The sequence below is a fragment of the Pseudophryne corroboree genome, unplaced genomic scaffold (assembly GCF_028390025.1).
Source record: "Pseudophryne corroboree isolate aPseCor3 unplaced genomic scaffold, aPseCor3.hap2 scaffold_618, whole genome shotgun sequence".
NCBI lineage: Eukaryota > Metazoa > Chordata > Amphibia > Anura > Myobatrachidae > Pseudophryne > Pseudophryne corroboree.
The window spans coordinates 9,551-153,729 of NW_026970214.1; positions in this window are offsets into that span (position 1 = coordinate 9,551).

Sequence of the window (144,179 nt, forward strand, 5' to 3'; positions counted from 1 at the left end):
AGCTCTTTGCAAAAGAGAGATATTGGCAAGGAAAAGCTGTCTTGTACCATTGCATTTTTCTCCCAAACGAAGGACACTAGAAAGAAAATGTTAAAGCCTCCTGTTAGGCCATCATCTACACGACATAGCCCTGAATTTTCCAATGCGCAGCTCTTTGCAAAAGAGAGATATTGGCAAGGAAAAGCTGTCTTGTACCTTTGCATTTTTCTCCCAAACGAAGGTCACTAGAAAGAAAATTTTAAAGCCTCCTGTTAGGCCATCATCTACACGACATAGCCCTGAATTTTCCAATGCGTAGCTCTTTGCAAAAGAGAGATATTGGCAAGGAAAAGCTGTCTTGTACCATTGCATTTTTCTCCCAAACGAAGGACACTAGAAAGAACATTTTAAAGCCTGCTGTTAGGCCATCATCTACACGACATAGCCCTGAATTTTCCAATGCGCAGCTCTTTGCAAAAGAGAGATATTTGCAAGGAAAAGCTGTCTTGTACCTTTGCATTTTTCTCCCAAACGAAGGACACTAGAAAGAAAATTTTAAAGCCTCCTGTTAGGCCATCATCTACACGACATAGCCCTGAATTTTCCAATGCGCAGCTCTTTGCAAAAGAGAGATATTGGCAAGGAAAAGCTGTCTTGTACCTTTGCATTTTTCTCCCAAACGAAGGACACTAGAAAGAAAATTTTAAAGCCTCCTGTTAGGCCATCATCTACACGACATAGCCCTGAATTTTCCAATGCGCAGCTCTTTGCAAAAGAGAGATATTGGCAAGGAAAAGCTGTCTTGTACCATTGCATTTTTCTCCCAAACGAAGGACACTAGAAAGAAAATTTTAAAGCCTCCTGTTAGGCCATCATCTACACGACATAGCCCTGAATTTTCCAATGCGCAGCTCTTTGCAAAAGTGAGATATTGGCAAGGAAAAGCTGTCTTGTACTATTGCATTTTTCTCCCAAACGAAGGACACTAGAAAGAAAATGTTAAAGCCTCCTGTTAGGCCATCATCTACACGACATAGCCCTGAATTTTCCAATGCGCAGCTCTTTGCAAAAGAGAGATATTGGCAAGGAAAAGCTGTCTTGTACCTTTGCATTTTTCTCCCAAACGAAGGTCACTAGAAAGAAAATTTTAAAGCCCCCTGTTAGGCCATCATCTACACGACATAGCCCTGAATTTTCCAATGCGCAGCTCTTTGCAAAAGAGAGATATTGGCAAGGAAAAGTTGTCTTGTACCATTGCATTTTTCTCCCAAACGAAGGACACTAGAAAGAACATTTTAAAGCCTGCTGTTAGGCCATCATCTACACGACATAGCCCTGAATTTTCCAATGCGCAGCTCTTTGCAAAAGAGAGATATTGGCAAGGAAAAGCTGTCTTGTACCTTTGCATTTTTCTCCCAAACGAAGGTCACTAGAAAGAAAATTTTAAAGCCTCCTGTTAGGCCATCATCTACACGACATAGCCCTGAATTTTCCAATGCGTAGCTCTATGCAAAAGAGAGATATTTGCAAGGAAAAGCTGTCTTGTACCTTTGCATTTTTCTCCCAAACGAAGGTCACTAGAAAGAAAATTTTAAAGCCTCCTGTTAGGCCATCATCTACACGACATAGCCCTGAATTTTCCAATGCGTAGCTCTATGCAAAAGAGAGATATTTGCAAGGAAAAGCTGTCTTGTACCTTTGCATTTTTCTCCCAAACGAAGGACACTAGAAAGAAAATTTTAAAGCCTCCTGTTAGGCCATCATCTACACGACATAGCCCTGAATTTTCCAATGCGCAGCACTTTGCAAAAGAGAGATATTGGCAAGGAAAAGCTGTCTTGTACCTTTGCATTTTTCTCCCAAACGAAGGACACTAGAAAGAAAATTTTAAAGCCTCCTGTTAGGCCATCATCTACACGACATAGCCCTGAATTTTCCAATGCGCAGCTCTTTGCAAAAGAGAGATATTGGCAAGGAAAAGCTGTCTTGTACCATTGCATTTTTCTCCCAAACGAAGGACACTAGAAAGAAAATTGTAAAGCCTCCTGTTAGGCCATCATCTACACGACATAGCCCTGAATTTTCCAATGCGCAGCTCTTTGCAAAAGAGAGATATTGGCAAGGAAAAGCTGTCTTGTACCTTTGCATTTTTCTCCCAAACGAAGGTCACTAGAAAGAAAATTTTAAAGCCCCCTGTTAGGCCATCATCTACACGACATAGCCCTGAATTTTCCAATGCGCAGCTCTTTGCAAAAGAGAGATATTGGCAAGGAAAAGCTGTCTTGTACCATTGCATTTTTCTCCCAAACGAAGGACACTAGAAAGAAAATGTTAAAGCCTCCTGTTAGGCCATCATCTACACGACATAGCCCTGAATTTTCCAATGCGCAGCTCTTTGCAAAAGAGAGATATTGGCAAGGAAAAGCTGTCTTGTACCTTTGCATTTTTCTCCCAAACGAAGGACACTAGAAAGAAAATTTTAAAGCCTCCTGTTAGGCCATCATCTACACGACATAGCCCTGAATTTTCCAATGCGCAGCTCTTTGCAAAAGAGAGATATTGGCAAGGAAAAGCTGTCTTGTACCATTGCATTTTTCTCCCAAACGAAGGACACTAGAAAGAAAATTTTAAAGCCTCCTGTTAGGCCATCATCTACACGACATAGCCCTGAATTTTCCAATGCGCAGCTCTTTGCAAAAGAGAGATATTGGCAAGGAAAAGCTGTCTTGTACCATTGCATTTTTCTCCCAAACGAAGGACACTAGAAAGAAAATGTTAAAGCCTCCTGTTAGGCCATCATCTACACGACATAGCCCTGAATTTTCCAATGCGCAGCTCTTTGCAAAAGAGAGATATTGGCAAGGAAAAGCTGTCTTGTACCTTTGCATTTTTCTCCCAAACGAAGGTCACTAGAAAGAAAATTTTAAAGCCCCCTGTTAGGCCATCATCTACACGACATAGCCCTGAATTTTCCAATGCGCAGCTCTTTGCAAAAGAGAGATATTGGCAAGGAAAAGCTGTCTTGTACCATTGCATTTTTCTCCCAAACGAAGGACACTAGAAAGAACATTTTAAAGCCTGCTGTTAGGCCATCATCTACACGACATAGCCCTGGATTTTCCAATGCGCAGCTCTTTGCAAAAGAGAGATATTGGCAAGGAAAAGCTGTCTTGTACCTTTGCATTTTTCTCCCAAACGAAGGTCACTAGAAAGAAAATTTTAAAGCCTCCTGTTAGGCCATCATCTACACGACATAGCCCTGAATTTTCCAATGCGTAGCTCTTTGCAAAAGAGAGATATTTGCAAGGAAAAGCTGTCTTGTACCTTTGCATTTTTCTCCCAAACGAAGGACACTAGAAAGAAAATTTGAAAGCCTCCTGTTAGGCCATCATCTACACGACATAGCCCTGAATTTTCCAATGCGCAGCTCTTTGCAAAAGAGAGATATTGGCAAGGAAAAGCTGTCTTGTACCTTTGCATTTTTCTCCCAAACGAAGGACACTAGAAAGAACATTTTAAAGCCTCCTATTAGGCCATCATCTACACGACATAGCCCTGAATTTTCCAATGCGCAGCTCTTTGCAAAAAAGAGATATTGGCAAGGAAAAGCTGTCTTGTACCATTGCATTTTTCTCCCAAACGAAGGACACTAGAAAGAAAATTTTAAAGCCTCCTGTTAGGCCATCATCTACACGACATAGCCCTGAATTTTCCAATGCGCAGCTCTTTGCAAAAGAGAGATATTGGCAAGGAAAAGCTGTCTTGTACCTTTGCATTTTTCTCCCAAACGAAGGTCACTAGAAAGAAAATTTTAAAGCCCCCTGTTAGGCCATCATCTACACGACATAGCCCTGAATTTTCCAATGCGCAGCTTTTTGCAAAAGAGAGATATTGGCAAGGAAAAGCTGTCTTGTACCATTGCATTTTTCTCCCAAACGAAGGACACTAGAAAGAAAATGTTAAAGCCTCCTGTTAGGCCATCATCTACACGACATAGCCCTGAATTTTCCAATGCGCAGCTCTTTGCAAAAGAGAGATATTGGCAAGGAAAAGCTGTCTTGTACCTTTGCATTTTTCTCCCAAACGAAGGACACTAGAAAGAAAATTTTAAAGCCTCCTGTTAGGCCATCATCTACACGACATAGCCCTGAATTTTCCAATGCGCAGCTCTTTGCAAAAGAGAGATATTGGCAAGGAAAAGCTGTCTTGTACCATTGCATTTTTCTCCCAAACGAAGGACACTAGAAAGAAAATTTTAAAGCCTCCTGTTAGGCCATCATCTACACGACATAGCCCTGAATTTTCCAATGCGCAGCTCTTTGCAAAAGAGAGATATTGGCAAGGAAAAGCTGTCTTGTACCTTTGCATTTTTCTCCCAAACGAAGGACACTAGAAAGAAAATTTTAAAGCCTCCTGTTAGGCCATCATCTACACGACATAGCCCTGAATTTTCCAATGCGCAGCTCTTTGCAAAAGAGAGATATTGGCAAGGAAAAGCTGTTTTGTACCATTGCATTTTTCTCCCAAACGAAGGACACTAGAAAGAAAATTTTAAAGCCTCCTGTTAGGCCATCATCTACACGACATAGCTCTGAATTTTCCAATGCGTAGCTCTTTGCAAAAGAGAGATATTGGCAAGGAAAAGCTGTCTTGTACCTTTGCATTTTTCTCCCAAACGAAGGACACTAGAAAGAAAATTTTAAAGCCTCCTGTTAGGCCATCATCTACACGACATAGCCCTGAATTTTCCAATGCGCAGCTCTTTGCAAAAGAGAGATATTGGCAAGGAAAAGCTGTCTTGTACCATTGCATTTTTCTCCCAAACGAAGGACACTAGAAAGAAAATTTTAAAGCCTCCTGTTAGGCCATCATCTACACGACATAGCCCTGAATTTTCCAATGCGCAGCTCTTTGCAAAAGAGAGATATTGGCAAGGAAAAGCTGTCTTGTACCTTTGCATTTTTCTCCCAAACGAAGGTCACTAGAAAGAAAATTTTAAAGCCCCCTGTTAGGCCATCATCTACACGACATAGCCCTGAATTTTCCAATGCGCAGCTCTTTGCAAAAGAGAGATATTGGCAAGGAAAAGCTGTCTTGTACCATTGCATTTTTCTCCCAAACGAAGGACACTAGAAAGAAAATGTTAAAGCCTCCTGTTAGGCCATCATCTACACGACATAGCCCTGAATTTTCCAATGCGCAGCTCTTTGCAAAAGAGAGATATTGGCAAGGAAAAGCTGTCTTGTACCTTTGCATTTTTCTCCCAAACGAAGGTCACTAGAAAGAAAATTTTAAAGCCTCCTGTTAGGCCATCATCTACACGACATAGCCCTGAATTTTCCAATGCGCAGCTCTTTGCAAAAGAGAGATATTGGCAAGGAAAAGCTGTCTTGTACCATTGCATTTTTCTCCCAAACGAAGGACACTAGAAAGAACATTTTAAAGCCTCCTGTTAGGCCATGATCTACACGACATAGCCCTGAATTTTCCAATGCGCAGCTCTTTGCAAAAGAGAGATATTGGCAAGGAAAAGCTGTCTTGTACCATTGCATTTTTCTCCCAAACGAAGGACACTAGAAAGAAAATTTTAAAGCCTCCTGTTAGGCCATCATCTACACGACATAGCCCTGAATTTTCCAATGCGCAGCTCTTTGCAAAAGAGAGATATTGGCAAGGAAAAGCTGTTTTGTACCATTGCATTTTTCTCCCAAACGAAGGACACTAGAAAGAAAATTTTAAAGCCTCCTGTTAGGCCATCATCTACACGACATAGCCCTGAATTTTCCAATGCGCAGCTCTTTGCAAAAGAGAGATATTGGCAAGGAAAAGCTGTCTTGTACCATTGCATTTTTCTCCCAAACGAAGGACACTAGAAAGAAAATGTTAAAGCCTCCTGTTAGGCCATCATCTACACGACATAGCCCTGAATTTTCCAATGCGCAGCTCTTTGCAAAAGAGAGATATTGGCAAGGAAAAGCTGTCTTGTACCTTTGCATTTTTCTCCCAAACGAAGGTCACTAGAAAGAAAATTTTAAAGCCCCCTGTTAGGCCATCATCTACACGACATAGCCCTGAATTTTCCAATGCGCAGCTCTTTGCAAAAGAGAGATATTGGCAAGGAAAAGCTGTCTTGTACCATTGCATTTTTCTCCCAAACGAAGGACACTAGAAAGAACATTTTAAAGCCTGCTGTTAGGCCATCATCTACACGACATAGCCCTGGATTTTCCAATGCGCAGCTCTTTGCAAAAGAGAGATATTGGCAAGGAAAAGCTGTCTTGTACCTTTGCATTTTTCTCCCAAACGAAGGTCACTAGAAAGAAAATTTGAAAGCCTCCTGTTAGGCCATCATCTACACGACATAGCCCTGAATTTTCCAATGCGCAGCTCTTTGCAAAAAAGAGATATTGGCAAGGAAAAGCTGTCTTGTACCATTGCATTTTTCTCCCAAACGAAGGACACTAGAAAGAAAATTTTAAAGCCTCCTGTTAGGCCATCATCTACACGACATAGCCCTGAATTTTCCAATGCGCAGCTCTTTGCAAAAGAGAGATATTGGCAAGGAAAAGCTGTTTTGTACCATTGCATTTTTCTCCCAAACGAAGGACACTAGAAAGAAAATTTTAAAGCCTCCTGTTAGGCCATCATCTACACGACATAGCTCTGAATTTTCCAATGCGTAGCTCTTTGCAAAAGAGAGATATTGGCAAGGAAAAGCTGTCTTGTACCTTTGCATTTTTCTCCCAAACGAAGGACACTAGAAAGAAAATTTTAAAGTCTCCTGTTAGGCCATCATCTACACGACATAGCCCTGAATTTTCCAATGCGCAGCTCTTTGCAAAAGAGAGATATTGGCAAGGAAAAGCTGTCTTGTACCATTGCATTTTTCTCCCAAACGAAGGACACTAGAAAGAAAATTTTAAAGCCTCCTGTTAGGCCATCATCTACACGACATAGCCCTGAATTTTCCAATGCGCAGCTCTTTGCAAAAGAGAGATATTGGCAAGGAAAAGCTGTCTTGTACCATTGCATTTTTCTCCCAAACGAAGGACACTAGAAAGAACATTTTAAAGCCTCCTGTTAGGCCATGATCTACACGACATAGCCCTGAATTTTCCAATGCGCAGCTCTTTGCAAAAGAGAGATATTGGCAAGGAAAAGCTGTCTTGTACCATTGCATTTTTCTCCCAAACGAAGGACACTAGAAAGAAAATTTTAAAGCCTCCTGTTAGGCCATCATCTACACGACATAGCCCTGAATTTTCCAATGCGCAGCTCTTTGCAAAAGAGAGATATTGGCAAGGAAAAGCTGTTTTGTACCATTGCATTTTTCTCCCAAACGAAGGACACTAGAAAGAAAATTTTAAAGCCTCCTGAAGGGCCATCATCTACACGACATAGCTCTGAATTTTCCAATGCGTAGCTCTTTGCAAAAGAGAGATATTGGCAAGGAAAAGCTGTCTTGTACCTTTGCATTTTTCTCCCAAACGAAGGACACTAGAAAGAAAATTTTAAAGCCTCCTGTTAGGCCATCATCTACACGACATAGCCCTGAATTTTCCAATGCGCAGCTCTTTGCAAAAGAGAGATATTGGCAAGGAAAAGCTGTCTTGTACCTTTGCATTTTTCTCCCAAACGAAGGTCACTAGAAAGAAAATTTTAAAGCCTCCTGTTAGGCCATCATCTACACGATATAGCCCTGAATTTTCCAATGCGTAGCTCTTTGCAAAAGAGAGATATTGGCAAGGAAAAGCTGTCTTGTACCTTTGCATTTTTCTCCCAAACGAAGGACACTAGAAAGAAAATTTTAAAGCCTCCTGTTAGGCCATCATCTACACGACATAGCCCTGAATTTTCCAATGCGCAGCTCTTTGCAAAAGAGAGATATTGGCAAGGAAAAGCTGTCTTGTACCTTTGCATTTTTCTCCCAAACGAAGGACACTAGAAAGAAAATTTTAAAGCCTCCTGTTAGGCCATCATCTACACGACATAGCCCTGAATTTTCCAATGCGTAGCTCTTTGCAAAAGAGAGATATTGGCAAGGAAAAGCTGTCTTGTACCTTTGCATTTTTCTCCCAAACGAAGGACACTAGAAAGAAAATTTTAAAGCCTCCTGTTAGGCCATCATCTACACGACATAGCCCTGAATTTTCCAATGCGCAGCTCTTTGCAAAAGAGAGATATTGGCAAGGAAAAGCTGTCTTGTACCATTGCATTTTTCTCCCAAACGAAGGACACTAGAAAGAAAATTTTAAAGCCTCCTGTTAGGCCATCATCTACACGACATAGCCCTGAATTTTCCAATGCGCAGCTCTTTGCAAAAGAGAGATATTGGCAAGGAAAAGCTGTCTTGTACCTTTGCATTTTTCTCCCAAACGAAGGACACTAGAAAGAAAATTTCAAAGCCTCCTGTTAGGCCATCATCTACACGACATAGCCCTGAATTTTCCAATGCGCAGCTCTTTGCAAAAGAGAGATATTGGCAAGGAAAAGCTGTTTTGTACCATTGCATTTTTCTCCCAAACGAAGGACACTAGAAAGAAAATTTTAAAGCCTCCTGTTAGGCCATCATCTACACGACATAGCTCTGAATTTTCCAATGCGTAGCTCTTTGCAAAAGAGAGATATTGGCAAGGAAAAGCTGTCTTGTACCTTTGCATTTTTCTCCCAAACGAAGGACACTAGAAAGAAAATTTTAAAGCCTCCTGTTAGGCCATCATCTACACGACATAGCCCTGAATTTTCCAATGCGCAGCTCTTTGCAAAAGAGAGATATTGGCAAGGAAAAGCTGTCTTGTACCATTGCATTTTTCTCCCAAACGAAGGACACTAGAAAGAAAATTTTAAAGCCTCCTGTTAGGCCATCATCTACACGACATAGCCCTGAATTTTCCAATGCGCAGCTCTTTGCAAAAGAGAGATATTGGCAAGGAAAAGCTGTCTTGTACCTTTGCATTTTTCTCCCAAACGAAGGTCACTAGAAAGAAAATTTTAAAGCCCCCTGTTAGGCCATCATCTACACGACATAGCCCTGAATTTTCCAATGCGCAGCTCTTTGCAAAAGAGAGATATTGGCAAGGAAAAGCTGTCTTGTACCATTGCATTTTTCTCCCAAACGAAGGACACTAGAAAGAAAATGTTAAAGCCTCCTGTTAGGCCATCATCTACACGACATAGCCCTGAATTTTCCAATGCGCAGCTCTTTGCAAAAGAGAGATATTGGCAAGGAAAAGCTGTCTTGTACCTTTGCATTTTTCTCCCAAACGAAGGTCACTAGAAAGAAAATTTTAAAGCCCCCTGTTAGGCCATCATCTACACGACATAGCCCTGAATTTTCCAATGCGCAGCTCTTTGCAAAAGAGAGATATTGGCAAGGAAAAGTTGTCTTGTACCATTGCATTTTTCTCCCAAACGAAGGACACTAGAAAGAACATTTTAAAGCCTGCTGTTAGGCCATCATCTACACGACATAGCCCTGAATTTTCCAATGCGCAGCTCTTTGCAAAAGAGAGATATTGGCAAGGAAAAGCTGTCTTGTACCTTTGCATTTTTCTCCCAAACGAAGGTCACTAGAAAGAAAATTTTAAAGCCTCCTGTTAGGCCATCATCTACACGACATAGCCCTGAATTTTCCAATGCGTAGCTCTATGCAAAAGAGAGATATTTGCAAGGAAAAGCTGTCTTGTACCTTTGCATTTTTCTCCCAAACGAAGGTCACTAGAAAGAAAATTTTAAAGCCTCCTGTTAGGCCATCATCTACACGACATAGCCCTGAATTTTCCAATGCGTAGCTCTATGCAAAAGAGAGATATTTGCAAGGAAAAGCTGTCTTGTACCTTTGCATTTTTCTCCCAAACGAAGGACACTAGAAAGAAAATTTTAAAGCCTCCTGTTAGGCCATCATCTACACGACATAGCCCTGAATTTTCCAATGCGCAGCACTTTGCAAAAGAGAGATATTGGCAAGGAAAAGCTGTCTTGTACCTTTGCATTTTTCTCCCAAACGAAGGACACTAGAAAGAAAATTTTAAAGCCTCCTGTTAGGCCATCATCTACACGACATAGCCCTGAATTTTCCAATGCGCAGCTCTTTGCAAAAGAGAGATATTGGCAAGGAAAAGCTGTCTTGTACCATTGCATTTTTCTCCCAAACGAAGGACACTAGAAAGAAAATTGTAAAGCCTCCTGTTAGGCCATCATCTACACGACATAGCCCTGAATTTTCCAATGCGCAGCTCTTTGCAAAAGAGAGATATTGGCAAGGAAAAGCTGTCTTGTACCTTTGCATTTTTCTCCCAAACGAAGGTCACTAGAAAGAAAATTTTAAAGCCCCCTGTTAGGCCATCATCTACACGACATAGCCCTGAATTTTCCAATGCGCAGCTCTTTGCAAAAGAGAGATATTGGCAAGGAAAAGCTGTCTTGTACCATTGCATTTTTCTCCCAAACGAAGGACACTAGAAAGAAAATGTTAAAGCCTCCTGTTAGGCCATCATCTACACGACATAGCCCTGAATTTTCCAATGCGCAGCTCTTTGCAAAAGAGAGATATTGGCAAGGAAAAGCTGTCTTGTACCTTTGCATTTTTCTCCCAAACGAAGGACACTAGAAAGAAAATTTTAAAGCCTCCTGTTAGGCCATCATCTACACGACATAGCCCTGAATTTTCCAATGCGCAGCTCTTTGCAAAAGAGAGATATTGGCAAGGAAAAGCTGTCTTGTACCATTGCATTTTTCTCCCAAACGAAGGACACTAGAAAGAAAATTTTAAAGCCTCCTGTTAGGCCATCATCTACACGACATAGCCCTGAATTTTCCAATGCGCAGCTCTTTGCAAAAGAGAGATATTGGCAAGGAAAAGCTGTCTTGTACCATTGCATTTTTCTCCCAAACGAAGGACACTAGAAAGAAAATGTTAAAGCCTCCTGTTAGGCCATCATCTACACGACATAGCCCTGAATTTTCCAATGCGCAGCTCTTTGCAAAAGAGAGATATTGGCAAGGAAAAGCTGTCTTGTACCTTTGCATTTTTCTCCCAAACGAAGGTCACTAGAAAGAAAATTTTAAAGCCCCCTGTTAGGCCATCATCTACACGACATAGCCCTGAATTTTCCAATGCGCAGCTCTTTGCAAAAGAGAGATATTGGCAAGGAAAAGCTGTCTTGTACCATTGCATTTTTCTCCCAAACGAAGGACACTAGAAAGAACATTTTAAAGCCTGCTGTTAGGCCATCATCTACACGACATAGCCCTGGATTTTCCAATGCGCAGCTCTTTGCAAAAGAGAGATATTGGCAAGGAAAAGCTGTCTTGTACCTTTGCATTTTTCTCCCAAACGAAGGTCACTAGAAAGAAAATTTTAAAGCCTCCTGTTAGGCCATCATCTACACGACATAGCCCTGAATTTTCCAATGCGTAGCTCTTTGCAAAAGAGAGATATTTGCAAGGAAAAGCTGTCTTGTACCTTTGCATTTTTCTCCCAAACGAAGGACACTAGAAAGAAAATTTGAAAGCCTCCTGTTAGGCCATCATCTACACGACATAGCCCTGAATTTTCCAATGCGCAGCTCTTTGCAAAAGAGAGATATTGGCAAGGAAAAGCTGTCTTGTACCTTTGCATTTTTCTCCCAAACGAAGGACACTAGAAAGAACATTTTAAAGCCTCCTATTAGGCCATCATCTACACGACATAGCCCTGAATTTTCCAATGCGCAGCTCTTTGCAAAAAAGAGATATTGGCAAGGAAAAGCTGTCTTGTACCATTGCATTTTTCTCCCAAACGAAGGACACTAGAAAGAAAATTTTAAAGCCTCCTGTTAGGCCATCATCTACACGACATAGCCCTGAATTTTCCAATGCGCAGCTCTTTGCAAAAGAGAGATATTGGCAAGGAAAAGCTGTCTTGTACCTTTGCATTTTTCTCCCAAACGAAGGTCACTAGAAAGAAAATTTTAAAGCCCCCTGTTAGGCCATCATCTACACGACATAGCCCTGAATTTTCCAATGCGCAGCTTTTTGCAAAAGAGAGATATTGGCAAGGAAAAGCTGTCTTGTACCATTGCATTTTTCTCCCAAACGAAGGACACTAGAAAGAAAATGTTAAAGCCTCCTGTTAGGCCATCATCTACACGACATAGCCCTGAATTTTCCAATGCGCAGCTCTTTGCAAAAGAGAGATTTTGGCAAGGAAAAGCTGTCTTGTACCTTTGCATTTTTCTCCCAAACGAAGGACACTAGAAAGAAAATTTTAAAGCCTCCTGTTAGGCCATCATCTACACGACATAGCCCTGAATTTTCCAATGCGCAGCTCTTTGCAAAAGAGAGATATTGGCAAGGAAAAGCTGTCTTGTACCATTGCATTTTTCTCCCAAACGAAGGACACTAGAAAGAAAATTTTAAAGCCTCCTGTTAGGCCATCATCTACACGACATAGCCCTGAATTTTCCAATGCGCAGCTCTTTGCAAAAGAGAGATATTGGCAAGGAAAAGCTGTCTTGTACCTTTGCATTTTTCTCCCAAACGAAGGACACTAGAAAGAAAATTTTAAAGCCTCCTGTTAGGCCATCATCTACACGACATAGCCCTGAATTTTCCAATGCGCAGCTCTTTGCAAAAGAGAGATATTGGCAAGGAAAAGCTGTTTTGTACCATTGCATTTTTCTCCCAAACGAAGGACACTAGAAAGAAAATTTTAAAGCCTCCTGTTAGGCCATCATCTACACGACATAGCTCTGAATTTTCCAATGCGTAGCTCTTTGCAAAAGAGAGATATTGGCAAGGAAAAGCTGTCTTGTACCATTGCATTTTTCTCCCAAACGAAGGACACTAGAAAGAAAATTTTAAAGCCTCCTGTTAGGCCATCATCTACACGACATAGCCCTGAATTTTCCAATGCGCAGCTCTTTGCAAAAGAGAGATATTGGCAAGGAAAAGCTGTCTTGTACCTTTGCATTTTTCTCCCAAACGAAGGTCACTAGAAAGAAAATTTTAAAGCCCCCTGTTAGGCCATCATCTACACGACATAGCCCTGAATTTTCCAATGCGCAGCTCTTTGCAAAAGAGAGATATTGGCAAGGAAAAGCTGTCTTGTACCATTGCATTTTTCTCCCAAACGAAGGACACTAGAAAGAAAATGTTAAAGCCTCCTGTTAGGCCATCATCTACACGACATAGCCCTGAATTTTCCAATGCGCAGCTCTTTGCAAAAGAGAGATATTGGCAAGGAAAAGCTGTCTTGTACCTTTGCATTTTTCTCCCAAACGAAGGTCACTAGAAAGAAAATTTTAAAGCCTCCTGTTAGGCCATCATCTACACGACATAGCCCTGAATTTTCCAATGCGCAGCTCTTTGCAAAAGAGAGATATTGGCAAGGAAAAGCTGTCTTGTACCATTGCATTTTTCTCCCAAACGAAGGACACTAGAAAGAACATTTTAAAGCCTCCTGTTAGGCCATGATCTACACGACATAGCCCTGAATTTTCCAATGCGCAGCTCTTTGCAAAAGAGAGATATTGGCAAGGAAAAGCTGTCTTGTACCATTGCATTTTTCTCCCAAACGAAGGACACTAGAAAGAAAATTTTAAAGCCTCCTGTTAGGCCATCATCTACACGACATAGCCCTGAATTTTCCAATGCGCAGCTCTTTGCAAAAGAGAGATATTGGCAAGGAAAAGCTGTTTTGTACCATTGCATTTTTCTCCCAAACGAAGGACACTAGAAAGAAAATTTTAAAGCCTCCTGTTAGGCCATCATCTACACGACATAGCCCTGAATTTTCCAATGCGCAGCTCTTTGCAAAAGAGAGATATTGGCAAGGAAAAGCTGTCTTGTACCATTGCATTTTTCTCCCAAACGAAGGACACTAGAAAGAAAATGTTAAAGCCTCCTGTTAGGCCATCATCTACACGACATAGCCCTGAATTTTCCAATGCGCAGCTCTTTGCAAAAGAGAGATATTGGCAAGGAAAAGCTGTCTTGTACCTTTGCATTTTTCTCCCAAACGAAGGTCACTAGAAAGAAAATTTTAAAGCCCCCTGTTAGGCCATCATCTACACGACATAGCCCTGAATTTTCCAATGCGCAGCTCTTTGCAAAAGAGAGATATTGGCAAGGAAAAGCTGTCTTGTACCATTGCATTTTTCTCCCAAACGAAGGACACTAGAAAGAACATTTTAAAGCCTGCTGTTAGGCCATCATCTACACGACATAGCCCTGGATTTTCCAATGCGCAGCTCTTTGCAAAAGAGAGATATTGGCAAGGAAAAGCTGTCTTGTACCTTTGCATTTTTCTCCCAAACGAAGGTCACTAGAAAGAAAATTTGAAAGCCTCCTGTTAGGCCATCATCTACACGACATAGCCCTGAATTTTCCAATGCGCAGCTCTTTGCAAAAAAGAGATATTGGCAAGGAAAAGCTGTCTTGTACCATTGCATTTTTCTCCCAAACGAAGGACACTAGAAAGAAAATTTTAAAGCCTCCTGTTAGGCCATCATCTACACGACATAGCCCTGAATTTTCCAATGCGCAGCTCTTTGCAAAAGAGAGATATTGGCAAGGAAAAGCTGTTTTGTACCATTGCATTTTTCTCCCAAACGAAGGACACTAGAAAGAAAATTTTAAAGCCTCCTGTTAGGCCATCATCTACACGACATAGCTCTGAATTTTCCAATGCGTAGCTCTTTGCAAAAGAGAGATATTGGCAAGGAAAAGCTGTCTTGTACCTTTGCATTTTTCTCCCAAACGAAGGACACTAGAAAGAAAATTTTAAAGTCTCCTGTTAGGCCATCATCTACACGACATAGCCCTGAATTTTCCAATGCGCAGCTCTTTGCAAAAGAGAGATATTGGCAAGGAAAAGCTGTCTTGTACCATTGCATTTTTCTCCCAAACGAAGGACACTAGAAAGAAAATTTTAAAGCCTCCTGTTAGGCCATCATCTACACGACATAGCCCTGAATTTTCCAATGCGCAGCTCTTTGCAAAAGAGAGATATTGGCAAGGAAAAGCTGTCTTGTACCTTTGCATTTTTCTCCCAAACGAAGGTCACTAGAAAGAAAATTTTAAAGCCCCCTGTTAGGCCATCATCTACACGACATAGCCCTGAATTTTCCAATGCGCAGCTCTTTGCAAAAGAGAGATATTGGCAAGGAAAAGCTGTCTTGTACCATTGCATTTTTCTCCCAAACGAAGGACACTAGAAAGAAAATGTTAAAGCCTCCTGTTAGGCCATCATCTACACGACATAGCCCTGAATTTTCCAATGCGCAGCTCTTTGCAAAAGAGAGATATTGGCAAGGAAAAGCTGTCTTGTACCTTTGCATTTTTCTCCCAAACGAAGGTCACTAGAAAGAAAATTTTAAAGCCTCCTGTTAGGCCATCATCTACACGACATAGCCCTGAATTTTCCAATGCGCAGCTCTTTGCAAAAGAGAGATATTGGCAAGGAAAAGTTGTCTTGTACCATTGCATTTTTCTCCCAAACGAAGGACACTAGAAAGAACATTTTAAAGCCTGCTGTTAGGCCATCATCTACACGACATAGCCCTGAATTTTCCAATGCGCAGCTCTTTGCAAAAGAGAGATATTGGCAAGGAAAAGCTGTCTTGTACCTTTGCATTTTTCTCCCAAACGAAGGTCACTAGAAAGAAAATTTTAAAGCCTCCTGTTAGGCCATCATCTACACGACATAGCCCTGAATTTTCCAATGCGTAGCTCTATGCAAAAGAGAGATATTTGCAAGGAAAAGCTGTCTTGTACCTTTGCATTTTTCTCCCAAACGAAGGTCACTAGAAAGAAAATTTTAAAGCCTCCTGTTAGGCCATCATCTACACGACATAGCCCTGAATTTTCCAATGCGTAGCTCTATGCAAAAGAGAGATATTTGCAAGGAAAAGCTGTCTTGTACCTTTGCATTTTTCTCCCAAACGAAGGACACTAGAAAGAAAATTTTAAAGCCTCCTGTTAGGCCATCATCTACACGACATAGCCCTGAATTTTCCAATGCGCAGCACTTTGCAAAAGAGAGATATTGGCAAGGAAAAGCTGTCTTGTACCTTTGCATTTTTCTCCCAAACGAAGGACACTAGAAAGAAAATTTTAAAGCCTCCTGTTAGGCCATCATCTACACGACATAGCCCTGAATTTTCCAATGCGCAGCTCTTTGCAAAAGAGAGATATTGGCAAGGAAAAGCTGTCTTGTACCATTGCATTTTTCTCCCAAACGAAGGACACTAGAAAGAAAATTGTAAAGCCTCCTGTTAGGCCATCATCTACACGACATAGCCCTGAATTTTCCAATGCGCAGCTCTTTGCAAAAGAGAGATATTGGCAAGGAAAAGCTGTCTTGTACCTTTGCATTTTTCTCCCAAACGAAGGTCACTAGAAAGAAAATTTTAAAGCCCCCTGTTAGGCCATCATCTACACGACATAGCCCTGAATTTTCCAATGCGCAGCTCTTTGCAAAAGAGAGATATTGGCAAGGAAAAGCTGTCTTGTACCATTGCATTTTTCTCCCAAACGAAGGACACTAGAAAGAAAATGTTAAAGCCTCCTGTTAGGCCATCATCTACACGACATAGCCCTGAATTTTCCAATGCGCAGCTCTTTGCAAAAGAGAGATATTGGCAAGGAAAAGCTGTCTTGTACCTTTGCATTTTTCTCCCAAACGAAGGACACTAGAAAGAAAATTTTAAAGCCTCCTGTTAGGCCATCATCTACACGACATAGCCCTGAATTTTCCAATGCGCAGCTCTTTGCAAAAGAGAGATATTGGCAAGGAAAAGCTGTCTTGTACCATTGCATTTTTCTCCCAAACGAAGGACACTAGAAAGAAAATTTTAAAGCCTCCTGTTAGGCCATCATCTACACGACATAGCCCTGAATTTTCCAATGCGCAGCTCTTTGCAAAAGAGAGATATTGGCAAGGAAAAGCTGTCTTGTACCATTGCATTTTTCTCCCAAACGAAGGACACTAGAAAGAAAATGTTAAAGCCTCCTGTTAGGCCATCATCTACACGACATAGCCCTGAATTTTCCAATGCGCAGCTCTTTGCAAAAGAGAGATATTGGCAAGGAAAAGCTGTCTTGTACCTTTGCATTTTTCTCCCAAACGAAGGTCACTAGAAAGAAAATTTTAAAGCCCCCTGTTAGGCCATCATCTACACGACATAGCCCTGAATTTTCCAATGCGCAGCTCTTTGCAAAAGAGAGATATTGGCAAGGAAAAGCTGTCTTGTACCATTGCATTTTTCTCCCAAACGAAGGACACTAGAAAGAACATTTTAAAGCCTGCTGTTAGGCCATCATCTACACGACACAGCCCTGGATTTTCCAATGCGCAGCTCTTTGCAAAAGAGAGATATTGGCAAGGAAAAGCTGTCTTGTACCTTTGCATTTTTCTCCCAAACGAAGGTCACTAGAAAGAAAATTTTAAAGCCTCCTGTTAGGCCATCATCTACACGACATAGCCCTGAATTTTCCAATGCGTAGCTCTTTGCAAAAGAGAGATATTTGCAAGGAAAAGCTGTCTTGTACCTTTGCATTTTTCTCCCAAACGAAGGACACTAGAAAGAAAATTTGAAAGCCTCCTGTTAGGCCATCATCTACACGACATAGCCCTGAATTTTCCAATGCGCAGCTCTTTGCAAAAGAGAGATATTGGCAAGGAAAAGCTGTCTTGTACCTTTGCATTTTTCTCCCAAACGAAGGACACTAGAAAGAACATTTTAAAGCCTCCTATTAGGCCATCATCTACACGACATAGCCCTGAATTTTCCAATGCGCAGCTCTTTGCAAAAAAGAGATATTGGCAAGGAAAAGCTGTCTTGTACCATTGCATTTTTCTCCCAAACGAAGGACACTAGAAAGAAAATTTTAAAGCCTCCTGTTAGGCCATCATCTACACGACATAGCCCTGAATTTTCCAATGCGCAGCTCTTTGCAAAAGAGAGATATTGGCAAGGAAAAGCTGTCTTGTACCTTTGCATTTTTCTCCCAAACGAAGGTCACTAGAAAGAAAATTTTAAAGCCCCCTGTTAGGCCATCATCTACACGACATAGCCCTGAATTTTCCAATGCGCAGCTTTTTGCAAAAGAGAGATATTGGCAAGGAAAAGCTGTCTTGTACCTTTGCATTTTTCTCCCAAACGAAGGACACTAGAAAGAAAATGTTAAAGCCTCCTGTTAGGCCATCATCTACACGACATAGCCCTGAATTTTCCAATGCGCAGCTCTTTGCAAAAGAGAGATATTGGCAAGGAAAAGCTGTCTTGTACCTTTGCATTTTTCTCCCAAACGAAGGACACTAGAAAGAAAATTTTAAAGCCTCCTGTTAGGCCATCATCTACACGACATAGCCCTGAATTTTCCAATGCGCAGCTCTTTGCAAAAGAGAGATATTGGCAAGGAAAAGCTGTCTTGTACCATTGCATTTTTCTCCCAAACGAAGGACACTAGAAAGAAAATTTTAAAGCCTCCTGTTAGGCCATCATCTACACGACATAGCCCTGAATTTTCCAATGCGCAGCTCTTTGCAAAAGAGAGATATTGGCAAGGAAAAGCTGTCTTGTACCTTTGCATTTTTCTCCCAAACGAAGGACACTAGAAAGAAAATTTTAAAGCCTCCTGTTAGGCCATCATCTACACGACATAGCCCTGAATTTTCCAATGCGCAGCTCTTTGCAAAAGAGAGATATTGGCAAGGAAAAGCTGTTTTGTACCATTGCATTTTTCTCCCAAACGAAGGACACTAGAAAGAAAATTTTAAAGCCTCCTGTTAGGCCATCATCTACACGACATAGCTCTGAATTTTCCAATGCGTAGCTCTTTGCAAAAGAGAGATATTGGCAAGGAAAAGCTGTCTTGTACCTTTGCATTTTTCTCCCAAACGAAGGACACTAGAAAGAAAATTTTAAAGCCTCCTGTTAGGCCATCATCTACACGACATAGCCCTGAATTTTCCAATGCGCAGCTCTTTGCAAAAGAGAGATATTGGCAAGGAAAAGCTGTCTTGTACCATTGCATTTTTCTCCCAAACGAAGGACACTAGAAAGAAAATTTTAAAGCCTCCTGTTAGGCCATCATCTACACGACATAGCCCTGAATTTTCCAATGCGCAGCTCTTTGCAAAAGAGAGATATTGGCAAGGAAAAGCTGTCTTGTACCTTTGCATTTTTCTCCCAAACGAAGGTCACTAGAAAGAAAATTTTAAAGCCCCCTGTTAGGCCATCATCTACACGACATAGCCCTGAATTTTCCAATGCGCAGCTCTTTGCAAAAGAGAGATATTGGCAAGGAAAAGCTGTCTTGTACCATTGCATTTTTCTCCCAAACGAAGGACACTAGAAAGAAAATGTTAAAGCCTCCTGTTAGGCCATCATCTACACGACATAGCCCTGAATTTTCCAATGCGCAGCTCTTTGCAAAAGAGAGATATTGGCAAGGAAAAGCTGTCTTGTACCTTTGCATTTTTCTCCCAAACGAAGGTCACTAGAAAGAAAATTTTAAAGCCTCCTGTTAGGCCATCATCTACACGACATAGCCCTGAATTTTCCAATGCGCAGCTCTTTGCAAAAGAGAGATATTGGCAAGGAAAAGCTGTCTTGTACCATTGCATTTTTCTCCCAAACGAAGGACACTAGAAAGAACATTTTAAAGCCTCCTGTTAGGCCATGATCTACACGACATAGCCCTGAATTTTCCAATGCGCAGCTCTTTGCAAAAGAGAGATATTGGCAAGGAAAAGCTGTCTTGTACCATTGCATTTTTCTCCCAAACGAAGGACACTAGAAAGAAAATTTTAAAGCCTCCTGTTAGGCCATCATCTACACGACATAGCCCTGAATTTTCCAATGCGCAGCTCTTTGCAAAAGAGAGATATTGGCAAGGAAAAGCTGTTTTGTACCATTGCATTTTTCTCCCAAACGAAGGACACTAGAAAGAAAATTTTAAAGCCTCCTGTTAGGCCATCATCTACACGACATAGCCCTGAATTTTCCAATGCGCAGCTCTTTGCAAAAGAGAGATATTGGCAAGGAAAAGCTGTCTTGTACCATTGCATTTTTCTCCCAAACGAAGGACACTAGAAAGAAAATGTTAAAGCCTCCTGTTAGGCCATCATCTACACGACATAGCCCTGAATTTTCCAATGCGCAGCTCTTTGCAAAAGAGAGATATTGGCAAGGAAAAGCTGTCTTGTACCTTTGCATTTTTCTCCCAAACGAAGGTCACTAGAAAGAAAATTTTAAAGCCCCCTGTTAGGCCATCATCTACACGACATAGCCCTGAATTTTCCAATGCGCAGCTCTTTGCAAAAGAGAGATATTGGCAAGGAAAAGCTGTCTTGTACCATTGCATTTTTCTCCCAAACGAAGGACACTAGAAAGAACATTTTAAAGCCTGCTGTTAGGCCATCATCTACACGACATAGCCCTGGATTTTCCAATGCGCAGCTCTTTGCAAAAGAGAGATATTGGCAAGGAAAAGCTGTCTTGTACCTTTGCATTTTTCTCCCAAACGAAGGTCACTAGAAAGAAAATTTGAAAGCCTCCTGTTAGGCCATCATCTACACGACATAGCCCTGAATTTTCCAATGCGCAGCTCTTTGCAAAAAAGAGATATTGGCAAGGAAAAGCTGTCTTGTACCATTGCATTTTTCTCCCAAACGAAGGACACTAGAAAGAAAATTTTAAAGCCTCCTGTTAGGCCATCATCTACACGACATAGCCCTGAATTTTCCAATGCGCAGCTCTTTGCAAAAGAGAGATATTGGCAAGGAAAAGCTGTTTTGTACCATTGCATTTTTCTCCCAAACGAAGGACACTAGAAAGAAAATTTTAAAGCCTCCTGTTAGGCCATCATCTACACGACATAGCTCTGAATTTTCCAATGCGTAGCTCTTTGCAAAAGAGAGATATTGGCAAGGAAAAGCTGTCTTGTACCTTTGCATTTTTCTCCCAAACGAAGGACACTAGAAAGAAAATTTTAAAGTCTCCTGTTAGGCCATCATCTACACGACATAGCCCTGAATTTTCCAATGCGCAGCTCTTTGCAAAAGAGAGATATTGGCAAGGAAAAGCTGTCTTGTACCATTGCATTTTTCTCCCAAACGAAGGACACTAGAAAGAAAATTTTAAAGCCTCCTGTTAGGCCATCATCTACACGACATAGCCCTGAATTTTCCAATGCGCAGCTCTTTGCAAAAGAGAGATATTGGCAAGGAAAAGCTGTCTTGTACCTTTGCATTTTTCTCCCAAACGAAGGTCACTAGAAAGAAAATTTTAAAGCCCCCTGTTAGGCCATCATCTACACGACATAGCCCTGAATTTTCCAATGCGCAGCTCTTTGCAAAAGAGAGATATTGGCAAGGAAAAGCTGTCTTGTACCATTGCATTTTTCTCCCAAACGAAGGACACTAGAAAGAAAATGTTAAAGCCTCCTGTTAGGCCATCATCTACACGACATAGCCCTGAATTTTCCAATGCGCAGCTCTTTGCAAAAGAGAGATATTGGCAAGGAAAAGCTGTCTTGTACCTTTGCATTTTTCTCCCAAACGAAGGTCACTAGAAAGAAAATTTTAAAGCCTCCTGTTAGGCCATCATCTACACGACATAGCCCTGAATTTTCCAATGTGCAGCTCTTTGCAAAAGAGAGATATTGGCAAGGAAAAGCTGTCTTGTACCATTGCATTTTTCTCCCAAACGAAGGACACTAGAAAGAAAATTTTAAAGCCTCCTGTTAGGCCATTATCTACACGACATAGCCCTGAATTTTCCAATGCGCAGCTCTTTGCAAAAGAGAGATATTGGCAAGGAAAAGCTGTCTTGTACCTTTGCATTTTTCTCCCAAACGAAGGACACTAGAAAGAAAATTTTAAAGCCTCCTGTTAGGCCATCATCTACACGACGTAGCCCTGAATTTTCCAATGCGCAGCTCTTTGCAAAAGAGAGATATTGGCAAGGAAAAGCTGTCTTGTACCATTGCATTTTTCTCCCAAACGAAGGACACTAGAAAGAACATTTTAAAGCCTCCTGTTAGGCCATGATCTACACGACATAGCCCTGAATTTTCCAATGCGCAGCTCTTTGCAAAAGAGAGATATTGGCAAGGAAAAGCTGTCTTGTACCATTGCATTTTTCTCCCAAACGAAGGACACTAGAAAGAAAATTTTAAAGCCTCCTGTTAGGCCATCATCTACACGACATAGCCCTGAATTTTCCAATGCGCAGCTCTTTGCAAAAGAGAGATATTGGCAAGGAAAAGCTGTTTTGTACCATTGCATTTTTCTCCCAAACGAAGGACACTAGAAAGAAAATTTTAAAGCCTCCTGAAGGGCCATCATCTACACGACATAGCTCTGAATTTTCCAATGCGTAGCTCTTTGCAAAAGAGAGATATTGGCAAGGAAAAGCTGTCTTGTACCTTTGCATTTTTCTCCCAAACGAAGGACACTAGAAAGAAAATTTTAAAGCCTCCTGTTAGGCCATCATCTACACGACATAGCCCTGAATTTTCCAATGCGCAGCTCTTTGCAAAAGAGAGATATTGGCAAGGAAAAGCTGTCTTGTACCTTTGCATTTTTCTCCCAAACGAAGGTCACTAGAAAGAAAATTTTAAAGCCTCCTGTTAGGCCATCATCTACACGATATAGCCCTGAATTTTCCAATGCGTAGCTCTTTGCAAAAGAGAGATATTGGCAAGGAAAAGCTGTCTTGTACCTTTGCATTTTTCTCCCAAACGAAGGACACTAGAAAGAAAATTTTAAAGCCTCCTGTTAGGCCATCATCTACACGACATAGCCCTGAATTTTCCAATGCGCAGCTCTTTGCAAAAGAGAGATATTGGCAAGGAAAAGCTGTCTTGTACCTTTGCATTTTTCTCCCAAACGAAGGACACTAGAAAGAAAATTTTAAAGCCTCCTGTTAGGCCATCATCTACACGACATAGCCCTGAATTTTCCAATGCGTAGCTCTTTGCAAAAGAGAGATATTGGCAAGGAAAAGCTGTCTTGTACCTTTGCATTTTTCTCCCAAACGAAGGACACTAGAAAGAAAATTTTAAAGCCTCCTGTTAGGCCATCATCTACACGACATAGCCCTGAATTTTCCAATGCGCAGCTCTTTGCAAAAGAGAGATATTGGCAAGGAAAAGCTGTCTTGTACCATTGCATTTTTCTCCCAAACGAAGGACACTAGAAAGAAAATTTTAAAGCCTCCTGTTAGGCCATCATCTACACGACATAGCCCTGAATTTTCCAATGCGCAGCTCTTTGCAAAAGAGAGATATTGGCAAGGAAAAGCTGTCTTGTACCTTTGCATTTTTCTCCCAAACGAAGGACACTAGAAAGAAAATTTCAAAGCCTCCTGTTAGGCCATCATCTACACGACATAGCCCTGAATTTTCCAATGCGCAGCTCTTTGCAAAAGAGAGATATTGGCAAGGAAAAGCTGTTTTGTACCATTGCATTTTTCTCCCAAACGAAGGACACTAGAAAGAAAATTTTAAAGCCTCCTGTTAGGCCATCATCTACACGACATAGCTCTGAATTTTCCAATGCGTAGCTCTTTGCAAAAGAGAGATATTGGCAAGGAAAAGCTGTCTTGTACCTTTGCATTTTTCTCCCAAACGAAGGACACTAGAAAGAAAATTTTAAAGCCTCCTGTTAGGCCATCATCTACACGACATAGCCCTGAATTTTCCAATGCGCAGCTCTTTGCAAAAGAGAGATATTGGCAAGGAAAAGCTGTCTTGTACCATTGCATTTTTCTCCCAAACGAAGGACACTAGAAAGAAAATTTTAAAGCCTCCTGTTAGGCCATCATCTACACGACATAGCCCTGAATTTTCCAATGCGCAGCTCTTTGCAAAAGAGAGATATTGGCAAGGAAAAGCTGTCTTGTACCTTTGCATTTTTCTCCCAAACGAAGGACACTAGAAAGAAAATTTTAAAGCCTCCTGTTAGGCCATCATCTACACGACATAGCCCTGAATTTTCCAATGCGCAGCTCTTTGCAAAAGAGAGATATTGGCAAGGAAAAGCTGTCTTGTACCATTGCATTTTTCTCCCAAACGAAGGACACTAGAAAGAACATTTTAAAGCCTCCTGTTAGGCCATGATCTACACGACATAGCCCTGAATTTTCCAATGCGCAGCTCTTTGCAAAAGAGAGATATTGGCAAGGAAAAGCTGTCTTGTACCATTGCATTTTTCTCCCAAACGAAGGACACTAGAAAGAAAATGTTAAAGCCTCCTGTTAGGCCATCATCTACACGACATAGCCCTGAATTTTCCAATGCGCAGCTCTTTGCAAAAGAGAGATATTGGCATGGAAAAGCTGTCTTGTACCTTTGCATTTTTCTCCCAAACGAAGGTCACTAGAAAGAAAATTTTAAAGCCTCCTGTTAGGCCATCATCTACACGACATAGCCCTGAATTTTCCAATGCGCAGCTCTTTGCAAAAGAGAGATATTGGCAAGGAAAAGCTGTCTTGTACCATTGCATTTTTCTCCCAAACGAAGGACACTAGAAAGAAAATGTTAAAGCCTCCTGTTAGGCCATCATCTACACGACATAGCCCTGAATTTTCCAATGCGCAGCTCTTTGCAAAAGAGAGATATTGGCATGGAAAAGCAGTCTTGTACCTTTGCATTTTTCTCCCAAACGAAGGTCACTAGAAAGAAAATTTTAAAGCCTCCTGTTAGGCCATCATCTACACGACATAGCCCTGAATTTTCCAATGTGCAGCTCTTTGCAAAAGAGAGATATTGGCAAGGAAAAGCTGTCTTGTACCATTGCATTTTTCTCCCAAACGAAGGACACTAGAAAGAAAATTTTAAAGCCTCCTGTTAGGCCATTATCTACACGACATAGCCCTGAATTTTCCAATGCGCAGCTCTTTGCAAAAGAGAGATATTGGCAAGGAAAAGCTGTCTTGTACCTTTGCATTTTTCTCCCAAACGAAGGACACTAGAAAGAAAATTTTAAAGCCTCCTGTTAGGCCATCATCTACACGACATAGCCCTGAATTTTCCAATGCGCAGCTCTTTGCAAAAGAGAGATATTGGCAAGGAAAAGCTGTCTTGTACCATTGCATTTTTCTCCCAAACGAAGGACACTAGAAAGAAAATTTTAAAGCCTCCTGTTAGGCCATCATCTACACGACATAGCCCTGAATTTTCCAATGCGCAGCTCTTTGCAAAAGAGAGATATTGGCAAGGAAAAGCTGTTTTGTACCATTGCATTTTTCTCCCAAACGAAGGACACTAGAAAGAAAATTTTAAAGCCTCCTGAAGGGCCATCATCTACACGACATAGCTCTGAATTTTCCAATGCGTAGCTCTTTGCAAAAGAGAGATATTGGCAAGGAAAAGCTGTCTTGTACCTTTGCATTTTTCTCCCAAACGAAGGACACTAGAAAGAAAATTTTAAAGCCTCCTGTTAGGCCATCATCTACACGACATAGCCCTGAATTTTCCAATGCGCAGCTCTTTGCAAAAGAGAGATATTGGCAAGGAAAAGCTGTCTTGTACCTTTGCATTTTTCTCCCAAACGAAGGTCACTAGAAAGAAAATTTTAAAGCCCCCTGTTAGGCCATCATCTACACGACATAGCCCTGAATTTTCCAATGCGCAGCTCTTTGCAAAAGAGAGATATTGGCAAGGAAAAGCTGTCTTGTACCATTGCATTTTTCTCCCAAACGAAGGACACTAGAAAGAAAATGTTAAAGCCTCCTGTTAGGCCATCATCTACACGACATAGCCCTGAATTTTCCAATGCGCAGCTCTTTGCAAAAGAGAGATATTGGCAAGGAAAAGCTGTCTTGTACCTTTGCATTTTTCTCCCAAACGAAGGTCACTAGAAAGAAAATTTTAAAGCCTCCTGTTAGGCCATCATCTACACGACATAGCCCTGAATTTTCCAATGCGCAGCTCTTTGCAAAAGAGAGATATTGGCAAGGAAAAGCTGTCTTGTACCATTGCATTTTTCTCCCAAACGAAGGACACTAGAAAGAACATTTTAAAGCCTCCTGTTAGGCCATGATCTACACGACATAGCCCTGAATTTTCCAATGCGCAGCTCTTTGCAAAAGAGAGATATTGGCAAGGAAAAGCTGTCTTGTACCATTGCATTTTTCTCCCAAACGAAGGACACTAGAAAGAAAATTTTAAAGCCTCCTGTTAGGCCATCATCTACACGACATAGCCCTGAATTTTCCAATGCGCAGCTCTTTGCAAAAGAGAGATATTGGCAAGGAAAAGCTGTTTTGTACCATTGCATTTTTCTCCCAAACGAAGGACACTAGAAAGAAAATTTTAAAGCCTCCTGTTAGGCCATCATCTACACGACATAGCCCTGAATTTTCCAATGCGCAGCTCTTTGCAAAAGAGAGATATTGGCAAGGAAAAGCTGTCTTGTACCATTGCATTTTTCTCCCAAACGAAGGACACTAGAAAGAAAATGTTAAAGCCTCCTGTTAGGCCATCATCTACACGACATAGCCCTGAATTTTCCAATGCGCAGCTCTTTGCAAAAGAGAGATATTGGCAAGGAAAAGCTGTCTTGTACCTTTGCATTTTTCTCCCAAACGAAGGTCACTAGAAAGAAAATTTTAAAGCCCCCTGTTAGGCCATCATCTACACGACATAGCCCTGAATTTTCCAATGCGCAGCTCTTTGCAAAAGAGAGATATTGGCAAGGAAAAGCTGTCTTGTACCATTGCATTTTTCTCCCAAACGAAGGACACTAGAAAGAACATTTTAAAGCCTGCTGTTAGGCCATCATCTACACGACATAGCCCTGGATTTTCCAATGCGCAGCTCTTTGCAAAAGAGAGATATTGGCAAGGAAAAGCTGTCTTGTACCTTTGCATTTTTCTCCCAAACGAAGGTCACTAGAAAGAAAATTTGAAAGCCTCCTGTTAGGCCATCATCTACACGACATAGCCCTGAATTTTCCAATGCGCAGCTCTTTGCAAAAAAGAGATATTGGCAAGGAAAAGCTGTCTTGTACCATTGCATTTTTCTCCCAAACGAAGGACACTAGAAAGAAAATTTTAAAGCCTCCTGTTAGGCCATCATCTACACGACATAGCCCTGAATTTTCCAATGCGCAGCTCTTTGCAAAAGAGAGATATTGGCAAGGAAAAGCTGTTTTGTACCATTGCATTTTTCTCCCAAACGAAGGACACTAGAAAGAAAATTTTAAAGCCTCCTGTTAGGCCATCATCTACACGACATAGCTCTGAATTTTCCAATGCGTAGCTCTTTGCAAAAGAGAGATATTGGCAAGGAAAAGCTGTCTTGTACCTTTGCATTTTTCTCCCAAACGAAGGACACTAGAAAGAAAATTTTAAAGTCTCCTGTTAGGCCATCATCTACACGACATAGCCCTGAATTTTCCAATGCGCAGCTCTTTGCAAAAGAGAGATATTGGCAAGGAAAAGCTGTCTTGTACCATTGCATTTTTCTCCCAAACGAAGGACACTAGAAAGAAAATTTTAAAGCCTCCTGTTAGGCCATCATCTACACGACATAGCCCTGAATTTTCCAATGCGCAGCTCTTTGCAAAAGAGAGATATTGGCAAGGAAAAGCTGTCTTGTACCTTTGCATTTTTCTCCCAAACGAAGGTCACTAGAAAGAAAATTTTAAAGCCCCCTGTTAGGCCATCATCTACACGACATAGCCCTGAATTTTCCAATGCGCAGCTCTTTGCAAAAGAGAGATATTGGCAAGGAAAAGCTGTCTTGTACCATTGCATTTTTCTCCCAAACGAAGGACACTAGAAAGAAAATGTTAAAGCCTCCTGTTAGGCCATCATCTACACGACATAGCCCTGAATTTTCCAATGCGCAGCTCTTTGCAAAAGAGAGATATTGGCAAGGAAAAGCTGTCTTGTACCTTTGCATTTTTCTCCCAAACGAAGGTCACTAGAAAGAAAATTTTAAAGCCTCCTGTTAGGCCATCATCTACACGACATAGCCCTGAATTTTCCAATGTGCAGCTCTTTGCAAAAGAGAGATATTGGCAAGGAAAAGCTGTCTTGTACCATTGCATTTTTCTCCCAAACGAAGGACACTAGAAAGAAAATTTTAAAGCCTCCTGTTAGGCCATTATCTACACGACATAGCCCTGAATTTTCCAATGCGCAGCTCTTTGCAAAAGAGAGATATTGGCAAGGAAAAGCTGTCTTGTACCTTTGCATTTTTCTCCCAAACGAAGGACACTAGAAAGAAAATTTTAAAGCCTCCTGTTAGGCCATCATCTACACGACGTAGCCCTGAATTTTCCAATGCGCAGCTCTTTGCAAAAGAGAGATATTGGCAAGGAAAAGCTGTCTTGTACCATTGCATTTTTCTCCCAAACGAAGGACACTAGAAAGAACATTTTAAAGCCTCCTGTTAGGCCATGATCTACACGACATAGCCCTGAATTTTCCAATGCGCAGCTCTTTGCAAAAGAGAGATATTGGCAAGGAAAAGCTGTCTTGTACCATTGCATTTTTCTCCCAAACGAAGGACACTAGAAAGAAAATTTTAAAGCCTCCTGTTAGGCCATCATCTACACGACATAGCCCTGAATTTTCCAATGCGCAGCTCTTTGCAAAAGAGAGATATTGGCAAGGAAAAGCTGTTTTGTACCATTGCATTTTTCTCCCAAACGAAGGACACTAGAAAGAAAATTTTAAAGCCTCCTGAAGGGCCATCATCTACACGACATAGCTCTGAATTTTCCAATGCGTAGCTCTTTGCAAAAGAGAGATATTGGCAAGGAAAAGCTGTCTTGTACCTTTGCATTTTTCTCCCAAACGAAGGACACTAGAAAGAAAATTTTAAAGCCTCCTGTTAGGCCATCATCTACACGACATAGCCCTGAATTTTCCAATGCGCAGCTCTTTGCAAAAGAGAGATATTGGCAAGGAAAAGCTGTCTTGTACCTTTGCATTTTTCTCCCAAACGAAGGTCACTAGAAAGAAAATTTTAAAGCCTCCTGTTAGGCCATCATCTACACGATATAGCCCTGAATTTTCCAATGCGTAGCTCTTTGCAAAAGAGAGATATTGGCAAGGAAAAGCTGTCTTGTACCTTTGCATTTTTCTCCCAAACGAAGGACACTAGAAAGAAAATTTTAAAGCCTCCTGTTAGGCCATCATCTACACGACATAGCCCTGAATTTTCCAATGCGCAGCTCTTTGCAAAAGAGAGATATTGGCAAGGAAAAGCTGTCTTGTACCTTTGCATTTTTCTCCCAAACGAAGGACACTAGAAAGAAAATTTTAAAGCCTCCTGTTAGGCCATCATCTACACGACATAGCCCTGAATTTTCCAATGCGTAGCTCTTTGCAAAAGAGAGATATTGGCAAGGAAAAGCTGTCTTGTACCTTTGCATTTTTCTCCCAAACGAAGGACACTAGAAAGAAAATTTTAAAGCCTCCTGTTAGGCCATCATCTACACGACATAGCCCTGAATTTTCCAATGCGCAGCTCTTTGCAAAAGAGAGATATTGGCAAGGAAAAGCTGTCTTGTACCATTGCATTTTTCTCCCAAACGAAGGACACTAGAAAGAAAATTTTAAAGCCTCCTGTTAGGCCATCATCTACACGACATAGCCCTGAATTTTCCAATGCGCAGCTCTTTGCAAAAGAGAGATATTGGCAAGGAAAAGCTGTCTTGTACCTTTGCATTTTTCTCCCAAACGAAGGACACTAGAAAGAAAATTTCAAAGCCTCCTGTTAGGCCATCATCTACACGACATAGCCCTGAATTTTCCAATGCGCAGCTCTTTGCAAAAGAGAGATATTGGCAAGGAAAAGCTGTTTTGTACCATTGCATTTTTCTCCCAAACGAAGGACACTAGAAAGAAAATTTTAAAGCCTCCTGTTAGGCCATCATCTACACGACATAGCTCTGAATTTTCCAATGCGTAGCTCTTTGCAAAAGAGAGATATTGGCAAGGAAAAGCTGTCTTGTACCTTTGCATTTTTCTCCCAAACGAAGGACACTAGAAAGAAAATTTTAAAGCCTCCTGTTAGGCCATCATCTACACGACATAGCCCTGAATTTTCCAATGCGCAGCTCTTTGCAAAAGAGAGATATTGGCAAGGAAAAGCTGTCTTGTACCATTGCATTTTTCTCCCAAACGAAGGACACTAGAAAGAAAATTTTAAAGCCTCCTGTTAGGCCATCATCTACACGACATAGCCCTGAATTTTCCAATGCGCAGCTCTTTGCAAAAGAGAGATATTGGCAAGGAAAAGCTGTCTTGTACCTTTGCATTTTTCTCCCAAACGAAGGTCACTAGAAAGAAAATTTTAAAGCCCCCTGTTAGGCCATCATCTACACGACATAGCCCTGAATTTTCCAATGCGCAGCTCTTTGCAAAAGAGAGATATTGGCAAGGAAAAGCTGTCTTGTACCATTGCATTTTTCTCCCAAACGAAGGACACTAGAAAGAAAATGTTAAAGCCTCCTGTTAGGCCATCATCTACACGACATAGCCCTGAATTTTCCAATGCGCAGCTCTTTGCAAAAGAGAGATATTGGCAAGGAAAAGCTGTCTTGTACCTTTGCATTTTTCTCCCAAACGAAGGTCACTAGAAAGAAAATTTTAAAGCCTCCTGTTAGGCCATCATCTACACGACATAGCCCTGAATTTTCCAATGTGCAGCTCTTTGCAAAAGAGAGATATTGGCAAGGAAAAGCTGTCTTGTACCATTGCATTTTTCTCCCAAACGAAGGACACTAGAAAGAAAATTTTAAAGCCTCCTGTTAGGCCATTATCTACACGACATAGCCCTGAATTTTCCAATGCGCAGCTCTTTGCAAAAGAGAGATATTGGCAAGGAAAAGCTGTCTTGTACCTTTGCATTTTTCTCCCAAACGAAGGACACTAGAAAGAAAATTTTAAAGCCTCCTGTTAGGCCATCATCTACACGACATAGCCCTGAATTTTCCAATGCGCAGCTCTTTGCAAAAGAGAGATATTGGCAAGGAAAAGCTGTCTTGTACCATTGCATTTTTCTCCCAAACGAAGGACACTAGAAAGAACATTTTAAAGCCTCCTGTTAGGCCATGATCTACACGACATAGCCCTGAATTTTCCAATGCGCAGCTCTTTGCAAAAGAGAGATATTGGCAAGGAAAAGCTGTCTTGTACCATTGCATTTTTCTCCCAAACGAAGGACACTAGAAAGAAAATGTTAAAGCCTCCTGTTAGGCCATCATCTACACGACATAGCCCTGAATTTTCCAATGCGCAGCTCTTTGCAAAAGAGAGATATTGGCATGGAAAAGCTGTCTTGTACCTTTGCATTTTTCTCCCAAACGAAGGTCACTAGAAAGAAAATTTTAAAGCCTCCTGTTAGGCCATCATCTACACGACATAGCCCTGAATTTTCCAATGCGCAGCTCTTTGCAAAAGAGAGATATTGGCAAGGAAAAGCTGTCTTGTACCATTGCATTTTTCTCCCAAACGAAGGACACTAGAAAGAAAATGTTAAAGCCTCCTGTTAGGCCATCATCTACACGACATAGCCCTGAATTTTCCAATGCGCAGCTCTTTGCAAAAGAGAGATATTGGCATGGAAAAGCAGTCTTGTACCTTTGCATTTTTCTCCCAAACGAAGGTCACTAGAAAGAAAATTTTAAAGCCTCCTGTTAGGCCATCATCTACACGACATAGCCCTGAATTTTCCAATGTGCAGCTCTTTGCAAAAGAGAGATATTGGCAAGGAAAAGCTGTCTTGTACCATTGCATTTTTCTCCCAAACGAAGGACACTAGAAAGAAAATTTTAAAGCCTCCTGTTAGGCCATTATCTACACGACATAGCCCTGAATTTTCCAATGCGCAGCTCTTTGCAAAAGAGAGATATTGGCAAGGAAAAGCTGTCTTGTACCTTTGCATTTTTCTCCCAAACGAAGGACACTAGAAAGAAAATTTTAAAGCCTCCTGTTAGGCCATCATCTACACGACATAGCCCTGAATTTTCCAATGCGCAGCTCTTTGCAAAAGAGAGATATTGGCAAGGAAAAGCTGTCTTGTACCATTGCATTTTTCTCCCAAACGAAGGACACTAGAAAGAAAATTTTAAAGCCTCCTGTTAGGCCATCATCTACACGACATAGCCCTGAATTTTCCAATGCGCAGCTCTTTGCAAAAGAGAGATATTGGCAAGGAAAAGCTGTTTTGTACCATTGCATTTTTCTCCCAAACGAAGGACACTAGAAAGAAAATTTTAAAGCCTCCTGAAGGGCCATCATCTACACGACATAGCTCTGAATTTTCCAATGCGTAGCTCTTTGCAAAAGAGAGATATTGGCAAGGAAAAGCTGTCTTGTACCTTTGCATTTTTCTCCCAAACGAAGGACACTAGAAAGAAAATTTTAAAGCCTCCTGTTAGGCCATCATCTACACGACATAGCCCTGAATTTTCCAATGCGCAGCTCTTTGCAAAAGAGAGATATTGGCAAGGAAAAGCTGTATTGTACCTTTGCATTTTTCTCCCAAACGAAGGTCACTAGAAAGAAAATTTTAAAGCCTCCTGTTAGGCCATCATCTACACGATATAGCCCTGAATTTTCCAATGCGTAGCTCTTTGCAAAAGAGAGATATTGGCAAGGAAAAGCTGTCTTGTACCTTTGCATTTTTCTCCCAAACGAAGGACACTAGAAAGAAAATTTTAAAGCCTCCTGTTAGGCCATCATCTACACGACATAGCCCTGAATTTTCCAATGCGCAGCTCTTTGCAAAAGAGAGATATTGGCAAGGAAAAGCTGTCTTGTACCATTGCATTTTTCTCCCAAACGAAGGACACTAGAAAGAAAATTTTAAAGCCTCCTGTTAGGCCATCATCTACACGACATAGCCCTGAATTTTCCAATGCGCAGCTCTTTGCAAAAGAGAGATATTGGCAAGGAAAAGCTGTCTTGTACCTTTGCATTTTTCTCCCAAACGAAGGACACTAGAAAGAAAATTTTAAAGCCTCCTGTTAGGCCATCATCTACACGACATAGCCCTGAATTTTCCAATGCGCAGCTCTTTGCAAAAGAGAGATATTGGCAAGGAAAAGCTGTCTTGTACCATTGCATTTTTCTCCCAAACGAAGGACACTAGAAAGAAAATTTTAAAGCCTCCTGTTAGGCCATCATCTACACGACATAGCCCTGAATTTTCCAATGCGCAGCTCTTTGCAAAAGAGAGATATTGGCAAGGAAAAGCTGTCTTGTACCTTTGCATTTTTCTCCCAAACGAAGGACACTAGAAAGAAAATTTTAAAGCCTCCTGTTAGGCCATCATCTACACGACATAGCCCTGAATTTTCCAATGCGCAGCTCTTTGCAAAATAGAGATATTGGCAAGGAAAAGCTGTCTTGTACCATTGCATTTTTCTCCCAAACGAAGGACACTAGAAAGAAAATTTTAAAGCCTCCTGTTAGGCCATCATCTACACGACATAGCCCTGAATTTTCCAATGCGTAGCTCTTTGCAAAAGAGAGATATTGGCAAGGAAAAGCTGTCTTGTACCTTTGCATTTTTCTCCCAAACGAAGGACACTAGAAAGAAAATTTTAAAGCCTCCTGTTAGGCCATCATCTACACGACATAGCCCTGAATTTTCCAATGCGCAGCTCTTTGCAAAAGAGAGATATTGGCAAGGAAAAGCTGTCTTGTACCATTGCATTTTTCTCCCAAACGAAGGACACTAGAAAGAAAATGTTAAAGCCTCCTGTTAGGCCATCATCTACACGACATAGCCCTGAATTTTCCAATGCGCAGCTCTTTGCAAAAGAGAGATATTGGCAAGGAAAAGCTGTCTTGTACCTTTGCATTTTTCTCCCAAACGAAGGTCACTAGAAAGAAAATTTTAAAGCCCCCTGTTAGGCCATCATCTACACGACATAGCCCTGAATTTTCCAATGCGCAGCTCTTTGCAAAAGAGAGATATTGGCAAGGAAAAGCTGTCTTGTACCATTGCATTTTTCTCCCAAACGAAGGACACTAGAAAGAAAATTTTAAAGCCTCCTGTTAGGCCATCATCTACACGACATAGCCCTGAATTTTCCAATGCGCAGCTCTTTGCAAAAGAGAGATATTGGCAAGGAAAAGCTGTCTTGTACCTTTGCATTTTTCTCCCAAACGAAGGTCACTAGAAAGAAAATTTTAAAGCCTCCTGTTAGGCCATCATCTACACGACATAGCCCTGAATTTTCCAATGCGCAGCTCTTTGCAAAAGAGAGATAATGGCAAGGAAAAGCTGTCTTGTACCATTGCATTTTTCTCCCAAACGAAGGACACTAGAAAGAAAATTTTAAAGCCTCCTGTTAGGCCATCATCTACACGACATAGCCCTGAATTTTCCAATGCGTAGCTCTTTGCAAAAGAGAGATATTGGCAAGGAAAAGCTGTCTTGTACCTTTGCATTTTTCTCCCAAACGAAGGTCACTAGAAAGAAAATTTTAAAGCCTCCTGTTAGGCCATCATCTACACGACATAGCCCTGAATTTTCCAATGCGTAGCTCTTTGCAAAAGAGAGATATTGGCAAGGAAAAGCTGTCTTGTACCTTTGCATTTTTCTCCCAAACGAAGGACACTAGAAAGAAAATTTTAAAGCCTCCTGTTAGGCCATCATCTACACGACATAGCCCTGAATTTTCCAATGCGCAGCTCTTTGCAAAAGAGAGATATTGGCAAGGAAAAGCTGTCTTGTACCTTTGCATTTTTCTCCCAAACGAAGGTCACTAGAAAGAAAATTTTAAAGCCTCCTGTTAGGCCATCATCTACACGACATAGCCCTGAATTTTCCAATGCGCAGCTCTTTGCAAAAGAGAGATATTGGCAAGGAAAAGCTGTCTTGTACCATTGCATTTTTCTCCCAAACGAAGGACACTAGAAAGAAAATTTTAAAGCCTCCTGTTAGGCCATCATCTACACGACATAGCCCTGAATTTTCCAATGCGCAGCTCTTTGCAAAAGAGAGATATTGGCAAGGAAAAGCTGTCTTGTACCATTGCATTTTTCTCCCAAACGAAGGACACTAGAAAGAACATTTTAAAGCCTCCTGTTAGGCCATCATCTACACGACATAGCCCTGAATTTTCCAATGCGCAGCTCTTTGCAAAAGAGAGATATTGGCAAGGAAAAGCTGTCTTGTACCATTGCATTTTTCTCCCAAACGAAGGACACTAGAAAGAACATTTTAAAGCCTCCTGTTAGGCCATCATCTACACGACATAGCCCTGAATTTTCCAATGCGCAGCTCTTTGCAAAAGAGAGATATTGGCAAGGAAAAGCTGTCTTGTACCTTTGCATTTTTCTCCCAAACGAAGGACACTAGAAAGAAAATTTTAAAGCCTCCTGTTAGGCCATCATCTACACGACATAGCCCTGAATTTTCCAATGCGCAGCTCTTTGCAAAAGAGAGATATTGGCAAGGAAAAGCTGTCTTGTACCATTGCATTTTTCTCCCAAACGAAGGACACTAGAAAGAAAATTTTAAAGCCTCCTGTTAGGCCATCATCTACACGACATAGCCCTGAATTTTCCAATGCGCAGCTCTTTGCAAAAGAGAGATATTGGCAAGGAAAAGCTGTCTTGTACCATTGCATTTTTCTCCCAAACGAAGGACACTAGAAAGAAAATGTTAAAGCCTCCTGTTAGGCCATCATCTACACGACATAGCCCTGAATTTTCCAATGCGCAGCTCTTTGCAAAAGAGAGATATTGGCAAGGAAAAGCTGTCTTGTACCTTTGCATTTTTCTCCCAAACGAAGGTCACTAGAAAGAAAATTTTAAAGCCCCCTGTTAGGCCATCATCTACACGACATAGCCCTGAATTTTCCAATGCGCAGCTCTTTGCAAAAGAGAGATATTGGCAAGGAAAAGCTGTCTTGTACCATTGCATTTTTCTCCCAAACGAAGGACACTAGAAAGAACATTTTAAAGCCTGCTGTTAGGCCATCATCTACACGACATAGCCCTGAATTTTCCAATGCGCAGCTCTTTGCAAAAGAGAGATATTGGCAAGGAAAAGCTGTCTTGTACCTTTGCATTTTTCTCCCAAACGAAGGTCACTAGAAAGAAAATTTTAAAGCCTCCTGTTAGGCCATCATCTACACGACATAGCCCTGAATTTTCCAATGCGTAGCTCTTTGCAAAAGAGAGATATTTGCAAGGAAAAGCTGTCTTGTACCTTTGCATTTTTCTCCCAAACGAAGGACACTAGAAAGAAAATTTGAAAGCCTCCTGTTAGGCCATCATCTACACGACATAGCCCTGAATTTTCCAATGCGCAGCTCTTTGCAAAAGAGAGATATTGGCAAGGAAAAGCTGTCTTGTACCTTTGCATTTTTCTCCCAAACGAAGGACACTAGAAAGAACATTTTAAAGCCTCCTGTTAGGCCATCATCTACACGACATAGCCCTGAATTTTCCAATGCGCAGCTCTTTGCAAAAAAGAGATATTGGCAAGGAAAAGCTGTCTTGTACCATTGCATTTTTCTCCCAAACGAAGGACACTAGAAAGAAAATTTTAAAGCCTCCTGTTAGGCCATCATCTACACGACATAGCCCTGAATTTTCCAATGCGCAGCTCTTTGCAAAAGAGAGATATTGGCAAGGAAAAGCTGTCTTGTACCTTTGCATTTTTCTCCCAAACGAAGGACACTAGAAAGAAAATTTTAAAGCCTCCTGTTAGGCCATCATCTACACGACATAGCCCTGAATTTTCCAATGCGCAGCTCTTTGCAAAAGAGAGATATTGGCAAGGAAAAGCTGTCTTGTACCTTTGCATTTTTCTCCCAAACGAAGGAATCTAGAAAGAAAATTTTAAAGCCTCCTGTTAGGCCATCATCTACACGACATAGCCCTGAATTTTCCAATGCGCAGCTCTTTGCAAAAGAGAGATATTGGCAAGGAAAAGCTGTTTTGTACCATTGCATTTTTCTCCCAAACGAAGGACACTAGAAAGAAAATTTTAAAGCCTCCTGTTAGGCCATCATCTACACGACATAGCTCTGAATTTTCCAATGCGTAGCTCTTTGCAAAAGAGAGATATTGGCAAGGAAATGCTGTCTTGTACCTTTGCATTTTTCTCCCAAACGAAGGACACTAGAAAGAAAATTTTAAAGCCTCCTGTTAGGCCATCATCTACACGACATAGCCCTGAATTTTCCAATGCGCAGCTCTTTGCAAAAGAGAGATATTGGCAAGGAAAAGCTGTCTTGTACCATTGCATTTTTCTCCCAAACGAAGGACACTAGAAAGAAAATTTTAAAGCCTCCTGTTAGGCCATCATCTACACGACATAGCCCTGAATTTTCCAATGCGTAGCTCTTTGCAAAAGAGAGATATTGGCAAGGAAAAGCTGTCTTGTACCTTTGCATTTTTCTCCCAAACGAAAGACACTAGAAAGAAAATTTTAAAGCCTCCTGTTAGGCCATCATCTACACGACATAGCCCTGAATTTTCCAATGCGCAGCTCTTTGCAAAAGAGAGATATTGGCAAGGAAAAGCTGTCTTGTACCTTTGCATTTTTCTCCCAAACGAAGGTCACTAGAAAGAAAAATTTAAAGCCTCCTGTTAGGCCATCATCTACACGACATAGCCCTGAATTTTCCAATGCGTAGCTCTTTGCAAAAGAGAGATATTGGCAAGGAAAAGCTGTCTTGTACCTTTGCATTTTTCTCCCAAACGAAGGACACTAGAAAGAAAATTTTAAAGCCTCCTGTTAGGCCATCATCTACACGACATAGCCCTGAATTTTCCAATGCGCAGCTCTTTGCAAAAGAGAGATATTGGCAAGGAAAAGCTGTCTTGTACCTTTGCATTTTTCTCCCAAACGAAGGTCACTAGAAAGAACATTTTAAAGCCTCCTGTTAGGCCATCATCTACACGACATAGCCCTGAATTTTCCAATGCGCAGCTCTTTGCAAAAGAGAGATATTGGCAAGGAAAAGCTGTCTTGTACCATTGCATTTTTCTCCCAAACGAAGGACACTAGAAAGAACATTTTAAAGCCTCCTGTTAGGCCATCATCTACACGACATAGCCCTGAATTTTCCAATGCGCAGCTCTTTGCAAAAGAGAGATATTGGCAAGGAAAAGCTGTCTTGTACCATTGCATTTTTCTCCCAAACGAAGGACACTAGAAAGAAAATGTTAAAGCCTCCTGTTAGGCCATCATCTACACGACATAGCCCTGAATTTTCCAATGCGCAGCTCTTTGCAAAAGAGAGATATTGGCAAGGAAAAGCTGTCTTGTACCTTTGCATTTTTCTCCCAAACGAAGGTCACTAGAAAGAAAATTTTAAAGCCCCCTGTTAGGCCATCATCTACACGACATAGCCCTGAATTTTCCAATGCGCAGCTCTTTGCAAAAGAGAGATATTGGCAAGGAAAAGCTGTCTTGAACCATTGCATTTTTCTCCCAAACGAAGGACACTAGAAAGAACATTTTAAAGCCTGCTGTTAGGCCATCATCTACACGACATAGCCCTGAATTTTCCAATGCGCAGCTCTTTGCAAAAGAGAGATATTGGCAAGGAAAAGCTGTCTTGTACCTTTGCATTTTTCTCCCAAACGAAGGACACTAGAAAGAAAATTTTAAAGCCTCCTGTTAGGCCATCATCTACACGACATAGCCCTGAATTTTCCAATGCGCAGCTCTTTGCAAAAGAGAGATATAAGCAAGGAAAAGCTGTCTTGTACCATTGCATTTTTCTCCCAAACGAAGGACACTAGAAAGAAAATGTTAAAGCCTCCTGTTAGGCCATCATCTACACGACATAGCCCTGAATTTTCCAATGCGCAGCTCTTTGCAAAAGAGAGATATTGGCAAGGAAAAGCTGTCTTGTACCTTTGCATTTTTCTCCCAAACGAAGGACACTAGAAAGAAAATTTTAAAGCCTCCTGTTAGGCCATCATCTACACGACATAGCCCTGAATTTTCCAATGCGCAGCTCTTTGCAAAAGAGAGATATTGGCAAGGAAAAGCTGTCTTGTACCATTGCATTTTTCTCCCAAACGAAGGACACTAGAAAGAAAATGTTAAAGCCTCCTGTTAGGCCATCATCTACACGACATAGCCCTGAATTTTCCAATGCGCAGCTCTTTGCAAAAGAGAGATATTGGCAAGGAAAAGCTGTCTTGTACCTTTGCATTTTTCTCCCAAACGAAGGAATCTAGAAAGAAAATTTTAAAGCCTCCTGTTAGGCCATCATCTACACGACATAGCCCTGAATTTTCCAATGCGCAGCTCTTTGCAAAAGAGAGATATTGGCAAGGAAAAGCTGTCTTGAACCATTGCATTTTTCTCCCAAACGAAGGACACTAGAAAGAACATTTTAAAGCCTCCTGTTAGGCCATCATCTACACGACATAGCCCTGAATTTTCCAATGCGCAGCTCTTTGCAAAAGAGAGATATAAGCAAGGAAAAGCTGTCTTGTACCATTGCATTTTTCTCCCAAACGAAGGACACTAGAAAGAAAATGTTAAAGCCTCCTGTTAGGCCATCATCTACACGACATAGCCCTGAATTTTCCAATGCGCAGCTCTTTGCAAAAGAGAGATATTGGCAAGGAAAAGCTGTCTTGTACCTTTGCATTTTTCTCCCAAACGAAGGACACTAGAAAGAAAATTTTAAAGCCTCCTGTTAGGCCATCATCTACACGACATAGCCCTGAATTTTCCAATGCGCAGCTCTTTGCAAAAGAGAGATATTGGCAAGGAAAAGCTGTCTTGTACCATTGCATTTTTCTCCCAAACGAAGGACACTAGAAAGAAAATTTTAAAGCCTCCTGTTAGGCCATCATCTACACGACATAGCCCTGAATTTTCCAATGCGCAGCTCTTTGCAAAAGAGAGATATTGGCAAGGAAAAGCTGTCTTGTACCTTTGCATTTTTCTCCCAAACGAAGGAATCTAGAAAGAAAATTTTAAAGCCTCCTGTTAGGCCATCATCTACACGACATAGCCCTGAATTTTCCAATGCGCAGCTCTTTGCAAAAGAGAGATATTGGCAAGGAAAAGCTGTTTTGTACCATTGCATTTTTCTCCCAAACGAAGGACACTAGAAAGAAAATTTTAAAGCCTCCTGTTAGGCCATCATCTACACGACATAGCTCTGAATTTTCCAATGCGTAGCTCTTTGCAAAAGAGAGATATTGGCAAGGAAATGCTGTCTTGTACCTTTGCATTTTTCTCCCAAACGAAGGACACTAGAAAGAAAATTTTAAAGCCTCCTGTTAGGCCATCATCTACACGACATAGCCCTGAATTTTCCAATGCGCAGCTCTTTGCAAAAGAGAGATATTGGCAAGGAAAAGCTGTCTTGTACCATTGCATTTTTCTCCCAAACGAAGGACACTAGAAAGAAAATTTTAAAGCCTCCTGTTAGGCCATCATCTACACGACATAGCCCTGAATTTTCCAATGCGTAGCTCTTTGCAAAAGAGAGATATTGGCAAGAAAGCTGTCTTGTACCTTTGCATTTTTCTCCCAAACGAAAGACACTAGAAAGAAAATTTTAAAGCCTCCTGTTAGGCCATCATCTACACGACATAGCCCTGAATTTTCCAATGCGCAGCTCTTTGCAAAAGAGAGATATTGGCAAGGAAAAGCTGTCTTGTACCTTTGCATTTTTCTCCCAAACGAAGGTCACTAGAAAGAAAAATTTAAAGCCTCCTGTTAGGCCATCATCTACACGACATAGCCCTGAATTTTCCAATGCGTAGCTCTTTGCAAAAGAGAGATATTGGCAAGGAAAAGCTGTCTTGTACCATTGCATTTTTCTCCCAAACGAAGGACACTAGAAAGAAAATTTTAAAGCCTCCTGTTAGGCCATCATCTACACGACATAGCCCTGAATTTTCCAATGCGTAGCTCTTTGCAAAAGAGAGATATTGGCAAGAAAGCTGTCTTGTACCTTTGCATTTTTCTCCCAAACGAAAGACACTAGAAAGAAAATTTTAAAGCCTCCTGTTAGGCCATCATCTACACGACATAGCCCTGAATTTTCCAATGCGCAGCTCTTTGCAAAAGAGAGATATTGGCAAGGAAAAGCTGTCTTGTACCTTTGCATTTTTCTCCCAAACGAAGGTCACTAGAAAGAAAAATTTAAAGCCTCCTGTTAGGCCATCATCTACACGACATAGCCCTGAATTTTCCAATGCGTAGCTCTTTGCAAAAGAGAGATATTGGCAAGGAAAAGCTGTCTTGTACCTTTGCATTTTTCTCCCAAACGAAGGACACTAGAAAGAAAATTTTAAAGCCTCCTGTTAGGCCATCATCTACACGACATAGCCCTGAATTTTCCAATGCGCAGCTCTTTGCAAAAGAGAGATATTGGCAAGGAAAAGCTGTCTTGTACCTTTGCATTTTTCTCCCAAACGAAGGTCACTAGAAAGAACATTTTAAAGCCTCCTGTTAGGCCATCATCTACACGACATAGCCCTGAATTTTCCAATGCGCAGCTCTTTGCAAAAGAGAGATATTGGCAAGGAAAAGCTGTCTTGTACCATTGCATTTTTCTCCCAAACGAAGGACACTAGAAAGAACATTTTAAAGCCTCCTGTTAGGCCATCATCTACACGACATAGCCCTGAATTTTCCAATGCGCAGCTCTTTGCAAAAGAGAGATATTGGCAAGGAAAAGCTGTCTTGTACCATTGCATTTTTCTCCCAAACGAAGGACACTAGAAAGAAAATGTTAAAGCCTCCTGTTAGGCCATCATCTACACGACATAGCCCTGAATTTTCCAATGCGCAGCTCTTTGCAAAAGAGAGATATTGGCAAGGAAAAGCTGTCTTGTACCTTTGCATTTTTCTCCCAAACGAAGGTCACTAGAAAGAAAATTTTAAAGCCCCCTGTTAGGCCATCATCTACACGACATAGCCCTGAATTTTCCAATGCGCAGCTCTTTGCAAAAGAGAGATATTGGCAAGGAAAAGCTGTCTTGAACCATTGCATTTTTCTCCCAAACGAAGGACACTAGAAAGAACATTTTAAAGCCTCCTGTTAGGCCATCATCTACACGACATAGCCCTGAATTTTCCAATGCGCAGCTCTTTGCAAAAGAGAGATATAAGCAAGGAAAAGCTGTCTTGTACCATTGCATTTTTCTCCCAAACGAAGGACACTAGAAAGAAAATGTTAAAGCCTCCTGTTAGGCCATCATCTACACGACATAGCCCTGAATTTTCCAATGCGCAGCTCTTTGCAAAAGAGAGATATTGGCAAGGAAAAGCTGTCTTGTACCTTTGCATTTTTCTCCCAAACGAAGGACACTAGAAAGAAAATTTTAAAGCCTCCTGTTAGGCCATCATCTACACGACATAGCCCTGAATTTTCCAATGCGCAGCTCTTTGCAAAAGAGAGATATTGGCAAGGAAAAGCTGTCTTGTACCATTGCATTTTTCTCCCAAACGAAGGACACTAGAAAGAAAATTTTAAAGCCTCCTGTTAGGCCATCATCTACACGACATAGCCCTGAATTTTCCAATGCGCAGCTCTTTGCAAAAGAGAGATATTGGCAAGGAAAAGCTGTCTTGTACCTTTGCATTTTTCTCCCAAACGAAGGAATCTAGAAAGAAAATTTTAAAGCCTCCTGTTAGGCCATCATCTACACGACATAGCCCTGAATTTTCCAATGCGCAGCTCTTTGCAAAAGAGAGATATTGGCAAGGAAAAGCTGTTTTGTACCATTGCATTTTTCTCCCAAACGAAGGACACTAGAAAGAAAATTTTAAAGCCTCCTGTTAGGCCATCATCTACACGACATAGCTCTGAATTTTCCAATGCGTAGCTCTTTGCAAAAGAGAGATATTGGCAAGGAAATGCTGTCTTGTACCTTTGCATTTTTCTCCCAAACGAAGGACACTAGAAAGAAAATTTTAAAGCCTCCTGTTAGGCCATCATCTACACGACATAGCCCTGAATTTTCCAATGCGCAGCTCTTTGCAAAAGAGAGATATTGGCAAGGAAAAGCTGTCTTGTACCATTGCATTTTTCTCCCAAACGAAGGACACTAGAAAGAAAATTTTAAAGCCTCCTGTTAGGCCATCATCTACACGACATAGCCCTGAATTTTCCAATGCGTAGCTCTTTGCAAAAGAGAGATATTGGCAAGAAAGCTGTCTTGTACCTTTGCATTTTTCTCCCAAACGAAAGACACTAGAAAGAAAATTTTAAAGCCTCCTGTTAGGCCATCATCTACACGACATAGCCCTGAATTTTCCAATGCGCAGCTCTTTGCAAAAGAGAGATATTGGCAAGGAAAAGCTGTCTTGTACCTTTGCATTTTTCTCCCAAACGAAGGTCACTAGAAAGAAAAATTTAAAGCCTCCTGTTAGGCCATCATCTACACGACATAGCCCTGAATTTTCCAATGCGTAGCTCTTTGCAAAAGAGAGATATTGGCAAGGAAAAGCTGTCTTGTACCTTTGCATTTTTCTCCCAAACGAAGGACACTAGAAAGAAAATTTTAAAGCCTCCTGTTAGGCCATCATCTACACGACATAGCCCTGAATTTTCCAATGCGCAGCTCTTTGCAAAAGAGAGATATTGGCAAGGAAAAGCTGTCTTGTACCTTTGCATTTTTCTCCCAAACGAAGGTCACTAGAAAGAACATTTTAAAGCCTCCTGTTAGGCCATCATCTACACGACATAGCCCTGAATTTTCCAATGCGCAGCTCTTTGCAAAAGAGAGATATTGGCAAGGAAAAGCTGTCTTGTACCATTGCATTTTTCTCCCAAACGAAGGACACTAGAAAGAACATTTTAAAGCCTCCTGTTAGGCCATCATCTACACGACATAGCCCTGAATTTTCCAATGCGCAGCTCTTTGCAAAAGAGAGATATTGGCAAGGAAAAGCTGTCTTGTACCATTGCATTTTTCTCCCAAACGAAGGACACTAGAAAGAAAATGTTAAAGCCTCCTGTTAGGCCATCATCTACACGACATAGCCCTGAATTTTCCAATGCGCAGCTCTTTGCAAAAGAGAGATATTGGCAAGGAAAAGCTGTCTTGTACCTTTGCATTTTTCTCCCAAACGAAGGTCACTAGAAAGAAAATTTTAAAGCCCCCTGTTAGGCCATCATCTACACGACATAGCCCTGAATTTTCCAATGCGCAGCTCTTTGCAAAAGAGAGATATTGGCAAGGAAAAGCTGTCTTGAACCATTGCATTTTTCTCCCAAACGAAGGACACTAGAAAGAACATTTTAAAGCCTGCTGTTAGGCCATCATCTACACGACATAGCCCTGAATTTTCCAATGCGCAGCTCTTTGCAAAAGAGAGATATTGGCAAGGAAAAGCTGTCTTGTACCTTTGCATTTTTCTCCCAAACGAAGGACACTAGAAAGAACATTTTAAAGCCTCCTGTTAGGCCATCATCTACACGACATAGCCCTGAATTTTCCAATGCGCAGCTCTTTGCAAAAAAGAGATATTGGCAAGGAAAAGCTGTCTTGTACCATTGCATTTTTCTCCCAAACGAAGGACACTAGAAAGAACATTTTAAAGCCTGCTGTTAGGCCATCATCTACACGACATAGCCCTGAATTTTCCAATGCGCAGCTCTTTGCAAAAGAGAGATATTGGCAAGGAAAAGCTGTCTTGTACCTTTGCATTTTTCTCCCAAACGAAGGACACTAGAAAGAACATTTTAAAGCCTCCTGTTAGGCCATCACCTACACGACATAGCCCTGAATTTTCCAATGCGCAGCTCTTTGCAAAAAAGAGATATTGGCAAGGAAAAGCTGTCTTGTACCATTGCATTTTTCTCCCAAACGAAGGACACTAGAAAGAAAATTTTAAAGCCTCCTGTTAGGCCATCATCTACACGACATAGCCCTGAATTTTCCAATGCGCAGCTCTTTGCAAAAGAGAGATATTGGCAAGGAAAAGCTGTCTTGTACCTTTGCATTTTTCTCCCAAACGAAGGTCACTAGAAAGAAAATTTTAAAGCCCCCTGTTAGGCCATCATCTACACGACATAGCCCTGAATTTTCCAATGCGCAGCTCTTTGCAAAAGAGAGATATTGGCAAGGAAAAGCTGTCTTGTACCATTGCATTTTTCTCCCAAACGAAGGACACTAGAAAGAAAATGTTAAAGCCTCCTTGTTAGGCCATCATCTACACGACATAGCCCTGAATTTTCCAATGCGCAGCTCTTTGCAAAAGAGAGATATTGGCAAGGAAAAGCTGTCTTGTACCTTTGCATTTTTCTCCCAAACGAAGGACACTAGAAAGAAAATTTTAAAGCCTCCTGTTAGGCCATCATCTACACGACATAGCCCTGAATTTTCCAATGCGCAGCTCTTTGCAAAAGAGAGATATTGGCAAGGAAAAGCTGTCTTGTACCATTGCATTTTTCTCCCAAACGAAGGACACTAGAAAGAAAATTTTAAAGCCTCCTGTTAGGCCATCATCTACACGACATAGCCCTGAATTTTCCAATGCGCAGCTCTTTGCAAAAGAGAGATATTGGCAAGGAAAAGCTGTCTTGTACCTTTGCATTTTTCTCCCAAACGAAGGACACTAGAAAGAAAATTTTAAAGCCTCCTGTTAGGCCATCATCTACACGACATAGCCCTGAATTTTCCAATGCGCAGCTCTTTGCAAAAGAGAGATATTGGCAAGGAAAAGCTGTTTTGTACCATTGCATTTTTCTCCCAAACGAAGGACACTAGAAAGAAAATTTTAAAGCCTCCTGTTAGGCCATCATCTACACGACATAGCTCTGAATTTTCCAATGCGCAGCTCTTTGCAAAAGAGAGATATTGGCAAGGAAAAGCTGTCTTGTACCTTTGCATTTTCTCCCAAACGAAGGACACTAGAAAGAAAATTTTAAAGCCTCCTGTTAGGCCATCATCTACACGACATAGCCCTGAATTTTCCAATGCGCAGCTCTTTGCAAAAGAGAGATATTGGCAAGGAAAAGCTGTCTTGTACCATTGCATTTTTCTCCCAAACGAAGGACACTAGAAAGAAAATTTTAAAGCCTCCTGTTAGGCCATCATCTACACGACATAGCCCTGAATTTTCCAATGCGCAGCTCTTTGCAAAAGAGAGATATTGGCAAGGAAAAGCTGTCTTGTACCTTTGCATTTTTCTCCCAAACGAAGGTCACTAGAAAGAAAATTTTAAAGCCCCCTGTTAGGCCATCATCTACACGACATAGCCCTGAATTTTCCAATGCGCAGCTCTTTGCAAAAGAGAGATATTGGCAAGGAAAAGCTGTCTTGTACCATTGCATTTTTCTCCCAAACGAAGGACACTAGAAAGAAAATGTTAAAGCCTCCTGTTAGGCCATCATCTACACGACATAGCCCTGAATTTTCCAATGCGCAGCTCTTTGCAAAAGAGAGATATTGGCAAGGAAAAGCTGTCTTGTACCATTGCATTTTTCTCCCAAACGAAGGACACTAGAAAGAAAATTTTAAAGCCTCCTGTTAGGCCATCATCTACACGACATAGCCCTGAATTTTCCAATGCGCAGCTCTTTGCAAAAGAGAGATATTGGCAAGGAAAAGCTGTCTTGTACCATTGCATTTTTCTCCCAAACGAAGGACACTAGAAAGAACATTTTAAAGCCTCCTGTTAGGCCATCATCTACACGACATAGCCCTGAATTTTTCAATGCGCAGCTCTTTGCAAAAGAGAGATATTGGCAAGGAAAAGCTGTCTTGTACCATTGCATTTTTCTCCCAAACGAAGGACACTAGAAAGAACATTTTAAAGCCTCCTGTTAGGCCATCATCTACACGACATAGCCCTGAATTTTCCAATGCGCAGCTCTTTGCAAAAGAGAGATATTGGCAAGGAAAAGCTGTCTTGTACCTTTGCATTTTTCTCCCAAACGAAGGACACTAGAAAGAAAATTTTAAAGCCTCCTGTTAGGCCATCATCTACACGACATAGCCCTGAATTTTCCAATGCGCAGCTCTTTGCAAAAGAGAGATATTGGCAAGGAAAAGCTGTCTTGTACCATTGCATTTTTCTCCCAAACGAAGGTCACTAGAAAGAAAATTTTAAAGCCCCCTGTTAGGCCATCATCTACACGACATAGCCCTGAATTTTCCAATGCGCAGCTCTTTGCAAAAGAGAGATATTGGCAAGGAAAAGCTGTCTTGTACCATTGCATTTTTCTCCCAAACGAAGGACACTAGAAAGAACATTTTAAAGCCTGCTGTTAGGCCATCATCTACACGACATAGCCCTGAATTTTCCAATGCGCAGCTCTTTGCAAAAGAGAGATATTGGCAAGGAAAAGCTGTCTTGTACCTTTGCATTTTTCTCCCAAACGAAGGTCACTAGAAAGAAAATTTTAAAGCCTCCTGTTAGGCCATCATCTACACGACATAGCCCTGAATTTTCCAATGCGTAGCTCTTTGCAAAAGAGAGATATTTGCAAGGAAAAGCTGTCTTGTACCTTTGCATTTTTCTCCCAAACGAAGGACACTAGAAAGAAAATTTGAAAGCCTCCTGTTAGGCCATCATCTACACGACATAGCCCTGAATTTTCCAATGCGCAGCTCTTTGCAAAAGAGAGATATTGGCAAGGAAAAGCTGTCTTGTACCTTTGCATTTTTCTCCCAAACGAAGGACACTAGAAAGAACATTTTAAAGCCTCCTGTTAGGCCATCATCTACACGACATAGCCCTGAATTTTCCAATGCGCAGCTCTTTGCAAAAAAGAGATATTGGCAAGGAAAAGCTGTCTTGTACCATTGCATTTTTCTCCCAAACGAAGGACACTAGAAAGAAAATTTTAAAGCCTCCTGTTAGGCCATCATCTACACGACATAGCCCTGAATTTTCCAATGCGCAGCTCTTTGCAAAAGAGAGATATTGGCAAGGAAAAGCTGTCTTGTACCTTTGCATTTTTCTCCCAAACGAAGGTCACTAGAAAGAAAATTTTAAAGCCCCCTGTTAGGCCATCATCTACACGACATAGCCCTGAATTTTCCAATGCGCAGCTCTTTGCAAAAGAGAGATATTGGCAAGGAAAAGCTGTCTTGTACCATTGCATTTTTCTCCCAAACGAAGGACACTAGAAAGAAAATGTTAAAGCCTCCTGTTAGGCCATCATCTACACGACATAGCCCTGAATTTTCCAATGCGCAGCTCTTTGCAAAAGAGAGATATTGGCAAGGAAAAGCTGTCTTGTACCTTTGCATTTTTCTCCCAAACGAAGGACACTAGAAAGAAAATTTTAAAGCCTTCTTTTAGGCCATCATCTACACGACATAGCCCTGAATTTTCCAATGCGCAGCTCTTTGCAAAAGAGAGATATTGGCAAGGAAAAGCTGTCTTGTACCATTGCATTTTTCTCCCAAACGAAGGACACTAGAAAGAAAATTTTATAGCCTCCTGTTAGGCCATCATCTACACGACATAGCCCTGAATTTTCCAATGCGCAGCTCTTTGCAAAAGAGAGATATTGGCAAGGAAAAGCTGTCTTGTACCTTTGCATTTTTCTCCCAAACGAAGGACACTAGAAAGAAAATTTTAAAGCCTCCTGTTAGGCCATCATCTACACGACATAGCCCTGAATTTTCCAATGCGCAGCTCTTTGCAAAAGAGAGATATTGGCAAGGAAAAGCTGTTTTGTACCATTGCATTTTTCTCCCAAACGAAGGACACTAGAAAGAAAATTTTAAAGCCTCCTGTTAGGCCATCATCTACACGACATAGCTCTGAATTTTCCAATGCGTAGCTCTTTGCAAAAGAGAGATATTGGCAAGGAAAAGCTGTCTTGTACCTTTGCATTTTTCTCCCAAACGAAGGACACTAGAAAGAAAATTTTAAAGCCTCCTGTTAGGCCATCATCTACACGACATAGCCCTGAATTTTCCAATGCGCAGCTCTTTGCAAAAGAGAGATATTGGCAAGGAAAAGCTGTCTTGTACCATTGCATTTTTCTCCCAAACGAAGGACACTAGAAAGAAAATTTTAAAGCCTCCTGTTAGGCCATCATCTACACGACATAGCCCTGAATTTTCCAATGCGCAGCTCTTTGCAAAAGAGAGATATTGGCAAGGAAAAGCTGTCTTGTACCTTTGCATTTTTCTCCCAAACGAAGGTCACTAGAAAGAAAATTTTAAAGCCCCCTGTTAGGCCATCATCTACACGACATAGCCCTGAATTTTCCAATGCGCAGCTCTTTGCAAAAGAGAGATATTGGCAAGGAAAAGCTGTCTTGTACCATTGCATTTTTCTCCCAAACGAAGGACCCTAGAAAGAAAATGTTAAAGCCTCCTGTTAGGCCATCATCTACACGACATAGCCCTGAATTTTCCAATGCGCAGCTCTTTGCAAAAGAGAGATATTGGCAAGGAAAAGCTGTCTTGTACCTTTGCATTTTTCTCCCAAACGAAGGTCACTATAAAGAAAATTTTAAAGCCTCCTGTTAGGCCATCATCTACACGACATAGCCCTGAATTTTCCAATGTGCAGCTCTTTGCAAAAGAGAGATATTGGCAAGGAAAAGCTGTCTTGTACCATTGCATTTTTCTCCCAAACGAAGGACACTAGAAAGAAAATTTTAAAGCCTCCTGTTAGGCCATTATCTACACGACATAGCCCTGAATTTTCCAATGCGCAGCTCTTTGCAAAAGAGAGATATTGGCAAGGAAAAGCTGTCTTGTACCTTTGCATTTTTCTCCCAAACGAAGGACACTAGAAAGAAAATTTGAAAGCCTCCTGTTAGGCCATCATCTACACGACATAGCCCTGAATTTTCCAATGCGCAGCTCTTTGCAAAAGAGAGATATTGGCAAGGAAAAGCTGTCTTGTACCATTGCATTTTTCTCCCAAACGAAGGACACTAGAAAGAACATTTTAAAGCCTCCTGTTAGGCCATCATCTACACGACATAGCCCTGAATTTTCCAATGCGCAGCTCTTTGCAAAAGAGAGATATTGGCAAGGAAAAGCTGTCTTGTACCATTGCATTTTTCTCCCAAACGAAGGACACTAGAAAGAAAATTTTAAAGCCTCCTGTTAGGCCATCATCTACACGACATAGCCCTGAATTTTCCAATGCGCAGCTCTTTGCAAAAGAGAGATATTGGCAAGGAAAAGCTGTCTTGTACCTTTGCATTTTTCTCCCAAACGAAGGACACTAGAAAGAAAATTTTAAAGCCTCCTGTTAGGCCATCATCTACACGACATAGCCCTGAATTTTCCAATGCGCAGCTCTTTGCAAAATAGAGATATTGGCAAGGAAAAGCTGTCTTGTACCTTTGCATTTTTCTCCCAAACGAAGGACACTAGAAAGAAAATTTTAAAGCCTCCTGTTAGGCCATCATCTACACGACATAGCCCTGAATTTTCCAATGCGCAGCTCTTTGCAAAATAGAGATATTGGCAAGGAAAAGCTGTCTTGTACCATTGCATTTTTCTCCCAAACGAAGGACACTAGAAAGAAAATTTTAAAGCCTCCTGTTAGGCCATCATCTACACGACATAGCCCTGAATTTTCCAATGCGTAGCTCTTTGCAAAAGAGAGATATTGGCAAGGAAAAGCTGTCTTGTACCTTTGCATTTTTCTCCCAAACGAAGGACACTAGAAAGAAAATGTTAAAGCCTCCTGTTAGGCCATCATCTACACGACATAGCCCTGAATTTTCCAATGCGCAGCTCTTTGCAAAAGAGAGATATTGGCAAGGAAAAGCTGTCTTGTACCTTTGCATTTTTCTCCCAAACGAAGGTCACTAGAAAGAAAATGTTAAAGCCTCCTGTTAGGCCATCATCTACACGACATAGCCCTGAATTTTCCAATGCGTAGCTCTTTGCAAAAGAGAGATATTGGCAAGGAAATGCTGTCTTGTACCTTTGCATTTTTCTCCCAAACGAAGGACACTAGAAAGAAAATTTTAAAGCCTCCTGTTAGGCCATCATCTACACGACATAGCCCTGAATTTTCCAATGCGCAGCTCTTTGCAAAAGAGAGATATTGGCAAGGAAAAGCTGTCTTGTACCATTGCATTTTTCTCCCAAACGAAGGACACTAGAAAGAAAATTTTAAAGCCTCCTGTTAGGCCATCATCTACACGACATAGCCCTGAATTTTCCAATGCGCAGCTCTTTGCAAAAGAGAGATATTGGCAAGGAAAAGCTGTCTTGTACCATTGCATTTTTCTCCCAAACGAAGGACACTAGAAAGAAAATGTTAAAGCCTCCTGTTAGGCCATCATCTACACGACATAGCCCTGAATTTTCCAATGCGCAGCTCTTTGCAAAAGAGAGATATTGGCAAGGAAAAGCTGTCTTGTACCTTTGCATTTTTCTCCCAAACGAAGGTCACTAGAAAGAAAATTTTAAAGCCCCCTGTTAGGCCATCATCTACACGACATAGCCCTGAATTTTCCAATGCGCAGCTCTTTGCAAAAGAGAGATATTGGCAAGGAAAAGCTGTCTTGTACCATTGCATTTTTCTCCCAAACGAAGGACACTAGAAAGAACATTTTAAAGCCTGCTGTTAGGCCATCATCTACACGACATAGCCCTGAATTTTCCAATGCGCAGCTCTTTGCAAAAGAGAGATATTGGCAAGGAAAAGCTGTCTTGTACCTTTGCATTTTTCTCCCAAACGAAGGACACTAGAAAGAACATTTTAAAGCCTCCTGTTAGGCCATCATCTACACGACATAGCCCTGAATTTTCCAATGCGCAGCTCTTTGCAAAAAAGAGATATTGGCAAGGAAAAGCTGTCTTGTACCATTGCATTTTTCTCCCAAACGAAGGACACTAGAAAGAACATTTTAAAGCCTGCTGTTAGGCCATCATCTACACGACATAGCCCTGAATTTTCCAATGCGCAGCTCTTTGCAAAAGAGAGATATTGGCAAGGAAAAGCTGTCTTGTACCTTTGCATTTTTCTCCCAAACGAAGGACACTAGAAAGAACATTTTAAAGCCTCCTGTTAGGCCATCATCTACACGACATAGCCCTGAATTTTCCAATGCGCAGCTCTTTGCAAAAAAGAGATATTGGCAAGGAAAAGCTGTCTTGTACCATTGCATTTTTCTCCCAAACGAAGGACACTAGAAAGAAAATTTTAAAGCCTCCTGTTAGGCCATCATCTACACGACATAGCCCTGAATTTTCCAATGCGCAGCTCTTTGCAAAAGAGAGATATTGGCAAGGAAAAGCTGTCTTGTACCATTGCATTTTTCTCCCAAACGAAGGACACTAGAAAGAAAATGTTAAAGCCTCCTGTTAGGCCATCATCTACACGACATAGCCCTGAATTTTCCAATGCGCAGCTCTTTGCAAAAGAGAGATATTGGCAAGGAAAAGCTGTCTTGTACCTTTGCATTTTTCTCCCAAACGAAGGACACTAGAAAGAAAATTTTAAAGCCTCCTGTTAGGCCATCATCTACACGACATAGCCCTGAATTTTCCAATGCGCAGCTCTTTGCAAAAGAGAGATATTGGCAAGGAAAAGCTGTTTTGTACCATTGCATTTTTCTCCCAAACGAAGGACACTAGAAAGAAAATTTTAAAGCCTCCTGTTAGGCCATCATCTACACGACATAGCTCTGAATTTTCCAATGCGTAGCTCTTTGCAAAAGAGAGATATTGGCAAGGAAAAGCTGTCTTGTACCTTTGCATTTTTCTCCCAAACGAAGGACACTAGAAAGAAAATTTTAAAGCCTCCTGTTAGGCCATCATCTACACGACATAGCCCTGAATTTTCCAATGCGCAGCTCTTTGCAAAAGAGAGATATTGGCAAGGAAAAGCTGTCTTGTACCATTGCATTTTTCTCCCAAACGAAGGACACTAGAAAGAAAATTTTAAAGCCTCCTGTTAGGCCATCATCTACACGACATAGCCCTGAATTTTCCAATGCGCAGCTCTTTGCAAAAGAGAGATATTGGCAAGGAAAAGCTGTTTTGTACCATTGCATTTTTCTCCCAAACGAAGGACACTAGAAAGAAAATTTTAAAGCCTCCTGTTAGGCCATCATCTACACGACATAGCTCTGAATTTTCCAATGCGTAGCTCTTTGCAAAAGAGAGATATTGGCAAGGAAAAGCTGTCTTGTACCTTTGCATTTTTCTCCCAAACGAAGGACACTAGAAAGAAAATTTTAAAGCCTCCTGTTAGGCCATCATCTACACGACATAGCCCTGAATTTTCCAATGCGCAGCTCTTTGCAAAAGAGAGATATTGGCAAGGAAAAGCTGTCTTGTACCTTTGCATTTTTCTCCCAAACGAAGGTCACTAGAAAGAAAATTTTAAAGCCTCCTGTTAGGCCATCATCTACACGATATAGCCCTGAATTTTCCAATGCGTAGCTCTTTGCAAAAGAGAGATATTGGCAAGGAAAAGCTGTCTTGTACCTTTGCATTTTTCTCCCAAACAAAGGACACTAGAAAGAAAATTTTAAAGCCTCCTGTTAGGCCATCATCTACACGACATAGCCCTGAATTTTCCAATGCGCAGCTCTTTGCAAAAGAGAGATATTGGCAAGGAAAAGCTGTCTTGTACCATTGCATTTTTCTCCCAAACGAAGGACACTAGAAAGAAAATTTTAAAGCCTCCTGTTAGGCCATCATCTACACGACATAGCCCTGAATTTTCCAATGCGCAGCTCTTTGCAAAAGAGAGATATTGGCAAGGAAAAGCTGTCTTGTACCTTTGCATTTTTCTCCCAAACGAAGGACACTAGAAAGAAAATTTTAAAGCCTCCTGTTAGGCCATCATCTACACGACATAGCCCTGAATTTTCCAATGCGCAGCTCTTTGCAAAAGAGAGATATTGGCAAGGAAATGCTGTCTTGTACCTTTGCATTTTTCTCCCAAACGAAGGACACTAGAAAGAAAATTTTAAAGCCTCCTGTTAGGCCATCATCTACACGACATAGCCCTGAATTTTCCAATGCGCAGCTCTTTGCAAAAGAGAGATATTGGCAAGGAAAAGCTGTCTTGTACCATTGCATTTTTCTCCCAAACGAAGGACACTAGAAAGAAAATTTTAAAGCCTCCTGTTAGGCCATCATCTACACGACATAGCCCTGAATTTTCCAATGCGTAGCTCTTTGCAAAAGAGAGATATTGGCAAGGAAAAGCTGTCTTGTACCTTTGCATTTTTCTCCCAAACGAAAGACACTAGAAAGAAAATTTTAAAGCCTCCTGTTAGGCCATCATCTACACGACATAGCCCTGAATTTTCCAATGCGCAGCTCTTTGCAAAAGAGAGATATTGGCAAGGAAAAGCTGTCTTGTACCTTTGCATTTTTCTCCCAAACGAAGGTCACTAGAAAGAAAATTTTAAAGCCTCCTGTTAGGCCATCATCTACACGACATAGCCCTGAATTTTCCAATGCGCAGCTCTTTGCAAAAGAGAGATATTGGCAAGGAAAAGCTGTCTTGTACCATTGCATTTTTCTCCCAAACGAAGGACACTAGAAAGAAAATTTTAAAGCCTCCTGTTAGGCCATCATCTACACGACATAGCCCTGAATTTTCCAATGCGCAGCTCTTTGCAAAAGAGAGATATTGGCAAGGAAAAGCTGTCTTGTACCATTGCATTTTTCTCCCAAACGAAGGACACTAGAAAGAACATTTTAAAGCCTCCTGTTAGGCCATCATCTACACGACATAGCCCTGAATTTTCCAATGCGCAGCTCTTTGCAAAAGAGAGATATTGGCAAGGAAAAGCTGTCTTGTACCATTGCATTTTTCTCCCAAACGAAGGACACTAGAAAGAACATTTTAAAGCCTCCTGTTAGGCCATCATCTACACGACATAGCCCTGAATTTTCCAATGCGCAGCTCTTTGCAAAAGAGAGATATTGGCAAGGAAAAGCTGTCTTGTACCATTGCATTTTTCTCCCAAACGAAGGACACTAGAAAGAAAATTTTAAAGCCTCCTGTTAGGCCATCATCTACACGACATAGCCCTGAATTTTCCAATGCGCAGCTCTTTGCAAAAGAGAGATATTGGCAAGGAAAAGCTGTCTTGTAACTTTGCATTTTTCTCCCAAACGAAGGACACTAGAAAGAAAATTTTAAAGCCTCCTGTTAGGCCATCATCTACACGACATAGCCCTGAATTTTCCAATGCGCAGCTCTTTGCAAAAGAGAGATATTGGCAAGGAAAAGCTGTCTTGTACCATTGCATTTTTCTCCCAAACGAAGGACACTAGAAAGAAAATTTTAAAGCCTCCTGTTAGGCCATCATCTACACGACATAGCCCTGAATTTTCCAATGCGTAGCTCTTTGCAAAAGAGAGATATTGTCAAGGAAAAGCTGTCTTGTACCTTTGCATTTTTCTCCCAAACGAAGGACACTAGAAAGAAAATTTTAAAGCCTCCTGTTAGGCCATCATCTACACGACATAGCCCTGAATTTTCCAATGCGCAGCTCTTTGCAAAAGAGAGATATTGGCAAGGAAAAGCTGTCTTGTACCTTTGCATTTTTCTCCCAAACGAAGGACACTAGAAAGAAAATTTTAAAGCCTCCTGTTAGGCCATCATCTACACGACATAGCCCTGAATTTTCCAATGCGCAGCTCTTTGCAAAATAGAGATATTGGCAAGGAAAAGCTGTCTTGTACCATTGCATTTTTCTCCCAAACGAAGGACACTAGAAAGAAAATTTTAAAGCCTCCTGTTAGGCCATCACCTACACGACATAGCCCTGAATTTTCCAATGCGTAGCTCTTTGCAAAAGAGAGATATTGGCAAGGAAAAGCTGTCTTGTACCTTTGCATTTTTCTCCCAAACGAAGGACACTAGAAAGAAAATTTTAAAGCCTCCTGTTAGGCCATCATCTACACGACATAGCCCTGAATTTTCCAATGCGCAGCTCTTTGCAAAAGAGAGATATTGGCAAGGAAAAGCTGTCTTGTACCATTGCATTTTTCTCCCAAACGAAGGACACTAGAAAGAAAATTTTAAAGCCTCCTGTTAGGCCATCATCTACACGACATAGCCCTGAATTTTCCAATGCGCAGCTCTTTGCAAAAGAGAGATATTGGCAAGGAAAAGCTGTCTTGTACCTTTGCATTTTTCTCCCAAACGAAGGTCACTAGAAAGAAAATTTTAAAGCCTCCTGTTAGGCCATCATCTACACGACATAGCCCTGAATTTTCCAATGCGTAGCTCTTTGCAAAAGAGAGATATTGGCAAGGAAAAGCTGTCTTGTACTTTTGCATTTTTCTCCCAAACGAAGGACACTAGAAAGAAAATTTTAAAGCCTCCTGTTAGGCCATCATCTACACGACATAGCCCTGAATTTTCCAATGCGCAGCTCTTTGCAAAAGAGAGATATTGGCAAGGAAAAGCTGTCTTGTACCATTGCATTTTTCTCCCAAACGAAGGACACTAGAAAGAACATTTTAAAGCCTCCTGTTAGGCCATAATCTACACGACATAGCCCTGAATTTTCCAATGCGCAGCTCTTTGCAAAAGAGAGATATTGGCAAGGAAAAGCTGTCTTGTACCTTTGCATTTTTCTCCCAAACGAAGGACACTAGAAAGAAAATTTTAAAGCCTCCTGTTAGGCCATCATCTACACGACATAGCCCTGAATTTTCCAATGCGCAGCTCTTTGCAAAAGAGAGATATTGGCAAGGAAAAGCTGTCTTGTACCATTGCATTTTTCTCCCAAACGAAGGACACTAGAAAGAACATTTTAAAGCCTCCTGTTAGGCCATCATCTACACGACATAGCCCTGAATTTTCCAATGCGCAGCTCTTTGCAAAAGAGAGATATTGGCAAGGAAAATCTGTCTTGTACCATTGCATTTTTCTCCCAAACGAAGGACACTAGAAAGAACATTTTAAAGCCTCCTGTTAGGCCATCATCTACACGACATAGCCCTGAATTTTCCAATGCGCAGCTCTTTGCAAAAGAGAGATATTGGCAAGGAAAAGCTGTCTTGTACCATTGCATTTTTCTCCCAAACGAAGGTCACTAGAAAGAACATTTTAAAGCCTCCTGTTAGGCCATCATCTACACGACATAGCCCTGAATTTTCCAATGCGCAGCTCTTTGCAAAAGAGAGATATTGGCAAGGAAAAGCTGTCTTGTACCTTTGCATTTTTCTCCCAAACGAAGGTCACTAGAAAGAAAATTTTAAAGCCTCCTGTTAGGCCATCATCTACACGACATAGCCCTGAATTTTCCTATGCGCAGCTCTTTGCAAAAGAGAGATATTGGCAAGGAAAAGCTGTCTTGTACCATTGCATTTTTCTCCCAAACGAAGGACACTAGAAAGAAAATTTTAAAGCCTCCTGTTAGGCCATCATCTACACGACATAGCCCTGAATTTTCCAATGCGCAGCTCTTTGCAAAAGAGAGATATTGGCAAGGAAAAGCTGTTTTGTACCATTGCATTTTTCTCCCAAACGAAGGACACTAGAAAGAAAATTTTAAAGCCTCCTGTTAGGCCATCACCTACACGACATAGCCCTGAATTTTCCAATGCGTAGCTCTTTGCAAAAGAGAGATATTGGCAAGGAAAAGCTGTCTTGTACCTTTGCATTTTTCTCCCAAACGAAGGACACTAGAAAGAAAATTTTAAAGCCTCCTGTTAGGCCATCATCTACACGACATAGCCCTGAATTTTCCAATGCGCAGCTCTTTGCAAAAGAGAGATATTGGCAAGGAAAAGCTGTCTTGTACCATTGCATTTTTCTCCCAAACGAAGGACACTAGAAAGAAAATTTTAAAGCCTCCTGTTAGGCCATCATCTACACGACATAGCCCTGAATTTTCCAATGCGCAGCTCTTTGCAAAAGAGAGATATTGGCAAGGAAAAGCTGTCTTGTACCTTTGCATTTTTCTCCCAAACGAAGGTCACTAGAAAGAAAATTTTAAAGCCTCCTGTTAGGCCATCATCTACACGACATAGCCCTGAATTTTCCAATGCGTAGCTCTTTGCAAAAGAGAGATATTGGCAAGGAAAAGCTGTCTTGTACTTTTGCATTTTTCTCCCAAACGAAGGACACTAGAAAGAAAATTTTAAAGCCTCCTGTTAGGCCATCATCTACACGACATAGCCCTGAATTTTCCAATGCGCAGCTCTTTGCAAAAGAGAGATATTGGCAAGGAAAAGCTGTCTTGTACCATTGCATTTTTCTCCCAAACGAAGGACACTAGAAAGAACATTTTAAAGCCTCCTGTTAGGCCATAATCTACACGACATAGCCCTGAATTTTCCAATGCGCAGCTCTTTGCAAAAGAGAGATATTGGCAAGGAAAAGCTGTCTTGTACCTTTGCATTTTTCTCCCAAACGAAGGACACTAGAAAGAAAATTTTAAAGCCTCCTGTTAGGCCATCATCTACACGACATAGCCCTGAATTTTCCAATGCGCAGCTCTTTGCAAAAGAGAGATATTGGCAAGGAAAAGCTGTCTTGTACCATTGCATTTTTCTCCCAAACGAAGGACACTAGAAAGAACATTTTAAAGCCTCCTGTTAGGCCATCATCTACACGACATAGCCCTGAATTTTCCAATGCGCAGCTCTTTGCAAAAGAGAGATATTGGCAAGGAAAATCTGTCTTGTACCATTGCCTTTTTCTCCCAAACGAAGGACACTAGAAAGAACATTTTAAAGCCTCCTGTTAGGCCATCATCTACACGACATAGCCCTGAATTTTCCAATGCGCAGCTCTTTGCAAAAGAGAGATATTGGCAAGGAAAAGCTGTCTTGTACCATTGCATTTTTCTCCCAAACGAAGGTCACTAGAAAGAACATTTTAAAGCCTCCTGTTAGGCCATCATCTACACGACATAGCCCTGAATTTTCCAATGCGCAGCTCTTTGCAAAAGAGAGATATTGGCAAGGAAAAGCTGTCTTGTACCTTTGCATTTTTCTCCCAAACGAAGGTCACTAGAAAGAAAATTTTCAAGCCTCCTGTTAGGCCATCATCTACACGACATAGCCCTGAATTTTCCAATGCGCAGCTCTTTGCAAAAGAGAGATATTGGCAAGGAAAAGCTGTCTTGTACCATTGCATTTTTCTCCCAAACGAAGGACACTAGAAAGAAAATTTTAAAGCCTCCTGTTAGGCCATCATCTACACGACATAGCCCTGAATTTTCCAATGCGCAGCTCTTTGCAAAAGAGAGATATTGGCAAGGAAAAGCTGTCTTGTACCATTGCATTTTTCTCCCAAACGAAGGACACTAGAAAGAACATTTTAAAGCCTCCTGTTAGGCCATCATCTACACGACATAGCCCTGAATTTTCCAATGCGCAGCTCTTTGCAAAAGAGAGATATTGGCAAGGAAAAGCTGTCTTGTACCATTGCATTTTTCTCCCAAACGAAGGACACTAGAAAGAACATTTTAAAGCCTCCTGTTAGGCCATCATCTACACGACATAGCCCTGAATTTTCCAATGCGCAGCTCTTTGCAAAAGAGAGATATTGGCAAGGAAAAGCTGTCTTGTACCATTGCATTTTTCTCCCAAACGAAGGACACTAGAAAGAAAATTTTAAAGCCTCCTGTTAGGCCATCATCTACACGACATAGCCCTGAATTTTCCAATGCGCAGCTCTTTGCAAAAGAGAGATATTGGCAAGGAAAAGCTGTCTTGTACCTTTGCATTTTTCTCCCAAACGAAGGACACTAGAAAGAACATTTTAAAGCCTCCTGTTAGGCCATCATCTACACGACATAGCCCTGAATTTTCCAATGCGCAGCTCTTTGCAAAAGAGAGATATTGGCAAGGAAAAGCTGTCTTGTACCATTGCATTTTTCTCCCAAACGAAGGACACTAGAAAGAAAATTTTAAAGCCTCCTGTTAGGCCATCATCTACACGACATAGCCCTGAATTTTCCAATGCGTAGCTCTTTGCAAAAGAGAGATATTGGCAAGGAAAAGCTGTCTTGTACCTTTGCATTTTTCTCCCAAACGAAGGACACTAGAAAGAAAATTTTAAAGCCTCCTGTTAGGCCATCATCTACACGACATAGCCCTGAATTTTCCAATGCGCAGCTCTTTGCAAAAGAGAGATATTGGCAAGGAAAAGCTGTCTTGTACCTTTGCATTTTTCTCCCAAACGAAGGTCACTAGAAAGAAAATTTTAAAGCCTCCTGTTAGGCCATCATCTACACGACATAGCCCTGAATTTTCCAATGCGTAGCTCTTTGCAAAAGAGAGATATTGGCAAGGAAAAGCTGTCTTGTACCTTTGCATTTTTCTCCCAAACGAAGGACACTAGAAAGAAAATTTTAAAGCCTCCTGTTAGGCCATCATCTACACGACATAGCCCTGAATTTTCCAATGCGCAGCTCTTTGCAAAAGAGAGATATTGGCAAGGAAAAGCTGTCTTGTACCATTGCATTTTTCTCCCAAACGAAGGACACTAGAAAGAACATTTTAAAGCCTCCTGTTAGGCCATCATCTACACGACATAGCCCTGAATTTTCCAATGCGCAGCTAAGCTCTTTGCAAAAGAGAGATATTGGCAAGGAAAAGCTGTCTTGTACCATTGCATTTTTCTCCCAAACGAAGGACACTAGAAAGAACATTTTAAAGCCTCCTGTTAGGCCATCATCTACACGACATAGCCCTGAATTTTCCAATGCGCAGCTCTTTGCAAAAGAGAGATATTGGCAAGGAAAAGCTGTCTTGTACCATTGCATTTTTCTCCCAAACGAAGGACACTAGAAAGAAAATTTTAAAGCCTCCTGTTAGGCCATCATCTACACGACATAGCCCTGAATTTTCCAATGCGCAGCTCTTTGCAAAAGAGAGATATTGGCAAGGAAAAGCTGTCTTGTACCTTTGCATTTTTCTCCCAAACGAAGGACACTAGAAAGAACATTTTAAAGCCTCCTGTTAGGCCATCATCTACACGACATAGCCCTGAATTTTCCAATGCGCAGCTCTTTGCAAAAGAGAGATATTGGCAAGGAAAAGCTGTCTTGTACCATTGCATTTTTCTCCCAAACGAAGGACACTAGAAAGATAATTTTAAAGCCTCCTGTTAGGCCATCATCTACACGACATAGCCCTGAATTTTCCAATGCGTAGCTCTTTGCAAAAGAGAGATATTGGCAAGGAAAAGCTGTCTTGTACCTTTGCATTTTTCTCCCAAACGAAGGACACTAGAAAGAAAATTTTAAAGCCTCCTGTTAGGCCATCATCTACACGACATAGCCCTGAATTTTCCAATGCGCAGCTCTTTGCAATAGAGAGATATTGGCAAGGAAAAGCTGTCTTGTACCATTGCATTTTTCTCCCAAACGAAGGACACTAGAAAGAAAATTTTAAAGCCTCCTGTTAGGCCATCATCTACACGACATAGCCCTGAATTTTCCAATGCGCAGCTATTTGCAAAAGAGAGATATTGGCAAGGAAAAGCTGTCTTGTACCTTTGCATTTTTCTCCCAAACAAAGGAAACTAGAAAGAAAATTTTAAAGCCTCCTTTTAGGCCATCATCTACACGACATAGCCCTGATTTTTCCAATGCGCAGCTCTTTGCAAAAGAGAGATATTGGCAAGGAAAAGCTGTCTTGTACCATTGCATTTTTCTCCCAAACGAAGGACACTAGAAAGAAAATTTTAAAGCCTCCTGTTAGGCCATCATCTACACGACATAGCCCTGAATTTTCCAATGCGCAGCTCTTTGCAAAAGAGAGATATTGGCAAGGAAAAGCTGTCTTGTACCATTGCATTTTTCTCCTAAACGAAGGACACTAGAAAGAACATTTTAAAGCCTCCTGTTAGGCCATCATCTACACGACATAGCCCTGAATTTTCCAATGCGCAGCTCTTTGCAAAAGAGAGATATTGGCAAGGAAAAGCTGTCTTGTACCATTGCATTTTTCTCCCAAACGAAGGACACTAGAAAGAACATTTTAAAGCCTCCTGTTAGGCCATCATCTACACGACATAGCCCTGAATTTTCCAATGCGCAGCTCTTTGCAAAAGAGAGATATTGGCAAGGAAAAGCTGTCTTGTACCATTGCATTTTTCTCCCAAACGAAGGACACTAGAAAGAAAATGTTAAAGCCTCCTGTTAGGCCATCATCTACACGACATAGCCCTGAATTTTCCAATGCGCAGCTCTTTGCAAAAGAGAGATATTGGCAAGGAAAAGCTGTCTTGTACCTTTGCATTTTTCTCCCAAACGAAGGTCACTAGAAAGAAAATTTTAAAGCCTCCTGTTAGGCCATCATCTACACGACATAGCCCTGAATTTTCCAATGCGTAGCTCATTGCTAAAGAGAGATATTGGCAAGGAAAAGCTGTCTTGTACCTTTGCATTTTTCTCCCAAACGAAGGAAACTAGAAAGAAAATTTTAAAGCCTCCTGTTAGGCCATCATCTACACGACATAGCCCTGAATTTTCCAATGCGCAGCTCTTTGCAAAAGAGAGATATTGGCAAGGAAAAGCTGTCTTGTACCTTTGCATTTTTCTCCCAAACGAAGGTCACTAGAAAGAAAATTTTAAAGCCTCCTGTTAGGCCATCATCTACACGACATAGCCCTGAATTTTCCAATGCGTAGCTCTTTGCTAAAGAGAGATATTGGCAAGGAAAAGCTGTCTTGTACCTTTGCATTTTTCTCCCAAACGAAGGAAACTAGAAAGAAAATTTTAAAGCCTCCTGTTAGGCCATCATCTACACGACATAGCCCTGAATTTTCCAATGCGCAGCTCTTTGCAAAAGAGAGATATTGGCAAGGAAAAGCTGTCTTGTACCATTGCATTTTTCTCCCAAACGAAGGACACTAGAAAGAAAATGTTAAAGCCTCCTGTTAGGCCATCATCTACACGACATAGCCCTGAATTTTCCAATGCGAAGCTCTTTGCAAAAGAGAGATATTGGCAAGGAAAAGCTGTCTTGTACCATTGCATTTTTCTCCCAAACGAAGGACACTAGAAAGAACATTTTAAAGCCTGCTGTTAGGCCATCATCTACACGACATAGCCCTGAATTTTCCAATGCGCAGCTAAGCTCTTTGCAAAAGAGAGATATTGGCAAGGAAAAGCTGTCTTGTACCATTGCATTTTTCTCCCAAACGAAGGACACTAGAAAGAAATGTTAAAGCCTCCTGTTAGGCCATTTTCTGGCTTTATTTTTATGCTAACAAATTTGTTCTCTGAAAAGTGTCCACAAAGCCAAGTCTCTGATTAACACCTTTGTAGGGATGGTTTTTCACCTATTACTAAATTAAACTTGCTTCATTGGAAAGGCAGCAAGATGTATTCTCATTTCAATGTCTACTGAAATAATACAGGTTGACACCAGGAAACATTAACGCCACTGCATCCTTGCTGCTTTCTCATGTGGAAGTCTGTTTAATGTGAAAACAAGGTGATATCTAATTAGCACACAGGTAAGGAATTAAGAAAATCTTTATTTAAGGGTGAAGATGTTTCTCACAAAATTGTTGACCCAATGCATCATTGAAATTCAAGCTGGAAAGATGATTTTAATATATCACTTGTACATTTTGTATTGCTCTTCTGGTGACAATGTAGTTTGTTTTTGTCAATTACCATTTTAATAATAGGGTAAAGAAAATGAAGTGGATTTTTGAAAGAAAACAATACTGTCAATATACTATTAAAACAAATTAAAATGGTAAAAGTTATTGTACTTTAAGTAAAAATAAAAGAGACAAAATATCAATCCCAGTTTTGGATTACTTTAATTAACAAAAAAAAATGCATATAGCAGAGGATAGTTTCAATCTGCCTACCTCTGGGTTAGGGGCCCAGCATGCTTCCATTGCAGTACTCTGCTGTACATGTAAGTGCAAGAGATCCTGAAGCACTCACTCATCATGGGAAAGTACCAATGTGTTTCTTCGTTGGTTGATGGAAGAAACATCTTACAAAAACTCTCCAGATTATTGACTTTTTAAAGTTTTTCTAGGAAACGTTTTAGATGAATGCTTATTAGCCTTTGTCAGTATGGACTTTCGCAAAGTGTCTCTGTGGCGCAATCAGTTAGTATGTACGGCTATTAACCATAAGGTTGGTGGTTCAATCCCACCCAGGGACCTAATTGACCTTGTTATCAGATTTTGGTGAACTTTAAGTAGACAAGTCAAAATTTCAAACCCCATGTTATGGTGTAGGGTACCTGGCCTTCTCTGATGTAATCAGAGTTAGATTTGATTCAGTGATTTTATAAAAACAGCTAGGAAGCACAATTTAGCAGTGGGTTGCAGAGAAAAAAAATATGCTGGCAGAAAAATCCAATTGAGTGATTAAAAAGCTCTTCATTTTCTGGCTTTATTTTTATGCTAACAAATTTGTTCTCTGAAAAGTGTCCACAAAGCCAAGTCTCTGATTAACACCTTTGTAAGGATGGTTTTTCACCTATTACTAAATTAAACTTGCTTCATTGGAAAGGCAGCAAGATGCATCCTCATGTCAATGGTAAGTCAACCTTCTTGCTCTATGTTCCCTGTCAACGGATGAAGACGCATCATTATCTACCGCAGTCATTTTGGCCCAATAGATATGCAAGAAGTTTAGATTCCCCTTTCTTTGCAGGTAGAGGAAGGAAAAGGAAGAGGTCTGTAGCCTCTTCAAGATCGCAGGACCAGAGATTGTCCTCTGCTTCTGCCAAATCCACTGCATGACACTGGGGCTTTCTTGCAGGAGCCCACACCAGTGGGGGCACGTCTAAAACTCTTCAGTCAGTTCTGGATTCATTCGGACCTGGACTCGTGGGTTTTACAAATAGTGTCCCAAGGGTACAAACTGGGGTTTCAAGACGTTCCCCCTCACCGATTGTTCAAATTGGCCTTAGTCAGCAGGGAGAAGGTTTTTATTCAAGCCTCTTCGTGGTCCCGAAGCCGGACGGCTCAGTCAGACCAATCTTAAATCTGAAATCCCTCAATTTCTTCCTAAAGAAATTCAATTTCAAGATGGAATTTCTCAGGGCAGTGATCTCCAGTCCGGAGGACGGAGATTTCATGGTTTTGGTAGACATAAAGGATGCCTACTTACATGTTCCCATTTACCCACTGCCTCAAGCTACCTAAGGTTTGCAATTCAGGATTGTCATTACCAATTTCAGACATTGCCGTTTGGTCTGTCCACGGCTCCGAGGATTTTCACCAGGGTGATGGCGGAAATTATGGTTCTCCTTCGCAAGCAAGGAGTCACAATTATCCCGTACTTGGATGATCTCCTGATAAAGGCGAGATCCAGGGACCAGTTGGTGCAAAACATTGCACTCTCCCTGACAGTTCTTCAACAACATGGTTGGCTCCTAAACTTGCCAAAATCGCAGTTGGTCCCAATGACGCGGTTGTTGTTTTTGGGAGTCATACTGTTAGGCGCCAGGGTCCGCTTGATGGTCTGCGCGGCCCGGCGCCTAGCAACTAGAGACGCCGTGCACGTACAGCCGCCGGCTCCCTAGCAACGCTAGACGCCGGGCGCGCTGAGCCGCACGGACCCTAGCAACGGGGACGCCACTGGCGGACCGCGTTCCCCATTGCTAGGCTTTAGGAAATTAAGATATTCACCTGCTCTCTGGCCGTGCAGCAAGGCAGCTGCACGGCATTTATTCTAATCAGCCTTTAGCAGCTGATTGGAGGACTCCTTGTTAAATACACTCCCAGGGCTTCTCACAGACGCCGGTAATAGCTTCCTGCATGCTGCCTTTGTTTGCTGAGAGTCTGTTTCCAGTCCTGCTGTATCCGGTCATTCCAGTCCGCAGAAGTCCGGTATTCGGGAGTTGTCATCTCATCCCAAGAGGTCGTTTGGTTCCCTGGAGTCCTGACTGATCACCGTTTTATATCCAGTGGTGTTCGTGTGTTGCGGCTCTGCCGTGTGTTGCGGCTCAGCCGCTTTACCTTTTATATTTTGTGTTTGGAGCATTTGCGGAGGGTTCCGCTTCCACAAGTCCTCTCTGGTACTTGGCGGTGCCGGGTAGGAGAATTGGACAAGTGGATATTTTGGTTGTCCTTTTTCCTGGCGGTTTCTCCGCACATATTATAGTTTTGAGTTTGCTTAGCCCCTGGCCTGGTTGTTTAGTTAGAGGGCCTCTTGTTATCACCCTGTCTCAGGTTTCCCTTTGTCTCTCATTAAGACCGGGGGGCATCGAAGTTGGGCAGACATAATCCGCCCTTCAAACGCGGCTGCCAAGGGCTCAAGAAACCATAGTCTCGCAGGGGATTTCTGACAACACGGGTGAGACAACAGAGTTAGGGCGCCAGGGGCTATTTTCCTGTCCTGCTCCCTTCCCCAGCATTCCGTTCCAGTGCTCCAGTCCTTGCCATAAGATCTTCTCTGACCAGAGTGCTGGAATCATAACATTATTACCGGCCATACCAAAACTTAAAATTAAACGGGGTTTAATTTTTGCTCATTCAGTTTTGTGAGAGTTTATCGGCCTCATGAATCCAACAGGTTTAGGGCCAAATCCTGGTCAGCTCTTAGTCAGCCAGATTCAAGAACTTACTCAGATGGTTCAGGATCTTTCTCTTCGGGTGAAGTCGCAGGAAGATCTTTTGCGAGCTTCCCCAAGGGTAGTCCCTGAACCAAAGATGCATTTGCCTGACCGTTTTTCTGGTGATAGAAAAGAGTTTTTTTAATTTTAAAGAATCCTGTAAACTTTATTTTCGTTTAAGACCGACTTCCTCGGGTACTGAATCTCAGCGGGTCGGGTTTATTATTTCTTTGCTCCAGGGGGATCCTCAGACCTGGGCATTTGGTTTAAGAGCAGAGGATCCGGCATTGTTGTCAATTGACGCTTTTTTTGAGTCTTTAGGGCTCTTGTATGATGACCCTGATAGAGAGGCGTCCGCTGAAAGTCAGTTGCGCGCTCTCAGACAGGGTAGAAATCCTGCAGAGGTTTATTGTACGGAGTTTCGCCGTTGGTCGAACGACTGTGGCTGGAATGACCCAGCCCTGCGCAGTCAGTTTCGCCTCGGCTTATCAGAGTCTATAAAAGACAGTCTCCTTCAGTACCCCGCTCCTGAGACTCTCGATAAACTCATGGAGCTTTCTATTAAGATTGATCGTCGTCTCAGAGAGCGGAGGGCTGAAAAAGGAGCACCTGTAAGGTCAAGTCCGTGTGTATATTCCATTCCTGAAGACGTAGAGGAGACCATGCAGATGGGTCTCTCCCGGCTGTCTCCTGAAGAAAGAGCCAGAAGGCAAAATTCTGGTCTTTGTCTGTACTGTGGGGGTAAGGGACATTTTGCTCGTAATTGTCCGAACAAGTCGGGAAACGCTTTGACCAGGTGAATTGTGAGGGGGTTCACCTAGGTCTGCAGCTTATCTCCTCGAATAACTCCCTTTTAGTCCCAGTTAAAGTTTCCTTTGGCAGCCTCAGTTCTTTGGTGTCGGCTTTTGTTGACAGTGGAGCTGCAGGAAACTTTATGGATTTAACTTGGGCTAAGGCCTTAGGCATTCCTCAGTTACCTTTGGGTAGGTGTGTCACCATGCATGGCTTAGATGGGAGTCCGCTGTCTAATGGGATTATTTCTCTCCGTACACCCCCTGTACTACTTACAGTAGGAGCTCTACATTCCGAGAAAATCGAGTTCTTTCTTACACATTGCCCAGCAGTTCCAGTTGTTCTGGGTCACCCTTGGCTGGCCTTTCATAATCCCACCATTGATTGGCGGTCGGGGGAGATTTCACATTGGGGTACTTTTTGTGATAAGGAATGTATCACGTTTCCAGTCAGAGTAGCAGCTATCATTCCAGAACTCATTCCGGTGGAATACCAGGAGTTTGCTGATGTTTTCTCCAAAGGCAATGCGGACATTCTGCCTCCCCATCGGCCTTATGATTGTGCTATTGAGTTAATTCCTGGTGCCGCATTGCCAAAGGGAAGATTATATGCATTATCCGGGCCAGAAACTGCGGCTATGAATGATTATGTAAAGGAGAGCCTTGAGAAAGGATTTATTAGACCATCAAAATCTCCTTTAAGTGCAGGCTTCTTCTTTGTGGAGAAAAAGGATGGCTCGCTTAGACCTTGCATTGATTTTAGAGCCCTGAATAAGATCTCAGTTAAAAACACCTATCCTTTGCCGTTGATTTCTGTACTCTTTGATCAGTTACGTTCTGCTGTGATTTTTTCTAAAATTGACCTTAGAGGAGCGTACAACCTCATCCGAATTAAATCTGGATATGAGTGGAAAACGGCCTTCAGTACTCAGTCGGGTCACTACGAATACCTGGTGATGCCGTTCGGCCTGTCCAATGCTCCGGCAGTTTTTCAAGACCTCATTAACGATGTGCTCCGTGACTTCCTAGGGAAATTCGTGGTCGTTTACTTAGACGACATCCTGATTTTTTCTAAATCAATGGAACAACATGTTACCCAGGTGCGTCTGGTTCTTCAAAAGTTATGTGAGAATCATTTATATGCCAAGCTGGAGAAGTGTGAGTTTCATGTCACGGAAGTATCTTTTTTAGGGTACATAATTTCCCCTCAGGGATTTTCCATGGAACCAAAGAAACTCCAGGCCATCCTTAGTTGGGCGCAACCCACCAATTTAAAAGCAATTAAGCGTTTTTTAGGGTTTGCGAATTATTATAGGAGGTTCATTCATTCTTTTTCTGACCTGGTTGCTCCCATTGTAGCTCTGACAAAGAAAGGAGCGGATCCTACCAACTGGTCGCGTGAAGCTGAGTTGTCCTTCCGGGCCTTGAAACAAGCCTTTGTCTCGGCTCCAGTCCTCAGACTTCCTAATCCGGAATTGCCCTTTGTGGTGGAGGTTGATGCCTCGGAGGTTGGAGTGGGGGCTATCCTTTCTCAAAAGGATCCGGAGTCTCTGGAGTTACATCCTTGTGCCTTTATGTCCAGGAAATTCTCCTCCGCTGAATCCAACTATGACGTTGGTAATCGGGAGTTACTGGCGGTAAAATGGGCTTTCAAGGAGTGGAGGCATTGGCTGGAGGGAGCAAAACATACTATTTCGGTATTGACTGACCATAAGAACCTGCAATAGATTGAATCGGCTAAGCGGCTTAATGCCCGGCAGGCACATTGGGCATTATTTTTTACGCGTTTCAAATTTATAATCACTTTCAGGCCTGGTTCCAAGAATACTAAGGCTGATGCCCTGTCACATAGCTTTCTTCCGGTTCACAATAACAATCCTGTTACCCCCATACTTCCATCTTCGGTCATCTGGGCGGGCCTCACACAAGATTTATTTACCCAGTTAAAACAGCTTCAACACCAAGCTCCTAGAATTACTCCTGCTGGTCGTCTTTACGTCCCTGAGTTTTTGAGAGTTACTGTTTTAACGGAATTCCATGATAACAAAGTTTCAGGGCATCCAGGAGTCTCTAAGACATTGGAGTTAGTCTCTCGCTCAGTATGGTGGCCTGGTCTTTCTAAAGACGTCAAGGAATTTGTTTATTCATGTCAGGTTTGTGCAAAGCATAAGGTTCCCCGTTCCTTGCCCATCGGGCAACTTATGCCCTTAAATGTTCCTCTCAGGCCGTGGTCTCATATTTCCATGGATTTTGTGGTTGACCTTCCCCTTTCAGCCGGATTCCGAGTCATATGGGTGGTAGTGGACCGTTTTAGTAAAATGGCTCATTTTATTGCTCTTCCCCGATTGCCTTCTGCCCAAGGGTTGGCAGTTTTGTTTCTCCGCCATGTATTCAGGCTTCATGGGTTGCCTACTGATATTGTTTCTGATCGGGGTCCACAATTCATCGCACAATTCTGGAAATGTTTTTGTGCCTCATTGAAGATGAAATTGTCGTTAACATCCGGTTACCACCCACAATCCAACGGGCAAACCGAACGAGTTAACCAATCATTGAAACAATATTTGCGCTTGTATTCAGCCAAACTCCAGAATGATTGGTCCGAGTTTCTTCCGTTGGCTGAATTTGCTTACAATAATTCTTGTCATTCCTCCACTAAAGAGTCTCCATTCTTTTCAGTTTTTGGTTTTCACCCCAGAGCTAATTCTTTTTTTCATCATTCCTCAGTCTCCTCGCTTACCTTAACCTCCCATCTCAGAGCCATTTGGAAAAAGGTGCACCTTGCTCTCAGAAAAGCGGCCTTTCGAGAGAAGAAATTTTCTGACAGGCTCCGACGTCCTTGCACTTTTAAGGTGGGAGATAGGGTGTGGTTGTCGACTCGCAACATCAGGCTTCGACAATCCTCAGCTAGACTGGGACCCAAATTTATTGGGCCATTTCTTATTATTAAAAGAGTCAACCCAGTTGCCTTTCGGTTACGTTTACCAAGATCTCTCAGGATTGGAAATACGTTTCATTGTTCCCTGTTGAAACAATACGTTTCTTCCAGTAGATTTCCTCGGAAGATCTCTCAGGGTAGATCTCCAGTGGATGTACAGGGACAACAGGAGTTCTTGGTAGAGAAGGTTCTCGATTCCAAATTGTCCCGGGATCGGCTGTATTTTCTGGTTCACTGGAAAGGCTATGGTCCGGAGGAAAGGTCTTGGGTCCTGGATAAGGATCTTCATGCCCCGAGGCTCAAGAGGGCATTTTTTCGGGAATTTCCTCAGAAACCTGGCTTTAGGGGTTCCTTGACCCCTCCTCAAGGGGGGGGTACTGTTAGGCGCCGGGGTCCGCTTGATGGTCTGCGCGGCCCGGCGCCTAGCAACTAGAGATGCCGTGCACGTACAGCCGCCGGCTCCCTAGCAACGCTAGACGCCGGGCGCGCTGAGCCGCACGGACCCTAGCAACGGGGACGCCACTGGTGGACCGCGTTCCCCGTTGCTAGGCTTTAGGAAATTAAGATATTCACCTGCTCTCTGGCCGTGCAGCAAGGCAGCTGCACGGCATTTATTCTAATCAGCCTTTAGCAGCTGATTGGAGGACTCCTTGTTAAATACACTCCCAGGGCTTCTCACAGATGCCGGTAATAGCTTCCTGCATGCTGCCTTTGTTTGCTGAGAACCACAGAGAGAAGCGCTGTCACTAAAGTATTAATATATTTTATTAAAAATGACCTTATTCATATATAAAAATTATGAGAAAACCTAAACATCCTGTGACTTTAAAAAATCTTTTAGCAGCAACACATCAAAACATGTAACAATTTGTATTCCTCACTAAGGTCTCCTTTGGAACAATGTATCAATCTACCCTTTATATAATGTATAGTAACTCTTGTGATTAACAGGAATTCCTTAGAGTAAGCTCCACGCGTGGGCTGATTGAAACACTTGAAACCATATATTGGTAGAGGGTTTAAAAGTTCATCCGTGATGTATATAGGGATTATTCACATTGATGTCATCCGCTCCATTATTTGTGAAATCCCTATTTAGCTCTTATTTCTCAATAATGCCGTCCAGAATTGATCAGCTTTTCTTATGAAGCTTATAATTGCACAATAACAGATTAAGCATGTGACGCTATTTTGGAGTCTGTTATTATACTTAACCCAACTTATGCAATGGGCAACAATTGTGTTATGTCCGTAGGGCGCCGGCTGCCCACTCTGGGACACTGCAATAGAATGTGCAGGGCTTGTGAGAAATAATAGATAAAATGCTCACAGTCTCATTCAGATCGGCATAAAAATTCAAAGACTATAATGCTCTCTCACCACTTTCCATCAAGCTTCACCTGGAGCATACTGCTAGCTGTCATAAGCTGAATCTCCGTTTGGTGCGGTGAGCCAAATGCCGAACAGATGCTGGGTGAGGCGCTGAGCGGCGGATGCTGTCGGGGACGTGCTGCAGAAATCAGTCTCTGTTCGTGATGGTTAGCTGGATGCCATGCAGAATGTCGGGCAATGTAATCAGACGGATTGCTTGACGCGTTTCTCAGCCTCAATCCTGGGGCTGTTTCCTCAGAAGTACCGCCTCTAGAGCCCCTGGTCTCCTTTATACTCCTCTGCTTCCTTAATTGGCAATACACCTGTCTGTTGGTAATCACTTGTAATCAGAAGGAGCTCAGCTGCCATCATTTAATTTAATCTATTAATGACTTGCAGACTCCTATTCAAGCAGTGGCAGTCAAAAAATTTCTTATACATATATATATTAACACATTTGCAGAGAAACAAAGGAGAGTGGACTCGAATTATTTAAAATACACTTAAATGAACTATTAAAAAACAATAATATAAAAACCAATGTCTCATAGCCAGAAGTTACTTTAAATCACGATTAAACAATAACGATACTCTCAATCATTATGTTTATAAATCTTTCATAAACCTCCTAATTTTTATTACTCTTATGAGAATGATGCTCATGGAATTTTTATTACCCTTAAAACCAAGAAGCTCTTTTAACCATATATTAATGCCAGATTGACCATTCAGATCTGTAGAAATCCATGAATATAGACAGTAAAATTACCCAACCTAATACCAAATAATCTCTAAATCTTAAAGTATTTCAAAAAAACTCTTAAATCTAGATCCAAATAAGATCATTTTAGTCAGAATACAATTGATGCAGTTATATTTCTTTGTAGATTTGTTTGCTGAGAGTCTGTTTCCAGTCCTGCTGTATCCGGTCATTCCAGTCCGCAGAAGTCCGGTATTCGGGAGTTGTCATCTCATCCCAAGAGGTCGTTTGGTTCCCTGGAGTCCTGACTGATCACCGTTTTATATCCAGTGGTGTTCGTGAGTTGCGGCTCTGCCGTGTGTTGCGGCTCAGCCGCTTTACCTTTTATATTTTGTGTTTGGAGCATTTGCGGAGGGTTCCGCTTCCACAAGTCCTCTCTGGTACTCGGCGGTGCCGGGTAGGAGAATTGGACAAGTGGATATTTTGGTTGTCCTTTTTCCTGGCGGTTTCTCCGCACATATTATAGTTTTGAGTTTGCTTAGCCCCTGGCCTGGTTGTTTAGTTAGAGGGCCTCTTGTTATCACCCTGTCTCGGGTTTCCCTTTGTCTCTCATTAAGACCGGGGGGCATCGAAGTTGGGCAGACATAATCCGCCCTTCAAACGCGGCTGCCAAGGGCTCAAGAAACCATAGTCTCGCAGGGGATTTCTGACAACACGGGTGAGACAACAGAGTTAGGGCGCCAGGGGCTATTTTCCTGTCCTGCTCCCTTCCCCAGCATTCCGTTCCAGTGCTCCGGTCCTTGCCATAAGATCTTCTCTGACCAGAGTGCTGGAATCATAACACATACTGGACACAGAAGAGGTTTTCTTCCAGTGGAAAGGCTATGGAGATCCAGAGTCTGGTCAAACAAATTCTGAAACCAGCAAGAGTGTTAATCCATCAATGCATTCAGTTGCTGGGGAAGATGGTTGTGGCCTACAAGGCCATTCAGTTTGGCAGGTTCCATGCCAGAGTGTTCCAGTGGGACCTGTTGGACAGTTGGTCCGGATCCCACCTACACATGCACCGGAGGATAATCCTGTCTTCCAAGACCAGAATCTCACTCCATTGGTGGCTGCACAGTTCTCACCTCCTAGAGGGGCGATGGTTCGGGATCCAGGACTGGATCCTAGGGACCACAGATGCAACCCTCCGAGGCTGGGGAGCAGTCACACAGGGGGAAAACGTCCAAGGAAGATGGTCAAGTCAGGAAAGTTGTCTCCACATAAATGTTCTGGAGTTAAGGGCCATTTAATAACTGCAGACACAGTACACACTGGGACGGGTGCCCAGCATCCTCAACAGACTAAGAGAAAAGGATTTACCGGTAGGTATTAAAATCCTAGTTTCTCTAACGTCCTAGAGGATGCTGGGGACTCCGTAAGGACCATGGGGATAGACGGGCTCCACAGAGTTCATGATCTTCACTGAGGTAGCGCACAGCACTGCAGCTGTGCGCCATTGCTCCCATACACCTCACATACTCCGGTCACTGTAAGGGTGCAGGGCGCAGGGGGGGCGCCCTGGGCAGCAATATAAACCTCTTTTTGGCAAAAATATAACATATATACAGCTGGGCACTGTATATATGTATGAGCCCCCACCAATTTTACAGTTTAAGCGGGACAGAAGCCCGCCACCGAGGGGGCGGGGCTTCTCCCTCAGCACTCACCAGCGCCATTTTTTCTCCTCAGCACCGCTGAGAGGAAGCTCCCCGGACTCTCCCCTGCTTATACCACGGTAGAGAAGAGGGTTGAAAAGAGAGGGGGGGCACATAATTCGGCGCAAATTACATACAGCAGCGCTACTGGACAAACATTAAGTTACTGTGTTATTCCTGGGTTATATAGCGCTGGGGAGTGTGCTGGCATACTCTCTCTCTGTCTCTCCAAAGGGCCTTGTGGGGAAACTGTCTTCAGAAAAAGTATTCCCTGTGTGTGTGGTGTGTCGGTACACATGTGTCGACATGTCTGAGGAAGAAGGCTATATTAGAGAGGAGCGGGAGCAAATGAATGTGGTGTCTCCGCTGACACCTGATTGGATGGATATGTGGAATGTTTTAAATGCTAGTGTAAACTCATTGTACAAAAGATTAGACAAGGCTGAAGCTTTGGGACAGTCAGGGACTCAACCCATGCCTGATCCTATGTTGCAGGGACTGTCAGGGTCTCATAAGCGCCCACTATCCCAGATTGTTGACACAGATACCGACACGGATTCTGACTCCAGTGTCGATTACGATGATGCAAAGTTACAGCCAAAATTGGCAAAATCCATTCGATATATGATTATGGCAATAAAAGATGTTTTGCACATCACAGAGGAACCCCCTGTCCCTGACAAGAGGGTACATATGTACAAGGGAAAGAAGCCTGAGGTAACCTTTGAGGGGGTCACACGAGCTGAACGAGTTATGTGATAAAGCTTGGGAATCTCCAGATAAAAGACTGCAGATTTCCAAAAGGATTCTTATGGCGTATCCTTTTCCATCAACGGATAGGTTACGATGGAAATCCTCCCGTAGGATGGACAAAGCATTAACACGCACAGCTACAGTTGGAAAATCAAATTTTTTACCTTATGTTCCCTCACAGCATAAGAAAGCTCCGCATTATCAAATGCAGTCCTTTCGGTCACAAAGAAACAAGAAAGTGCGAGGTGCGTCCTTTCTTGCCAGAGGTAGGGGCAGAGGAATAAAGCTGCACAACACAGCTAGTTCCCAGGAACAGAAGTCCTCCCCGGCCTCTACAAAATCTACCTCATGACGCTGGGGCTCCACTGGCAGAGTCCGGCCCATGTGATGTCATGCAGCTGCTCTGACCACGCCTCCTGTTTCTCCGTTGCCGACCCCATTTTGAAACCGTGCCCCCGCACCGCTCCATCTCCGACTTGGAAATGGAGTGTTGTTGACCCCCCTCCCCCCCCCCCCTTCACCGATTCACAGGCAGAGGTGATCGCATTATCTGCGGGGTGCCGCAGAAAATGCAGGCGGATGCGTATGCTCTTAGCAGTTTTTGCAGTTGGATTGCGATCCAACCTGAATCAGGCCCCATTACCTATCACAATGCACTGCGGGTAGTACAAAATGGGGTTAATATAGGAGAAAAACCCCCAGAGCTGTGCTCCTTAACTGTCCCTGGTGGCTAGTGGAGCGGCTGCCCAGTAATCAGTGTCCACGCCAGTGCGCACACGGCCCGCCCCCATCAGCGGCCTCGTGATCCCGGAGGGCGGTGTGTGTGTGACTGACCTTAGGAAGAAACCGGAGCCTCCGCTGCAGTGACCCAGCAACCGGGGCACGGGAGTATACTGCGCCACTGGGAGTGATGGAGCTGCAGTAAAGAGGTCTATTAGACCTAGCCTGCTGCAGCCCTTGTAGATTCTTATAAAAAAAGTTATTCTTTTCTTGCCAAAATTAATAGCTAAGAATAGGCTGCCTGAGGCAGCCCCCTGTTAAGTGGCCTGCTACTGAAGGCACCAACTACAAACTGAGCTCCCTGTTCATGGAAGCGAGGTTATAGAGGAGGGGGCGCTGAGCATCTTGGGAACAGTCAAAAGCTTTGAGCCTGTGGGTGCCTCAGATCAAGATCCTACTCTGGTGTACATACAATGTGAATCCTTGTGGAGTCCAGTGTACCCCACAGAAGAAATGAATGCGTCACACCCATTGGCAGCAACATTAGAATAGCTGCTGATGGGCACAATTGAGAAAGGAAGGGGGGAAAACATTTGAATCCAGCACATATATGTAATTTGAATATGTAATTTGTACCTTCCTACTTTAAAATGTAATGGAAGAAACTCACCCTGTGAGAACTATCTTCATGATCAAGAGATCTCATATGCAAGATAAGTATGTGTTGGGATAGGGCTGTGGAGGGCGGCTGCTCGGGCACACCCCTGTCAAGTTAAGGAGATTCAACTGAGGAAGCACAAGGGAACTCTCATCTGGGAACAACAACTGCAGGGAGAACACATTTTCAGACGAATGTGGGAGGGCAGAAGGCTGCCTAATACTGAAGCACCCCCTAACAACAAACCAAATGCAACAACTACTGCAAGCATTCCTGGGGGAAGGCCTGCAGCAGATGGATTTGCATATAGTGATGTCATCCAAGCAGTGGGCATAGTTGGCTGCAACCCTCGTCTGCATATGAAAAGAGAAAAGGGTCACGCAGGGCATGGCGGCCTTTGTGGGGTTGCGCTTGGATGACCCCTAAATCGCTTTATACACCACCACCCCCCATCAGTGTGGGCTCATGTTGGCCATGCCCCAGCCCCTGAAGCATTCAAGCTGATTTCTTGCAGCAGCTGGACCCAGAAACAGCTCCAGAGTTGCTCTACAAGACAAGTAAAAGGGTGTGAGCCCTGCAGCACCACCTGTAGTTTGCATACACACATATATAGGACAGCATCTCTTATATGCCCCAGGGTCAATAAAATAGTATCCTTATCTAGGGTATCCATCCCCTCAGATAAGGTATCCGTCCATGCCGCTACAGCACTACACACCCAGGCCGACGCAATTGCCGGTCTGAGTAAGGTACCTGAATGTGTATAAATGGACTTCAGGGTAATCTCCTGTTTGCGGTCAGCAGACTCTTTGAGGGTAGCCGTATACTGGGACGGGAGGGCTACCTTCTTGGATAAGCGTGTTAATGCTTTGTCCACCCTAGGGGAGGATTCCCATCGTAACCTATCCATTGATGGGAAAGGATACGCCATAAGAATCCTTTTGGAAATCTGCAGTCTTTTATCTGGAGATTCCCAAGCTTTTTCACATAACTCGTTCAGCTCGTGTGAACCCCTCAAAGGTTACCTCAGGCTTTTTCACCTTGTACATATGTACCCTCTTGTCAGGGACAGGGGGTTCCTCTCTGATGTGCAAAACATCTTTTATTGCCATAATCATATATCGAATGGATTTTGCCAATTTTGGCTGTAACTTTGCATCATCGTAATCGACACTGGAGTCAGAATCCGTGTCTGTATCTGTGTCAACAATCTGGGATAGTGGGCGCTTATGAGACCCTGACAGTCCCTGCAACATAGGATCAGGCATGGGTTGAGACCCTGACTGTCCCAAAGCTTCAGCCTTGTCTAATCTTTTGTGCAATGAGTTTACACTAGCATTTAAAACATTCCACATATCCATCCAATCAGCTGTCGGCGGAGACACCACATTCATTTGCTCCTGCTCCTCTCTAATATAGCCTTCTTCCTCAGACATGTCGACACACGTGTACCGACACACCACACACACAGGGAATGCTTTTTCTGAAGACAGTTTCCCCACAAGGCCCTTTGGAGAGACAGAGAGAGAGTATGCCAGCACACACCCCAGCGCTATATAACCCAGGAATACACAGTAACTTAATGTTTGCCCAGTAGTACTGCAGCATGTAATTTGCGCCAAATTATGTGCCCCCCCCCCTCTTTTCAACTCTCTTGTCTACCGTGGTATAAGCAGGGGAGAGTCCGGGGAGCTTCCTCTCAGCGGTGCTGTGAAGAAAAAATGGCGCTGGTGAGTGCTGAGGGAGAAGCCCCGCACCCTCGGCGGCAGGCTTCTGTCCCGCTTAAACTGTAAAATTGGCGGGGGCTCATACATATATACAGTGCCCGGCTGTATATGTGTTATATTTTTGCCAAAAAGAGGTTTATATTGCTGCCCAGGGTGCCCCCCCCCCCCCCTGCGCCCTGCACCCTTACAGTGACCGGAGTGTGTGAGGTGTATGGGAGCAATGGCGCACAGCTGCAGTGCTGTGCGTTACTTCAGTGAAGATCATGAAGTCTTCTGCCGCCTCTGAAGTCTTCTTTTCTTCTCATACTCACCCGGCTTCTATCTTCCGGCTCTGCAAGGGGGACGGAGGCGCGGCTCTGGGACGGACGGCGAGGGTGAGATCCTGCGTACCAATCCCTCTGGAGCTAATGGTGTCCAGTAGCCTAAGAAGCAGGACCTTGCAACTCAGAGAGTAGGGCTGCTTCTCTCCCCTCAGTCCCTCGATGAGGGAGTCTGTTGCCAGCAGTGCTCCCTGAAAATTAAAAACCTAACAAAATACTTTCTGTCAGAAAGCTCAGGAGAGCTCCTGAAAAGCACCCAGTCTCCACTGGGCACAGTATCAAACTGAGGTCTGGAGGAGGGGCATAGAGGGAGGAGCCAGTGCACACCCAGAACTAAAGTCTTTCTTAAAGTACCCATGTCTCCTGCGGAGCCTATCTATCCCCATGGTCCTTACGGAGTCCCCAGCATCCTCTAGGACGTTAGAGAAAATAGGATTTTAATACCTGCCGGTAAATCCTTTTCTCTTAGTCCGTAGAGGATGCTGGGCACCCGTCCCAGTGCGTACTGTGTCTGCAGTTATTAAATGGCCCTTAACTCCAGAACATTTATGTGGAGATGAAAACATCCAAGGAAGACTTGACCATCTTCCTTGGATGTTTTCCCCCTGTGTGACTGCTCCCCAGCCTCGAAGGGTTGCATCCATGGTCCCTAGGATCCAGTCCTGGATCCCGAACCATCGCCCCTCTAGGAGGTGAGAACTGTGCAGCCACCAATGGAGTAAGATTCTGGTCTTGGAAGACAGGATTATCCTCCGGTGCATGTGTAGGTGGGATCCGGACCACTTGTCCAACAGGTCCCACTGGAACACTCTGGCATGGAACCTGCCAAACTGAATGGCCTCGTAGGCCGCAACCATCTTCCCCAGCAACAGAATGCATTGATGGATTAACACTCTTGCTGGTTTCAGAATTTGTTTGACCAGACTCTGGAACTCCATAGCCTTTCCACTGGAAGAAAGCCTCTTCTGTGTCCAGTATTACTCCCAGAAACAACAACCGCGTCATTGGGACCAACTGCGATTTTGGCAAGTTTAGGAGCCAACCATGTTGTTGAAGAACTGTCAGGGAGAGTAGATGTTTTGCACCAACTGGTCCCTGGATCTCGCCTTTATCAGGAGATCATCCAAGTACGGCATAATTGTGACTCCTTGCTTGCGAAGGAGAACCATCATTTCCACCATCACCCTGGTGAAAATCCTCGGAGCCGTGGACAGACCAAACGGCAACGTCTGAAATTGGTAATGACAATCCTGAATTGCAAACCTCAGGTAGCTTGATGCAGTGGCTAAACGGGAACATGTAATTAGGCATCCTTATGTCTACCAAAACCATGAAATCTCCTTCCTCCGGACTGGAGATCCCTACCCTGAGAGATTCCATCTTGAAATTGAATTTCTTTAGGTAGAAATTGAGGGATTTCAGATTTAAGATTGGTCTGACTGAGCCGTCCGGCTTCGGGAGCACGAAGAGGCTTGAATAAAAACCTTCTCCCTGCTGACTAAGGCCGATTTGAACAATCGGTGAGGGGGAACGTCTTGAAACCCCAGTTTGTACCCTTGTGACACTATTTGTAAAACCCACGAGTCCAGGTCCAAATTAATCCAGAACTGACTGAAGTGTTTTAGACGTGCCCCCACTGGTGTGGGCTCCTGCAAGAGAGCCCCAGCGTCATGCAGTGGATTTGGCAGAAGCAGAGGACGATCTCTGCTCCTGCGATCTTGAAGAGGCTACAGACCTCTTCCCTCTTCTCCTTCCTCTACCTGCAAAGAAAGGGGAATCTTAACTTCTTGCATATCTATTGGGACAAAATGACTGCGTTAGACAATGATGCGTCTTCATCCGTTGAGAGGGAACATAGGGCAAGAAGGTTGACTTACCTGCGGGAGCTGCCGAGATCAAATTAACTAAATGGTTGAAAATCTCTGTGCTACAGTATCCCCCTCACCGATTGTTCAAATCAGCCTTAGTCAGCAGGGAGAAGGTTTTTATTCAAGCCTCTTCGTGGTCCCGAAGCCGGATGGCTCAGTCAGACCAATCTTAAATCTGAAATCCCTTAATTTCTACCTAAAGAAATTCAATTTCAAGATGGAATCTCTCAGGGTAGTGATCTCCAGTCCGGGGGATAAAGGAGATTTCATGGTTTTGGTAGACATAAAGGATGCCTACTTATATGTTCCCATTTAGCCACTGCATCAAGCTACCTGAGGTTTGCAATTCAGGATTGTCATTACCAATTTCAGACGTTGCCGTTTGGTCTGTCCACGGCTCCGAGGATTTTCACCAGGGTGATGGCGGAAATGATGGTTCTCCTTCGCAAGCAAGGAGTCACAATTATCCCGTACTTGGATGATCTCCTGATAAAGGCGAGATCCAGGGACCAGTTGGTGCAAAACATCTACTCTCCCTGACAGTTCTTCAACAACATGGTTGGCTCCTAAACTTGCCAAAATCACAGTTGGTCCCAATGACGCGGTTGTTGTTTTTGGGAGTGATACTGGACACAGAAGAGGTTTTCTTCTAGTGGAAAGGCTCTGGAGATCCAGAGTCTGGTCAAACAAATTCTGAAACCAGCAAGAGTGTTAATCCATCAATGCATTCAGTTGCTGGGGAAGATGGTTGCGGCCTACGAGGCCATTCAGTTTGGCAGGTTCCATGCCAGAGTGTTCCAGTGGGACCTGTTGGACAAGTGGTCCGGATCCCACCTACACATGCACCGGAGGATAATCCTGTCTTCCAAGACCAGAATCTCACTCCATTGGTGGCTGCACAGTTCTCACCACCTAGAGGGGCGATGGTTCGGGATCCAGGACGGGATCCTAGGGACCACGGATGCAACCCTCCGAGGCTGGAGAGCAGTCACACAGGGGGAAAACATCCAAGGAAGATGGTCAAGTCTTCCTTGGATGTTTTCATCTCCACATAAATGTTCTGGAGTTAAGGGCCATTTAATAACTGCAGACACAGTACGCACTGGGACGGGTGCCCAGCATCCTCTACGGACTAAGAGAAAAGGATTTACCGGTAGGTATTAAAATCCTATTTTCTCTAACGTCCTAGAGGATGCTGGGGACTCCGTAAGGACCATGGGGATAGACGGGCTCCGCAGGAGACATGGGCACTTTAAGAAAGACTTTAGTTCTGGGTGTGCACTGGCTCCTCCCTCTATGCCCCTCCTCCAGAACTCAGTTTGATACTGTACCCAGTGGAGACAGGATGCTTTTCAGGAGCTCTCCTGAGCTTTCTGACAGAAAGTATTTTGTTAGGTTTTTAATTTTCAGGGAGCACTGCTGGCAACAGACTCCCTCATCGAGGGACTGAGGGGAGAGAAGCAGCCCTACTCTCTGAGTTGCAAGGTCCTGCTTCTTAGGCTACTGGACACCATTAGCTCCAGTGGGATTGGTACGCAGGATCTCACCCTCGCCGTCCGTCCCAGATCCGCGCCGCCGTCCCCCTCGCAGAGCCGGAAGATAGAAGCCGGGTGAGTATGAGAAGAAAAGAAGACTTCAGAGGCGGCAGAAGACTTCATGATCTTCACTGAGGTAACGCACAGCACTGCAGCTGTGCGCCTTTGCTCCCATACACCTCACATACTCCGGTCACTGTAAGGGTGCAGGGCGCAGGGGGGGCGCCCTGGGCAGCAATATAAACCTCTTTCGCAAAAATATAACATATATACAGCTGGGCACTTTATATATGTATAAGCCCCCACCAATTTTACAGTTTAAGCGGGACAGAAGCCTGCCTCCGAGGGGGCGGGGCTTCTCCCTCAGCACTCACCAGCGCCATTTTTTCTCCACAGCACCGCTGAGAGGAAGCTCCCCGGACTCTACCCTGCTTATACCACGTTAGACAAGAGGGTTGAAAAGAGGGGTGGGGGGGGGCACATAATTCGCAAATTACATACAGCAGCACTACTGGGCAAACATTAAGTTACTGTTTTATTCCTGGGTTATATAGCGCTGGGGGGGGTGCTGGCATACTCTCTCTCTGTCTCTCCAAAGGGCCTTGTGGGGAAACTGTCTTCAGAAAAAGCATTCCCTGTGTGTGTAGTGTGTCGGTACACGTGTGTCGACATGTCTGAGGAAGAAGGCTATATTAGAGAGGAGCGGGAGCAAATGAATGTGGTGTCTCCGCCGACAGCTGATTGGATGGATATGTGGAATGTTTTAAATGCTAGTGTAAACTCATTGCACAAAAGATTAGACAAGGCAGAAGCTTTGGGTCAGTCAGGGTTTCAACCCATGCCTGATCCTATGTTGCAGGGACTGTCAGGGTCTCATAAGCGCCCACTATCCCAGATTGTTGACACAGATACCGACACGGATTCTGACTCCAGTGTCGATTACGATGATGCAAAGTTACAGCCAAAATTGGCAAAATCCATTCGATTTATGATTATGGCAATAAAAGATGTTTTGCACATCACAGAGGAACCCCCTGTCGCTGACAAGAGGGTACATATGTACAAGGGAAAGAAGCCTGAGGTAACCTTTCCCCCCTCACACGAGCTGAACGAGTTATGTGTAAAAACTTGGGAATCTCCAGATAAAAGACTGCAGATTTCCAAAAGGATTCTTATGGCGTATCCTTTCCCATCAACGGATAGGTTACGATGGGAATCCTCCCCTAGGGTGGACAAAGCATTAACACGCTTATCCAAGAAGGTAGCCCTCCCGTCCCAGGATACGGCTACCCTCAAAGAGTGTGCTGACCGCAAACAGGAGATTACACTGAAGTCCATTTATACACATTCAGGTACCTTACTCAGACCGGCAATTGCGTCGGCCTGGGTGTGTAGTGCTGTAGCGGCATGGACAAATACCTTATCTGAGGGGATGGATAGCCTAGACAAGGATACTATTTTATTGACCCTGGGGCATATAAGAGATGCTGTCCTATATATGTGTGTATGCAAACTACAGGTGGTGCTGCAGGGCCCACACCCTTTTACTTGTCTTGTAGAGCAGCTCTGAAGCTGTTACAGTGCCCAGCTGCTGCAAGAAATCAGCTTGAATGCTTCAGGGGCTTGGGCATGGCCAACATGAGCCCCACACCGAAGGAGGGTGGGGGTGTTTAATGCAAACTTGGGGTTATACAAGCGCCGCAAAAGGCCGCCATGCCCTGCATGCCCCTTTTCTCTTTTCATATACAGATGAGGGTTCCAGCCAACTTTGGCCCACTGCTTGGATGACATCACCGTATGCAAATCCGTCTGCTGCAGACCTTCCCCAAGGAATGCTTGCAATAGTTGTTGCATATGGTTTAATGTCTGAGGGTGCTTCAGTATTAGGCAGCCTTCCGCCCTCCCATGTTCATCTGAAAAGATGTGGTCTCCCTGCAGTTGTTGTCCCCAGACGAGAGTTCCCTTGTGCTTCCTCAGTTAAATCTCCTTAACTTGACGGGGGGGTGCCCGAGCAGCCGCCCTCCCCAGCCCTATTCCAACACATACTTATCTTGCATATGAGATCTCTTGATCATGAAGATAGTTCTCACAGGTTGAGGTTCATCCTGGCCCCGCTCCCCGCTGGAGAGCGCTGATGGGGACAGCAGCGGGGCTTCAGCAGAAGGGTGAGTATGTGTGGCCAGAGACCTCCCTTCCCATGTGCAGGCCTGCAGAGTCTGCCACGCAGGATGGGGCATGTGGCACTCTCCCTCCCAGGGGCTCTTCCAGATGTAGCTCCTCAGCAGTATTTTTCCCGGGCTGCGCGGCGCTCTCCCCGACTGGCATCCGCCCTGGAACACTGCCTTCCTCAATGCAACATCAGCAGGGGGCCCTGGCCTCATCACCATCCCAGGTCTTTCTCATGTATGTATCATGTATGTGTGTGTGATATATGTATGAATCATATATGTTTGTGATATATATATATATATATATATATGTGTATCTATCTATCTATCTATCTATCTATCTATCTATCTATCTATCTATCTATCTATCTATCTATCTATCTATCTATCTATCGTATGTGTGTGTATATATATGTATCTATCTATCTTGTATGTATGTGTTCGTTCTATCTATCTATCTATCTATCTATCTATCTATCTATCTATCTATCTATCTATCTATCTATCTATCGTGTGTGTGATATATGTATGTATCTATCATGTATGTGTTATATGTATGTATCACACCTTCCTCTATACATATACATACATACATACATACATACATACATACACACACCTATATCTGTACGTACACTGACATACACACACCAACATCTATACATAAACACGCTGACCCCTAAACGTACACCAACGTACCCACACCTGCATCTATACCTACACATGCTGACACGTGGACGTACACCGGCTTACCCACATGTGAATCTATACATACATGTGCTGACACCTGGACATACACTGATGTACCCACACCTAACATCTATACATACACATGCTAACACCTGGACGTATACAGACGTACCCACATTTGCATCCATGCATATATAGATGTAGGTGTGTGTACGTCAGTGTACGTCCAGGTGTCAACGCGTGTATGTATAGATGCAGGTGTGGGTACGTCTGTGTATGTCCAGGTGTCAGAATGTGTATGTATAGATGCAGGTGTGGGAACGTCAGTGTAGGTTCAGGTGTCAGCGCGTGTATGTATAGATGCAGGTGCTTGTATGTCCAGATGTCAGTGCATGTATGTATAGATGCAAGTGTGGGTACGTCGGTGTATGTCCATTTGTCAGCGCGTGTATATATAGATGCAGGTGCTTGTATGTTGGTGTATGTCCAGGTGTCAGCATGTGTATGTATAGATGCAGGTGTGGAAATGTTGGTGTATGTCCAGGTGTCAGGGCGTGTATGTATGGATATTAGGTGTGGGTACCTCAGTGTATGTCCAGGTGTTAGCGCATGTATGTATAGATGCAGGATAATAATCACACAGCGTGCCCCCCACCAACCACAAACCTCCCCAACCCCCCTGTATGACATAAACACCGCTAATTCCACTTACACACAATAATTTCAGTTTGCGACCAGGAGCCGGCAATGTATGTGCACCCAAATGAAGCCACTGTACATGCCCTGCAGGCTGCTATGTACTGCACAGGTGCAACAAATGTAAATGCCCTATCTTTAAAATGGGGCATATTTTACTAAATTAAAAAAACCTGTAACTTTCTGTAAAACCTTAACCCCAAAAGGCACTACACTAACATCGGGGTGTAGAGTTGGATCTTGATCCAAGGCACCAACAGGCTAAAGCTTTGACTGTTCCCAGGATGCCTTGCACCGCCTCCTCTATAACCCTGCCCAGTGGCGTAACTAGACCTTTGTGGGCCCCATAGCAAAATTCTGAATGGGCCCACCAGCACTCAACAAGAATGAGTGGCGTTTGGGGTCAGAAAAGTAGAGGGGAAGGGGTCTGACAGAGTAGGGGGCAGGACATGAATGAATAGAAACTGAGGTGTCCATTATATAAAGAAATACAGTATGTGTGTCTGTGTGTATATCACACACACACACATATAAGGGAAATTCAAATGCCCTCAATTATTGCGCCCATTACACTCTGGTTTAGGTGCACAAAGCACCTAAACCTGAATAAAGTAATGGGCGCGATCATGAAAAGACACCGTTTGGTTGCCCAAATGGGTCTCTTTGCACACATTTCAGCTTGTTTCCCCTGGGGGTAGCGAGCTGAAATAAACATGTCGCACCCGTTGGCAGCAACATTAGAATAGCTGCTGACGGGCACGATTGAGGGAGGAAAGGGACATTTGAATCCAGCCCATAGATGCAATGTGAATATGTAATTTGTACCTTCCTATCTTAAAATGTATATAGTAGTGTTTACACTAGAGGTCTTTCCGAACCCCCTAATCCTAACATTGTAATTTGCTTTAGGGCGCACCTCCAATTAGTCTAGTGTTTCGTATTTTCACATTAAATACTTTCTTGCATTGGTTGGTTAAAGATTAGATCGTATATTTTTCTAGATATAGCTGTGCATAGTCTACAAGGCTACATGCTTCTCCCCTAACTAGAGATGTGCAGCGGGCATTTTTCGTGTTTCATGTTTTGGTTTTGGTTTCGGATCCGCAGTTGTGTTTTGGATACGGACGCGTTTTGGCAAAACCACCCTTTCGGATTTTGTATTCGGGTGATTTTTTTTAAAAACCTCAAACAGCTAAAATCATAGAATTTGGGGGTAATTTTGATCCTATAGTATTAAGCTCAATAACCTGGTCTGAATAAGCCTCAATGTCTATTCACGGGAGACAGAGGGGCTGGGCCATGGCCAGCAGCTCACAGAGCACCTATAATGACAAAAATGGGAGACATGGCTCATGATCGCGATATACCTGCGAAGGTACGCCCTCTACTGATTGACAGGCAGAGGCATTCGCATTTTCTGCGGGGCACCCGGAGAAAATGTAGGCACACGCACAGGATGGACCCTGCGTATATGCCCCCATCCTCTTCATAGGTTTTGCGGTTGGAACGCGTATTACGATCCAAACTGAATTAGGCCCTATGTCTTATATACACGAGCAGTGTGAAAACATCAATCGATGGGGGTAATTCCAAGATGATCGCAGCAGGAATTTTGTTAGCAGTTGGGCAAAACCATGTGTACTGCAGGGGAGGCAGATATAACATGTGCAGAAAGAGTTAGATTTGGGTGAGTTATTTTGTTTCTGTGCAGGGTAAATACTGACTGCTTTATTTTTACACTGCAAATTAGATTGCAGATTGAACACACCACACCCAAATCTAACTCTCTCTGCACATGTTAAATCTGCCTTCCCTGCAGTGCACATAGGTGGTCATTCCGAGTTGTTCGCTCTGTAATTTTCTTCGCATCGCAGCGATTTTCCGCTTAATGCGCATGCGCAATGTTCACACTGCGACTGCGCCAAGTAAATTTGCTATGCAGTTAGGAATATTACTCACGGTTTTTTCATCGTTCTGGTGATCGTAATGTGATTGACAGGAAGTGGGTGTTTCTGGGCGGAAACAGGCCGCTTTAGGTGCGTGTGGGAAAAAATGCTACCGTTTCTGGGAAAAACGCGGGAGTGGCTGGAGAAACGAAGGAGTGTCTGGGCGAACGCTGGGTGTGTTTGTGACGTCAAACCAGGAACGACAAGCACTGAACTGATCGCACTGGCAGAGTAAGTCTCGAGCTACTCAGAAACTGCACAGAGATGTCTTATCGCAATATTGCAAATCTTTCGTTCGCAATTTTAAGATGCTAAGATTCACTCCCAGTAGGCGGCAGCTTAGCGTGTGCAATGCTGCTTAAAGCAGCTTGCGAGCGAACAACTCGGAATGAGGGCCATGGGGGGTTGATCGCAGCAGGATTTTTGTTAGCAGTTGGGCAAAACCATGTGCACTGCATTTACGAACAGATGATTTTTTTATATAAATTTTAAAATGTTAGTAAATGTGTGTGTTTTTTTCAACCTGGAAGCCCAACATCGATTAAGATCGATCTTAAATAGACCCCTGGGTTTTAAGGATAACCATGGTTGAGTCCAATGGTTAATTCACATTGACCGAAGTTCTAATTAAGTCACCTGTGCTCAAGCATGATATCCTTAAAATCTGGATTGCAATGACAGCATTTTGGAACTATGCCTAAGGGTTTAATTTTTACATTTATCCACTGACAATAAATCTACCTACAATATCCCTGTAACTGTTATGATTACAGTATTTCACTAAATAATTTAATTTGCTGAACCTTCTGTAAAAAGAAATATTAAGATGCTGTAATTCCCAGATGCAGCAAATTTGTTAGCTAGTGGGCAAAACCATGTGCACTGCAGGGATGGGGGGGGGGGCAGATATAACATTTGCAGAGAGATTTAGGTGGGTTATATTGTTTGTGTGCAGGGTAAATACTGGCTATTTTGTTTTTACACTGCAATTTAGATTTCAGTTTGAACACACCGCACCAAAATCTAACTCTCTCTGCACATATTATACCCCCCCCCCCCTGCAGTGTACATGGTTTTAGCTAATAAATTTGCTGCTGTGATCAGATCTGAGTTAAGCCCTATGTATTTGGCACTGGCGAAGGGTTAGAGGCCTTGCTGTAGAGCTCACACCTTTCTTATCATGCATTGTAATATTTCCTATGTCCTGATGTTGTGCTCTCTGCTCCATCCAAGTAAACAGCAATGTAGCATGGCTATCAAAGAGCGTGAAGATTGCAGATTTCCTGGGATTAATGCTAAGGAATGCTATTCCAGAGGCTGCTGCTTTAATTCAAGTGTCACTGGGGTTAAATGGTGTTTTTACCTTAAAAACACAGGTAGAGTATATAGTACAGTGGTAAAGTGGGAGCATGTAGTGCTATTGATTACAGATTTGATGGAGCTTAAACATGGATAAGGTCCATGGCTCTAAGAGTTTATCTTGTGTATCCTTTATTCTTAGTCATGGTCAGATAAGATTAGAAAATACCATTTAAGTGGAAATTTCCTGTTAGCTGTTTTTCAGTTTGCTCAACTGTCTGATTAACGGGTCCTAAAAAAGGACCAAAGGAGCTAAATTGCCCTGTGATCTAGCTAAATTGCCCCAGTTAAAAAAAAAAAAAACTAAGCTGCTGTAATTCCTGGATGTTTCCTTACTGCATCAACAGGAAGTGACAAGAAACAATGTAATGTGGAACCGTACAGCAGAAGGGATTGCGGCTACCCCACAATAAGTGCAGCGGAATGTAAGAAGAGGAATTGTTGCTTTGACTGCAGCATTCCCGGGGTTAACTGGTGTTTCTTCAAGTCACAAGGTATGGAGCTGCTGTATAGTTACTCGCAAGTCAGTAGTTGTATGATGCTCACACCTGTTAAGCTGGATACACACAGAATGCCCTACACAGGGGGTGAAATGAGCGCCCCCCCCACCCCCCGTATGCTCAGCACACATCACGCTGTGCTGAGCGGGTGGAGAGATGTGTGCTGAGCAGTTCGCTCAGCACACATCTCTCCCCAAAATCGGGCCGTGAATACGGACCTTTAAACTGGATCCACACTTAGATTATCTGTCCAATTTTTTTTTCTAGTTGAAACAAAATTATGCTAATATGTGGCAGCAAATGACAATTGACCATTTGCTCACAAACACTGGAAAACATCCAAAAATGGTCATTTAGATAAATTGGTTAAATCCATTTCATTTAGCTAATTTATCCAAACTACCTTTATTGTATCTTTGTGGGTGAATGATGTGTGGGTCAGTGTTGAGGGTGGTGGAGGAGATGGGTAATAGGCACAGCAGGGTGTGGACAGTCAAATAGTGTGCTTAGAGGTTCAGAGTCATTGTATGAGACTCTGGCAACAGTGACTTGATGAGTCTGGTGTCCATAGGGTGGGACGCATTAACCTTTTTATGCTATTGAAATAGTTCTCCTCCTGACCGACGCAGTTCCTTGCTCCGAGGTTGGTGTATTGTCCTGTTGCAGCGCCTCTCCACTGTGGTCACAGTGAGCTGTGTGGTGTTGCTGGCGCATGCCAATCTCCCCCCAACCTCCCTCTTGCATTTCAGACCTACGTACGCATGATGGGATCTTGTATGATATGCGCGTGTGCTGTAGAGATGAAAGTGGGGGTGAGGAGGCAGATCGTGAGATGGGGAAACTTTGTGGACTGTTAGCGAAGGGGAGCACTGGGCAATCTGAGTTGCAAAGAGGGCAGCAGAAGAGGTTATTGCTTGTGCACTGGTGACAGGTCCATCCTTGGTGGCCAGCCTCAGTGGTAAAGGGGTACATGAGCTAGTGTCCCTTGGCCAGCCATGTACCATGGCCACCTCCCTACCTCCTATATATTCTCCTTGATCTGTCACTTTGTTACGGTCTGCTGCTGGCACTGGTGTATCGTCCTGCAGTTGCCGTCTCCGCCCATTGCTGTGACTTCCCCCAGAGTTAGCCACACAGAGTGACAGATCTGGGAAAATATATAGGAGATCATTACTTTCACTTGCAGCCTACCTTATTTTTTGCAGCCTAGCATGCTCCTGACCCCTTCTCTCACTAATACTTATACAACATTCATGAACTCATCTTAAGGTTTCTTTATTATTCAGTCACACTGTCTTGGATCCAAACCATTTCCTGTGGCATTGCAGTCAAACAATTGAGCTATTTACCCTTGCATAGAAAGGTATAATCTAAGCTAGAGAATTCTATTTGGAGCTCACCTTGTACTTTGTGTAGAAATAATCAGCTTTGTGGCTGAGCAGATATATGGAGTGTGTGGCTGCACACTGCATTGATCTGCTGAGTTGCAATGCTAATAATTTTTTTTTTTTTTGCAAAGTACCAATAGCTTCATTGTGAAGGTGGAAAGAAGGGTGTTACGGCATGGAATGTACAAACTGCGAGACCCTGCTGGTAGCGCCTTTGTCTATTTAGTAGGAAGGGCACGTAACAGCCGGGGTCAATGGAGGAAGCCCCTTTAGGGCTGGAGCCCGGCGGCAACTGACTCCGTTGTCTCTGGCAGTTCCGCCCCTGGACTAGAGGAATGGTCAAGAACATGGCAACATTTAATGCCAAAAAATGCAAAATCATACACGTCTCAAAAATGCAAAGGCTAACTATAATATTAAGGGCATTATAATGGCAAGAGGAAAGCTATCTAAGTATTACTATTTCAGGTAAGCAATGTAACAAAGCAATAGGAAAGGCAAGTCAGATGCTTGTTTGCATAGGTTAAAGAACCAGTAGCAGAAAAAAGTAATACAGGTTGAGTATCCCATATCCAAATATTCCGAAATACGGAATATTCCGAAATACGGACTTTTTTGAGTGAGACTGAGATAGTGAAACCTTTGTGTTTTGATGGCTCAGTGTACACAAACTTTGTTTAATACTCAAAGTTATTAAAAATATTGTATTAAATGAACTTCAGACTGTGTGTATAAGGTGTATATGAAACATAAATGAATTCTGTGAATGTACACACACTTTGTTTAATGCACAAAGTTATAAAAAATATTGGCTAAAATGACCTTCAGGCTGTGTGTATAAGGTGTATATGAAACATAAATGCCTTCTGTGCTTAGATTTAGGTCCCATCACCATAATATCTCGTTATGGTATGCAATTATTCCAAAATACAGAAAAATCCGATATCCAAAATTCCTCTGGTCCCAAGCATTTTGGATAAGGGATACTCAACCTGTAATGCCACTGTATAGGTCCTTGGTACAGCCACATTTAGAATCCTGTGTTCAGTTCCAGAAGCCATATCTCCAGAAGGCTGTAAATACATTAGGGCAACTAAAATTGTGCATGGCCTACATCACAAAACTTACCTGGAAATACAAAAAAATGTTGATGTGTATAGTTTGGAGAAGGGAAGAGGGAACATACAGTAATAGAAACATTTAAATATATAGGGAGGAATGTAATAGGGTGTGAGAATCAGAAAGTGAGAGATTTTGTGTTTTTTCCTGTTGTTTTTTTTTGTTTTTGTTTGATTGTTTGTTTTTAAAGTGGCAATCCTTTACATGGCAAAACCAGGTTGATATTTGCCATGTAAAGGATTGCCACCATGGGCATGTGTAGAAGGGGCACTGCTACTGTTGGCATTATGTATGTAAGCTGCACTGATATGGTGGTTATGTGTATAAAGGGCACTGCGACTGTGGGTATTATTATTATTATTATTACATGCGGTGTAATGACAATAAGATAGTGCTACTGTGTGGCGTATTTTGATTTGGGGTGCTATTGTGTGGCCATGCCCCTTCCTTGTGATACCACACCTTCTTTTTTTAAGGAGCGCACTGTCCCTTTATTAAGTATTGGAGAGAGGGCCCAAATTAATAGTTTGCAGGGAGGCGCCAAACACCCTAGCACTGGCCCTTTGGTAGGGGACAGGATTTGCTTCTGCTTGTGCACATATGTTATGATTGCCAGCCAACAGCACTGGTTTTGCCTATAACACTAACTATAAATATTTTGAATTGGTCCTGGACCACCAATCCAAGGCAAAGCCACCTTGTTACAACATCCTTCTAACTCCATACATCCATCTCACTTAGTATACACATTTAGCTCCCTCAAACATGTCTATGCAACTGAAGGTCTGAGCGGAAGACAAAGCTGCTCAGATGAGGTAAGAGTGTTGTTGATTGGAGGGAGGAGAGCGGTGTGGATGGGGGAACAGAAGTGTGTGGATAGAGGGAACACTAAGCAGCACTAATGGGGGGGACAGAGAAACACAGGGGGTAATTCAGACCGCAGCAGCAGCAGCGATTGCAGTCTGAATTAGTTTGTGAGGTGCGCACGTGCAATGGCCGCACTGCGCGTGCGTACCCCAGGAGCCCAGTGAGATGCTATCACCCTGCCTGATTGATAGGCAGAGGTGGTTGCGGGGAAGGAGGGGGGCGTGCAAACAGCGTTAGAATGCCATTGGCAGGGCATGGTCTGCACAACGGAGGCGTTTCCGGACCACTGGGGGGTGGGCTGTGGCGGTTATCCCCCTGCCAAGAGCGCAGGATCCACTAAATTTACCTTCAGGATGTCAGCTACATGAATAGGGTAAGAGTGGTGTGGATAGGGGGTAGATTAAGCAGCAAGTATGGGAAGGGAGACAGAGCGGTGCAGATGGGGGAAATGGTGCAGATGGGTTGAAAACACTGGCATGGATGGGTAGAAAACTGGTGCAGATGGGAGAGAAGACAGTGTGCCATGTACTGGAGGAGGCAGAGTGACGTTGAAGAAGGAAACACTGAGCAGCACAGAGAGAAGGAAACGGTGGTACAGACAATGCACAGGTGGGGAAAGACAGAAGGTACAGATAAGTTAGTACAGACTAGCACAGATGGGAGAACACAGCAGTAGGGATTGGGGAAGACCGGGCAGCATGGGGGTGTATAGGGGAAGTAAGTGTAGATGCATAGACCGTAGATGGGGTATTATAGTTTAGCAATTAACCAAGATGTTTGAGGGAGCTAAATGTGTATACTAAGTGAGATGGATGTATGGAGTTAGAAGGATGTTGTAACAAGGTGGCTTTGTTGTGTTGACTGAATGGGATGGTTGTGGGCACTGTGTGGGATGGGAGCACCACAAAACTGCTCAGACCTTCAGTTGCATAGACTGCATGTGTGTATTCCAATGAGCACACAAATCTGTGAATTAGCAGCTCCACCATTGTGTGAGTGACAGCAATCTCACTCTGTGAGAGTGCTGAATCTGCACTTACCCACAGGCTGTGATGGCATACCATATCTGTATTGCGCAAGGAACACGTCCATTAAGGCGTCAGCCTTAATGATCGGAATTTCATTGCTTTTTGGAGTTTGAGTGGAAGAGTTACAACAGGTTTCTGAAATTTCGATCATGTCTAAGAAGCCTTAATGGGACATGTGAAACCGTAAGGTTTTTTGTCTATGGAATATATATATACATCACAAACATATATGATTCATACATATATCACACACACATACATGATACATACATGAGAAAGACCTGGGATGGTGATGAGGCCAGGGCCCCCTGCTGATGTTGCATTGAGGAAGGCAGTGTTCCAGGGCGGATGCCAGTCGGGGAGAGCGCCGCGCAGCCCGGGAAAAATACTGCTGAGGAGCTACATCTGGAAGAGCCCCTGGGAGGGAGAGTGCCACATGCCCCATCCTGCGCGGCAGACTCTGCAGGCCTGCACATGGGAAGGGAGGTCTCTGGCCACACATACTCACCCTTCTGCTGAAGCCCCGCTGCTGTCCCCATCAGCGATCTCCAGCGGGGAGCGGGGCCAGGATGAACCTCAACCTGTGAGAACTATCTTCATAAACAAGAGATCTCATATGCAAGATAAGTATGTGTTGGGATAGGGCTGGGGAGGGCGACTGCTCGGGCACACCCCCGTCAAGTTAAGGAGATTTAACTGAGGAAGCACAAGGGAACTCTCGTCTGGGGACAACAACTGCAGGGAGACCACATCTTTTCAGATGAACATGGGAGGGCGGAAGGCTGCCTAATACTGAAGCACCCTCAGACATTAAACCATATGCAACAACTATTGCAATCATTCCTGGGGGAAGGTCTGCAGCAGACGGATTTGCATACGGTGATGTCATCCAAGCAGTGGGCCAAAGTTGGCTGGAACCCTCATCTGTATATGAAAAGAGAAAAGGGGCATGCAGGGCATGGCGGCCTTTTGCGGCGCTTGGATAACCCCAAGTTTGCATTAAACACCCCCACCCTCCTTCGGTGTGGGGCTCATGTTGGCCATGCCCAAGCCCCTGAAGCATTCAAGCTGATTTCTTGCAGCAGCTGGGCACTGTAACAGCTTCAGAGCTGCTCTACAAGACAAGTAAAAGGGTGTGGGCCCTGCAGCACCACCTGTAGTTTGCATACACACATATATAGGACAGCATCTCTTATATGCCCCAGGGTCAATAAAATAGTATCCTTGTCTAGGCTATCCATCCCCTCAGATAAGGTATTTGTCCATGCCGCTACAGCACTACACACCCAGGCCGACGCAATTGCCGGTCTGAGTAAGGTACCTGAATGTGTATAAATGGACTTCAGGGTAATCTCCTGTTTGCGGTCAGCACACTCTTTGAGGGTAGCCGTATCCTGGGACGGGAGGGCTACCTTCTTGGATAAGCGTGTTATTGCTTTGTCCACCCTAGGGGAGGATTCCCATCGTAACCTATCCGTTGATGGGAAAGGATACGCCATAAGAATCCTTTTGGAAATCTGCAGTCTTTTATCTGGAGATTCCCAAGCTTTTTCACATAACTCGTTCAGCTCGTGTGAGGGGGGAAAGGTTACCTCAGGCTTCTTACCCTTATATATGTTTGTGATGTATATATATATTCCATAGACAAAAAACCTTACGGTTTCACATGTCCCATTAAGGCTTCTTAGACATGATCGAAATTTCAGAAACCTGTTGTAACTCTTCCACTCAAACTCCAAAAAGCAATGAAATTCCGATCATTAAGGCTGACGCCTTAATGGACGTGTTCCTTGCGCAATACAGATATGGTATGCCATCACAGCCTGTGGGTAAGTGCAGATTCAGCACTCTCACAGAGTGAGATTGCTGTCACTCACACAATGGTGGAGCTGCTAATTCACAGATTTGTGTGCTCATTGGAATACACACATGCAGTCTATGCAACTGAAGGTCTGAGCAGTTTTGTGGTGCTCCCATCCCACACAGTGCCCACAACCATCCCATTCAGTCAACACAACAAAGCCACCTTGTTACAACATCCTTCTAACTCCATACATCCATCTCACTTAGTATACACATTTAGCTCCCTCAAACATCTTGGTTAATTGCTAAACTATAATACCCCATCTACGGTCTATGCATCTACACTTACTTCCCCTATACACCCCCATGCTGCCCGGTCTTCCCCAATCCCTACTGCTGTGTTCTCCCATCTGTGCTAGTCTGTACTAACTTATCTGTACCTTCTGTCTTTCCCCACCTGTGCATTGTCTGTACCACCGTTTCCTTCTCTCTGTGCTGCTCAGTGTTTCCTTCTTCAACGTCACTCTGCCTCCTCCAGTACATGGCACACTGTCTTCTCTCCCATCTGCACCAGTTTTCTACCCATCCATGCCAGTGTTTTCAACCCATCTGCACCATTTCCCCCATCTGCACCGCTCTGTCTCCCTTCCCATACTTGCTGCTTAATCTACCCCCTATCCACACCACTCTTACCCTATTCATGTAGCTGACATCCTGAAGGTAAATTTAGTGGATCCTGCGCTCTTGGCAGGGGGATAACCGCCACAGCCCACCCCCCAGTGGTCCGGAAACGCCTCCGTTGTGCAGACCATGCCCTGCCAATGGCATTCTAACGCTGTTTGCACGCCCCCCTCCTTCCCCGCAACCACCTCTGCCTATCAATCAGGCAGGGTGATAGCATCTCACTGGGCTCCTGGGGTACGCACGCGCAGTGCGGCCATTGCACGTGCGCACCTCACAAACTAATTCAGACTGCAATCGCTGCTGCTGCTGCGGTCTGAATTACCCCCTGTGTTTCTCTGTCCCCCCCATTAGTGCTGCTTAGTGTTCCCTCTATCCACACACTTCTGTTCCCCCATCCACACCGCTCTCCTCCCTCCAATCAACAACACTCTTACCTCATCTGAGCAGCTTTGTCTTCCGCTCAGACCTTCAGTTGCATAGACATGTTTGAGGGAGCTAAATGTGTATACTAAGTGAGATGGATGTATGGAGTTAGAAGGATGTTGTAACAAGGTGGCTTTGCCTTGGATTGGTGGTCCAGGACCAATTCAAAATATTTATAGTTAGTGTTATAGGCAAAACCAGTGCTGTTGGCTGGCAATCATAACATATGTGCACAAGCAGAAGCAAATCCTGTCCCCTACCAAAGGGCCAGTGCTAGGGTGTTTGGCGCCTCCCTGCAAACTATTAATTTGGGCCCTCTCTCCAATACTTAATAAAGGGACAGTGCGCTCCTTAAAAAAAGAAGGTGTGGTATCACAAGGAAGGGGCATGGCCACACAATAGCACCCCAAATCAAAATACGCCACACAGTAGCACTATCTTATTGTCATTACACCGCATGTAATAATAATAATAATAATACCCACAGTCGCAGTGCCCTTTATACACATAACCACCATATCAGTGCAGCTTACATACATAATGCCAACAGTAGCAGTGCCCCTTCTACACATGCCCATGGTGGCAATCCTTTACATGGCAAATATCAACCTGGTTTTGCCATGTAAAGGATTGCCACTTTAAAAACAAACAATCAAACAAAAACAAAAAAAAACAACAGGAAAAAACACAAAATCTCTCACTTTCTGATTCTCACACCCTATTACATTCCTCCCTATATATTTAAATGTTTCTATTACTGTATGTTCCCTCTTCCCTTCTCCAAACTATACACATCAACATTTTTTTGTATTTCCAGGTAAGTTTTGTGATGTAGGCCATGCACAATTTTAGTTGCCCTAATGTATTTACAGCCTTCTGGAGATATGGCTTCTGGAACTGAACACAGGATTCTAAATGTGGCTGTACCAAGGACCTATACAGTGGCATTACAGGTTGAGTATCCCTTATCCAAAATGCTTGGGACCAGAGGAATTTTGGATATCGGATTTTTCTGTATTTTGGAATAATTGCATACCATAACGAGATATTATGGTGATGGGACCTAAATCTAAGCACAGAAGGCATTTATGTTTCATATACACCTTATACACACAGCCTGAAGGTCATTTTAGCCAATATTTTTTATAACTTTGTGCATTAAACAAAGTGTGTTACATTCACAGAATTCATTTATGTTTCATATACACCTTATACACACAGTCTGAAGTTCATTTAATACAATATTTTTAATAACTTTGAGTATTAAACAAAGTTTGTGTACACTGAGCCATCAAAACACAAAGGTTTCACTATCTCAGTCTCACTCAAAAAAGTCCGTATTTCGGAATATTCCGTATTTCGGAATATTTGGATATGGGATACTCAACCTGTATTACTTTTTTCTGCTACTGGTTCTTTAACCTATGCAAACAAGCATCTGACTTGCCTTTCCTATTGCTTTGTTACATTGCTTACCTGAAATAGTAATACTTAGATAGCTTTCCTCTTGCCATTATAATGCCCTTAATATTATAGTTAGCCTTTGCATTTTTGAGACGTGTATGATTTTGCATTTTTTGGCATTAAATGTTGCCATGTTCTTGACCATTCCTCTAGTCCAGGGGCGGAACTGCCAGAGACAACGGAGTCAGTTGCCGCCGGGCTCCAGCCCTAAAGGGGCTTCCTCCATTGACCCCGGCTGTTACGTGCCCTTCCTACTAAATAGACAAAGGCGCTACCAGCAGGGTCTCGCAGTTTGTACATTCCATGCCGTAACACCCTTCTTTCCACCTTCACAATGAAGCTATTGGTACTTTGCAAAAAAAAAAAAAATTATTAGCATTGCAACTCAGCAGATCAATGCAGTGTGCAGCCACACACTCCATATATCTGCTCAGCCACAAAGCTGATTATTTCTACACAAAGTACAAGGTGAGCTCCAAATAGAATTCTCTAGCTTAGATTATACCTTTCTATGCAAGGGTAAATAGCTCAATTGTTTGACTGCAATGCCACAGGAAATGGTTTGGATCCAAGACAGTGTGACTGAATAATAAAGAAACCTTAAGATGAGTTCATGAATGTTGTATAAGTATTAGTGAGAGAAGGGGTCAGGAGCATGCTAGGCTGCAAAAAATAAGGTAGGCTGCAAGTGAAAGTAATGATCTCCTATATATTTTCCCAGATCTGTCACTCTGTGTGGCTAACTCTGGGGGAAGTCACAGCAATGGGCGGAGACGGCAACTGCAGGACGATACACCAGTGCCAGCAGCAGACCGTAACAAAGTGACAGATCAAGGAGAATATATAGGAGGTAGGGAGGTGGCCATGGTACATGGCTGGCCAAGGGACACTAGCTCATGTACCCCTTTACCACTGAGGCTGGCCACCAAGGATGGACCTGTCACCAGTGCACAAGCAATAACCTCTTCTGCTGCCCTCTTTGCAACTCAGATTGCCCAGTGCTCCCCTTCGCTAACAGTCCACAAAGTTTCCCCATCTCACGATCTGCCTCCTCACCCCCACTTTCATCTCTACAGCACACGCGCATATCATACAAGATCCCATCATGCGTACGTAGGTCTGAAATGCAAGAGGGAGGTTGGGGGGAGATTGGCATGCGCCAGCAACACCACACAGCTCACTGTGACCACAGTGGAGAGGCGCTGCAACAGGACAATACACCAACCTCGGAGCAAGGAACTGCGTCGGTCAGGAGGAGAACTATTTCAATAGCATAAAAAGGTTAATGCGTCCCACCCTATGGACACCAGACTCATCAAGTCACTGTTGCCAGAGTCTCATACAATGACTCTGAACCTCTAAGCACACTATTTGACTGTCCACACCCTGCTGTGCCTATTACCCATCTCCTCCACCACCCTCAACACTGACCCACACATCATTCACCCACAAAGATACAATAAAGGTAGTTTGGATAAATTAGCTAAATGAAATGGATTTAACCAATTTATCTAAATGACCATTTTTGGATGTTTTCCAGTGTTTGTGAGCAAATGGTCAATTGTCATTTGCTGCCACATATTAGCATAATTTTGTTTCAACTAGAAAAAAAAATTGGACAGATAATCTAAGTGTGGATCCAGTTTAAAGGTCCGTATTCACGGCCCGATTTTGGGGAGAGATGTGTGCTGAGCGAACTGCTCAGCACACATCTCTCCACCCGCTCAGCACAGCGTGATGTGTGCTGAGCATACGGGGGGTGGGGGGGGCGCTCATTTCACCCCCTGTGTAGGGCATTCTGTGTGTATCCAGCTTAACAGGTGTGAGCATCATACAACTACTGACTTGCGAGTAACTATACAGCAGCTCCATACCTTGTGACTTGAAGAAACACCAGTTAACCCCGGGAATGCTGCAGTCAAAGCAACAATTCCTCTTCTTACATTCCGCTGCACTTATTGTGGGGTAGCCGCAATCCCTTCTGCTGTATGGTTCCACATTACATTGTTTCTTGTCACTTCCTGTTGATGCAGTAAGGAAACATCCAGGAATTACAGCAGCTTAGTTTTTTTTTTTTTTAACTGGGGCAATTTAGCTAGATCACAGGGCAATTTAGCTCCTTTGGTCCTTTTTTAGGACCCGTTAATCAGACAGTTGAGCAAACTGAAAAACAGCTAACAGGAAATTTCCACTTAAATGGTATTTTCTAATCTTATCTGACCATGACTAAGAATAAAGGATACACAAGATAAACTCTTAGAGCCATGGACCTTATCCATGTTTAAGCTCCATCAAATCTGTAATCAATAGCACTACATGCTCCCACTTTACCACTGTACTATATACTCTACCTGTGTTTTTAAGGTAAAAACACCATTTAACCCCAGTGACACTTGAATTAAAGCAGCAGCCTCTGGAATAGCATTCCTTAGCATTAATCCCAGGAAATCTGCAATCTTCACGCTCTTTGATAGCCATGCTACATTGCTGTTTACTTGGATGGAGCAGAGAGCACAACATCAGGACATAGGAAATATTACAATGCATGATAAGAAAGGTGTGAGCTCTACAGCAAGGCCTCTAACCCTTCGCCAGTGCCAAATACATAGGGCTTAACTCAGATCTGATCACAGCAGCAAATTTATTAGCTAAAATCATGTACACTGCAGGGGGGGGGGGGTATAATATGTGCAGAGAGAGTTAGATTTTGGTGCGGTGTGTTCAAACTGAAATCTAAATTGCAGTGTAAAAACAAAATAGCCAGTATTTACCCTGCACACAAACAATATAACCCACCTAAATCTCTCTGCAAATGTTATATCTGCCCCCCCCCCCCATCCCTGCAGTGCACATGGTTTTGCCCACTAGCTAACAAATTTGCTGCATCTGGGAATTACAGCATCTTAATATTTCTTTTTACAGAAGGTTCAGCAAATTAAATTATTTAGTGAAATACTGTAATCATAACAGTTACAGGGATATTGTAGGTAGATTTATTGTCAGTGGATAAATGTAAAAATTAAACCCTTAGGCATAGTTCCAAAATGCTGTCATTGCAATCCAGATTTTAAGGATATCATGCTTGAGCACAGGTGACTTAATTAGAACTTCGGTCAATGTGAATTAACCATTGGACTCAACCATGGTTATCCTTAAAACCCAGGGGTCTATTTAAGATCGATCTTAATCGATGTTGGGCTTCCAGGTTGAAAAAAACACACACATTTACTAACATTTTAAAATTTATATAAAAAAATCATCTGTTCGTAAATGCAGTGCACATGGTTTTGCCCAACTGCTAACAAAAATCCTGCTGCGATCAACCCCCCATGGCCCTCATTCCGAGTTGTTCGCTCGCAAGCTGCTTTAAGCAGCATTGCACACGCTAAGCTGCCGCCTACTGGGAGTGAATCTTAGCATCTTAAAATTGCGAACGAAAGATTTGCAATATTGCGATAAGACATCTCTGTGCAGTTTCTGAGTAGCTCGAGACTTACTCTGCCAGTGCGATCAGTTCAGTGCTTGTCGTTCCTGGTTTGACGTCACAAACACACCCAGCGTTCGCCCAGACACTCCTCCGTTTCTCCAGCCACTCCCGCGTTTTTCCCAGAAACGGTAGCATTTTTTCCCACACGCACCTAAAGCGGCCTGTTTCCGCCCAGAAACACCCACTTCCTGTCAATCACATTACGATCACCAGAACGATGAAAAAACCGTGAGTAATATTCCTAACTGCATAGCAAATTTACTTGGCGCAGTCGCAGTGTGAACATTGCGCATGCGCATTAAGCGGAAAATCGCTGCGATGCGAAGAAAATTACAGAGCGAACAACTCGGAATGACCACCTATGTGCACTGCAGGGAAGGCAGATTTAACATGTGCAGAGAGAGTTAGATTTGGGTGTGGTGTGTTCAATCTGCAATCTAATTTGCAGTGTAAAAATAAAGCAGTCAGTATTTACCCTGCACAGAAACAAAATAACTCACCCAAATCTAACTCTTTCTGCACATGTTATATCTGCCTCCCCTGCAGTACACATGGTTTTGCCCAACTGCTAACAAAATTCCTGCTGCGATCATCTTGGAATTACCCCCATCGATTGATGTTTTCACACTGCTCGTGTATATAAGACATAGGGCCTAATTCAGTTTGGATCGTAATACGCGTTCCAACCGCAAAACCTATGAAGAGGATGGGGGCATATACGCAGGGTCCATCCTGTGCGTGTGCCTACATTTTCTCCGGGTGCCCCGCAGAAAATGCGAATGCCTCTGCCTGTCAATCAGTAGAGGGCGTACCTTCGCAGGTATATCGCGATCATGAGCCATGTCTCCCATTTTTGTCATTATAGGTGCTCTGTGAGCTGCTGGCCATGGCCCAGCCCCTCTGTCTCCCGTGAATAGACATTGAGGCTTATTCAGACCAGGTTATTGAGCTTAATACTATAGGATCAAAATTACCCCCAAATTCTATGATTTTAGCTGTTTGAGGTTTTTAAAAAAAATCACCCGAATACAAAATCCGAAAGGGTGGTTTTGCCAAAACGCGTCCGTATCCAAAACACAACTGCGGATCCGAAACCAAAACCAAAACATGAAACACGAAAAATGCCCGCTGCACATCTCTAGTTAGGGGAGAAGCATGTAGCCTTGTAGACTATGCACAGCTATATCTAGAAAAATATACGATCTAATCTTTAACCAACCAATGCAAGAAAGTATTTAATGTGAAAATACGAAACACTAGACTAATTGGAGGTGTGCCCTAAAGCAAATTACAATGTTAGGATTAGGGGGTTCGGAAAGACCTCTAGTGTAAACACTACTATATACATTTTAAGATAGGAAGGTACAAATTACATATTCACATTGCATCTATGGGCTGGATTCAAATGTCCCTTTCCTCCCTCAATCGTGCCCGTCAGCAGCTATTCTAATGTTGCTGCCAACGGGTGCGACATGTTTATTTCAGCTCGCTACCCCCAGGGGAAACAAGCTGAAATGTGTGCAAAGAGACCCATTTGGGCAACCAAACTGCCTGGCATTTGAGGGGGTGGGGTGTGGTTACAGATTTCAATTATTGGTTTCACTTGTAATAGTCTTCTACTTAAGTCCAATGGTGTAGGCTGTGCAAAGCCGTTTGGCTGTGCATTTATTGATCTAAGCATGCATTTTTATCAAAGCGTGATAAAATTGACACATAACAGCAGTGTTCAATCAGCATTAATTTATCTTCAGCTGATATCGATTGTGAATTGACGTTTCTTCTCTTCTTGTCACCTCCAGGTAATTACAATTGACTACAACCACCAATATATTCTGCTGCACTATATCTATATATGCAAAGCTAATTCTGCTGGGTAATGCAAATTGAAACATTATTGCATAGTATGTGATTTTGAAGTACTTTTTTAAAGTTTTGAATGATATAGACCCAGTTTAATCTTTGTGGAATGCCTGGTTGTTGTTTTTAAGGTAATTTATTGCCTGGCATTTGAGGGGGTGGGGTGTGGTTACAGATTTCAATTATTGGTTTCACTTGTAATAGTCTTCTACTTAAGTCCAATGGTGTAGGCTGTGCAAAGCCATTTGGCTGTGCATTTATTGATCTAAGCGTGCATTTTTATCAAAGCGTGATAAAATTGACACATAACAGCAGTGTTCAATCAGCGTTCAATCGAAGTGAAAAAGAAGGAAAACAGAAGCACACCAATCTAACAAAACAAAGAAAACTGAAGAACTAATAACAAATGTGAGTCACTTACTCCTCAGATCACTCACCTCCTGATTGTTGCATCTGATTACATAGCACAGAACTACCTTACTTGGACATTTCATAAACCATCCATTTCACCTACAAATGCCTGTATCTGTATTATTGTAATTTTGTTTTTTAAGCACAGCTGCACCAATGCAATTTTACCTGCAAACACTTAAAACATCTAACATAATTACCATTGCTTCTTAAACCTCTCACAATCCTTTCATTTCTTACACTCCAAATACATTTCTGCACCCACTTTATCTACGCTTTTGACTCATTTCATACTAAATCTACACCCCTTGAGCCTACACTGCTTTTCTCACCTGCATTTCTGCAATTCTTCTGCTCGGATTGCCTTACAGTCTCCTCTCCTACTTCCACTACTTCAACCTATTTACCTACTTAACACTATGTCAAGGTTTTCTTATACTCCCCACATCACTCAGTGTCTACCTAATAATGTATCTTTATCCTTCCCCACTAGTCTCCTCCACCTCCTCCTCTCTCCCCTCCTCTGTCTCCCCTCCATCCCTCTGTTTCCTTCCCCCACCTTTCCTGTTACCCCACTTTCATTCACCTCTGCCCCATGGTCCTGCTACCCCACAACTCAGCCCTGCTCCCTCTCTCCCTTCCCTGTCACCTCCCCACACCCCCATCCACATCACACTGACCTCCCTCCCTGCCCACCTCCTGCAGTTTCCCCTCCTAGCTCAGGCACCCGTACCATCACTACTCTCTCATCATCCCTGCCCTCAAAGTTAATCCCACCTCATCGCTACAGCAACCCTGAAAATCTAATTCACATCTCTCCCACAAACTCATACCCCCTATCCTGTGCCCTCTGGAATGCCAGATCTGTTTGTAACAAACTGGTCCCCACTCATGACCTTTTCATTTCCAACTCCCTACACCTACTAGCCATTACTGAAACTTGGATTATGCCCTCTGACACTACTTCTGCTGCTGCTCTCTCTGCTGGGGGCCTTACATTCACACACACACCCCGACCTGGGGGTCGCCATGGGGGTGGTGTTGGGGTCCTTTTACCTTCTAGTTACTCCTACCAACTCATACCACCAGAACCATCCCTTATATTCTCTACATTTGAGGACCACGCCATATGCCTCTTCCAACCAGTCCATCTTAGAGTAGCTGTCATTTACCGCCCCCCTGGCACTGCTTCCAAATTCATCGACAACTTTGCTTCCTGGCTTCCTCACTTCTGACATTCCCACCATTATCCTAGGCGATTTCAACATCCCTATTGACATCCCCACACAATCCCCTGCCTCTAAACTCCTTAACCTCACCTCTTCACTTGGTCTCTCCAAGTGGACCTCCTCACCCTCCCATGTGAATGGGAGCTCACTGGATCTGGTCTTCACTCACCGCTGTGATATTTCTGATTTTTCCAACTCCCCATTTCCCCTCTCTGACCACCACCTGCTCTCCTTCAACCTATCTCTCTCGACTTCCCCATCTCTACCTCCTAAGGCTACCATCACTAAGCGTAACATTGAAGCTATTGACACCACATTCCTTTCCTCCCTGTTTGACTCACTTCTCTCTCCTATTCTCTCTCTCTCATGCCCTGAGCAAGCCACTTCCACATACAATGCTTCCCTTACTTCTGCTCTTGACTCTGTTGCTCCACCAACCACTATTCACCCTTGCAAATTAACACCTCAACCCTGGCACACCAAATGCACCACATATCTGCAAAAATGCTCATGTACTGCTGAGTGACACTGGAGGAAATCACGCTCTAAGGCAGACTTCCTCCATTTCAAACTTATGCTCTCATCCTTCAGTGCTGCCCTTTCTCTTGCTAAACAGTCATACTTCAAGAACCTCATCTCCTCCCAGTCTTCCAACCCCCGGCGCCTCTTTGCCACTCTCAACTCACTCCTCTGCCCACCTCCACCTCGTCTCCCTTCCTCACTCTCTGCTCTTGACTTTGCCACTTACTTCACATCCAAAATTGACTCCATACGTCAGGACATCACATCACACCAGACTATCAGTAACCAGCCTTCTCCCATCCCTTACCAACCCTCCCCATCCCTCGTACCAACTCTGTCATCTTTCTCCCATGCATCTGGAGAGGAAGTCATGGCCCTCATTCGTTCCTGTCCCCTCACCACCTCCCCACTTGACCCTATCCCCTCCCGCCTCCTTTGCCACCTCTCTTCTTCTGCTTGTTCCCATCTTTCCCACCTTCTCAATCTCTCCCTCTCATCAGGCACTGTCCCCTCTGCCTTCAAGCACGCTCTCATCTCTCCTATTCTTAAAAAACCTACCCTTGATCCAAACACTCTCTCCAACTACCGACCCATCTCTCTCCTCCCTTTTGCCTCCAAACTCCTTGAGCGTATTGTCTACAACCGCCTTACTTCCTTTCTTTCCTCACACTCACTGCTTGACCCATTCCAGTCTGGCTTCCGTCCTCTCCACTCCACTGAAACTGCCCTTACAAAAGTATGCAATGACCTCCATGCTGCTAAATCTAAGAGACACTACTCTCTACTTATTCTACTTGATCTCTCTGCTGCTTTTGACACTGTGGACCATCCTCTCCTACTGCAAATCCTTCACTCCATTGGTCTGCGTAACACTGCCCTCTCTTGGTTGTCGTCCTACCTTTCAGACCGTTCATTCTCTTTCTACTCTCATGACTCCACCTCCCCCTCACTTCCACTAACTGTAGGGGTACCCCAAGGTTCTGTCCTTGGTCCTCTTCTCTCTCTATACGTCCTCACTAGGTAAGCTCATTAGTTCTTTTGGTTTCCAATATCATCTCTATGCTGATGACACTCAAATCTATCTTTCCTCTCCAGACCTCTCCCCTACTCTCCTCACTCGTATCTCCAACTGTCTCTCTGCTATCTCTTCCTGGATGTCCCAGCGCTTTCTTAAACTTAACATGTCTAAGACCGAGCTGATCATCTTCCCTCCCTCCCGCATAATCTCACCTCCTACAATCCCACTACTATCTCCTCTACCCCCAAGCGCGCTGTCTTGGAGTAATCCTTGACTCCTCCCTCTCCTTCAAACCACACATTCAGCACCTCTCACAAACCTGCCGTTTTCATCTAAAAAATATTTCCAGGATCAGACCCTTTCTGACCCAGGATGCTACTAAGACTCTTATCCACTCACTGGTCATCTCCAGACTGGACTGCTGTAATCTCTTCCTGACTGGCATTCCTGACAAATACCTCTCTCCACTCCAATCTATCCTCAATGCTGCTGCCCGGCTCATTTTCCTCACCAAACGCACTACGTCCACCTCTCCTCTCTTACTAGTCCTTCACTGGCTCCCCTTCCCTTTCAGAATCCATTTCAAGCTTCTCACACTTGCTTACAAAGCCCTCACCCACTCCTCTCCCATCTACATCTCTGATCTTATCTCGCTTTACACTCCCACCCGTCCTCTTCGCTCTGCTAATGCACACCGACTCTCCTGCCTACGGATTACTTCCTCCCACTCCTACCTCCAAGATTTTTCACGTGCTACACCACTTCTCTGGAATTCCCTACCTCTCCCCCTCAGACTCTCCACCTCTCTACAAAACTTCAAACGGGCTCTCAAGACCCACTTCTTCACCAAACCCAGCCAAATCTCATCCTAAACCTCTGTTCCATGCTCTCTATGTACCCCATCTGTCTCACCCCTGTCTGTCTACTCCTCCCTTTTAGAATGTAAGCTCTCACGAGCAGGGCCCTCTTCCCTCATGTGCTTACTCTTTTCTTACTTTAATAATCTTCAGCTGCACCAAATCCAGCAGTCTTCTGCCACCTGATACTTATTCCAGTGTCATCTGCTGATGTAGCTATGTTTATTTACCCTGTACTTGTCCTATATTGTCGTCAACTGTAAGTTGCTGTTTTCCTGTTTGATTATTTGTTTATGTACTCTGTAATTGGGCACTGCGGAACCCTTGTGGCGCCATATAAATAAAGGATAATAATAATAAATAATATAATATATAGCAGTACGGTACAGTAGGCCACTGCTCTACCTACCTCTGTGTCGTCAAGTATACTATCCATCCATACCTGTGGTGCATTTTAGAAAAAAACATGTCTCGGCAGAGCAATCTATAAATCCATCATTTTTCAGACAGCAACAGTGGGTATTGTAATAGTCACCCAATCCATCACTTTTATAGGGTTACATGCACCCACATGCTACAGCCTGTCTCAATAATTTTACTGTCACGCTGTGTGTGTTTGTGTTTTTATTTGGGTATTTTTTGTTGTTGTAGAACTACAGGTACCAGCAAGCCCGTTATTTCCCCGCCTGCTGGTACTTGAGGTTCTCCAAGTACCAGCAAGCGGGGGAGGCTTGCTGGGCCTTGTAGTTCCACAACGAAAAAACAATATTCTTTTTTTACACACATGGCTATCAGCCCGGCACCCACCACCCAGGGGTGCTGGGGACAGCCTCGGGCTTCACCCCTGGCCCTTGGGTGCCTCGAGGGGAGGAACCTCTTGATTTAAGGGGTCCCCACTCCTCCAGGGAACCCCGGCCAGGGGTGACTAGTTGGAGGGGTAATGCCAGGGCCGCAGGGACCTACATAAAAGTATCCCCCGGCTGTGGCATTATCTCTCTGGCTAGTGGAGCCCGGTGCTGGTTTTAAAAATATGGGGGACCCCTACATCTATTGTCCCACGTATTTTTGGAACCTGGACCGGTCTAAGAGCCCGGTGCTAGTTGTCTAAATACGGGGAACCCCTGTCCAATTTTTCCCCCAGTATTTAAATAACCAGGACATGCTCAAAGAGCCCGCGTGTGTACAAGTGTATGTCTGGTGCTGTGCATGAATACGTATGTCTGTGTCAGGTGATGCGCGTGTACATGAGTGTGCGTCAGGTGCTGCGCGTGTACATGAGTGTGCATTAGGTGCTGCGCGTGTACATGAGTGTGCGTCAGGTGCTGCGCGTGTACATGTGTGTGCGTCAGGTGCTGCGCGTGTACATGTGTGTGCGTCGGGTGCTGCGCGTGTACATGTGTGTGCCTCAGGTGCTGCACGTGTCTATGTGTGTGTGAGTAAGGCACTGCGTGTGTATGTGTGTGTCTGATGGTGTGCGTGTATATGTATGTGTCAGGTGCTGCGTGTATATGCATGTGTCAGGTGCTGCGTGTATATGCATGTGTCAGGTGCTGCGTGTATATGCATGTGTCAGGTGCTGCGTGTATATGCATGTGTCAGGTGCTGCGTGTATATGCATGTGTCAGGTGCTGCATGTTTATTTTATTGTGTCTGATGGTACGTGTGTGTGTCAGGTGCCGCACGTGTATATGTGTGTGTGTGTCAGGTGTTGCGCGTGTATGTGTGGGTCAGGTGCTGCATGTTTATTTTATTGTGTCTGATGCTACGTGTGTGTGTGTCAGGTGCCGCACGTGTATGTGTGTGTGTCAGGTGTTGCGCGTGTATGTGTGGGTCAGGTGCTGCATGTTTATTTTATTGTGTCTGATGCTACGTGTGTGTGTGTCAGGTGCCGCACATGTATGTGTGTGTGTCAGGTGTTGCGCGTGTATGTGTGTGTCAGGTGCCGCGCGTGTATGTGTGTGTCAGGTGCCGTTCCCCTTCTTCCCATCCCAGCTCTCTCTGTAGAATACAGCTCTGCACCCAGAGAGAGGGAAAGACTAGGGGGCTGATCACTGCACTGCTCACTTTTTGGTCATGAGTTCGGCCTCCTGTTTCTTCCAGTGCTGTGTTCCTGCAGCCTAGCCATCCCTGTTGTGCCAGAGAATCAGCCCTTCCTTCCCCTGACAGAGAGAGAGAGCCCGAGGCAGAGACACTCTTCCCATAGCTGGCCTACCCCCAGTACTTCAGCACTGGCCATGCGGCAGTCAACAAAGGAGACCAGCAGGGGGTTCTGGCAGCATCAGCTGTGGCCGCAGCTGGATCGGGGAGGCCTGCAGTGTCTGAGGTGGGCAACACTTCCTCCGCCGCTGTCACCTTCCCCTGCCGGAGAGAAAGCCAGAGACATACCCTTCCCGCAGCTGGGATACCCCTAGTACCTCAGCGCTGGACAGGCAGAAGTCTATGGAGGGGACCGGCAGGGGTTTCGGGCCGCAGCAGTAGCAGCGGCCGCAGTCAGATCAGGGTGGCCTGCAGGGTCAGAACTGGGCAGCACTTCCACCAACACTGTCACCTCTGTGCTGGGCATGTACACCAGTCCGTACGGACGGAGGTGTCCACAACAGGCAGCAGTATAATGAGTCAGACAAACTCATTACACGCTGCCCACTGCTGCGCCGCATGCCCTCGATGGAGGAAGCCTAGATGCGGTCCCCAGCGGCAGCGAGGGAGAAGGGTGATCACATCACCCTTCAACCCGGCACCTCACAATCAGCTGGGGATCTGCAGTAGCTTCATCTCTCTCTTCCTCTCCCTCTCTGACAGCACAGCAGCCCCTCTGGGTCCCATGTAGCTCTGCCCCCCTGCTCACAGTTCACTCTGCCTCTCCTGATTAAAAAGAAAATAAGAGCCTGACCTGCTGCTCAGATGCGAGGAGGGGACGGGCGGTAGGTCCTCTGTGAGTACACTACACAGTCAAAATTAACTCTGACTCCTCACAACAGTGTGGACTGCAGGCGACGTCAGATGCCAATTTGGGTGTGCTTGCCGCACTACCTGCCCATCAAGCCCAACGTGGCATTTTGTATTAGGAACCCTATAACAGCATTCCGACATCCCTCCCTATGACGCTGCCATCCATACACTGCCGCTCTCATACATCCGTACACCGCCACTCTCATACATCCGCACACTGCCGCTCTCACACAACTGTACACTGTTGCTCTCATACATCCATACACTGCCGCTCTCATACATCCGTACAACCCCGCTCTCATACATCCGTACAACCCCGCTCTCATACATCCGTACAACCCCGCACTCTTACAGCCGCACTCTTACAGCCGTACTCTTACAGCCGTACAATTACAGCCGTACTCTTACTGCCGCACTCTAGGACGCCGGGCGCGCTGAGCCGCCTGGACCCTAGCAACGGGGACGCCACGGACGGACTGCGCTCCCCTTGCAGGGTCAATCAAGTGAACTACACACACACACTTGTCTTCTGGTCGTGCAGCAAGGCAGCTGCACGGCATTGTGCTAATCAGGCTCTGAACTTCTGATTGAAGGACTCCCTGCTAAATACCTACTCAGTGCTTCACACAGACGCCGGTAATAGCTTCCTGCATGCTGCTTTGGTTTGCTGACGTCTGTTCCAGTTCTGCTGTGTCCTGTCATTCCTGTCCTCAGAGTTCCTGAATCTTAGTGTTGTCATCTCTTCCCAAGGAGTCTTCCGGTCCTCATTTACCCGCAACAGTCGCTAGAGGATCTCGTGTGGTTTTCGTGAGTGGCGGCTCTGCCGCGTGCTGCGGCCTAGGCCGCTTTATTTTGTATTCTGTGTTGGTGCATTTGCGGAGGTTTACGCTCCCACACTCCTCTCCGGAACTCGCCAGTGCCGGGTAGAAGAGTGGACAAGTGGGTATTTTGGTTGTCCTTTTCCCTGGCGGTTTTCCGCACATACTCTAGTTTAAAGTTAGTTTTGAGCCCCTGGCTTTGTTGTTTAGTAGAGGGCCCCTTGTTATCACCCTGTCTCGGATTTCTCTTTGTCTCCCATTAAGACCTGAGGGGGCATCGGAGTTGGGCAGACGTAATCCGCCCTTCAAACGCGGCTGCCATGGGCCCAAGCAACCATAGTCTCGCAAGAGATTTCTGACAGCACGGGCGAGACAACGGAGATAGGGCGCCAGGGGCTATTCCCGTTCCCACTCCCTTTCCAAGCATTACGTTCCAGTACTCAGGTCCTTGCTATAAGATATCCCCAGACCAGAGTATTGGAATCATAACAACAGGAGAGCAGCCCTGATATATAACAGAGGTGGAAGTTCTATAGGCAGCAGAGACGGAGACCAGCCAGCCAGTCTCCCAGTGCCCTGATCACTACACGCCGCCAGCACAGCATTACAGGAGGGTCCTATAGTGCTGCCCTGAGCTAACAGGTGTGTGTACCAGTGTGCTGAGCCCTGGTGTCTCTGAGAGGGGTGAGGTCACCGTGCCGCTTTAGTATATGGCTTTTCCTTAGTACTGTAAGTTACAGCCCTGCACTAGTAGTGGCAACTCTGCCCTATGTGAACCTGTGAGGTTATTTTCCTATTTACAGAATAACCGGGGAGAAGGCGGCCATATTGCGGCTCTCAAGAGAAGGCACTCTAGTACACCCCCTGCTGGCGGCCACTGCGCAGGCGCAACAAATTGAAATGCCCGATCTCTATAATGGGGCATATTTCTCTTAATTAAAAAAAACCTGTAACTTTCTGAAAAACCACAACCCCAAAAGGAACTTCACAGGGACATGCTCTATCTAATAAAACAAACCCCAAGTCATATATATATATATATATATATATATATATAATAAGATTTTACTCACCGGTAAATCTATTTCTCGTAGTCCGTAGTGGATGCTGGGACTCCGTAAGGACCATGGGGAATAGCGGCTCCGCAGGAGACTTGGCACAACTAAAGAGAGCTTTAGGACTACCTGGTGTGCACTGGCTCCTCCCCCTATGACCCTCCTCCAGACCTCAGTTAGGATACTGTGCCCGGAAGAGCTGACACTAAGGAAGGATTTTGAATCCCGGGTAAGACTCATACCAGCCACACCAATCACACCGTACAACTCGTGATATTATACCCAGTTAACAGTATGACAACAACGGAGCCTCTGCACAGATGGCTCTCAACAATAACCCTTTTGTTAACAATAACTATGTACAAGTACTTGGGATGGGCGCCCAGCATCCACTACGGACTACGAGAAATAGATTTACCGGTGAGTAAAATCTTATTTTCTCTGACGTCCTAAGTGGATGCTTGGACTCCGTAAGGACCATGGGGATTATATCAAAGCTCCCAAACGGGAGGGAGAGTGCGGATGACTCTGCAGCACCGAATGAGCGAACTCCAGGTCCTCCTCAGCCAGGGTGTCAAACTTGTAAAATCTTGCAAATGTGTTTGACCCCGACCAAGTAGCAGCTCGGCAAAGTTGTAAAGCAGAGACCCCTCGGGCAGCCGCCCAAGAAGAGCCCACCTTCCTCGTGGAATGGGCTTTTACTGATCTAGAATGCGGCAGTCCCGCCGCAGAATGTGCAAGCTGAATTGTGCTACATATCCAGCGAGCAATAGTCTGCTTTGAAGCAGGAGCACCCATCTTGTTTGGTGCGTAGAGGATAAACAGCGAGTCAGTTTTCCTGACTCCAGCCATTCTGGAAACATAAATTTTCAGGGCCCTGACTACATCCAGCAACTTGGAATCCTCCAAGTTCCGAGTAGCCGCAGGCACCACAATAGGTTGGTTCAAATGAAACGCTGAAACCACCTTAGGCAGAAATTGGGGATGAGTCCTCAATTCCGCCCTATCCATATGGAAAATCACATAAGGGCTTTTACATGACAAAGCCGCCAACTCTGACACACGCCTGGCCGAAGCCAGGGCCAATAGCATGACCACTTTCGACGTGAGATATTTTAACTCCACGGTTTTAAGTGGCTCAAACCAATGTGATTTAAGGAAATCCAACACCACGTTGAGATCCCAAGGTGCCACTGGAGGCACAAAAGGAGGCTGAATATGCAGCACTCCTTTAACAAAAGTCTGAACTTCCGGCAGGGAAGCCAGTTCTTTTTGGAAGAAAATCGACAGAGCCGAAATCTGGACCTTAATGGACCCCAATTTGAGGCCCATATTCACCCCTGACTGTAGGAAGTGCAGGAATCGACCCAGTTGAAATTCCTCCGTTGGGGCCTTCCTGTCCTCACACCAAGCAACATATTTTCGCCATATGTGGTGATAATGTTTTGCGGTCACGTCCTTCCTGGCTTTGATCAGCGTAGGAATGACTTCCTCCGGAATGCCCTTTTCCTTCAGGATCCGGTGTTCAACAGCCATGCAACAAGGACTACCTCCTAGCAATTTACAACTCACGTCTCACAGAACAAGATTTAAATATTGACAAGGCACACTGAAATATAACGGTGATGCATGGTGCAGTATCGTGTCCTAGGATGTCATGTCGCAGCTTCTCCATAGGTAACGCCATCACATCTATTCTCTACGTCTGTGTCTGGGACACAGATTTATCCAACCTCACTCTGATATTATTGAAACTTTCACCCAGTCAGTTATTGGTGGTGCCAACAGGGCCACCATCATATGTCTGCATTCCTAATATAGTTTCCTCTTGGGAAAAACATTCAGCCACCGACATGTTGACACACATGTACCAAGTACCCACAGACACATCGGCTTATGGGGGATAGACCTACAGTAAATCTGTCAGAGGGACAGAGAGGATTTTTCAGCTCACAACCCAGCGCCAAAAGTACACAGTCTGGGAAATAATAAACTCTATAGTGATAGACTTGTAACGCTCTATAGATGTGCTGGTGAGGTGAGGAAGAAGCCCCGCCGCTGTAATGGCATGCTTCTGTCCCGCTCAGAAACAAATAATTAATTACGCTGGCGGGGTAAGGACAGTGCCCAGGCACTAATGTCCACTTTTGCCAGCCTTTTGTGAGGAATTTATGCTGCCCACGGTGCCCCCCCCCACCCACCCACATGCCCTGCACCCTGCAGTGCCTGTGTTTGTGTGGAAGCATGGCGCACAGCATTCCGCTCGCTGCGTGGTACCTCAGAATGCCGTCACTGGAGAAGAAGTCTTCTGTTCTTCTGCTACTCGCCTGTCTTCTGACTTCTGGCTCTGTAAGGGGGTGATGGCAGGCTATGGGAGTGGGCATCTAGGCGTACCCAGCGATCAGCACCCTCAGGAGCTAATGGTGTCCTGTCAGCCAGAAGCAGAGCCATTGAACTCACTAGAAGTTGGTCATACTTCTCTCCCCTAAGTTCCACGAAGCAGGGAGACTGTTGCCAGCAGCCTCCCTGAAAATAAGAAAAACTAACATAAGTCTTTTCAGAGAAACTCAGTAGAGCTCCCCTGTAGTGCATCCAGTCTCACTGGGCACAATTCTAAAACTGGAGTCTGGAGGAGGGGCATAGAGGGAGGAGACAGTTCACACCCTTTGAAAGTCTTAAAGTGCCCATGTCTCCTGCGGATCCCGTCTATACCCCATGGTTCTTAATGTGATCCCAGCATCCTCTAGGACGTATGAGAAAACAAATAACGCACACACGAGGAGGAGAGAACAAAGGAAGCTATAAGGAGGGGAGGGGAAGGGAGGGGGGGGGGAGGTAAGGTAGTAAAGGGATATTGGATAAACTACAACCTTATACATATTCATTAATGTACCAGTAGTTAGAAGTAGAAGAGCTCTAACAGAAACCACAAAGCTTATCTAAAGCCACACCATACTGGATATGCCCAATCTCATTTGATCTTTGAAGCAAAGCAGTATTGGACTTTGTTACTACCAAGCAGTCTCCCATCCATGTATTTATCAGATTCTTTAGGTGTTTTTAAACTATCAACACCCTTTTCTTGGTACTGTACATTTAATTTTTACACATATTCTTTTATGTACCAGAAGTTAGAAGTAGAAGAGCTCTAACAGAAACCACGAGCTCATCTACAGCCACAGCACACTGGATTTGCCCAATCTCTCCTGATCATGGAAGCTGAGCAGTGTTGGTCCTGGTTTTAGTACTTGGATGGGAGACCACCAGGAAATACCAGGAGTTGTGTGTATTTTTACAATACCAACACCGTTCTCTTGATGCATTCCATTTTGAAACATTGGGGCAGATCTATTAAGCCTGGTGAACTGATAAAGTGCAAGGTGATAAAGTACCAGCCAGTCAGCTCCTAACTGTCATTTTTCAAACCAAGCCTGTGACATGGCAATTAGGAGCTGATTGGCTGGTACTTTATCACCATGCAAATTATCATTTCACCAGGTTTAATAAATCGTCCGCTTATTCATTTATGTACGAGTAGTTAGAAGTAGAAGAACTCTAACAGAAACCACTAAGCTCATCTACAGCCACACCACACTGTATATGCCCAATATCACCTGATCTTAGGCCTGGTTTGTTCTTGGATGTGAGACCACCTGGGAATACCAGGTGCTGTAGGTAGTTTTATACTACCAACACCGTTCTCTTGATGCATTCTATTTTGAAACTTATTCATTGATGTAGAAGTTAGAAACAGCAAAAATCATCTACAGCCGCATCACACTGGATATGTCCAATCCAGTGGCGTAACTAGAAATTTTTCTCCCCCAAGCCAAGAAATTCTTCGGCGCCCCCCCCCCCCTTCATGCTCCATAATTGGGAGCAAGAAAGGGATAAATATGCGCGCGCCTAAGGCGCGCGCGTCAAAAAAGGGGCGTGGTTTTGTCGGAGTGGGCGTGGTTTCACATAAAGGGGCGTGGCATTGCAGGAAAAGACTACCTTATACCCCAGTTTTGCAACCTGCACGCCCATACGTTGGCCACCACAGGAAAGAAAAATAATCCTGATTCATGCCCCTTACATTATTTGTCATTTTTCCTCCTTATAGTAATGCCCAGTATACATTATGCCACATACTGCAATGGCCCTTAGACATTATGCCGCACACAATAATGCACGACACAATATGCACACACTGTAATGCCCCCGACACATTATGCCACACACCGTAATGTCTGTGACACATTATGCCACACACCGTAATGCCTGTGACACATTATGACAGGAATCGCAATGCCCGTTATACATTATGCTACACACTGCAATGCCCCTGATACATTATAGCACATACAATGTCTGTGACACATTATGACACACACCGCAATGTCCGTGATACATTATGCCACACACTGCAATGCCCGATACATTATAGCACATACAATGCCTGTGACACATTATGCCACACACTGCAATGACCTTGAGACATTATACCACAATGCCCGTGATATAGTATACCATACACCGTAATGCCTGTGACACATACCGCAATGCCCTGCCCGTTATACCCTATGCCACACATCGCAATGCCCGTTATGTATTATGCCACACTGCAATGACCCTGAGACATTATACCACATACCACAATGCCCGTGATATAGTATACCACACACCGTAATGCCTGACACATTATGACACACACCGCAATGTCCGTGATACATTATGCCACACACTGCAATGACCCTGAGACATTATACCACATATCACAATGCCCGCGATATAGTATACCATACACCGTAATGCCTGCGACACATTATGACACACACCGCAATGTCCGTGATACATTATGCCACACACCGTAATGCCCATTACACATTAAGTCCTACAGTAAGGCTTCTAATTACTTTTCAATTACCTGCTCGTTGTCAGGGGTTTCATGCACTGGGTGTCATGCTCGTTGCCAGGGGTTTCATGCTCTTGGTTCCATGCACGGTGCCATGGGTTTTCATGCTCAGGGTGTCATGCTCGTTGCCAGGGGTTTCATGCACTGGGTGTCATGCTCGTTGCCAGGTGTTTCATGCACTGGGTGTCATGCTCGTTGCCAGATGTTTCATGCACTGGGTGTCATGCTCGTTGCTAGGAGGTAGTCCTTGTTGCTAGGGCTGTGCTCCCAGTGCCACATATGTCCCCAGTGCCAGATATTCCCCCACGGTGCCAGGTACTTACATGCCCCAGTGCCAAATATAGTCGTCCCCCCCATGTGCCAGGTACACATATGCCCCCAGTGCCAGATATTCCCCCCCAGTGCCATATATGCCCCCAGTGCCAGATATTCCCCCCAGTGCCATATATGCCCCCCGTGCCATATATGCCCCCAGTGCCAGATCCCCCCCCCAGTGCCATATATGCCCCCAGTGCCAGATATTCCCCCCCAGTGCCATATATGCCCCAGTGCCAGATATCCCCCCCCCAGTGCCAGATATGCCCCCAGTGCCAGATATTCCCCCCAGTGCCAGAAATGCCCCAGTGCCAGATATTCCTCCCTCCCCCCCCGTGCCATATATGCCCCCAGTGCCAGATATTTACCCCCCCCGCCGTCGCTTTTTGGAGGGACACAGAGGGCACAGCTCGTCTCTCCTGTGTCCCTCCTGCTGCATCATCTCCGGCGGCCGCGGGTCTAATAGGGGGAAGTGCCGGTTCGTGAGCCAATTAGAGCTCACGGACGGCACTTCCCCCTATTAGACCCGCGGCCGCTGGAGATGATGCAGCAGGAGGGACACAGGGAGGCGCGCTGTGTGCCCTCCGTGTCCCTCCAAAAAGCGGCGGAGGGAAGGAGACTGCAGACTGACATGCGGACGCTCGTCCGCATGTCAGTCTGCTGTAAATCAGTGGTGCCCCCACAGCCCCTCGCCCCCAAGCCACCGCGAGGACTGCGGGGGCAGTAGTTACGCCACTGGTCCAATCTCATCTGATGATGGAAGCTAAGCAGTGTTGTGCCTGGTTTGTTTTTGGATTTCAAGTCCTGCCTTCTGGTTTGGCCACGGCACCTCGGATATTCACCAAGGTCATGGCCGTGATGACGACCCTTCACCATCAGAGAATCAGGATCCTGCCAAATCTGGACGACTTGCTGATCCTGGTGAACTCCCAAGAGGTTCTCCACAGTTATCTGGAACTGGCGGTCCAATTCCTAAAAGTCCACGGGTGGCTCATCAACTGAAAAAAGTCCTCGCTGGTCCCTGCTCGGAACATTGTGCACCTAGGGGCACTGCTGGACACACACAGCCAACAATTGTTTCTGTCTCCAGAGAAAGTCCTGAAAATTCAGGACAGTATCGTCCTCTCTCGCCCAAGAGTGTTGATACACACAGCGATGCAAGTACTAGACCTCATGGTGTCGGCTTTCGATATGGTAGAGTACGCTCAATTTCATTACCGCCCTCTGCAGAGGTTAATCCTCTCCAAGTGGGACGGCCTGCCTCATCGGATGATGTCTCAAATGATCTCCTTGACTCCGGAGGTTCGTCTGACACTGAGCTGGTGGCTACAGGACCAACAGTTGAGCAGGGGCCATCCCTTCTGGATCTCCAACTGTGTCCTCCTGACAATGGATGCCAGTCTTTTGGGCTGGGCCATGGTGTTGGAGCAACACTTTCTCCAGGGTCGGTGGACCAGGGAGGAATCTCTCCTCCTGATATACATTCTGGAATTGCAGGCAGTGTTCAATTAATTGACACTGGCCCTGCCTCTAGTACAGAACAGGCCTGTTCAAGTACAATCTGACAACGCCACCACGGTAGTGTACACAAATCATCAAGGCGGCACTCGAAACTGCATGGCAAAGCTGGAAGTATCAAAAATCCTCCGTTGGGTAGAAAGTCATCTGACAGCAATATCGGCAGTGTTCATTCCCGGAGTCCTCAACTAGGAAGCGGATTTCCTCAGTCGTCAGGACGTTCACGCTGGAGAGTGGAGAGGCCGCAGCAGAAATGTCTGCACTGGTGTCAGTAGGTGACTGAGGCAGGGATGACTGGGAGATAGTGGGTGACTGAAGCATGTATGAGTGGGAGATAGTGGGTGACTGAGGCCGGGGTGACAGGGAGATAGTGGGTGACAGGGAGATAGTGGGTTACTGAGGGAGGGGTGATAGGAAGGGGTTGGGTAAGTATGGGAAGAAAGTGGGTGACAGGTATAATAAATGACTAAGGCAGGGGTGATAGGGAGATAGTGGATGACTGTGGCAGGGGTGACAGGGACAGTAAGAGACTGAGGCAGGGGTGACAGGGATAGTGGCTGACTGAGGCAGGGGTGACTGGGAGATAGTGGGTGACTGAGGCAGGGTTGACAGGGATAGTGGGTGACTGAAGCAGGGGTGATAGGGTGACAGTGGGTGACTAAAGCAGGGGTGACTGGTATAGTGGGTGACTGAGGCAGGGATCGCAGATATAGTGGTTGACTGAGGCAGCGGTGACTGGGAGATAGTGGGTAACTGAGGCAGGGGTGACAGGGAAAGTGTGTGACTCAGGCAGGGGTGATAGGGAGATAGTGGGCTGCATATCTCTGCCTCACTGCAGCAGCACATTCCTGCTTCAATGACAGCAGCACATCCCTACCTCACTTATAGCAGCACATCCCTGCCTCGCTGACAGCAGCACATCCCTGCCTCGCTGACAGCAGCACATCCCTGCCTCGCTGACAGCAGCACATCCCTGCTTCACTGACAGCAGCACATCCCTGCTTCGCTGACAGCAGCACATCCCTGCTTCGCTGACAGCAGCACATCCCTGCCTCGCTGACAGCAGCACATCCCTGTCTCGCTGACAGCAGCACAGCACTGCTTCGCTGACAGCAGCACATCACTGCTTCACTACCAGCAGCACATCCCTGCCTCACTGGCAGCAGCACATCCCTGCCTTACTGACAGCTGTATATAGGGCCTAATTCAGACCTGATCCCTGCTGTGCATATTCACACAACAGGAGATCAGGTCTGAAGTGCGTGTGTGCTGGTGCCGCAGTGCACCGGCACATGCCAGAGATGCGATCAGCATCTCTGCCCAGTGAGCGCCTCTGCCTGATTGACAGGCAGAGGCGGTCACTAGGCAGGAGGAGTCGGGCCAGCGGCGTTGTGCCGCCATTTTGGGGGCACAGTCAGGACAACGCAGACATGACCGGACCGTATGGGGGCGGGCCGTGACGGCTGCGTGACCCGGACAGCAACGGGCCTTATTTACTAAAATCTCAGATAAATTTTATGGCATTTATGTGCAGTCTAGTTTGCACAGTTGATAGAGTGTTGATCTTGCACTATCAATGTAAGCCTCACATAGGTTTGATACACATGTAAGTTTGTTTTTATTTTACTACATTGTGGTTTGTGGCTCTATACCATGTAATGCATGTCTTTTAACAGTAGTCAAGTCTTCCAATGTGCTTGTTAGTGAAACCCAATAGATAGCTTTATTTTATTTTGTTTCTTCAAATATTGAATGCATATGTCTTATAACTTTTTTTTTTTTTCAATATACAGGTTGAGTATCTGTATATACATTTTTATTATAAGATTTTCAATGACACAAGTACATCCAAGTTGCAGATTATGGATTGTGAAGGACAAATCAACCATATAAACAATTTAAGCAATTTAAATTGCATGCAGGTAGTAGAATATCAAACTCCTTGGATGAGAGTTGGTCGTAATAAACTAGGATAGAAAAGAATAAAGTAGAAAATAAGATTTTAAACCTACCGGTAAATCTTTTTCTCGTAGTCCGTAGAGGATGCTGGGGACTCCGTAAGGACCATGGGGATAGACGGGCTCCACAGGAGACATGGGCACTTTAAGAAAGACTTTAGTTCTGGGTGTGCACTGGCTCCTCCCTCTATGCCACAGTTAGAGAAACTGTGCCCAGAGGAGACGGACAGTATGAGGAAAGGATTTTGTTAATCCAGGGCAAGATTCATACCAGCCACACCAATCACACCGTATAACTTGTGATAAACTACCCAGTTATCAGTATGAAAAAACAACATAGGATCAGTGCAGGACCGATGCAACTATAACATAACCCTTATTGAAGCAATAACTATATACAAGTATTGCAGAAGTAGTCCGCACTTGGGACGGGCGCCCAGCATCATCTACGGACTACGAGAAAAAGATTTACCAGTAGGTTTAAAATCTTATTTTCTCTAACGTCCTAGAGGATGCTGGGGACTCCGTAAGGACCATGGGGATTATACCAATGCTCCAAAACGGGCGGGAGAGTGCGGATGACTCTGCAGCACCGATTGAGCAAACATGAGTTCCTCCTCAGCCAGGGTATCAAACTTATAGTATTTTGCAAAGGTGTGTGACTGTGAACCCGACCAAGTAGCAGCTTGACACAGCTGTAGTGCCAAGACCCCTCGGGCAGCCGCCCAAGAAGAGCCCACTTTCCTCGTGGAATGGGCCTTGACCGATTTCAGTAACTGCAATCCAGCCATAGAATGCGCTTGCTGAATCGTGTTACAAATCCGGCGAGCAATAGCCTGCTTTGAAGCAGGGGCACCAATCTTGTTGGTTGCATACAGGACAAACAGAGCTTCAGTTTTCCTGACTCTAGCCGTCCTGGCCACGTAAATTTTCAAAGCCCTAACCACATCAAGTAACTCGGAATCCTCCAAGTCACGCGTAGCCACAGGCACCACAATAGGTTGGTTCATATGAAAAGATGAGACCACTTTTGGTAGGAATTGAGGACGGGTCTGCAATTCCGCTCTATCCACATGGAATACCAAATATGGGCTTTTATGTGACAAAGCCGCTAATTCCGACACTCGCCTAGCCGAAGCCAAGGCTAATAACATGACCACCTTCCATGTGAGATATTTTAACTCCACTGTTTTAAGTGGTTCAAACCAGTGTAATTTTAGAAAACTTAACACCACGTTAAGGTCCCAAGGTGCCACCGGAGGCACAAAAGGAGGCTGAATATGCAGCACTCCTTTTACAAAAGTCTGAACTTCTGGAAGAGAAGCCAATTCTTTTTGAAAGAAAATGGATAAGGCTGAAATCTGGACCTTAATAGAGCCTAATTTTAGGCCCAAATTCACTCCAGTTTGTAGGAAGTGAAGGAAACGGCCCAGATGGAATTCTTCCGTAGGAGCATTCCTGGCCTCACACCAAGAAACATAATTTCGCCATATACGGTGTAATGTTTTAACGTTACATCCTTCCTAGCCTTTATCAGCGTAGGGATGACCTCAACTGGAATGCTAGGATCCGGCATTCAACCGCCATGCCGTCAAATGCAGCCGCGGTAAGTCTTGGAACAGACAGGGCCCCTGATGCAACAGGTCCTGTCTTAGAGGGAGAGGCCACAGATCTTCTGTGAGCATTTCCTGCAGATCCGGATACCAGGTCCTCCGTGGCCAATCTGGAACAATGAGGATTGTTCTCACTCCTCTTTGTCTTATTATCCTCAACACCTTGGGTATGAGAGGAAGAGGAGGAAATACATAGACCGACCGGAACACCCACGGTGTCACTAGGGCGTCTACAGCTACTGCCTGAGGGTCTCTTGACCTTGCGCAATACCTCTGTAGCTTTTTGTTGAGCCAGGACGGCATCATGTCTATCTGTGGCAGTTCCCACCGACTTGTAATCTGTGCAAAGACTTCCTGATGAAGTCCCCACTCTCCCGGATGTAGGTCGTGTCTGCTGAGGATGTCTGCTTCCCAGTTGTCCACTCCCGGAATGAACACTGCTGACAGTGCGCTTGCGTGATTCTCCACCCAGCGAAGAATTCTGGTGGCTTGTGCCATCGCCACTCTGCTTCTTGTGCCGCCTTGGCGGTTTACATGAGCCACTGCGGTGACGTTGTCTGACTGGATCAGAACCGGTTGGTCGCAAAGTAAGGTCTCCGCTTGACGTAGGGCATTGTATATGGCCCTTAGTTCCAGGATGTTGATGTGAAGACAAGTCTCTTGACTTGACCAAAGACCTTGGAAATTTCTTCCCTGTGTGACTGCTCCCCAACCTTGGAGGCTTGCGTCTGTGGTCACCAGGATCCAGCCCTGAATGCTGAATCTGCGTCCCTCGAGAAGGTGAGCACTCTGCAGCCACCACAAGAGTGATACTCTGACCCTGGGGGACAGGGTGATCAACCAATGCATCTGTAAATGTGACCCGGACCACTTGTCCAGTAGGTCCCATTGGAAAGTCCTCGCATGGAACCTGCCGAATGGAATGGCCTCGTATGATGCCACCATCTTTCCCAGGACTCGAGTGCAGTGATGCACTGACACAAGTTTTGGTTTCAATAGGTTCCTGACAAGAGTCATGAGTTCCTGGGCCTTTTCTATCAGGAGATAAACCCTCTTCTGGTCTGTGTCCAGAATCATGCCCAAGAAAGACAGACGAGTAGTAGGAATCAACTGCGACTTCGGGATATTGAGAATCCAGCCGTGTTGCTGTAACACTTTCAGTGAAAGTGATACGCTGTTCAGCAACTGCTCTCTTGATCTCGCTTTTATGAGATCGCCCAAGTACGGGATAATTGTGACACCTTGCTTGCACAGGAGCACCATCATTTCCGCCATTACCTTGGTGAAAATTCTCAGGGCCATGGAGAGACCAAACAGCAACGTCTGAAATTGGCAATGACAGTCCTGTACCGCAAATCTGAGTTACGCCTGATGAGGTGGATAAATGGGGACATGAAGGTATGCATCCTGTACACAAATGCGGACAACAGGTGTCAAGCCGTGTGTTGCCTTTGTCAAGCTGTAATAAGTAGGGATAAGGACGTTAACCACCTCGGAACATCCTCCCTTATACGTCACCTGCAGCGCATTCATCATAAGTCAGTGACAAGTTCAAAAACTTTGGATGACAGCGGAAGCAGTCCACTAACCACTAAATCCCTTCCTCTTGTAACCAAGCTCCTGCAAACCACACCACCAACTCCCTCAGTGTCAATTTCCTCCTTAGACAGGAGAGCCAATAGTCCTGCAGGCCATGTCACTGGCAAGTCTGACGAGTCCTCTCCTGCCTGGGATTCCTCCGATGCATCCTTGAGTGTAACGCCTACTGCTGCTGGCGCTGCTGTTGTTGCTGCTGGGAGTCGATCGTCATCCCAGAGGGGAAGTCGGAAGACCACTTGTACTTCTTCCAGTAAGCAATTGACTGTCCAACAGTCCTTTGCGAGGAAGATGAAATATCACAGCAGTCATCCTGCTGCAAAGTGGATAACTCAGGTCTGGGTGGTGAGAAACGTGGTTCCGGTATCCATCGTTAATTTAGAGGCAACTAGAGACTTGATTGAGGTACTGTGTCCCCGGTACCAAATACCCTCTAGGTTCCATTTCTCTAGGCAGGCGATACCGAAAATGTACACAGACCTCAGAAAAAGAGTCACCAGTGTCCTAAAAAATGCAGTTGTACCCAATGTCCACTTGTCTGTGGTTAAGTGGAGCAGGGCAGACTCAGGACTATATGACTGTGACAGCCCACTGGGTAGATGTATTGCCTCCCGCAGCAAGAACAGCAGCGGCGGCACCAGTAGCAGCATCTCGCAATTGCCAACTCGTTCCTAGGCAGGCTACGCTTTGTATCACCGCTTTCCATAAGAGGCACACAGCTGACAACCACTTACGGAAACTGAGGAACATCATCGCAGAATGGCTTACCCCAATTGAACTCTCCTGGGGATTTGTGACATCGGACAACGCCACCAATATTGTGCGTGCATTACATCTGGGCAAATTCCAGCACGTCCCATGTTTTGCACATACATTGAACTTGGTGGTGCAGAATTATTTAAAAAACGACAGGGGCGTGCAAGAGATGCTGTCGGTGGCCCGAAGAATTGCGGGCCACTTTATGCCTTCAGCCACCGCATGCCGAAGACTGGAGCACCACCAAACATTCCTGAACCTGCCCTGCCATCATCTGAAGCAAGAGGTGGTAACGAGGTGGAATTCAACCCTCTATATGCTTCAGAGGATGGAGGAGCAGCAAAAGGCCATTCAAGCCTATACATCTGCCCACGATATAGGCAAAGGAGGGGGAATGCACCTGACTCAAGCGCAGTGGAGAATGATTTCAACGTTGTGCAAGGTTCTGCAACCCTTTGAACTTTCCACACGTGAAGTCAGTTCAGACACTGCCAGCCTGAGTCAGGTCATTCCCCTCATCAGGCTTTTGCAGAAGAAGCTGGAGACATTGAAGGAGGAGCTAAAACAGAGCGATTCAACTAGGCATGTGGGACTTGTGGATGGAGCCCTTAATTTGCTTAACCAGGATTCAATCTGTTGAAATCAGAGCACTACATTTTGGCCGCCGTGCTCGATCCTAGATTTAAAACCTACATTGTATCTCTCTTTCCGGCAGACACAAGTCTGCAGAGGTTCAAAGACCTGCTGGTGAGAAAATTGTCAAGTCAAGCGGAACGTGACCCGTCAACAGCTCCTCCTTCACATTCTCCCGCAACTGGGGGTGCGAGGAAAAGGCTAAGAATTCCGAGCCCACCCGTTGGCGGTGATGCAGGACAGTCTGGAGTGAGTGCTGACATCTGGTCCAGACTGAAGGACCTGGCAACGATTACTGACATGTCGTCTACTGTCACTGCATATGATTCTGTCACCTTTGAAAGAATGGTGGAGAAAAAGAGGCAATTTGGAGGCCCTTGCACAAACTGGCTTTATTCTACCTAAGTTGCCCTCCCTCCAGTGTGTACTCCGAAAGAGTGTTTAGTGCGGCCGCTCACCTTGTCAGCAATCGGCGTACAAGGTTACTTCCAGAAAATGTGGAGAAGATGATGATCATCAAAATTAATTATAATCAATTCCTCCGTGGAGACATTCACCAGCAATTGCCTCCAGAAAGTACACAGGGATCTGAGATGGTGGATTCCAGTGGGGACGAATTAATAATCTGTGAGGAGGGGGATGTACACAGTGAAAGGGGTGAGGAATCGGAGGATGATGAGGTGGACATCTTGCCTCTGTAGAGCCAGTTTGTGCAAGGAGAGATTGATTGATTCTTTTTTGGTGGGGGCCCAAACCAACCAGTCATTTCAGTTAGTCGTGTGGCAGACCCTGTCGCTGAAATGATGGGTTCGTCAATGTTTTTCTTTTCAATCTAAACCCCTGCAGTTTTCTGTAAGCATCTGCTTCGCAATGATGATCAACAAGTCACAAGGGAAAACACTCAGGGCTGGAGGCGTAGATCTTAGGACCAGCTGCTACAAGCATGGCAGAGGTGTCACTATCACTGGTGACACCCAGAGAGGCGGCGAGGGAGATTGTAATGCAGTGCGCGCAGAGAAGCAGCGCAATGGTAAAAAGGAGGCATGGTCTCATAGGTAGGGGCGTGACCTGAATCACCATTTTGTTGCTGCGGGTATCCCGGGGGTTGGGGGCTGTACCCGGGGACTAGTGTGTGGGTGGTGCTGGCTCCTGCACAGTGACAGAAACTGGGTGTTGCACGTAATGTCACAGTAAAACACCCATATTCTGTCACTGAAGAAGAGCCGGCACTTTGGTGTCACCCCACTTGGCGGGTGACACTCGGGTGTGTGCCGCAACCCCGTTGTGATGCCACTGACCGATGGGAAGCTTTACGTGGCTTACCCATGTGTTAGTAGCCCCAAGCATCTTTTGTGTTAGTCCCTGAAGAAAAACTTCAAATATTGTTTACAATTTTGTAATCAATGGCCTAATTCAGTAAGGATTGCAAATTCTGCTAAGTAACAGAATTTGCAATCCTTTGGTTCGCATGCTGGGGCCACCCATCACAGGGCATGGCCACCCAGCATGCCGCCTCCCTTCTTGACCACGCTGAAATTGCAGTCTCAGTGCAGTTCAGCGTGATCATAAAAAATGGGTTAGCCTCCTGTTGGTGCAGACTGTACGTGTGCGCAGGAAGCCGCCACCATTTTTGTGATCGCAACGGCTGCATGTGATGTCATGCAGCCGCTCTGACCACGCCTCCTGTTTCTCCGTTGAAGCCCTGCCCCCGCACCGCTCCATCTCCGACTTTGAAATGGAGTGTTGCTGACCCCCCCCCCCCCGCACCGATTGACAGTCACAGAAAATGCAGGCGCATGCGTATGCTCTTAGCAATTTTTGCAGTTGGATTGCTTATTGTGATTGCAATCCAACCTGAATCAGGTTCTATTACCTATCACAATGCACTGCAGGTAGTACAAAATGGGGTTAATATAGGAGAAAACCCCCCAGAGCTGTGCTCCTTAACTGTCCCTGGTGGCTAGTGGAGCGGCTGCCCAGTAATCAGTGTCCACGCCAGTGCGCACACGGCCCGCCCCCTACAGCCATGCTGGATCACGGTATAGTGTGGGCACAGAAGCCCCTTACCTCCCTTTCATCAGCGGCCTCGTGATCCCGGAGGGCGGTGTGTGTGTGACTGACCTTAGGAAGAAACCGGAGCCTCCGCTGCAGTGACCCAGCAACCAGGGCACGGGAGTATACTGCACCGCTGGGAGTGATGGAGCTGCAGTAAAGATGTCTATTAGACCTAGCCTGCTGCAGCCCTTGTACATTCTTATAAAAAAAGTTCTTCTTTTCTTGTCAAAATTAATAGCTAAGTATAGGCTGCCTGAGGCAGCCCCCTGTTAAGTGTCCTGCTACTGAAGGCACCAACTACAAACTGAGCTCCCTGTTCATGGAAGCGAGGTTATAGAGCAGGGGGCGCTGAGCATCTTGGGAACAGTCAAAAGCTTTGAGCCTGTTGGTGCCTCAGATCAAGATCCTACTCTACACCACAATGTGAATCCTTGTGGAGTCCAGTGTACCCCACAGAAGAAATGAATGTGTCACACCCATTGGCAGCAACATTAGAATAGCTGCTGATGGGCACAATTGAGAAAGGAAGGGGGGAAAACATTTGAATCCAGCACATATATGTAATTTGAATATGTAATTTGTACCTTCCTACTTTAAAATGTAATGGATGAACCTCACCCTGTGAGAACTATCTTCATGATCAAGAGATCTCATATGCAAGATAAGTATGTGTTGGCAGAGGCGCTCACTGGGCAGAGATGCTGATCGCATCTCTGGCATGTGCCGGTGCACTGCGGCACCAGCACACACACACACACACTTCAGACCTGATCTCCTGTTGTGTGAATATGCACAGCAGAGATCAGGTCTGAATACAGCTGTCAGTAAGGCAGGGATCTGCTGCTGCCAGTGAGGCAGGGATGTGCTGCTGTCAGTGAAGCAGTGATCTGCTGCTGCCAGTGAGGCAGGGATCTGCTGCTGCCAGTGAGGCAGGGATGTGCTGCTATAAGTGAGGCAGGTATGTGCTGCTGTCAATGAGGCAGGGATGTGCTGCTGTCAGTGAAGCAAGGCTTTAATCTTTAACCAACCAATGCAAGAAAGTATTTAATGTGAAAATACGAAACACTAGACTAATTGGAGGTGCGCCCTAAAGCAAATTACAATGTTAGGATTAGGGGGTTCGGAAAGACCTCTAGTGTAAACACTACTATATACATTTTAAGATAGGAAGGTACAAATTACATATTCACATTGCATCTATGGGCTGGATTCAAATGTCCCTTTCCTCCCTCAATCGTGCCCGTCAGCAGCTATTCTAATGTTGCTGCCAACGGGTGCGACATGTTTATTTCAGCTCGCTACCCCCAGGGGAAACAAGCTGAAATGTGTGCAAAGAGACCCATTTGGGCAACCAAACGGTGTCTTTTCATGATCGCGCCCATTACTTTATTCAGGTTTAGGTGCTTTGTGCACCTAAACCAGAGTGTAATGGGCGCAATAATTGAGGGCATTTGAATTTCCCTTATATGTGTGTGTGTGTGATATACACACAGACACACATACTGTATTTCTTTATATAATGGACACCTCAGTTTCTATTCATTCATGTCCTGCCCCCTACTCTGTCAGACCCCTTCCCCTCTACTTTTCTGACCCCAAACGCCACTCATTCTTGTTGAGTGCTGGTGGGCCCATTCAGAATTTTGCTATGGGGCCCACAAAGGTCTAGTTACGCCACTGGGCAGGGTTATAGAGGAGGCGGTGCAAGGCATCCTGGGAACAGTCAAAGCTTTAGCCTGTTGGTGCCTTGGATCAAGATCCAACTCTACACCCCGATGTTAGTGTAGTGCCTTTTGGGGTTAAGGTTTTACAGAAAGTTACAGGTTTTTTTAATTTAGTAAAATATGCCCCATTTTAAAGATAGGGCATTTACATTTGTTGCACCTGTGCAGTACATAGCAGCCTGCAGGGCATGTACAGTGGCTTCATTTGGGTGCACATACATTGCCGGCTCCTGGTCGCAAACTGAAATTATTGTGTGTAAGTGGAATTAGCGGTGTTTATGTCATACAGGGGGGTTGGGGAGGTTTGTGGTTGGTGGGGGGCACGCTGTGTGATTATTATCCTGCATCTATACATACATGCGCTAACACCTGGACATACACTGATGTACCCACACCTAATATCCATACATACACGCCCTGACACCTGGACATACACCAACATTTCCACACCTGCATCTATACATACACATGCTGACACCTGGACATACACCAACATACAAGCACCTGCATCTATATATACACGCGCTGACAAATGGACATACACCGACGTACCCACACTTGCATCTATACATACATGCACTGACATCTGGACATACAAGCACCTGCATCTATACATACACGCGCTGACACCTGAACCTACACTGACGTTCCCACACCTGCATCTATACATACACATTCTGACACCTGGACATACACAGACGTACCCACACCTGCATCTATACATACACGCGTTGACACCTGGACGTACACTGACGTACACACACCTACATCTATATATGCATGGATGCAAATGTGGGTACGTCTGTATACGTCCAGGTGTTAGCATGTGTATGTATAGATGTTAGGTGTGGGTACATCAGTGTATGTCCAGGTGTCAGCACATGTATGTATAGATTCACATGTGGGTAAGCCGGTGTACGTCCACGTGTCAGCATGTGTAGGTATAGATGCAGGTGTGGGTACGTTGGTGTACGTTTAGGGGTCAGCGTGTTTATGTATAGATGTTGGTGTGTGTATGTCAGTGTACGTACAGATATAGGTGTGTGTATGTATGTATGTATGTATGTATGTATGTATATGTATAGAGGAAGGTGTGATACATACATATAACACATACATGATAGATACATACATATATCACACACACGATAGATAGATAGATAGATAGATAGATAGATAGAACGAACACATACATACAAGATAGATAGATACATATATATACACACACATACGATAGATAGATAGATAGATAGATAGATAGATAGATAGATAGATACACATATATATATATATATATATATATCACAAACATATATGATTCATACATATATCACACACACATACATGATACATACATGAGAAAGACCTGGGATGGTGATGAGGCCAGGGCACCCTGCTGATGTTGCATTGAGGAAGGCAGTGTTCCAGGGCGGATGCCAGTCGGGGAGAGCGCCGCGCAGCCCGGGAAAAATACTGCTGAGGAGCTACATCTGGAAGAGCCCCTGGGAGGGAGAGTGCCACATGCCCCATCCTGCGTGGCAGACTCTGCAGGCCTGCACATGGGAAGGGAGGTCTCTGGCCACACATACTCACCCTTCTGCTGAAGCCCCGCTGCTGTCCCCATCAGCGCTCTCCAGCGGGGAGCGGGGCCAGGATGAACCTCAACCTGTGAGAACTATCTTCATGATCAAGAGATCTCATATGCAAGATAAGTATGTGTTGGAATAGGGCTGGGGAGGGCGGCTGCTCGGGCACCCCCCCGTCAAGTTAAGGAGATTTAACTGAGGAAGCACAAGGGAACTCTCGTCTGGGGACAACAACTGCAGGGAGACCACATCTTTTCAGATGAACATGGGAGGGCGGAAGGCTGCCTAATACTGAAGCACCCTCAGACATTAAACCATATGCAACAACTATTGCAAGCATTCCTTGGGGAAGGTCTGCAGCAGACGGATTTGCATACGGTGATGTCATCCAAGCAGTGGGCCAAAGTTGGCTGGAACCCTCATCTGTATATGAAAAGAGAAAAGGGGCATGCAGGGCATGGCGGCCTTTTGCGGCGCTTGTATAACCCCAAGTTTGCATTAAACACCCCCACCCTCCTTCGGTGTGGGGCTCATGTTGGCCATGCCCAAGCCCCTGAAGCATTCAAGCTGATTTCTTGCAGCAGCTGGGCACTGTAACAGCTTCAGAGCTGCTCTACAAGACAAGTAAAAGGGTGTGGGCCCTGCAGCACCACCTGTAGTTTGCATACACACATATATAGGACAGCATCTCTTATATGCCCCAGGGTCAATAAAATAGTATCCTTGTCTAGGCTATCCATCCCCTCAGATAAGGTATTTGTCCATGCCGCTACAGCACTACACACCCAGGCCGACGCAATTGCCGGTCTGAGTAAGGTACCTGAATGTGTATAAATGGACTTCAGTGTAATCTCCTGTTTGCGGTCAGCACACTCTTTGAGGGTAGCCGTATCCTGGGACGGGAGGGCTACCTTCTTGGATAAGCGTGTTAATGCTTTGTCCACCCTAGGGGAGGATTCCCATCGTAACCTATCCGTTGATGGGAAAGGATACGCCATAAGAATCCTTTTGGAAATCTGCAGTCTTTTATCTGGAGATTCCCAAGTTTTTACACATAACTCGTTCAGCTCGTGTGAGGGGGGAAAGGTTACCTCAGGCTTCTTTCCCTTGTACATATGTACCCTCTTGTCAGCGACAGGGGGTTCCTCTGTGATGTGCAAAACATCTTTTATTGCCATAATCATAAATCGAATGGATTTTGCCAATTTTGGCTGTAACTTTGCATCATCGTAATCGACACTGGAGTCAGAATCCGTGTCGGTATCTGTGTCAACAATCTGGGATAGTGGGCGCTTATGAGACCCTGACAGTCCCTGCAACATAGGATCAGGCATGGGTTGAAACCCTGACTGACCCAAAGCTTCTGCCTTGTCTAATCTTTTGTGCAATGAGTTTACACTAGCATTTAAAACATTCCACATATCCATCCAATCAGCTGTCGGCGGAGACACCACATTCATTTGCTCCCGCTCCTCTCTAATATAGCCTTCTTCCTCAGACATGTCGACACACGTGTACCGACACACTACACACACAGGGAATGCTTTTTCTGAAGACAGTTTCCCCACAAGGCCCTTTGGAGAGACAGAGAGAGAGTATGCCAGCACCCCCCCCAGCGCTATATAACCAGGAATAAAACAGCCACTGATGCTGTCGGTGGCCCGAAGAATTGCGGGCCACTTTCTGCATTCAGCCACCGCGTGCCGAAGACTGGAGCACCACCAAACATTCCTGAACCTGCCCTGCCATCCTCTGAAGCAAGAGGTGGTAACGAGGTGGAATTCAACCCTCTATATGCTTCAGAGGATGGAGGAGCAGCAAAAGGCCATTCAAGCCTATACATCTACCCACGATATAGGCAAAGGAGGGGGAATGCACCTGACTCAAGCGCAGTGGAGAATGATTTCAACGTTGTGCAAGGTTCTGCAATCCTTTGAACTTGCCACACGTGAAGTCAGTTCAGACACTGCCAGCCTGAGTCAGGTCATTCCCCTCATCAGGCTTTTGCAGAAGAAGCTGGAGACATTGAAGGAGGAGCTAAAACAGAGCGATTCCGCTAGGCATGTGGGACTTGTGGATGGAGCCCTTAATTCGCTTAACCAGGATTCAATCTGTTGAAATCAGAGCAATAAATTTTGGCCACCGTGCTCGATCCTAGATTTAAAACCTACATTGTATCTCTCTTTCCTGCAGACACAAGTCTGCAGAGGTTCAAAGACCTGCTGGTGAGAAAATTGTCAAGTCAAGCGGAACGTGACCCGTCAACAGCTCCTCCTTCACATTCTCCCGCAACTGGGGGTGCGAGGAAAAGGCTAAGAATTCCGAGCCCACCCGCTGGCGGTGATGCAGGGCAGTCTGGAGTGAGTGCTGACATCTGGTCCGGACTGAAGGACCTGGCAACGATTACTGACATGTCGTCTACTGTCACTGCATATGATTCTGTCACCTTTGAAAGAATGGTGGAGGATTATATGAGTGACCGCATCCAGGTAGGCACGTCAGACAGTCCGTATGTATACTGGCAGGAAAAAGAGGCAATTTGGAGGCCCTTGCACAAACTGGCTTTATTCTACCTAAGTTGCCCTCCCTCCAGTGTGTACTCCAAAAGAGTGTTTAGTGCAGCCGCTCACCTTGTCAGCAATCGGCGTACGAGGTTACTTCCAGAAAATGTGGAGAAGATGATGATCATCAAAATGAATTATAATCAATTCCTCCGTGGAGACATTCACCAGCAATTGCCTCCAGAAAGTACACAGGGATCTGAGATGGTGGATTCCAGTGGGGACGAATTAATAATCTGTGAGGAGGGCGATGTACACAGTGAAAGGGGTGAGGAATCGGAGGATGATGAGGTGAACATCTTGCCTCTGTAGAGCCAGTTTGTGCAAGGAGAGATTGATTGCTTCTTTTTTGGTGGGGGTCCAAACCAACCAGTCATTTCAGTCAGCCGTGTGGCAGACCCTGTTGCTGAAATGATGGATTCGTCAATGTTTTTCTTTTCAATCTAAGCCCCTGCAGTTTTTTGTAAGAATCTGCTTCGCTATGATGATCAACAAGTCACAAGGGCAAACACTCAGGGCTGGAGGCGTAGATCTTAGGACCAGCTGCTACAAGCATGGCAAAGGTGTCACTATCATTGGTGACACCCAGAAAGGTAGCGAGGGAGATTGTAATGCAGTGCGCGCAGATAAGCAGCGCAATGGTAAAATGGAGGCATGGTCTCATAGGTAGGGGTGTGGCCTGTTGGCCTGAATCTCCATTTTGTTGCTCCGGGTATCCCGGGGGTTGAGTGCTGCACCCGGGGACTAGTGTGTGAGTGGTGCTGGCTCCTGCACAGTGACAGAAACTGGGTGTTGCACGTAATGTCACAGTGAAACACCCATATTCTGTCACTGAAGAGGAGCCGGCACTTTGGTGTCACCCCCCTTGGCGGGTGACACTCGGGTGTGGGCCGCAACCCCGTTGTGATGCCACTGACCCATGGGAAGCTTTACGTGGCTTACCCATGTGTTAGTAGCCCCAAGCATCTTTTGTGTTAGTCCCTGAAGAAAAACTTCAAATATTTACAAATAAATTTTGTAATCAATGGGCCTAATTCAGTAAGGATTGCAAATTCTGCTAAGTAACAGGATTTGCAATCCTTTGGTTCGCATGCTGGGGCCACCCAGCATGCCGCCTCCCTTCTTGACCACGCTGAAATTGCAGTCGCAGTGCAGTTCAGCGTGATCATAAAAAATGGGTTAGCCTCCTGTTGGTGCAGACTGTATGTGTGCGCAGGAAGCCGCCACCATTTTTGTGATCGCAGCTGCTGCATGTGATGTCATGCAACCGCTCTGACCACGCCTCCTGTTTCTCCGTTGCCGACCCCATTTTGAAGCCCTGCCCACGCACCGCTCCATCTCCGACTTGGAAATGGAGTGTTGCTGACCCCCCCCCCCCCAGCACCGATTGACAGTCAGAGGCGATCGCATTAACTGCGGGGTGCCGCAGAAAATGCAGGCGCATGCGTATGCTCTTAGCAATTTTTGCAGTTGGACTGCTTATTGCGATTGCAATCCAACCTGAATCAGGCTCTATTACCTATCACAATGCACTGCGGGTAGTACAAAATGGGGTTAATATAAGAGAAAACCCCCCAGAGCTGTGCTCCTTAACTGTCCCTGGTGGCTAGTGGAGCGGCTGCCCAGTAATCAGTGTCCACGCCAGTGCGCACATGGCCCGCCCCCTACAGCCACGCTGGATCACGGTATAGTGTGGGCACAGAAGTCCCTTACCTCCCTTTCATCAGCGGCCTCGTGATCCCGGAGGGCGGTGTGTGTGTGACTGACCTTAGGAAGAAACCGGAGCCTCCGCTGCAGTGACCCAGCAACCAGGGCGCGGGAGTATACTGCGCCGCTGGGAGTGATGGAGCTGCAGTAAAGATGTCTATTAGACCTAGCCTGCTGCAGCCCTTGTAGATTCTTATAAAAAAAAGTTCTTCTTTTCTTGTCAAAATTAATAGCTAAGAATAGGCTGCCTGAGGCAGCCCCCTCTTAAGTGGCCTGCTACTGAAGGCACCAACTACAAACTGAGCTCCCTGTTCATGGAAGCGAGGTTATAGAGGAGGGGGCGCTGAGCATCTTGGGAACAGTCAAAAGCTTTGAGCCTGTTGGTGCCTCAGATCAAGATCCTACTCTACACCCCAATGTGAATCCTTGTGGAGTCCAGTGTACCCCACAGAAGAAATGAATGTGTCACACCCATTGGCAGCAACATTAGAATAGCTGTTGATGGGCACAATTGAGAAAGGAAGGGGGAAAAACATTTGAATCCAGCACATATATGTAATTTGAATATGTAATTTGTACCTTCCTACTTTAAAATGTAATGGATGAACCTCACCCTGTGAGAACTATCTTCATGATCAAGAGATCTCATACGCAAGAAAAGCATGTGCTGGGATAGGGCTGTGGAGGGCGGCTGCTCGGGCACACACCCGTCAAGTTAAGGAGATTCAACTGAGGAAGCACAAGGGAACTGCAGGGAGACCACATATTTTCAGATGAACATGAGAGGGCGGAAGGCTGCCTAATACTGAAGCACCCTCAAACATCAAACCATATGCAACAACTAGTACAAGCATTCCTGGGGAAAGGTCTGCAGCAGACGGATTTGCATACAGTGATGTCATCCAAGCAATGGGCATAGTTGGCTGCAACCCTCGTCTGCATATGAAAAGAGAAAATGGTCACGCAGGGCATGGCGGCCTTTGTGGGGTTGCGCTTGGATGACCCCTAGATCGCTTTATACACCCCCATCAGTGTGGGGCTCATGTTGGCCATGCCCAAGCCCCTGAAGCATTCAAGCTGATTTCTTGCAGCAGCTGGACCCAGTAACAGCTCCAGAGTTGCTCTACAAGACAAGTAAAAGGGTGTGAGCCCTGCAGCACCACCTGTAGTTTGCATACACACATATATAGGACAGCATCTCTTATATGCCCCAGGGGCAATAAAATAGTAGCCTTATCTAGGGTATCCGTCCATGCCGCTACAGCACTACACACCCAGGCCGACGCAATTGCCGGTCTGAGTAAGGTACCTGAATGTGTATAAATGGACTTCAGGGTAATCTCCTGTTTGCGGTCAGCAGACTCTTTGAGGGTAGCCGTATCCTGGGACGGGAGGGCTACCTTCTTGGATAAGCGTGTTAATGCTTTGTCCACCCAAGGGGAGGATTCCCATCGTAACCTATCCGTTGATGGGAAAGGGGAATCCTTTTGGAAATCTGCAGGAGATTCCCAAGCTTTTTCACATAACTCGTTCAGCTCGTGTGAGTGGGGAAAGGTTACCTCAGGCTTCTTTCCCTTGTACATATGTACCCTCTTGTCAGGGACAGGGGGCTCCTCTGTGATGTGCAAAACATCTTTTATTGCCATAATCATATATCAAATGTATTTTGCCAATTTTGGCTGTAACTTTGCATCATCGTAATGGAGTCAGAATCCGTGTCGGTATCTGTGTCAACAATCTGGATAGTGGGCGCTTATGAGACCCTGACAGTCCCTGCGACATAGGATTAGGCATTGGTTGAGACCCTGACTGTCCCAAAGCTTCTGCCTTGTCTAATCTTTTGTGCAATGAGTTTACACTAGCATTTAAAACATTCCACATATCCATCCAATCAGGTGTCGGCGGAGACACCACGTTCATTTGCTCCCGCTCCTCTCTAATATAGCCTTCTTCCTCAGACATGTCGACACACGCGTACCGACACACCACACACACAGGGAATACTTTTACTGAAGACATTTCCCCCACAAGGCCCTTTGGAGAGACAGAGAGAGAGTATGCCAGCACATACCCCAGCGCTATATAACCCAGGAATAGCACAGTAACTTAATGTTTGAACAATCGGTGAGGGGGAACATCTTGAAACCCCAGTTTGTACCCTTGGGACACTATTTGTAAAACACACGAGTCCATGTCCGAATGAATCCAGAACTGACTGAAGAGTTTTAGACGTGCCCCCACTGGTGCGGGCTCCTGCAAGAGAGCCCCAGCGTCATGCAGTGGATTTGGCAGAAGCAGAGGATGATCTCTGCTCCTGCGATCTTGAAGAGGATGCAGACCTCTTCTCTCTTCTCCTTCCTCTACCTGCAAAGAAAGGGGAATCTTAACTTCTTGCATATCTATTGGGCCGAAATGACTGCATCAGATAATGATGCGTCTTCATCCGTTGGGAGGGAACATAGGGCAAGAAGGTTGACTTACCTGCGGGAGCTGCCGAGATCAAATTAACTAGGCAGTCACCAAACAAGGCTTCACCTTCATAGGGAAGAGACTCCCTTTCTTCTTGGAGTCAGCATCAGCATTCTCTTGGTGAATCCACAATGCCCTCCTATCCGACACTGCCATGAAATTGGCCCGTGAACTCAAGAGTCCTATATCCCTTGCAGTCTCACGTAAGTATGCTGCAGTGTCCTTGATATGATACAACGTAAGGAGTATCCCATCTCTCCAGGGTATCTATATCGGATGACAAGGTATTCGACCAATTCTTGAATACTACTACTCACCCATGCACATGTAATGGCAGGTCTAAGTAATGTACCCGTGGTTACATAACTAGAAATAATGTAGCTTCCTGCATACGATTCGCTGGATTTGTGACAGGGCCCCGTGCAGAACAGGGGGCGACTCCCACTTTATTCTGTCCGCGGCGGGAAATGAATAAACAACCAGAATCCTTTTGGGGATTTGAAACCATCTTGTCGAGCTGGCCCAGACTTTCTCAAACAGAGATGGAGGAACGTTACATCAGCTTTCATTATATATCTATATATACATACATATAGACCCCTTTGTCAGGAACAGCAGGGTCTTCAGTGATTTTAATATGTCCTTAATATCCACAATCATGTACTGAATGCTCCTTGCCAATATTGGATCTAATCAGGAAACATTATGGTCGACATAAGTATCAGTATCCGTGTCAGTATCAGTGTGTAGTAACTGGGCAAAATAACATTTTTGCGACCCAGCGGGGCCTGAGGGAAAAGAAACATAGCCATGAATATCACATCTATTCTCTACGTCTGTGTCTGGGACACAGATTTATCCAACCTTACTCTGATATTACTGAAACATTTACCCAGTCAGTTATTGGTGGTGCCAACAGGGCCACCATCATATGTCTGCATTCCTAATATAGTTTCCTCTTGGGAAAAACATTCAGCCACCGACATGTTGACACACATATACCAAGTACCCACAGACACACCGGCTTATGGGGGACAGACCGTCAGTAAATCTGTCAGAGGGACACAGAGGATTTTTCAGCTCACAATCCAGCGCCAAAAGTACACAGTCTGGGAAATAATAAACTCTATAGTGATAGACTTGTAATGCTCTAAAGATGTTCTGGTGAGGTGAGGAAGAAGCCCCGCCGCTGTAATGGCGCGTATCTGTCCCGCTCAGAAATAATTAATTACGCTAGTGGGGTAAGGACAGTGCCCAGGCACTAATGTCCACTTTTTCCAGCCTTTTGTGAGGAATTTATGCTGCCCAGGGTGCCCCCCCCCCCCGTGCCCTGCACCCTGCAGTGCCTGTGTTTGTGTGTGAGCATGGCGCGCAGCGTTCCGCTCACTGCTCGGTACCTCAGAATGCTGTCACTGAAGAAGAAGTCTTCTGTTCTTCTGCTACTCACCTGTCTTCTGGCTCTGTAAGGGGGTGACGGCAGGCTGCGGGAGTGTGCATCTAGGCGTACCCAGCGATCAGCACCCTCAGGAGCTAATGGTGTCCTGTCAGCCTGAAGCAGAGCCATTGAACTCACTAGAAGTTGGTCATACTTCTCTCCCCTAAGTCCCACGAAGCAGGGAGACTGTTGCCAGCAGCCTCCCTGAAAATAAAAAAAACTAACAAGTCTTTTCAGAGAAACTCAGTAGAGCTCCCCTGTAGTGCATCCAGTATCACTGCGCACAATACTAAAACTGGAGTCTGGAGGAGGGGCATAGAGGGAGGAGACAGTTCACACCCTTTGAAAGTCTTAAAGTGCCCATGTCTCCTGCGGATCCCGTCTATACCCCATGGTTCTTAATGTGACCCCAGCATCCTCTAGGACGTATGAGAAAACAAATAACGCACACACGAGGAGGAGAGAACTAAGGAAGCTATAAGGAGAAGAGGGGAGGGGAGGGGGGGGGTTGAAAGGTAAGGTAGTAAAGGCATATTGGATAAACTACAACCTTATACATATTCATTAATGTACCAGTAGTTAGAAGTAGAAGAGCTCTAACAGAAACCACAAAGCTTATCTAAAGCCACACCACACTGGATATGCCCAATCTCATTTGATTTTTGAAGCAAAGCAGTATTGGACTTTGTTAATACATGGATGGGAGACTGCTTGGTAGTATCAGATTCTTTAGGTGTTTTTAAACTAGCAACACCATTTTCTTGGTACATTTAATTTTTACATGTATTCTTTTATGTACCAGAAGTTAGAAGTAGAAGAGCTGTAACAGAAACCACCAGCTCATCTACAGCCACAGCACACTGGATTTGCCCAATCTCTCCTGATCATGGAAGCTGAGCAGTGTTGGTCCTGGTTTTAGTACTTGGATGGGAGACCACAAGGAAATACCAGGAGCTGTGTGTATTTTTACAATACTAACACCGTTCTCTTGATGCATTCCATTTTGAAACATTGGGGCAGATCTATTAAGCCTGGTGAACTGATAAAGTGCAAGGTGATAAAGTACCAGCCAGTCAGCTCCTAACTGTCATTTTTCAAACCCAGCCTGTGACATGGCAATTAGGAGCTGATTGGCTGGTACTTTATCACCATGCAAATTATCATTTCACCAGGTTTAATAAATCGGCTGCTTACTCATTTATGTACGAGTAGTTAGAAGTAGAAGAACTCTAACAGAAACCACTAAGCTCATCTACAGCCACACCACACTGTATATGCCCAATATCACCTGATTTTAGGCCTGGTTTGTTCTTGGATGTGAGACCACCTGGGAATACCAGGTGCTGTAGGTAGTTTTATACTACCAACACCGTTCTCTTGATGCATTAAATTAAAATGGTACAAGTTATTGTACTTTAAGTAAAAATAAAAGAGACTAAAATTTCAATCCCAGTTTTGGATTACTTTAATTAACAAAAAAAAATGCATATAGCAGAGGATAGTTTCAATCTGCCTACCTCTGGTTTATGGGCCCAGCATGCTTCCATTGCAGTACTCTGCTGCACATGTAAGTTCAAGAGATCCTGAAGCACTCACTCATCATGGGAAAGTACCAATGTGTTTCTTCGTTGGTTGATGGAAGAAACATCTTACAAAAACTCTCCAGATTATTGACTTTTTAAAGTTTTTCTAGGAAACGTTTTAGATGAATGCTTATTAGCCTTTGTCAGTATGGACTTTTGCAAAGTGTCTCTGTGGCGCAATCAGTTAGTATGTACGGCTATTAACCAAAAGGTTGGTGGTTCAATCCCACCCAGGGACCTAATTGACCTTGTTATCAGATTTTGGTGATCTTTAAGTAGACAAGTCAAAATTTCAAACCCCCTGTTATGGTGTAGGGTACCTGGCCTTCTCTGATGTAATCAGAGTTAGATTTGATTCAGTGATTTTATAAAAACAGCTAGGAAGCACAATTTAGCAGTGGGTTGCAGATAAAAAAAATATGCTGGCAGAAAAATCCAATTGAGTGATTAAACAGCTCTTTATTTTCTGGCTTTATTTTTATGCTAACAAATTTGTTCTCTGAAAAGTGTCCACAAAGCCAAGTCTCTGATTAACACCTTTGTAAGGATGGTTTTTCACCTATTACTAAATTAAACTTGCTTCATTGGAAAGGCAGCAAGATGCATCCTCATTTCAATGTCTACTGAAATAATACAGGTTGACACCAGGAAACATTAACACCACTGCATCCTTGCTGCTTTCTCATGTGGAAGTCTGTTTAATGTGAAAACAAGGTGATATCTAATTAGCACACAGGTAAGGAATTAAGAAAATCTTTATTTAAGGGTGAAGATGTTTCTCACAAAATCGTTGCCCCAATGCATCATTGAAATTCAAGCTGGAAAGATGATTTTAATATATCACTTGTACATTTTGTATTGCTCTTCTGGTGACAATGTAGTTTGTTTTTGTCAATTACCATTTTAATAATAGGGTAAAGAAAATTAAGTGGATTTTTGAAAGAAAACAATACTGTCAATATACTATTAAAACAAATTAAAATGGTAAAAGTTATTGTACTTTAAGTAAAAATAAAAGAGCCAAAATATCAATCCCAGTTTTGGATTACTTTAATTAACAAAAAAAAAAAAAAGCATACAGCAGAGGATAGTTTCAATCTGCCTACCTCTGGGTTATGGGCCCAGCATGCTTCCATTGCAGTACTCTGCTGCACATGTAAGTTCAAGAGATCCTGAAGCACTCACTCATCATGGGAAAGTACCAATGTGTTTCTTCGTTGGTTGATGGAAGAAACATCTTACAAAAACTCTCCAGATTATTGACTTTTTAAAGTTTTTCTAGGAAACGTTTTAGATGAATGCTTATTAGCCTTTGTCAGTATAAACTTTCGCAAAGTGTCTCTGTGGCGCAATCAGTTAGTATGTACGGCTATTAACCAAAAGGTTGGTGGTTCAATCCCACCCAGGGACCTAATTGACCTTGTTATCAGATTTTGGTGATCTTTAAGTAGACAAGTCAAATTTCATACCCCCTGTTATGGTGTAGGGTACCTGGCCTTCTCTGATGTAATCAGAGTTAGATTTGATTCAGTGATTTTATAAAAACATCTAGGAAGCACAATTTAGCAGTGGGTTGCAGAGAAAAAGAAATATGCTGGCAAAAAAATCAAATTGCGTGATTAAACAGCTCTTCATTTTCTGGCTTTATTTTTATGCTAACAAATTTGTTCTCTGAAAAGTGTCCACAAAGCCAAGTCTCTGATTAACACCTTTGTAGGGATGGTTTTTCACCTATTACTAAATTAAACTTGCTTCATTGGAAAGGCAGCAAGATGCATCCTCATTTCAATGTCTACTGAAATAATACAGGTTGACACCAGGAAACATTAACGCCACTGCATCCTTGCTGCTTTCTCATGTGGAAGTCTGTTTAATGTGAAAACAAGGTGATATCTAATTAGCACACAGGTAAGGAATTAAGAAAATCTTTATTTAAGGGTGAAGATGTTTCTCACAAAATCGTTGCCCCAATGCATCATTGAAATTCAAGCTGGAAAGATGATTTTAATATATCACTTGTACATTTTGTATTGCTCTTCTGGTGACAATGTAGTTTGATTTTGTCAATTACCATTTTAATAATAGGGTAAAGAAAATTAAGTGGATTTTTGAAAGAAAACAATACTGTCAATATACTATTAAAACAAATTAAAATGGTAAAAGTTATTGTACTTTAAGTAAAAATAAAAGAGCCAAAATATCAATCCCAGTTTTGGATTACTTTAATTAACAAAAAAAAAAAGCATACAGCAGAGGATAGTTTCAATCTGCCTACCTCTGGGTTATGGGTCCAGCATGCTTCCATTGCAGTACTCTGCTGCACATGTAAGTGCAAGAGATCCTGAAGCACTCACTCATCATGGGAAAGTACCAATGTGTTTCTTCGTTGGTTGATGGAAGAAACATCTTACAAAAACTCTCCAGATTATTGACTTTTTAAAGTTTTGCCAGGAAACGTTTTAGATGAATGCTTATTAGCCTTTGTCAGTATGGACTTTTGCAAAGTGTCTCTGTGGCGCAATCAGTTAGTATGTACGGCTATTAACCAAAAGGTTGGTGGTTCAATCCCACCCAGGGACCTAATTGACCTTGTTATCAGATTTTGGTGATCTTTAAGTAGACAAGTCAAAATTTCAAACCCCCTGTTATGGTGTAGGGTACCTGGCCTTCTCTGATGTAATCAGAGTTAGATTTGATTCAGTGATTTTATAAAAACAGCTAGGAAGCACAATTTAGCAGTGGGTTGCAGAGAAAAAAAATATGCTGGCAGAAAAATCCAATTGAGTGATTAAACAGCTCTTCATTTTCTGGCTTTATTTTTATGCTAACAAATTTGTTCTCTGAAAAGTGTCCACAAAGCCAAGTCTCTGATTAACACCTTTGTAAGGATGGTTTTTCACCTATTACTAAATTAAACTTGCTTCATTGGAAAGGCAGCAAGATGCATCCTCATTTCAATGTCTACTGAAATAATACAGGTTGACACCTGGAAACATTAACGCCACTGCATCCTTGCTGCTTTCTCATGTGGAAGTCTGTTTAATGTGAAAACAAGGTGATATCTAATTAGCACACAGGTAAGGAATTAAGAAAATCTTTATTTAAGGGTGAAGATGTTTCTCACAAAATCGTTGCCCCAATGCATCATTGAAATTCAAGCTGGAAAGATGATTTTAATATATCACTTGTACATTTTGTATTGCTCTTCTGGTGACAATGTAGTTTGTTTTTGTCAATTACCATTTTAATAATAGGGTAAAGAAAATGAAGTGGATTTTTGAAAGAAAACAATACTGTCAATATACTATTAAAACAAATTAAAATGGTAAAAGTTATTGTACTTTAAGTAAAAATAAAAGAGACAAAATATCAATCCCAGTTTTAGATTACTTTAATTAACAAAAAAAAATGCATATAGCAGAGGATAGTTTCAATCTGCCTACCTCTGGGTTATGGGCCCAGCATGCTTCCATTGCAGTACTCTGCTGCACATGTAAGTGCAAGAGATCCTGAAGCACTCAATCATCATGGGAAAGTACCAATGTGTTTCTTCGTTGGTTGATGGAAGAAACATCTTACAAAAACTCTCCAGATTATTGACTTTTTAAAGTTTTTCTAGGAAACGTTTTAGATGAATGCTTATTAGCCTTTGTCAGTATGAACTTTTGCAAAGTGTCTCTGTGGCGCAATCAGTTAGTATGTACGGCTATTAACCAAAAGGTTGGTGGTTCAATCCCACCCAGGGACCTAATTGACCTTGTATCAGATTTTGGTGATCTTTAAGTAGACAAGTCAAATTTCTGCAGGCCTGCAGAGTCTGCCGCGCAGGATGGGGCATGTGGCACTCTCCCTCCCAGGGGCTCTTCCAGATGTAGCTCCTCAGCAGTATTTTTCCCGGGCTGCGCGGCGCTCTCCCCGACTGGCATCCGCCCTGGAACACTGCCTTCCTCAACGCAACATCAGCAGGGGGCCCTGGCCTCATCACCATCCCA